Raw genomic sequence first — 144,179 nt, forward strand, 5'->3', positions numbered from 1 at the left:
TATGGGGATCGGGTGGGAAAGTGGAGTTGATGTCAAAGATCAGCCATGATCTGATTGAATGGCGGAGAAGGCTCAAGGAGCCGTATGACCTACTCCTGCTCCTATTTCTTATGTTCTTATGACTGGACAAAATTAATTGTCACTTGGAAAAACATGGGTTAATAAATGATGGTTCTTAATTTTGTCAATAATCATTGATGAAAGGCTTGGGAATGATTTATCCTATTCAAGAGCATGCATGGAGAAAGGGTGCAAAATAGAAGCCTGGATTTCCTGCTAAGTACAGTTGAGGAAAATGGAATTAGGATCCATTGTGCTGGATTCCCACCAATTTTAAAGCCCACCCAATGTTCCACCATCATTGCCGGCAGTATTCAGATGAGGAGGTATTGACATGGTGATATCAACCAACCAGTTTCCATCATTTCGGCTTCATTTAAGCTCAGTGGCAAGCCCCTGGTCAGGATTGATAGACATCAAAGAAAAGGCGGAAGTAAATTTAAGGAACGAAGCACACGTATTTTAAAACTTGGGCTGGATTTTCCTCCGCTATCCTGAAAACATTAGGAAAGCAGTGAAATGGCAGCTGGCCAACCTGTGTATGCCCTCCACATGTAAATGCCATTCGGAGCAGGGCCTAGGATCCCGCCCTATTTCCATTCTTACCACTGGTGTCTTCACTGACCCCAACGACCACTAGGGGAAAGGTGGCGGTAAGGGCTGGGGCAGCAGTGTTAATTCCCCTCAGTCAATCGATGGAGGGAGGGGGCCTAGTAGTGACCCCCTTTCCCTCTATAATGTCCCCACACATGTACCTTTTGTCATGGTAGCATACACACACGCGCACCCACACACACACATGCATGCACATGCACGCACACGCACACACAGGCACGCACATGTGCACAAATGCACACACACATGCACATGCACACACACACACGCACACACATACAAACGCACACATGAACACACACATGAGTTGAGGACTCCTCCACTCAGCCTGCCATTGGCAGCACACTGCCTGACACATTCACCAGTATATGCGTAGCCTTCTCTTAAAAGCAGGACATGTGAGATCTGGGTCCCCAAGCTATTTGGCCAAGGGGAAACATCCCTTGACTCCTGGTCAATGTCTTCCTTCTCAAACTCCACCCCTAGCTGCTCCTTGTTCACTTGTCTGTGTTTTGTCCACTGTACTCCCTTTTGGCTCACCCTAATCCTACCCTTCGCCCTTGAGCTGGTGCTTGAAAGAGAGAGAATGAATGCTGACATGTGCTATCAAGTGCTGGCAGGGTGAGATCAAATGGTGCCTGTTTCTATATTCTTCTCTGCCATATCTAGAGGAGGAAAAGAGAAAGAGAGGTTAGAATTAGTTGCCGAAGAGCAGTGATTACATATCACTTCCAATAGAAGGAGTCTTATGAAGGTTTCATGATGCAGTTTGCAAACAAGTAATGAAAGTACTTGCACTTATTTAGCACCTTTCACGACCTGATGACGTCCCAAAGCATTCTACAGCCAATTAAGTATTTTTGAAGTGTAGTCACTGTTATAATGTAGGAAACACAGCAGCCAATTTGTGTACAGCAAGGTCTCATAAACAGCAATGTGATAATGACCAGATGATCTGTTTTTTTACTGATGTTGGTTGAGGGATAAATATTGTCCAGGACACTGGGGAGAAAGCCCCCGCTCTTCTTCGAAATAGCACAATGAGATCTTTTGTGTCTACCTGCGAGTGCAGGCAGAGTCTTAGTTTAATGTCTCAGCCGATAGGCAGCAATCCCTCAGTACTGCACTGATGTGTCAGCCTAGATTTTTCTGCTCAATTCTCTGGAGTGGGATTTAGAATCCACAATCTTCTGACTCAGAGGCGATCAGAGGCGAGGGTGCTACCCACTGAGCCACAGCTGACATTATGCAGGCAGCGAGATGGGTCAGAGTGAAGATGGAGGCTTCCCTGAAGCTCAAGGCTAATACCATACTTTTTCAGTTATCCTTCCTCTACTCTCACTCACTCACTCACCAACTCACCAACAATTTGTAGTAAAACATCCCAAGGGGCTTCACAAGAGTGTAATCAGACAAAAATTGATACCAAGCCAAACAACTAGGCATTAGGACAGTGTTCAAAACCTTGCTCAAATAGGTGGGTTTTAAGGAGTGTCTTAAAGGAAAAGACAGAGGTAGAGAGGTGGATAGGTTTAGGGAGGGAATTCCAGAACTTAGAGCCTGGGCAGCTGCCAATGGTGGAGCGAAGGAAGTGGGGGACACACAAGAGGCAAGAGTTGGAGAAACGCAGAGATCGCGGAGGGTTGTAGGGCTGGAGGAGGTTACAGAGATAGGGAGGGGCGAGGTCATGGAGGGATTTGAACACGAGCTTAAGAATTTTAAAATTGTGGCGTTCCAGGACTGGGGGCCAATGTAGGTCAGTGAGCACAGGGGTGATGAGTGAATGGGAGTTAGGATACAGGCAGCAGAGTTTTGGATGAGCTCAAGTTTATAGAGGGTGGAAGATGGGGGGCCGGCCAGGAGAGCATTGGAACAGTCGAGTTTGGAGTAACAAAAGCATGGATGAGGGTTTCAGCAGCAGATGGGCTGAGGCAGGGGCGGAGTCGGGCGATATTATGGAGGTAGTAGTAGGTGGCCTTGATGATGGCGAGGATATGGGGTCGGAAGCTCAGCTCAGTGTCAAATAGGACGCCGAGGTTGCGATCAGTCTAATTCAGCCTGAGACAGTGGCCAGGGAGAAGGATGGAATCAGTGGCTAGGGAACGGAGTTTACAGCAGGCACCGAAGACAATGGCTTCAGTCTTCCCAATATTTAATTACAGGAAATTTCAGCTCATCTATAGCCCTTGGACGTATCATCATCACCTGACTTCCATCTAATTTTGGCCCCACTTAACTTTCTGCCAGCCTGGAAAGTCCCATCCAAAGCAAGCTGGAGCTTAATTAACTCATGGAAAAGAGGACATGTAAGATCTCAGCTCAATTCTGCACCCAGCAGGCCTGCTGGACACCAAGTTAGGATATCTGGTGTTCAGGGTTTCTGAAGCAAGAAAATTAGGCAACAGTTCATCTAAAGGGCAAGACTTTGAAGGGGAATTATTTTTAGTCATTTTTGGACATTTTTTGGTCTCAGGCTTTCATGAGTCTATGCACCAATAGTCATGAATTATTATTCCTTTGCCCTCAGTTCCTTTTACTGGCACCTATGGGAAACCTTCAAGCTGACATGTTTGGAAGGAGAGTAGGATCTATGGAGCGATACCAGGCAAGTCACGTTGCTCGAGAGGCGCCCCATGCCCTCTTAACATGACCTCATATCCACATCTGCAGGAAGAGGTAAAATTATCTCATCTGAGCTGCTAACTGCACCCATCCCCATTCCCTGACCCTGGGATATGGGCCAGGGTCAGGAGTTCAGCCATGGGATGGGCAGAAGTTCTGCTCCATCCAAAATATGCCTCCCAAAGGCCTCCCCAGGAATTTCTGAGCTCATTTCTCTCATCAGTAGTTTGATATCTAGGTTATACATTATCAACAACTGGTGAATGTACATCACACATTGTAACAGCCATGCTACTCCTTTACAGCAAACAAATAACCTACAAGGGAAATCATTGTAACATTTAAAACTGTTATGCTTAAAAGTAGGAAGTAGGGTCTTAGATTCGGGACTCAAATGAGCTCCCCGCAACAACAATATACCACTTGAAATTGTAGACTTAGTTGTCTGCTGGCAATCCTTGCCCTTGCACAGACCTTTGAAAACTATGCAAATAAAAGTCAAATTGGCTAAGATGCAAAATTTTCAAGTTTATAATGGGCAGCACGCCCTTGGCAACCAATCTGACGTTAAAGTCCAGTTATATTCTGTCCTGGGATCCAAGTGATTTCTTAAAGCTTGGAAATGTAGTAAACAGTGTGGAGGATAGTAGGAGACTTCAGGAGGACATAGACAGACTGGTGAAATGAGCAGACACATGGCAGATGGAATTTAATGCAGAGAAGTGTAAAGTGATGTATTTTGGAAGGAAGAATGAGGAGAGGCAATATAAACTAAATGGTACAATTTTAAAGGGGGTGCAAGAACAGAGAGACCTGGGGGATTCACATATATAAATATTTGAAGGTGGCAGGACAAGTTGATAAAGCTGTTAAAAAAGCATACAGGATCCTTGGCTTTATAAATAGAGGCATAGAGTACAAAAGTAAGAGTATTGTGTCCAATTCTGGGCACCACATTTTAGGGAGGATGTCAAGGCCTTGGAGGGGGTGTGGAGAAGATTTACCAGAATGGTACCAGGGATGAGGGACTTCAGTTATGCGGAGAGACTAGAGAGACTGGGATTGTTCTCCTTAGAGCAGTGAAGATTAAGTGGAGATTTGATAGAGGTTTTCAAAATCATGGCACTCCTGCCAGTGGAAACAGTTTCTCTCGATGTATTCTATCAAAAACCTTCAGAATTTTGAACACTAAATGTGACAAATTAGAAGCAATGGCACCCAAGTGTCCATCCTGCATTCCATTGTGTGTGTGAGTTAGTGATCGTGTATCAGTGAGATATGTGTATAAGTTGCAGTTTGAAGGAGCCCTTCTGTTGTATGGCCATGGATGGTAAGCATTAAAAGCTTTTAGGTGTCAGAGTGCTCTTCCTGGGGCAGCAGTACAGGTGCAACAGGCTGAGAGGAAACAGTGGCATGTCTACTTTTCCCAGTTACTGGGGACAGTGCACATTTAGATCAACTTATCTTCACAGTTCTCTTCAAGTCTGACAATTTCCTCCTTATTGGATCCAGGTTCTGCAGGTACTGGCCACCGAATTGACCCTTTTGGTGACCTCCTCCTCGGCATTGCATGCAGCTCCCCTCTGGGGAGTATGTGCTGGAGCCCCAAACAGGTTCTGCCTCCTAGCACAGACCTCAGACAGGACGACCTCTACTGCTGTGTCGTAGGATCTTGCTGCACTTCTGATGTGGCAATCCATTTCACTTGGGCTGCACTGCATCAGTCACTTCACGTAGTTCAACTTGACTTTAAGAGACTGCTGCAGACCTTTAAATACCTGCAGCAACCATCCTAAATTCCTTCCAGATGTATGCGGGCTCCCAGGCACTGCCCATATTGTGGGTGGGAGCTCTGTATGAAGATTCAAATTTGAGCTAAACTGGAAGTTCAGGCGGAAATGGACATTCATTGATAGCTGTGCAGAGGTCCCACCACATTTTGTTTCCGGCCCATTAACGCCACCTTCAGAATTTTTATTCCTAGACGTTGAAACCCCCCCCCCCCCCCACCCCTCTTCCCGTACACAAAGAAACAACCGTCTGAAATTACTAGTAGCTAAAGAATGGAACACAATGAAACCCACTCTTAATTTAGTGACAGTGGTATCAATGATAATCCATTCCTAATGTAGGTAATTGAACAGTTAAAGCAGTGTGAAAATTGACTTTGTGGAAACCTAAACGCCTCATGAAAATAGTATTTCAAAGCTCTTTGCTGGTGGCGGGTTAGTAATAGCAGTGTAATGAGGGATCCTTTTGTTTCTGCCAGTGTTAGTTCTCACACAAGGAACCAGTGCAGCCGAGCAATTAGCCACAAGGCCTCCTTCTACCTGACAAGTATCAGTTTCATGTCACGATTGCACTGCCTGAGTCAGCTGTAACAGAATATCCTCCAGCTGCTTCAAATCGTGCTGTGAAACCGGAGAGTGTGGAATGGGAATCGCAGCTAGCAACCTTCCCCTCATCACTTGGACAAAACCTTTGAAATGGGTTAACTTGGCACAAGAGGCATTTCTGTACTGTGAGGGGGACTTCTTGTTATTCAGCAGGTTAATATGGACTTCATCAATGGTGCTTGCGACTGAATACAGAGACAACCCATTGAAAGAACGAAACCATTGTTGTATCTAAATGGGATATGATCCAGACACTGAAGCAGGAGGCTGAATCTGCAGTTATTGAATGGTGCCTGGTTTCAAGGCTGAGGGTTTATCACAGGACAAGGGTTGAGTAAAAGCAAGGTCACGATACAGCATGCAGAAACTTTAGGGCTACAATTTAAATATAATGCCAAATAAAATACCAGAACCCAAAATTTGGTATTCTTCCCTAAATTTCTCAAATTCCTGCAATATTTTTATATTCACTATTAGCAACCAGACTAAGAAAGAAAGAGAAAGAACTTGCATATATGTAGTACCTTTCACATTCTAAGGACATCCTAAAACAGTTCTGCAGTGCAGTCATTTTGTTACATTACGCAAAAGTAGCAGCCAATTTGCACACATCCAGATCCCTCAAACAGCAATGAAATGAATGACCAGTTTACAGAGGTATTGGCCAAAAGATAAATGTTGACCAGGACCCAGGGAGTCCTCAGTTCTTCAAACAGTGCAGATTTTCTACATCTATCTGAACAGGTGAACAATGCTTTGGGTTACTATCTCATTTGAGAGACAGCACCTCTAACAATGCAGCACTCCCTCAGTATGGAGTGTTAGCCTAGATTATGTGCTCAAGTGGGGCTTGCACCCATAACCTTCTGACTCAGGGGTGAGAATGCCATCCCTGAGCCAAGCTCACAGTTAACACTAGGAACCGGAGTTTTTTTTTATTCATGGGAGGTGGGCATCGCTGGCGAGACCGGCATTTATTACCCATCCCTAATTGCCCTTGAGAAGGTAGTGGTGAGCCGCCTTCTTGAATCACTGCAGTCCGTTTGGTGACGGTTCTCCTACAATGCTGTTAGGAAGGGAGTTCTAGGATTTTGGCCCAGCGACGATGAAGGAACGGCGATATATTTCCAAGTCGGGATGGTGTGTGACATGGAGGGGAACGTGCAGGTGGTGTTGTTTCCATGTAACTGCTGCTCTTGTCCTTCTAGGTGGTAGTGGTTGTGGGTTTGGGAGGTGCTGTTGAAGAAGCCTTGGCGAGTTGCTGCAGTGCATCCTGTGGATGGTACACACTGCAGCCACTGTGCGCCGGTGGTGAAGGGAGTGAATGTTTAGGGTGGTGGATGGGGTGCCAATCAAGCGGGCCGCTTTGTCCTGGATGGTGTCGAGCTTCCAGAGTAGATAGTTCTGCCATTCTGTTAGGTCATGGCTGATTTGTAACTCACCATTTACCCAACTTTGCTCCATATCCCTTGATATTCTTACCTAACAAAAAATCTATTGATCTCAGTCTTGAAAATTTCAATTGTCCCAGCATCCACAGCCTTTTGGGAGTTCCAGATTTCCACTACCCTTTGTGTGAAAAATTGTTTCAAGAATTCACTCCTGAATGGCCTAGCTCTAATTTTAAGATTATACTGCTTTGTTCTAAATTCTCCCACCTAAGAAAATAGTTTCTCTGTATCTGCCTTATTCAATCCCTTTATCATTTTAATCATCTTGATCCCTCAACTGTCTAAACTCAAGGGAATATAAATCAAGTTTATATAACCTCGTCTCATAATTTAACCCTTTAAGCTGGGTTTTGGTAGAGTAGAGAGGGAGAAACTGTTGCCACTGACAAGATGTCAGTAACCAGAGGACACAGATTTAAGATAGTTGGCAAAAAATCCAGGGGGCAAATTAGAATTTTTTTTTACGCAGCTAGTTGTTAAGATCTGGAATTCACTGCCTGAAAAGCTGGTAGAAACAGATTCAATAGTACCTTTCAAAAGGGAATTGGATATATACTTGAAAAGGAGAAATTTGCAGGACGATGGGGAAAGAGCAGGGGAGTGACACTAATTGGACAGCTCTTTCGAAGAGCCGGCCAGACACGATGGGCCAAATGGTCTGCTTCTGTGCTGTATGATTCTATGATTCTAAGCCTTGGTATCCCTTAAAAGGCCAATGTATTTTTCCTAAGGTTCGGTGCCCAAAACTGAACCCAGTACTCCAGATGGGGTTTGACCAAGTCTGATCTGGAGCATCACTTCCTCCCCATTGTATTCCAACCCCCTTGAGATAAAGGCCAACGTTCCATTTGCCTTTCTGATTACTTTTTGTACCTGTGCACAAGCTTTTAGTGATGTGTGTACCTGGACACCCAAATCCCTTTGCTCCTCCACAGTTGGTAATCTCTCCCCATGAAGAAAATATTCTGATATGTCTTTCTTGGATCCAAAGTGGATGACCTCACACTTCCCCACATTGAACTCCATCTGCCATAGTTCTTTCCCCTCATTTAGTCTGTCTTTGTCCCAGTGGCAAAGCCAGTGGGGAATAAGGTGGAAGGTCATGACCCCCCCCCAATCATTTTGAGAACAGCTAATGTGACGTTGGAGGATCACCTCCATTTCACTCCCAGGAATCTGTCACCCACCTTCGGCATCCAGGCTCGGCCTGCAGGTCTGTGCCGTTCCTGGCTTGGCCTCTGGGCTAGGTATGTCGGCATTCCTCAGTTCCCAGCCCGGACCCTTTCCTGCCAACTTGGCCAAATCTCAAATTCGACCCCTAGTTCCCAGTTGATCAACCTAGATCTGCCACTGCTATCTCCCTTTGCAACTTCCTGCTCCCATCTACACAACTTATCCACCTAGAAATTCAAACATGGGCGGGCAGGGTCACGCCACACACTGCACGCACCTGTTCATAAGGTCCCAGGCATCACGTTAAATTTGTATTGGGACCTCATTAAAATGATTCACCTGTGCAGCCAGCGTTACATGTGCTATTTATTGGCTGCATGCCTGTTTTGGGGGGGGTGGGAAATCTGGTATCTCTGACACCACTTAAAGGCGGCCAGCACCTCCTAAAGGGGTGGTGGACTCTGGCTGCATTATCCAATGCAGCATTGGAGGCCCTGGTCCAGGTGGTGGACAGGGGGAGGGAGATCATGTCCCCACCAAGGGGGCAGAAAGCCCTCCAGGCAACACTTCCACCGTCAGCGGGAAGGGTAGCTGAGGAGATTAATGCCAAAAGTTTAGCTTCCAGGACATGGCTGCAATGCCGCAAAAAGTTCAATGACCTCACCAGAATTGTCAAGGTAACAATGCTTCTCTTTTATTTTCTGCTCACACCTCCAATACCTCCAGCCTCACTACTGACAACACTCCCCTCCCCTCTTCCCTTCACACTCCTACAATCATTCCACCACACTTCACTCCACCTCCTTCTCCTCATGCTCACACATTCACCAATATAACAACTCTCACTTCCCCACACCTCACATCTTACTCAATGCATACTAACTATTCGACCATGACAGGCACATTCTCTAAACATCTCACAAGACTGTCATTAACACACTCCCTTCTTTCCTACAGGAGAAGGTTGCACACAACCATGAGACAGGAGGCTGCCACTGGAGGAGGCCGAGCCCATTTGCACACCCTCTCCCCCGTGGAAGAAAATGTGCCGTCCATTACGAGCAGGGGGAGTGTGGTGTCCGTGATGAGTGGCCACTCTGGAGGAGACGTCATGCAGGGTTTCTTTACGCATTATCCTCTTTTCCCCTTCTTACTTCTATCTCACCCTACACACTTTGCTTGACAAATTGCAGAAGCTTTCACCAGCCACTTCTCTCTCTGCTCTCCCTTCACACTTAAAGCTAACCCTTGTCTCTCTCTTTCCTTTGAGGTGCTGAAGATGCGGAGATACCTCTGCCACTTCAGGAAGAGGAGGCCAGCCTTCCTGAAGATGCAGCGTCACTCAATCTGACCTTCGCAAGCACCAGCTCAGAGACCGGCACGACATGTACTTTAGAGGCGAAGCTAGAGGACGGGCCTTCACATGGTGAATCATCAGACACAAGTGTGCAGGAGCTAGGACACGGTGATAGAATACCACAGATCCCAGCTCGACGGAGGGCGAGATAACATACTAGCTCTGCTGCAGAGGTCTCAGATGCAAATGTCGAGGGCCCAGGCTACTGAAGAAGGTTGATGGACATACATTGGGAAAGGCAAGGTGCACTGGACAGCCTGCCAGTGAGCTTGCACACAATGTCTCAGAGCATGGAGGGGTCCAGCTCCAAATTGTGTGAAGGTTTCGCACAGATCATGAAGATCATTCTGTCCAACATTGAACGAGTGGTCAGCTCCATGTACACAACAGTGGCACCCACCATGACAGAGCCTCTGCTGACTGTTCTGACAGCTTCCATGGCAGCTCACACTGATGCCATGGAAGTTCAGACGGCTGCCATCTTGGCTCTGGGGGCCAGTGTTGACAGGGGCTTCCAAAACGTCACATCACTCCTGCACTCTGTTCTCACGCAGATCCGTACGTGTGCTGAGACACAGTGGCCTTGGGTCCAAGGGAGAGGCACCAGCTGTCCTCTCTCAAGGTGACAGTATACCTGCTCCCTCGCCACCCACTCCGCCAGTGCCCTTGCCGGTGACATTCAGCCAGCAGGGCCAGACTACCCCAACCCACACTGACGGCCTTCAACTCACGGCCATCTGAAATGCCCTCAATGGAAGCTCTGCAGCCTTCCACCTCCCAAGCTGTAGCCACGGGGAAAATACTTTGTAGGAGCGTTAGGAAAGGTAAACGAGCACAGAAGACAGATACTAATGGTTTTCACAGGGTGATTCTTAATTATTAGACACAGATGGAATTGAGTTGTTGGATAAATTATTTTTTTATTCTGGATTTGGCCTTGGTGTTTATATTTCTAGTGAAGTGAGGGCAAGGCCTGATGGAAAGCAATCGGATGGTGGGAGTCAGGACAGTGGTGATAAAGATTGTTGGCGTATTGGGGATGGGAGGGATGGTTCCCATGAAGTGCTCTTGGATGAGCTGCTCTCTGAGAGCTCTGGCAGTGAGGGGCACTGGTAGTCGATGCCTCTCCTGCTCTTGATCTTGAACGGTCCAGGCAGCGGAAGCGTTGCTTGGTCACACCAACTGTCTGCTCGATGACATTTCCGTTGGCAGCGTGGCTCATTGTAGGACAGCTCTGAAGCTCTGCCTGGGTTCCTGACAGGAGCCATGAGCCAAGTCTGATGGGGATAGCCCTTGTCGTCCAGTAGCCAGCCCATAACCTGGCAGCCTAGTTGGAATAAAGGCGGAACAGAGGACTGGAGCAGGATGAATGCAGCATGACTGCTGCCAGGAAACCAGGCACAGACCTGCATGATGCCTGTGGTCACAAACAAACTGGACAATGAGGGGGTAGAATCCTTTTCTATTCAGGAAGATGCCAGGCTGGTGATGGGGAGCAACCAAAGCAATGTGGTTGCAATCTATGGTACCTTGAACGCTGGGGAAGCCTGCAATGTGGGCAATGCCGAGTGTTCTCTTGTTCTGCTTCGCTCTGCCCATGGGGAAAGAGATGTAGCTGTTCCTTCTGGTGTAGAGCGCCTCAGTGATCTCCCTGATACAGCGGTGGATGGTACAAACTGTGAGATGTTGCTGATATCGCCTCTTGCAGCCTGAAAAGTGCCTGTTGCATAAAAGTTAAGGGCCGCAGTGACCTTGACAGCCACAGGCAGTGCTGACTATGCCCTGGTTCGAGGCTGGAGTTTTGGTTGCAGCCAGTGACATAGCTCGGTGACAGCCTCCTTTGTGAAGCGAAGGCGCCTGAGACATTGCTCCTCAGAGAGCTTCAGGTAGGAGAAGTGCCCCTGAAGACTTGCTGTGGGTATGGCCTCCTGTGCAGGGCCCTCCTTCTCCCTGCTTCTCCTGCTTTCTCCTGTCTTCTTTGCTACTCCCCCTCACAGTCCAGCCCCAAAGGAAGCCCTACCAGACTACCCATGATTGCAGCAATACTGCTTTCAAAACAATCCAGCACCAGCAAAAACTTTGTCTCAGCAGTCAGAAACCAGTTCTCTAAGTCATAAAACAGACTACAAAACACCCAGAAGTTAACCAGTAGTCTAAAAGGACAAACCAGCAACTAACTTCTATGTAGTGGATGAGCCCTTTAAATAGCGTTGCTGAAGGGTCCTTCCTGCCTGTTAGCACCATTGGTTGCTGAGACCGAGTTTATCATGTGGCGAGTCAAGGACTTGGGTAGACCAATATCACAAAAGGGTCCTACAACAAGCATAGGACCCTAATATAAATATTTTATTCATCGTTTTACAGGACACCTACAGAGCAGCCGATCCAAGTGCCTGCCATATTTGGCGCCAATGAATTTCTAGGCCACTGTGCCTCCTAATGTAGTGTCATCTGCAAACTTGGATATACAACTCTCTATTGCTTCATTCAAGCAGGTTGTAGTGGCAGGGAAGGAGGAGGAACCTACTGTCCAGAGGGCTAATTTGCCTTCTGTTTCAGCTTATGAGCCCAGGGATCTGGACCTCATTGGCATTTGTATTTAAAAGGAGAATGCTTTCTGAGTATCAAGAGTTGGTAAATTCATTAGGGACAGTGCCAAGCACTGTGCTACGGATGGTAGCTCAGGCGGAGGAGTCCATTAACTGCAAGTGCACGGGTTTGCATGATGGTTTTGCAACTTTGCAGCCCATCATTGAGTGTATGGCAACTCCAGGAATATCTTCAGCAGAAGCTCCCAATGTCAGAGACCATAAGGGCAGCAGGGGATTCTCCTAAGAATGCTCTAACTGAGCACAAATAGAGACCTAGGATTCCAGGGTGGAACAAATGATCCCTTCTAGCTTTGATAGACTTGGGGATTGACTAGACAGAATCATTGCCATTAGGTCTCGGGTCACACCGATCAGTGGTCAAATTGAGAGAGTGCCAAACAGCAGGGGAATAGTTGCAAGAGTCATGGATGTAGGTTCTGACCCTCAGAACGGTACCACGTCCAGGCTCCTCTGATTTCTGGAGGACATATGTCACACACTGTCATCAAGGGGATGCACTGGAGAACCCGGAACAGACCCTGGTGGAAACCCACTATTCACTGCTTCAGACAGAGCTTCTTCCATCTTTCATCACCCAGTTGTTACTATTGCTCAGACAATTTGTAGTCCAGATAATCACTCTTCCATCAATTCTATCAGCTTGACCTTCTCTAAAACATTTTATCAACAGCCTGTGATGCGAGTGTTGGCTTGGATCAGCTGGTAGTATCTCTGCCTCTGAGGCAGAAGGTTATGGGTTATAAAGCCCTACTCCAGAACTGGAGCAGATAATCAACAGTGATGCTTCCGTGTAGAGGAAGTGCTGCATTATTAGAGGTGCTGTCCTTTAGCTGAGGGGTCAAACTATGGCCTTGCCTGTTTAAGTGGATGTAAAAGATCTCAGAAGAGCAGGGAGTTGCACTAGTCAACATTCTGCCTTTAATCAGAACCACTAAAATCTCTGGAATGTAAATTGACTGCCATGTTTGCCCACATTACAACAGTAACTGCACTTCAGATGTAATTCATTGGCTGTGGTGGGCTTTGGGATGTGATAGAGTGATATACAAATGCAAATTCTTTCTTTCTGTTAAGACAAGTAAATTATGTCAGCTGGGCATTGGGCAACACATATCCATTATTCTCCTCCACATATCCCAGTAGATTTTTAAACATGATCCATGCTTTTTAAAAGCATGTTGATGAAATTTAACCGTGTTACATTAAGTGCTTCATAATTCCCCGAGTCAGGTATGGCTCCTTTTTTGGACACTGGGAGTTACTCTCCAGTCGGCAAATACAAAACCATTTATTTCCAGCGCTCCTGACAACATTGATTTTCTCCAAGGAAAATGTATCATTTCTCAACAATGTGAGGCAGAATGGAAAACAGCACTCGCTGATTTGTGAAATCAAAACCAGGCTGTTAAGCAGAGCGGCTAGCGTGAAGTATGTGTGTATGCACATTAATGTATTGAATGTACTGAACCCCCTGTGATGTGTCCCTGCTGGGTTTTCTGTCGTTACCAGCCAAATGAAGTGCCCAGTAAATGAGAATTCCTGTGGGCTTGATCTGGGTGAGTAGATATATACTGATCAAAGGGCGATCTGTAAAGGCTTCACATTAATGATTAAAATAGAACCTGGTGGGAAAACTAGTCTAATCTTTCTGTCTATAATTTTGTTTGGGGTGAGGTGGATCTCAATAGGGGATCTGCAGAAGGTTCAATTCTGAACCATATTAATTACAGGTAATACTAGCTAAGTGAGTAAGCTGTTGGCATAAAACTGTATTGACTTACATAAGGAACACAGTGTTCACTGAATTAAGTTTACACTGACTGAGCGCTTGATGAGTGGCCTCTACTGATTCACTAACACTTTGAAGTCACGCCATCAATTTTTGTGTCATTTCCTGCTGCCTACATCCCAGCCTAGAAAATATTGTCGGTGATGTTACTGGTCAAACACTTAACATGTCCATGTGACAGCCCTCTATCTGCTAGTTAATACGGTTAATAATCCATTTATTTTAACCGGAGTAACATTTCCATTAAAATAATGGACAAAGGAATGTCACATGATTTTATTTTAAATAGGTTACATGGAATTTCACATGAATGCCTTAAACATCTATATACTATTATTTGCACAGTGTAATGTCAAGGCCATTGAATTAACTAGATTCAGGGGATCATAAATATAAGACAGTCACTAATAAATCCAATAAGGAATTCAGGAGAAACATCTTTACCCAGAGAGTGTATCTATAAGAATGCTAGATGCGTTACAAATAAGATGCCAGATCTGGAGGCTATAGTGGTATTTGGGAACTACAAAGTAATAGGAATAACATAAAATGGTTAAATCCAGGTGATGGAAATGAATTTAACATTCAGGACTATGGAGAGTTCAGAAAAGACACAGTGGATAGAAAAGGAGGTGGTGTAGCCCCATGTATCAGAGATACTTGGGAGATAAATGTGGGAAGGGTCAAGCTACAAAATGAACTGCTCTAGTTAGACATCTCAACTATCCAAGCTTAACTAGGGGTATGCTACAGACTTTCAGGTCTTCATAAGACTGAGGCCAATTTGCTCTATGAGATCAGAAGGTTATATTAGAACTGGAAATTTATTCTAAAGGGAGACTTTATGAAACCAAATATAAACTGGGAAAATCCAAGTGGTTTACAGTCAGAGTTGGTAAACATAATGCACAACTGCTTCATGACCCAGTGTGTCAAAAAAGCCATGAGTGGAAGTGTTCATCTTGACCTGGTATTCATTAACGGCCCAGACAATGCAGAGGAAATGGAAGTCATAGTTACCCTGAGGGATAGCGACCATAGGGTGATCAAGTTCAGTATGATCTGGGAGACAGATATAACTAAGACCAGGAGTCAGGGATATAACTTTATACAGGCTAAATTCAAAGAAATGAAGGAACACCTAAAGCAAATGGACTAGGGTAGGTTGCTCCACAATACTACAGTAATGAGCAAGGTATAATGCTGAACGTGCAGGATAAATACGTTCCTAAAACCAATAATCTAAAATGCTAAACAAATGTGACTCTAAAAGAATTAAGAAACAGATTTAAAAGTGAAATAAAGAGGAAATCCAACTCTGACTCTAAATTACTTGGATTTTCCCAGTTTATATTTGGTCGATTTAAGTCACTGTTAGCCAATACATTAGCCTATAGCCACATGTGGCTAATTGAGAATCCAGATTAGGCTAATTGCATTTTTGATTAGTAAATAAGAAGTGAATAATAGACACTGTCATCGGGATGTGATCTCAATACTCATATTTGCACGGCAAATGTATGTGAACCCTAACCTTTTTGTGCGTTTGTCGGTAAAATAATAACATGAAAAGTAGAGCATGCGAGTGTTTTTTGATCGTTGTGAGTGCTTTACTTCCTTGGTTACTGCATATTGGTTATCTGCTAATGTGGTGTGTATCACGGGTGAAAATGCCAGACTTCAGCGCCACGGAAACACCAACAACATTGTATGGAGAGGGGAGCTGGCAACGTGGTCAGTTGACCAATCAGAATAACCGCTCCAGGCTAGCAGAAGAAAGAAAGTCCAACCAATAGTGAGCAGCTCCAGCAGGGCACAGCAAAGGGCAATCAGCATCGAACCGTGTTCTGGATGGAGAGCAGGAGCAGGTCTGGTGCACCTCGTTGAGCAAGTCAATAGTCTCGTGAAATCAAAGTACCACTCACAACTGCTGAAGAAAAACCTAGAAGACGCAATAAGATGTGCCTGTCTGAGAAACTCATGCCAGAATTCCAAAATTTGGGGAAAGAGAAAGGTTGCAAAGTTTCACATTGAATGGTGGTAGATGTTTGTTCAGTAAATGTACACGTGAAGTACATTTCCCTGTATTGTGTGTAAGGCGTTTTCTGCTAAAATTAGTGCATGTGGCTAAAATGGTGTTGCTGTAGCCATGCCTGTGACTGGTCAGCGATTTCTATTGGACATCACTGTTTTAAGTCTCCCTTTTGAATAACTTTCCCATTCTACAAATCTTGTATGGAGAAAGGGATGGGGTTCACTGGGATAAATATAAGAAAATGCAGAAACAGGCTAAAAGGGTGATCAGAGAAGGAAAGAGGAATGTGGAAAAAAGCATAGCAGTGGAGGTTACAGTAGCAAAACAGTAGAAAATTCTTTCAGAACTACAACAGTAAAAAAGCAGTCAGAGAAGAGATGACAACCATAAAAGATGCAAATAAACTTGAAACTGAAGATGGTCACAAAATAGTAAATATTCTAAATTCTACTTCTTCCAAGTGTTTACAAGGGAAGATATGAGCAACAATCCCTTTCCAAACAAAGCTATCCCAAATAAGATCAACAGGGATCATTTTAACTTTGGACGATCGTGTAACAGTGGTGATATCGAATTGGTCGCCCATTGTACACCACTCCCGACTTCCTTTTCCATTGAAGTTAATGGAAGGAAAAATTGGGGCGAATAATGGGCGGCCAATTCAATATCACCCATGTTACATGATCATCCAAACTTAAAATTGTCCTCAATGACTTTGTTATAAATGAAATGGAACTCCTAGGCAGGGTAAAAGAGCTCAAAACAAACTAAGTCCCAAGGAGTAGGTGGCATCTATCCCAGAGTGCTGAGACTTGAAGATTGTGAAGCACTAGCAATCAATATAAGGAGTCACTGGGCACTGAGATGGTACCAGGGCCTTGAATTTCCTACTTGGGCGCATCCCGGAAGTTAGACCCGATTCATGTGATCTCATGATACTCTGCCAGTCTAATTAGAATACCGCCCAATGTAAAATGGGCATAAATCCACGTAAATGTCCAGCGTGGTTTGAATGTAATTGGAGCAGAACTCAAAGGGGCCTCAGGGTCTTAGGGTGGGGGGCTATAAAAGTGCGAGAAAAAAAAATCCCCTCAGAGTGAGGCTCGGAAGAGCAAGACAAGCAGCACACAGCTCTCTGTCTTTAAGATTTTTAAGCAATTCATTTAAATAGCTCTGTGGAGCCTCAATTGTCTCAAATCTTTCCCTTCTCGTAGATATCCGACGCACAAGATAAATGCAGCAAGAGGAGAACATTTAATTGCCTAGATGAGGATCTGCAGGCCCTTCTAGGAGAAATTGAAGGAAGGAGGAATCGGCTCCTAACCTCCCCCATATTCCAGCCCTCACATGCAGGGAGGAAGAGGGCGTGGACGAAGGTGGCAGAGGCACTGCGTGCTACGTCCATTGTGCCCAGGATGGTTGGGCAGTGCAGAAAGAAGTTTAATGATCTGACCAGAACAGGGAAGAGAGGACACTCCCCGTGCTCTCCCTTTCTTCCTCAACCACTGCGGCACCATGCTTAAGTCTCCGGAGGAACTATCCGATCAGTGACCTCGCATTGAAAACCCCCGAAGATGCAGACAAGTAGTTCCCTTGTAGCACAAAAGATAAATTTTTCTCTACATTTGTCTTTGCAGGGCAAGAAAGCGCACAACGCATGGGAGAGGGCAAAGAGTGAGGGTGGTATCCCAAACATCCGCACTCTGACCCCCACGAGGAGCTGCTGCCTTTTCGCACCACTGTGGCCGCAGTGGAGCCCAAGGTTAGATGGGGGGGGGGGGAGCAGGGGGAGGGGGGAGAGTCCAGAACCAGGTGAGTACCTGTCCACCTGCTAACTGTCAATGCTTCAGGACATGGGTCCAGCCTTCCCTCACCCATTGCCCCCATGGGGTATCCCATTGCTGGCAAAGGCAGCCTTTCTAACCCTCTGTTTTTTTCTTCCCACAGGTCATCCTTGATGCTGGATTGCAGCCATTGTGGAGGAGGAGGAGGGGGACCAGGAAGAGGAGGAGGAAGTGGAGGGTGTGAGAATGGGGGATGGGGAGAGGGAGAGGAGCGGGAGCGGGAGCAGCTTCTGGAGGAGATGGAAGATGCGGACTCTGGCTTTCTTCTGAATCTTGTCCCCATTGAGCTGACAGATGAGGGGTCAGTGGAGATCCAGATCCATACAACTCCAAACTTTCCTGGGAGTGAACTTTCCTCCCCACCTTCACACCACCCCCAAACAGTGTCAGAGTCACCTGACTCTCCTCAAACAGGCACCAGCACGGACACAGTTAACCGGATCAAATGAGCGCCATGTCAGGAGAGCACTCCAGCATCAGAGTCCAGTCTTGGGGAATGGGTAGACTTTGAGGAGGTGAAGGATGATGCCACTTCTCCGGATAGAAGGAGGCAAATGTCTGGTCATTCAGTGGAGGTTAATTTAATGGCTGAAGGCCTGAAGAGGTGCCTGTTGGTGGAGCATCAGAGAGGCATGAGGACTCTAGGATCCAACAGCGGGAACATTGAGCTTCTAGTGGTTTTGGCCTCCGAGCCTACTGCAATGTTCGGCATCAACATTGAACGGGCGATGCAACAGCTGCTAGAATCACTGGAGCGGGTGGCTGCTTCATTGGAACATGCAACAGACCTCTTGCTTTTGAGGATATTGGTGACAAACTGGAGGGTGCGGTGAATCGTGGTTTCCGGACTATCGCTGAGGCCTTGCAGGATCTGACGGCTGCCATCGCTCCATGCACAAGGGTCCTGAGTCCGCCCGCAGATCAAGTCCGCAATGGAAGGGCGGCTGGTAAGGTACGCCTCTCCGGGTTCCAGCATCAACCAGGTCTCTGTCCTTCCCACAGCAGGCACAGTGCCACCTGTTCACGGCGGGCTGCACGAGGCAGCTCTGCATCTCACTCGTGGGACACAGGCAGCTGCAGCCCTAGTCTGGGAGCACACGGTTGGCAGCATGGACCAACCACATGCCAATATCTCTTAGACCAGTATCTTCACACCATGTCCCAGGTCTCCAGCCCCGAGTGTACGGGGGATGGCATTGGGGAGAAGTTGGCCAGAGGGCTTGTCCCGGTGCCTTGAGAGAATAGGGGGAATTTACTTCCTGTCTCTTTAGCTCTTCTAGGTCTTTACTCAGGTTGGCGTAAAAGATCCCATAGCACTATTTTGAAGGAGAACAAGGGAGTTATCCCCGGGGTCCTGGCCGACATTTATCCCTCAACCAACATCACTAAAACAGATTAACTGGTCATTTATCTCATTGCTGTTTGTGGGTCTTTGCTATGTGCAAATTGTCTGCTGCGTTTCCTATGTTACAACAGTGAATACGCTTCAAACGTACTTCATTGGCTGTAAAGCACTTTGGAACGTCCTGAGGTCATAAAAGGCGCTACATAAATGCAAGTTCTTTCTTCTTTCTTTCTTTCTACTACCTCCTCTTTCTCCTCCTTTGTTGGGCCGGGGGCCGGGGCGGGGCGGGGGGGGGGGGGTGGCGGGTGGATTGTGCGGGGGAAGCTGCCTGACTGGAACATTGTGACCCTCACTGTTGTTATGTGTTACTGCTGCTAATCAAAAACTCATTCTTTTAAAAGGTGAAATATTTTCAAAGGTTTCAAAAGTTGTAACAATTTCCAATGTTTACATTAGTTTAACTCAGGTGGGCAACAGTTCCAAACTATTGATTTTGTTCCTATTTTTGTAAATAGTTATTCAAATTTCTAAGAGAATTGAACATTGCAATAAAACTGTTGGAAGTTGAAATATGTTTCTCAGGGTTTACTTAACAATTTGTTGAAAGTTCAAAGTACAGTTTAACATTTTTTGAAAAATCTTGCATTTATTTTTAGCAATTTGCTCCAGCTCCTGTAGTCCAGGATCTCCTCCTTCAATTGGCTCCTCTCCCGGTATGTTAGGTTTCAGACCTTGCCCCATTGCATAGTTGTGCAGGGCACAGCACACAATGACTGTTCTCTGGAGAGTATTAGAGGACACCCCCCGACCTGTCCAAACAACTGAAGCAGCTCTTCAACACCCCAATGGTCCTCACAACCACCTTCCTGGTGGAAGAATGTACCTGATTGAAGCTCTCCTCCGCTTCAGTCTGGGGGAACAGGAAAAGGTATCATCAGCCACGACAGCAGGGAGTAAGCCTTGTCACTGATTATCCATCCTTCCACTGGAGCCCTGTCCCCGAGCAACTGAGTTGCAAACAATAAAAGCATCGTGACAGGCAACTGCACGTTGATGTGCAAGATATGCAGCTGGATGTCGCAAACCACCTGGGCGTTGAGGGAGTGGAAGCCCCTTCTGTTCATGTAACTATGTGGATTCTGAAGGGGAACTTTTAGTGCCACCTGTGTTCCGGCAATAACGTTCAGCACTCTGGGGAAACCAGCTATCCAGTAAAAACTTAATGCACTCTGTCCATCTCCATATGATGATGGAGGGAATAAATTGTTTTCGAGTAGATAGTTTGTTCCAATTAAATAGGTTAGGGGGGACCAGGGGTCACAATTTTAAATTGTATGAGGCCAGGTCTAGGTTAGATGTCAGGAGATGGTTCTTTTCCCAAAGAATAGTGAACCTCTGGAACAGGTTGCTGGCTCAAGCGATGGACGCCCATTCGTTGAATTCCTTCAAGCGAGAGCTGGACCTGTTTCTGGCTGGGGCGGAGATCACCTCGTACAAAGGGTGGGTACCGCATGGAATTATCAGGGCCACAGCGATCTCCTGGACTAGTTTCGATCGCCTAAGGTTGGGGGGGGTCGGAGAGGAATTTCCCAGATTTTTTTTCCCAAATTGGCCTTGGTTTTTATCTTTTTTCGCCTCTCCCAGGAGATCACATGGTTTTGGGTGTGATGGGGAGTGTATATAATGTGATGCATAAGGTATCACAATTGTGTGGAACAGGCTGGATGGACCAAAGGATCTTTTTGAGCATGTTAACAGACAGAAAACAGAGAGTAGGAATAAACAGGTCATTTTCGGGTTGGCAGGTTGTAGCAAGTGGGGTGATGCAGGAATTGGTGCTTGGACCTCAGCTATTTACAATCTATATTAATGACTTAGATGAAGGGACCGAGTGTAATGTATCCAGGTTTGCTGACGATACAAAGCTCGGTGGGAAAGCAAGCTGTGAGGAGGACACAAAGAGTCTGCAAAGGGATATAGACAAGTTAAGTGAGTGGGCAAGAAGGTGGCAGATGGAGTATAATGTGGGGAAATGTGAGGTTATTCACTTTGGTAGGAACAATAGAAAAACAGAATTTTTTTAAATAGTGAGAAACGATTGAATGCTGGTGTTCAGAGAGATTTGGGTGTCCTTGTTCACAAAACACAGAAAGTTAACATGCAGGTACAGCAAGCAATTAGGAAGGCAAACGGTATGTTGGCCTTTATTGCAAGGGGGTTGGAGTACAAGAGTAAGGAAGTCTTGCTGCAATTGTACAGGGCTTTAGTGAGACCACACCTGGAGTGCTGTGTACAGTTTTGGTCTCCTTATCTAAGGAAGGATATACTTGCCTTAGAGGCGGTGCATCGAAGGTTCACCAGATTGATTCCTGGGATGAGAGGGTTGTCCTCTGAGGAGAGATTAAGTAGAATATACTCTCTGGAATTTAGAAGAATGAGAGGTGATCTCATTGAAACATATAAGATTCTGAGGGGGCTTGACAGGGTAGATGCCAAGAGGATGTTTCCCCTGGCTGGAGAGTCTAGAACTAGAGGGCATAGTCTCAGGATAAGGGGTCGGCCATTTAGGACTGAGATGAGGAGGAATTTCTTCACTCAGAGGGTTGTGAATCTTTGGAATTCTCTACCCCAGAGGGCTGTGGATGCTGAGTCATTGAGTATATTCAAGACTGAGATAGATAGATTTTTGGACTCTAGGGGAATCAAGGGATATGGGGATTGGGCAGGAAAGTGGAGTTGAGGTTGAAGATCAGCCATGATCTGATTGAATGGCGGAGCAGGCTCGAGGGGCCGTATGGCCTACTCCTGCTCCTATTTCTCATGTTCTTATGTTCTCTTCCTGTCCGTCATTTTTCATATGTCATCTGCAGACATTCCAAAATGAATGAACTCCCCCGTCATACGGAACAGGGTGTCAGTTACCCTCACTGCCCCTTGAGTAATCCTGCACAGGTCTCCCATGGAAGCCTGGAAAGATCCAGACCCATAGAAGTAGAGGGCCGTGGTCACCTTCATCTCTACTGTTAAGGCTCTGCAGCATGTGGACCCAGGCTTTAAGTCCTCACGGAGCAAGTCGCATAGTCGGCTCTTCAGACATCTCCTCGAACACCAGTTGAGGCGTACAAACTTTCTGGGCCAGGTACCTATGAAGGGGGCGGTGTCTCCACTAGTGGTACCTCATTCTCCAGGCTTCCTGTCTCTGGTTCTCTTCCTCCTGTTCCTCCTTCTCCATTAGTGCATAAAGCAAAAGCAGGGGCAGAGCCAGCATAAGAGCCAATTTAATCTCTAAAATTGAGTTTAAAATGGCTGTCTGCAGTAACTAGGGTGATACTGTCTTCAATTCCTGTGGCAGCACCTGATTTGCACCTGCTTCAGGCGACTATGGGTGCCTATGTGCCTAAAAGTCTGGTTGCATTTGGGGGAGGTTCTCCGAACCAGTGCAATTGCAGAACACTCGCATTGTAACCTGGGGGCAGGGCCGATTTTGTGAGTGGAGATGGATGAGGGATAAATAAGGGCCAGGACACAAGGGAGAATTCTCCTGCTCTTTATGTCCACCTGAGAGGGCAGACGGGACCTCGGCTTAATGCCACATCCGAAGCTCGGGCTTCTCCTAAACATCCATGGCAGTTACGGCGTTGGAGCAGGAGAAGCCGTGAGGAAATTCAGCTCATAGTTTTACTTTAGCTGTAACCTTTTATTTCAACGTCAAACTGAACAAACAGCACACACATCATTCAGGCTGCTCTTTCTTCATTGAGAATAGCACCACAGCACCATCTACTGGACGAGACCGCTAACAACTTGGGGCAGATCTGTCAATGTGCTGTAAATAACAGCCCAGGCTTTGAGGCTCCTTTGGTCAATATTAATGTCAGTTTTTGTATTCATATATGCTACATGTTTTAATGTTAAAAGCAAAATACTGCAGATGCTGGAAATGTGAACTAAAAACAGAAAATACAGGTCAGGCAGCACGTGTAGAGAGAGGAAGGTATGGTTAGTTGATGACCTTTAGTCTAAAAATTGAAAGAAATCTAGGAGTCTCAGTTGACTCAATGCTAAACATGTCCAACCAATGCAGAGTGACAATCAACAAAGCCAATAGGACGTTGAACTACATGTAGCCAAAATGGTAGAATATAAGTCACGGGAGGTAATGATCAAATATTATAGTGCTCAATATTATAGTCAGACCACACCTTGAATACTGTACCCAATTCTTTTTGCCGAGAACCAAGACAGACATTCATGCATGGGAGACAGTACAGAGAGCAGCCACGGGGCTGATCCCAGTGTGTTATGAGGAAACTCTGGAGAAACTTTTCAGCCTGGAAAAGGCAACTGGGAGGCAATCTTATAGAGGTAAATAAGATTGTTAAATGTAAGTTAAACCAGAATATTACTTTAAATTAAACCATGGAGACCCAGGTGGGAGATAGGTACTTTTAAGACAGGTATTAGGAAATTCTTCTTCACACAAAGAGTGATCAACGTGTTGAATAAACTTCCAGATAGAGCAGTGGAGGCAAAAAATGCTGGAATTATTTCAGAAACAATTGGATGCTACAATTGGGGGGAAGGTGATCTCTCTGGATGGATGAATCAAGATGTTCTGAAAGGCCTTCCTCATCCATAATTATCTTGCAACCTTGTGATGTGGGGTTAGAGTACATCACTCCAGTTGAAGAAGTAGTGTTGGCACAGGTGCAGTGAGCCAAATGTCCTCCTTGTGTGCTGTAATTTCTATGATTCTGTGAGATTTGAATGAACTTTCCTCTCTGCAGTCTTGCTTTGTGTGCTTTTAGTGCTCATTAATAAAAATGGTTTTCACCCTGCTTCACTCTTTTGTTTCTGCATCTTTTGTTTTCTCTCCAATATTTATGTATAAACACATTTCCTCAGGGGTTACAATCCCCATGCAATGGATTAAAAAGTCAGCTAGGTAATGTTCCACTTTAGCAGCCAGTCTGTCTGGTTCCCTTGTGGTTGAAGTGAGGCCCATCGCCCCTGTACCATTCTGTTTACCCCTTTCCAGTAACTTTTTAATTTGCTCGTCATTTATTAGGGATGGTAAGGAGAATGATGAGGTGATGGGAGTTTTACTTGATGCTGTGATTCCAATCTTAATCTAATTTAATAAATATTCAGACTGTTAATTTAACAATGAGCTTGCAATCTCTCTGCAGCTACACAATGCTGTCCCGTTGAAAGTTTTATTGGGTATGTTTGGTAAAATGTAAAAACTACTCAGCTCATCTTGTGAATGAAGGCATGCTGCGATTTATACTGTCATATTCTTAAGCATTGGTTACCAGCAAATTTTTCTGACAGATTTAAACCTGCATGGACTGGACTTTCCACAGGGTGGGTACTGCCACTACTGAAAGATGAATTCGCAGATCTCCTCTTCTGTTTGTGCAGTGACAGTTCTGGCAGTAGGTTAAGCTATTCGATCAAGCACGAGATTAATTCATGCAAACAAATCAGCTTAACAACTGGCAATGAGCCATCTGACCTTTCTCAACAATTTTGCCTTTGTTTCCACTTGCAATTAAGAGCCAGAAACAGTGAGTAAAATACCCGGCACCAGGGAAAGCAAATTTTGGGGAGTTGAGATGAGGTCTACTTGTCCTCGACCTTCCAGGAAAACCAGATACGTGGAGTAATTTTATGCAATCATGCTCCCAGCATGCAGCCTTTCCTGCCGGGAGTGTGTATTGGGAATTCGGGTACACACTGCACGTGCTTTTTCAACCGTTGCATGCCCGACTTTCCAAAATGCAACCTCAGTGCCTCCTGGGAGTGTGAAGTCAGAACATTACCCCTGCTGTCTTTGACTGCAGTCTGCATGACCCAACAGATTCCACTGAGTGGATTGATTGCTTGGAGGAAAGCCCACTTTTTACCTACATAATAAATCACTGCACTTCAAAATAATTAATTGTATGTGATGTGCTTTGACACATTTTTGACAGACTTAATACTGCTTCATATGAATTAAAGCCTTTATTTTTCCTTCTTCACTGGTTGTAGCTTCTTTCTTAGAATCATAGAATCATACAGCACAGAAGGAGGCCATTCAGCCTCTCGTGCCCGTGCTGGCTCTTTGAAAGAACTATCCAATTAGTCCCACTTCCCTGCTTTTTCCCCCGTCGCCCTGCACATTTTCCCCCTTCAAGTATTTATCCAATTTCCTTTTGAAAGTTACTATTGATTCTGCCTCCACCACCTTTTCAGGCAGTGCATTCCAGATCATGACAACTCGCTGCATAAAAAAATTTCTCCTCATCTCCCCTCTGGTTCTGTTGCCAATTATTTTAAATCTGTGTCCTCTGGTTACCGACCCTCTTGCCAGTGGAAACAATTTCTCCCTATCTGCTCTATCAAAACCCCTCAAAATTCTGAGCACCTCTATCAAATTTCCCCTTTTCTTTAAAATATATTTTTCTAATTACGGTACTGGCCTCTCTTCCCTCTCTGTTTACACATTGAAGCTTTTGTTTTCTGATTGAGAGGCATCTCTGCTATGGCGTGCCTTCTGCCAGCATGGAGATAGCTCAGACCCCGGCCAACCTTCCAGTCCCATGCTGGAGGCAGGATCCTCTGCCTCTGCCAGGGAGTTGTATCAGACTGGGTCTTGCTGCAGCAAGCCTCAGCCTTGGGGACCTGCCACAGCAGGAGGAAGAAGACAGCCCACAGAATATAAGCATTCTTCCTCAAAATGTTTTCCTGCGGCTCCTGAGTCCTGTGATGAGCGCGATTACACAAGTACCTCAACGATTAAAACTCTGAGCCCCTCTCCACTGATCTATGAATGCTGGATAGCAGGTCAGAGCTAACACAGTGCCACCACTGTCAGGAGGATGCAATTACACTGCAGCACGTTAAACAGGCAATTTCTGATATAAAGGTGACATAGCAATTTATAATAGAAATATAAGAACAGATTACATGACTTTTCAATGGGGACTGAATTATTTCTGTGCACCCTAGTACAATTATCCAACACCCTTTAAACCTGCTTCACCTGATGGCCTGGGGGTGAATTTCCTCAGGAGATTTCTCTGCTCCACCACTGTAACTTCGGCAGAAGTTCAGCAGAAACCCTGTACACGTGTGGACACCCTGTTTATGTGCAGAACCCTGCTTATGTGTAGCACCCTCTTTATGTATAGAACCCTGTATAGGTGCAGAAACTCTGTTTACGATCAGAAAACCTATTTATGTGCAGAACCCTGTTTGTGTGTTGAACTCTGTCTCCCTGCAGAAACTCTACGTGCAGAAAACCTGTTTATGTGTAGGACCCGCTTATATGTGCTGAACCCTGTTTATGTGCAGAACCCTGTTTATGTGCAGAACCCTGTTTATGTGCAGAAACCCTGTGTATGTGTAGAACACTGTTTATGTGCCGAATCCTGTTTATGTGTAGAACCCTGTTTATGTGCAGAACCTGTTTATGTGCAGAACCCTGTTTATGTGCAGAACTCTGTTAATGTGCGGAACCATGTTTATGTGCAGAAACCCTGTTTATGTGCCGAATCCTGTTTATGTGTAGAAACCCTGTTTATGTGCCGAATCCTGTTTATGTGTAGAACTCTGTTTATGTGCAGAAACCTGTTTATGTGTAGAACTCTGTTTATGTGCAGAAACCTGTTTATGTGTAGAACTCTGTTTATGTGCAGAAACCCTGTTTATGTGCCGAATCCTGTTTATGTGCAGAAACCCTGTTTATGTGCGGAACCATGTTTATGTGTAGAACTCTGTTTATGTGCAGAACCCTGTTTATGTGTAGAACTCTGTTTATGTGCAGAACCTGTTTATGTGTAGAACGCTGTTTATGTGCAGAACCCTGTTTATGTGCAGAACCTGTTTATGTGTAGAACGCTGTTTATGTAAAGGACCCTGTTAATGTGTAGAACCCTGTTAATGTGTAGAACCCTGTTTATGTGTAGAACCTGTTTATGTGCAGAACCCTGTTTATGTAAAGGACCCTGTTAATGTGTAGAACCCTGTTAATGTGTAGAACCCTGTTTATGTGTAGAACCTGTTTATGTGCAGAACCCTCTTTATGTATAGAACCCTGTATATGTGCAGAAACTCTGTTTACGATCAGAAAACCTATTTATGTGTAGAACCCTGTTTAGGTGTAGAATCCTGTATATGTGCAGAACCCTGTTTGTGTGTAGAACTCTGTATACCTGCAGAAACTCTATTTACATGCAGAAAACCTGTTTATGTGTAGGACCCGCTTATGTGCTGAACCCTGTTAATGTGTAGAACACTGTTTATGTGCAGAACACTGTTTATGTGCGGAACCCTGTTAATGTGCAGAACACTGTTTATGTGCAGAACACTGTTTATGTGCAGAAACCTGTTTGTGTGCAGAACCCTGTTTATGTGCAGAACTCTGTTTATGTGCGGAAATGTGTTTATGTGCAGAACCCTGTTTGTGTGCAGAACCCTGTTTGTGTGCAGAACCCTGTTTATGTGTAGAACGCTGTTTATGTGTCGAATGCTGTTTATGTGCAGAAATGTGTTTATGTGCAGAACCTTGTTTGTGTGTAGAATGCTGTTTATGTGTAGAACGCTGTTTATGTGTGAACGCTGTTTATGTGTCGAATGCTGTTTATGTGCGGAAATGTGTTTATGTGCAGAACCTTGTTTATGTGTAGAACGCTGTTTATGTGTGAACGCTGTTTATGTGCAGAACGCTGTTTATGTGTGAACGCTGTTTATGTGCAGAACGCTGTTTATGTGTAGAACGCTGGTTATGTGCAGAACCCTGTTTATGTGTAGAACCCTGTTTATGTGCAGAACGCTGTTTATGTGTAGAACGCTGTTTATGTGCAGAACGCTGTTTATGTGTAGAACGCTGGTTATGTGCAGAACGCTGTTTATGTGCAGGCGATTAACCCAGCATCAAAGCTGTGGCAGGGGGTTGGGAACCTGAGCAGGGAGACAGAGGAAAGTGTATCAGGAAGGGACAGAAGGTATGGAGTAAAAGGTAAAGTGTTAAAAAAGGAAAAAGCAGGAACTAAGTGTCACAAAACATATTTGAAAGTTCTTTATCTGAATGCACGTAGCATTCGTAACAAAATGGACGAGTTAACGGCACAAATAACGACGTATGGGTATGATCTTGTGGCCATTACAGAAACATGGCTGCAGGGTGACAACGACTGGGAATTAAATATGCCAGGGTATTTAACAATCAGGAAGGACAGGCAGGAAGGAAGGGGAGGTGGGGTGGCTATGTTAATAAGGGAAGGAGTCACTGTAATACAGAGAAAAGATATTGGGACAAAGGATCAGGATAATGAAACAGTTTGGGTAGAGATAAGGAATAATAAGGGGCAAAAAACACTCGTGGGCGTAGTATATAGGCCTTCTAATATTTGCAACTCTGCTGGAAGAAGTATTAATCAGGAAATAGTCGGGGCATGTAATAAGGGAACAGCTATAATTATGGGGGATTTTAACTATCATATTAACTGGACAAATCAAATTGGGCAGGGTAGCCTTGAGGAAGAGTTTATTGAGTGTATTAGGGATGGATTTCTTGAGCAGTATGTAACTGAACCTACAAGGGGGCAAGCAACCTTGGACCTGGTCCTGTGTAATGAGCCAGGATTAATTAATAATGTACAAGTTAAGGATCCCCTTGGAATGAGTGACCATAACATTCGACAAGGTGCCACATAAAAGATTATTGCTCAAGATAAAGAATCACTGGATTGGGGGTAATATTCTGGCATGGGTGGAGGATTGGTTATCTAACAGGAAGCAGAGAGTTGGGATAAATGGTACATTCTCGGACTGGCAACCTGTAGCCAGTGGTGTTCCGCAGGGGTCGGTGCTGGGTCCCCAACTCTTTACAATCTATATTAACGATTTGGAGGAGGGGACCGAGTGTAACATATCAAAGTTTGCAGATGATACAAAGATGGGAGGGAAAGTAGACAGTGAGGAGGACATAAAAAACCTACAAGGGGATATAGACAGGCTGGGTGAGTGGGCGGAGATTTGGCAGATGCAATACAATATTGGAAAATGTGAGGTTATGCACTATGGCAGGAAAAATCGGAGAGCAAGTTATTATCTTAATGGCGAGCAACTGGAAAGTACTGCAGTACAAAGGGATCTGAGGGTCCTAGTGCAAGAAAATCAAAAAGTTAGTTTGCAGGTGCAGCAGGTGATCAAGAAGGCCAACGGAATGTTGGCGTTTATTGCTAGGGAGATAGAATATAAAAACAGGGAGGTATTGCTGCAGTTATATAAGGTATTGGTGAGACCGCACCTGGAATACTGCATACAGTTTTGGTCTCCATACTTAAGAAAAGACATACTTGCTCTCGAGGCAGTACAAAGAAGGTTCACTCGGTTAATCCCGGGGATGAGGGGGTGGACATATGAGGAGAGGTTGAGTAGATTGGGACTCTACTCATTGGAGTTCAGAAGAATGAGAGGCGATCTTATTGAAATATATAAGATTGTGAAGGGGCTTGATTGGGTGGATGCGGTAAGGATGTTCCCAAGGATGGGTGAAACTAGAACTAGGGGGCATAATCTTAGAATAAGGGGCTGCTCTTTCAAAACTGAGATGAGGAGAAACTTCTTCACTCAGAGGGTAGTAGGTCTGTGGAATTTGCTGCCCCAGGAAGCTGTGGAAGCTACATCATTAAATAAATTTAAAACAGAAATAGACAGTTTCCTAGAAGTAAAGGGAATTAGGGGTTACGGGGAGCAGGCAGGAAATTGGACATGAATTTAGATTTGAGGTTAGGATCAGATCAGCCATGATCTTATTGAATGGCGGAGCAGGCTCGAGGGGCCGATTGGCCTACTCCTGCTCCTATTTCTTATGTTCTTATGTATATGTGCAGAACTCTGTTTATGTGTAGAATGCTGTTTATGTGCAAATCGCTGTTTATGTGTAGAACCCTGTTTATGTGCAGAACCCTATTTATGTGCAGAACGCTGTTTATGTGCAGAACGCTGTTTATGTGCAGAACCCTATTTATGTGCAAATCGCTGTTTATGTGTAGAACACTGGTTATGTGCAGAACACTGTTTATGTGCAGAACGCTGTTTATGTGCAGAACGCTGTTTATGTGCAGAACGCTGTTTATGTGCAGAACCCTGTTTATGTGCAGAACCCTATTTATCTGCAAATCGCTGTTTATGTGTAGAACACTGGTTATGTGCAGAACCCTGTTTATGTGCAGAATCCTGTTTATGTGTAGAACGCTGGTTATGTGTAGAACGCTGTTTTTGTGCAGAAACCCTGTTTATGTGTAGAACCCTGTTTATGTGTAGAACGCTGGTTATCTGCAGAACCCTGTTTTTGTGTAGAACCCTGTTTATGTGCAGAACCCTGTTTATGTGCAGAACCCTGTTTATGTGTAGAACGCTGGTTATGTGTAGAACGCTGTTTTTGTGCAGAAACCCTGTTTATGTGTAGAATGCTGTTTTTGTGTAGAACCCTGTTTATGTGTAGAACCCTGTTTATGTGTAGAACCCTGTTTATGTGTAGAATGCTGTTTTTGTGTAGAACCCTGTTTATGTGCAGAACCCTGTTCATGTGCAGAACCCTGTTTATGTGTAGAACCCTGTTTATGTGTAGAACCCCGTTTATGTGCAGAACCCTGTTTATGTGTAGAACCCTGTTTATGTGCAGAACCCTGTTCATGTGCAGAACCCTGTTTATGTGTAGAACCCTGTTTATGTGTAGAATGCTGTTTATGTGTAGAACCCTGTTTATGTGCAGAATGCTGTTTATGTGTAGAACCCTGTTTATGTGCAGAATGCTGTTTATGTGCAGAACCCTGTTTATGTGCAGAACCCTGTTTATGTGTAGAATGCTGTTTATGTGTAGAACCCTGTTTATGTGCAGAATGCTGTTTATGTGTAGAACGCTGGTTATGTGTAGAACGCTGTTTTTGTGCAGAAACCCTGTTTATGTGTAGAACGCTGTTTATGTGTAGAACGCTGTTTTTGTGCAGAAACCCTGTTTATGTGTAGAACCCTGTTTATGTGTAGAACCCTGTTTATGTGTAGAATGCTGTTTTTGTGTAGAACCCTGTTTATGTGCAGAACCCTGTTCATGTGCAGAACCCTGTTTATGTGCAGAACCCTGTTTATGTGTAGAACCCTGTTTATGTGCAGAACACTGTTTATGTGCAGAACCCTGTTTATGTGTAGAACCCTGTTCATGTGCAGAACCATGTTTATGTGTAGAACCCTGTTTATGTGCAGAACCCTGTTTATGTGTAGAACCCTGTTTATGTGCAGAATGCTGTTTATGTGTAGAACCCTGTTTATGTGCAGAATGCTGTTTATGTGCAGAACCCTGTTTATGTGCAGAACCCTGTTTATGTGTAGAATGCTGTTTATGTGTAGAACCCTGTTTATGTGCAGAATGCTGTTTATGTGTAGAACCCTGTTTATGTGCAGAATGCTGTTTATGTGTAGAACCCTGTTTATGTGCAGAATGCTGTTTATGTGCAGAACCCTGTTTATGTGCAGAACCCTGTTTATGTGTAGAATGCTGTTTATGTGTAGAACCCTGTTTATGTGCAGAATGCTGTTTATGTGTAGAACCCTGTTTATGTGCAGAACCCTGTTTATGTGTCGAACCCTGTTTATGTGCAGAACCATGTTTATGTGTAGAACCCTGTTTATGTGCAGAACCCTGTTTATGTGCAGAACCATGTTTATGTGCAGAACCATGTTTATGTGCAGAACCCTGTTTATGTGTAGAAACCCTGTTTATGTGCAGAACCCTGTTTATGTGTCGAACCCTGTTTATGTGCAGAACCCTGTTTATGTGTCGAACCCTGTTTAAGTGTAGAATGCTGTTTATGTGAAGAACGCTGTTTATGTGTAGAACCCTGTTTATGTGCAGAATGCTGTTTATGTGAAGAACGCTGTTTATGTGTAGAACCCTGTTTATGTGCAGAATGCTGTTTATGTGCAGAACCCTGTTTATGTGTAGAATGCTGTTTTTGTGCAGAAACCCTATTTATGTGTAGAACCCTGTTTATGTGCAGAACCCTGTTTATGTGTAGAATGCTGTTTTTGTGCAGAAACCCTGTTTATGTGCAGAACGCTGTTTATGTGCAGAACCTTGTTTATGTGCAGAACCCTATTTATGTGCAAATCGCTGTTTATGTGTAGAACACTGGTTATGTGCAGAACCCTGTTTATGTGTAGAAGCTGTTTTTGTGTAGAACCCTGTTTATGTGCAGAACCCTGTTTATGTGTAGAACCCTGTTTTTGTGCAGAATGCTGTTTTTGTGCAGAAACCCTGTTTATGTGCAGAACCCTGTTTATGTGCAGAACCCTGTTTATGTGTAGAATGCTGTTTATGTGTAGAACCCTGTTTATGTGTAGAACACTGTTTTTGTGCAGAAACCCTGTTTATGTGCAGAACCCTGTTTATGTGCAGAACGCTGTTTTTGTGCAGAAACCCTGTTTATGTGCAGAATGCAGTTTATGTGCAGAACCCTGTTTATGTGCAGAACCCTGTTTATGTGCAGAACACTGTTTTTGTGCAGAAACCCTGTTTATGTGCAGAACCCTGTTAATGTGCAGAACCCTGTTTTTGTGCAGACACCCTGTTTATGTGTAGAACCCTGTTTATGTGCAGAACCCTGTTTATGTGCAGAACGCTGTTTATGTGTAGAACCCTGTTTATGTGCAGAACGCTGTTTATGTGTAGAATCCTGTTTATGTGCAGAACCCTGTTTATGTGCAGAACGCTGTTTTTGTGCAGAAACCCTGTTTATGTGCAGAACCCTGTTTATGTGCAGAATGCTGTTTTTGTGCAGAAACCCTGTTTATGTGCAGAACCCTGTTTATGTGCAGAACGCTGTTTTTGTGCAGAAACCCTGTTTATGTGCAGAACGCTGTTTATGTGTAGAACGCTGTTTTTGTGCAGAAACCCTGTTTATGTGCAGAACCCTGTTTATGTGCAGAACCCTGTTTTTGTGCAGAATGCTGTTTATGTGTAGAACACTGTTTTTGTGCAGAAACCCTGTTTATGTGTAGAATGCTGTTTATGTGTAGAACCCTGTTTTTGTGCAGAAACCCTGTTTTTGTGCAGAATGCTGTTTATGTGTAGAACCCTGTTTTTGTGCAGAAACCCTGTTTATATGTAGAATGCTGTTTATGTGCAGAACCCTGTTTTTGTGCAGAAACCCTGTTTATATGTAGAATGCTGTTTATGTGCAGAACCCTGTTTTTGTGCAGAAACCCTGTTTATATGTAGAATGCTGTTTATGTGTAGAACACTGTTTTTGTGCATAAACGCTGTTTATATGTAGAATGCTGTTTATGTGCAGAACCCTGTTTTTGTGCAGAAACCCTATTTATGTGTAGAACGCTGTTTATGTGCGGAAATGTGTTTATGTGCAGAACGCTGTTTATGTGTCGAACCCTGTTTATGTGCAGAAACTCTGTTTATGTGCAGAACCCTGTTTATGTGGAGAACGTTGTTTATGTGCAGAACCCTGTTTATGTGCAGAACCCTGTTTTTGTGCAGACACCCTGTTTATGTGCAGAACCCTGTTTATGTGCAGAAACTCTGTTTATGTGCAGAACCCTGTTTATGTGCAGAACATTGTTTATGTGCAGAACCCTGTTTATGTGTGGAACCCTGTTTATGTGCAGAAACTCTGTTTATGTGCAGAACCCTGTTTATGTGCAGAACGTTGTTTATGTGCAGAAACCCTGTTTATGTGCAGAACCCTGTTTATGTGCAGAACGCTGTTTATGTGCAGATCCCTGTTTATGTGTAGAACCCTGTTTATGTGTAGAACCCTGTTTATGTGCAGAACGTTGTTTATGTGCAGAAACCCTGTTTATGTGCAGAACCCTGTTTATGTGTAGAACCCTGTTTATGTGCAGAAACTCTGTTTATGTGCAGAACCCTGTTTATGTGCAGAACATTGTTTATGTGCAGAACCCTGTTTATGTGTAGAACCCTGTTTATGTGCAGAAACTCTGTTTATGTGCAGAACCCTGTTTATGTGCAGAACGTTGTTTATGTGCAGAAACCCTGTTTATGTGCAGAACCCTGTTTATGTGCAGAACCCTGTTTATGTGCAGAACGCTGTTTATGTGCAGATCCCTGTTTATGTGTAGAACCCTGTTTATGTGCAGAAACTCTGTTTATGTGCAGAACCCTGTTTATGTGCAGAACGTTGTTTATGTGCAGAAACCCTGTTTTTGTGCAGAAACCCTGTTTATGCGCAGAAACCGTGTTTATGTGTAGAATGCTGTTTATGTGTAGAACACTGTTTTTGTGCAGAAACCGTGTTTATGTGTAGAACGCTGTTTATGCGCAGAAACCGTGTTTATGTGTAGAATGCTGTTTATGTGCAGAAACCGTGTTTATGTGTAGAATGCTGTTTATGTGCAGAAACCGTGTTTATGTGTAGAATGCTGTTTATGTGTAGAACACTGTTTTTGTGCAGAAACCGTGTTTATGCGCAGAACCCTGTTTATGTGCAGAAACCGTGTTTATGCGCAGAACCCTGTTTATGTGCAGAACCCTGTTTAGGTGTGGTACCCAGTTTATGTGCAGTACCATGTTTATGTGCAGATTTACGTCAAAGAGCAGAATTCCTACTGGACCTCCTCTGAAGTTATGGTTGCGGGAGAACCCCCTGATCCCCGAGGAAATTCACCCCTTATCTTCACTCCTGTGTGCAACTCGTGACTCGTGATATATTGCACACCTTGCCTCTGTCACACGTCCTGTCAGACCTTTGCATTATAAATTCCCATGTAAACATATGTAATGAAAACTGCCGTCTCTAGACTTATCACGCTGCAGTGGTGACATTGTCGCACCTCAGTTTTGTATCGCCAAGCTTGCTATCCTCCATTGCAGAGAAACTCCCATGCTCCAACCCACTCCACTTCCAAAATTACTGTAAGTGTTACTATTTTAACTATAAATAATAATATAAAATAGAATTGTCATGTAAAAATCAGGAAAGAATGAATGATTTTGAAATGGGCACTGAATATATCTGCATTGCCTGGTTCAATCATCCCTCGTTCTCTAACCCGTGCTTCACAATTAGTGTTCACTTCTCATATGCCAAGCCTCAAGAGATCAGCTCGTAAAATGTTAAAAGTCTTAAAGTTGCACAGACCTCACTTCCTGTATTACAGTTTTGAGTCACACTTTTTATGTCAACATTTAAGATTGAAATTTCCTGTGTACAAACATCATTTGTAAAACCTTATATCAACACATCAACACTGTGCTATCACAATTTGTTGATGAGCCAATTAAATCTCTCAAAATGCTTTTTGAAAAAATGTTCAGCTTCTATTTTTCTCGACTGAAATTCCTGATGAGGTTTTAAACAAGTTTTTAAAATTCAAAACAATACATATTACACCATAACACAATCAAATTTATCCAGTGAATTGCCATGTGTGGCTTTTAATGTTTTTACTTGAAGGCTTCAATCTCTCCCAAACACCTGAGTATGGATTTGAGATTTTCGCCAGGAGCAGGGACTGTTAGCTGAAGGCAGACTTCAGTCTCAGCATGTGTAGTTTGCACAGTTTCCAAGATGCACCCGTAGCATTTAAACTGGCCAAGCGATAGAATGCTGTTTTTTGTCCGTCTCTAACAAAATCTACTTGGTTGTTTTTTAAAAATTATTTAAAGAAAAGCTTTATTAAAAAAAATGATACTGAGCTTTTTTTAAAAAAGAGAGGTTATCTATCTGTGTGTGTGAGACAGAAAAACATGAGAGACTCTATTGATGTATTTCAGCTTTTACTGGTTTCCAATTATAAATACTTTATAAACTCCAGAAAGTGAACTAAGCTGAGTGCCTTTCCATATCCTAATTTGATTTTTCCCCCAACTCTCTCCCCCCCCCCCCACCACCACACACACAAATTAGTTACATTTTGAAACCAAACAAACATGGGAACAGGAATAGGCCATTCAGCTCCTTAAATCTATTTTGCCATTCAATTAGTATGTGGCTGATCTATACCTCAACTCCATTTACCTGCCTTTTCTCCATAGCCTTCCTAACAAAGATCTATCAATCTCAGTATTGAACATTTCAATTGACCCAGCATCCACAGCCTTTTGGGGAGAGAGCTCCAGATTTCCACTGCCCTTTTTGTGAAGATGTGCTTCCTGATTTCACTCCTAACTGGTTTAGCTCTAATTTTAAGATTATGGCCCCTTGTTCTGGATTCCCCCACCAGAGGAAATGATTTCTCTGCATTTATCCTATTACATCCTTTATCATTTGGCCTGTCTATGTCCCTTAGTAACTTTCTGCTCCCATTAACACAACTTATTGTGCCTCCTAATTTAATTATCATGTGTGTGTTGGTGAGACCTAGGAAGAGGGAGAGGGACAGAGACATTTCTGGAACCCATTACAAAATACAAAATGTAATGTTTACAGAGAGCTCTTAGAACATCTCAAACCGGTACTGTCAGACTTGGGATGCTGCAACCCTACCCTGTGCTTTCAAGCCCATGTACCCACCCCAACCCTTGCTGACAAACATCAGGATCTCACTAGGCCATATTAAAGGGTTCTCCACCATGCTACCAATCCCTATCATCCCCACTGCAGTGCAGTCAAACTCCAGGATTCCCACCCCAGTTCAGACAAAGCCTAGGAACATCCCCCAGTGCCACCAAAGCTCAGGATCATCCCCTAGGGCTACCAAAGCTGTCCACAGTGTTAAACCACACACCAAGTATATGGTTTAAAACAAGCATAGACAATATCGGTTGCATAGCGTCACACATCTTAGCAAGAGGGCGGATGTAAAAGGAGGGTGGAGTTCAGCATCACTGTGAGAAAGATAAATTACAGAAACCCAAGAGGTCATTGAAAGAATGCTGAGGCATTAGAATAGTGAAAAACAACCAAAAGTCATGAAACAATTCGTAGAGATAGTTGCTGAAGAAATTACATGCTAAGACCTGATAACAGTAAAAGGCGATGTAAACAATAAGACATTGCAGTTGTCAAGAGAGGTCGATCCGTTGTGAGTAAATCTATTAAAGTTTTCTATTTTATAACCACTTGGGCTAGTATGACGCGGTAGTTATTGTTGAAGGATCAACAACCCTTTTAGAGTGACAGTAATGGGAAAAATCCTCTAACACCCTCTATCCATTACTGCTAAATATCACATCCCTAAATTTCCTCAGGATCTGAGATGGAATTCTGGTGTAAAAAGAGCAGAAGAGGGAGGTCGGGAAATAGAACAGTTGCTAGAAACATTGAGTCTCCACCCTGAAGATAAATGGAGGGGAATTCTTGCTTGGAACTGGGGCAGATGGAAGTTCCCTATCGATGGCCTGATGTGGAAAAGAAGGCAGGGCCGGTGAGATGGTGTCACCTGCTAGATTCCCTGTTGTTCCCACCTCCCAAGTGTCCAGTGACTTGGTTGTTAGCAAGACACTGGCATCCAGCAGGGATACAAGTGGGACCTAGAGGGGTGTCCAGGCATGGGTCTTTTCCTGGAACACCCCAGCAGATGGAATGCTACCACAATGAACCTGACCCTCTTATAATATGGGGAGGGGGGGAGTGATTTCCTCTCTTTTTTTCACCAGCAGGCTTCTTCCCCTTCAGTTATCTTATATTCCCCGTCCCAGAGGGAGCCCAAGATTCAGCCATTCTGGCCTGGGCACCCACCCAATTTATTTTAATTGGCAACCCCATCCTCACCCCTGATCCTCTGGTGAGGTCAGAAGCACAGGTCACCAGTACAGAAAGAGTCCTGCTCTGGCACACTTATAGTCGCTGTAGGGTTTTCTCTCTTATAGGGCTCGAAAGATCCAGAAAACACCGAGACTTTAATATGGTTTTTTAATTCTATTGACATTAAGACATGACAGTTCTTCCAGATAATGATGTCATATGACCTTCTACGGGGAGCACAACTTTGAAGCAAGGGTGATCAAGTACTTGTTCTGAGAGAGTTGAGGGGGTTAATCTTTTGTTGAATGCTGCCTGTGGTCTCTCCTGAAAATCACTGCAAGCCTGCATGCTTTATATCTTTTTTAAGTCTGTTGCTGGGCAGAATAGGCTTGTTGTTTGTCTTTCATTTCTTACGGTCCAGCAGAGCAGCTGTTTCATCTGTTCCCTTGTTATTTTCTTCTTATCTGTCGCTGTCCTTGAACGGCACGGAAGTTACAGTCAGTAACTGGGGGGATGTCAGTCTTTCTCAAGGCAGCTTTGAGCTGTAAACAGGCCTGTGATTCTCTTCGATCTTGGTCAAGCCAACAATTATGGCCCAGAGGATTTTGCTCAACTGGCGTTTCGATATAACGATCCGTTCCTTGGTAGGCTGATCAATTCCAAATTAGTCTACCGGTAATTTTGTTTTGATTTTATCCTTCATTTACTGTACACACTTTTAACCTATTATGCTCTTTTGCCAATTTTCACCCTGTTAATCCAGGTTTTCAAGTCCATTGCTTTATCCATCTCACCGCCTTTCTTAGTCCTTCCTGGGAGCCGGGTACCAAAAGGTCCATATCAAAAAGCTCAAAATTCTTCATCATGGAGCAGGATTGTGCAATTTCAATTCTCAGATATCCAATCCAAGTTGCATGCCATCTTGCTGTATATTGTCAGCTTCAAAACTGGTAAGAGATTATAAAGGACACTCATCCACTAATTTATAGTTTTCACAAAATAATGGACAGAGTTGTGGAATTCACCACCAAAAATCCCAGAATACCATTTAATGCAAATGGAAGTTAACTATCTCAGTCACTGTATATCAGTGATTTAGATGGTATCCTCTACATGGCATAAACATCTTTATTATTTTAAATGATTAATATCAAGCTCTAATCCCACTCGTTCTACCATCACCCTTCCAGCTCAGTGCCTGTTTCCCCTTCTGCTCCGGACCTGGCCCCAATATCAATGACATCAACTGCTAATTAGACCAATTGCAGGTCTGGCCTTTTTGCTCAAAGAGGCACCTTTGCTATTTTCTCTTTCCACTCAAAGAAGGAAAATTGCATTCAGCAGAGTTGCTTAGTTTCGGCCTAGTCGCCTAAAATACTTGGGAAAAAATTGCAGAAGAGGTCGATTTATATGGAGGAATAACAAGATTTTTAATGTTTCTTGGATATATGGAAATAATGTAATTTATGTAATTGGTCCTCCAAACAAAATATTTCTCCCTGCAGGTTCACCATACAAAACACAAAAAGGAGCATCACTGCCTCCAACAACAAACATCTTTCAGAGCTCATAATTACCATTCTTCTCACAATACAAGAGTAAACATGTTCAATTAACTCTCTCTCTCTCCCAAAAACACACTGATCCTATATCTATCCTGCGGCCTTCAAACCAATTGCTGATTCTGCTGCCAAATAGATTATTTCTCCCTGCAATTTCACCATCTCAAATCAAAGCAGGTAGAAACCAATGTCTCAATTACTAGCTCTTAGACAATTGCAAGCTGTAATTATTTATATTTTAAATAAGTGTTTTCACGCTGCAGGTCCACACCTCAGTGCAATGAATTCAAACACCTTTACTGAATGACTGACTACTGTAGATGATTACAGGCAGTCAGCATTTATCATTTTACAAATGATTCTCTGTTCACTTCCTGTGGCATTTTAATTATTGTTTCACATTAAATTTCTTTTCACTTATTTATTTATTCTATCATCTCAATGTCAGGTTAACATCCAACATACAAAACTTCCATCAGCCTTTGGGAATATCAGGGATTCAGCCACCAAACTGATAATGGGCCAGAATTTGCTTTTAAAATAACGGTGAGGCTAATGGCACTCACTGAGGGCCAGATGCGCAGTTAAACGCGAATATCCAAAAGTTGCTGTACGAGATGCGCCACTCAGCCGTTAGCTTCGTGAAAACAGTGTCTCTCTGCCTGCCTCACCACTGACAAGCATTGAATGTCGTGAAGTTCCTGTATTTGCGCAGTAGAAACGATCCAAACCTGCCACAGAATGTTATGATTTGTCATTTCAAGTGTAAGTACCCTTTTAACGACATGATAGGTGTTAATTACTGCCAATCAACCTCTCTGGCACTGAAAATTAACTATTACAAGTGTGCAATCTCATTCCTTCAGGTATTAATTATTGTTGGAGGCCTTAAAAATTTCAAATTAAAAATTTGAATTTTTTTTACTTTTCCTTTCTGTCTCTTTTTTCTCTCTCTCATAATCCAATTTTCTTTCCCTCTCTTTATTTCTCTTTCTGCATCTGATTTGACATTGAAATTACCCACTCTAATTTACCCTCCTTCTCAGCCTTTCCTCTGTTTATTTCTCAATCCTTCAATCTGATTAGTTAAGGAGATACACAGTTGCTTGCCCTGTTCATTCAGGTCCCAGATGCCCTGTTTCCCTCGCTGCCCCGTTATCAGCTCGCACTTTCAGCAACGTGCTAGGCAAAAATTTGAAAACCTAAACGTGCAAGGGCGAGTCTAAATAATGGCAAACAGCTTTAGTTGCCCTGCTACAACAAGATCTGGGCCAATATGTTTTTAAATGCTCTAGCACCTTCAAATCAATACATAACGCCACAAAGATAATAGTAATGCCTCTTATTCTTACATTCTCCAGATCTATCACTGTAACCTCCCTCAGCTTATTTGTCAGCCTGTCAAAGACAACAAACACAGTCAAAAGATATATCGGGGTAGATTTTACAGCCTGGGTGTTAAGCATTACCTGGACGGAGTGCAGAAAAGAAAATTTGACTGGGAGGTTCGCACACCTTTTACAGAACCCGCCTGAGTTTCCTTCCGTTAATTTCAATGGAAGGAAAATCAGGCAGGTTCTGTTACAGCACGCAATCCTTCCCCCCCAGATTTTCCTTTCTACGCTCTACCTAGACAATGCTTAACACCCAGGCAGTAAAAACATGAATCTACCCTACCATTTTCTCTGTGAGTGACATTTCCCGAGCCTCGCCAAATAAATGGTTTCTCCTTGCCATTTATGTTACATGAAATCATGGAAAATCTCAAGGCTGGAAAAGACTAAAAGATCATATAGATCTTTCTGGTCCACCTTTCTGCTGTCCTAACAGTTTTAACCAGTGGTGCATTTCTCTTCATGATGCTCATCCAATTTGGCCTTGAAGAGAACTAAGCTACTTGCCTTTACAACCTCCCGATTAAGCTACTTTAAAAACCAACTATCTTCTCGGTGAGGCAATATATTTTATGTCCTGTCTGAATCTATCCTTTTCAGCTTATACTGTGCCCCATTTTCTGCTATCCTGTTACAACAGCTTGCATTTATATAGCATCTTTAACATAATAAAATGTCCCAAGGAACTACATAGGAGCATTATCAGACAAAATCTGACACCGAGCCACATAAGGAGATATTAGGACAGATGACCAAAAACTTGGTCAAAGAGGTAGGTTTTAAAGAGTGCTTTAAAGGAGAGAGGTAGAGAGGCAGAGAGGTTTAGGGAGGGAATTCCAGAGCTTAGGGCTTAATCTTTCACGGTAATTTTCTGGTGCTAGCCCACAATTTACCAGATTTACTGAATTCAATTACACAAATTTACTATAGGTTTCTAGTCGAGTACCATAATCGCTAGGCTACCGTACCTATCCGGATCCAATGCAAGTGTTTTCCTCACTAAGTCACTTGATCTTATTCAAGTATTCACCCCTAGTAATGCTAATTTTATTACACCCCTAATTCTCTCTTCGAACACCAACTTTACCTCAGCAACGTGTCCTGTTCCCTTGTTCCTACCGAACTAAAGAACTCATTCAATTTTATCAGGTATGTTGGCGTCTTCACTAACCTTAACACCCTTTTCAGAAAACAACGGTTCTATACTTTCATTTTCTTACTTTTCCCACAATGTGTTGTCATTTGCCTTCATTTCCCAAACAATTTTAAATTTATGCACCTGCTTTGTTATTTTAACAGTCGTCAAGTTTTTAGACACTGCTCCTAATATCTCCTTCTTTGGCTCGGCGTCAACCTGTATCTGATTACACCTCTGTGAAGTGCCTTGGGACGTTTTTCTATGTCGAAGACGCTATATAAAGGCAAGTTGTTGTTGTTCTTGTTGTTTTACATTCTCTGGCCCCAAAAATGCATTGGGGTCATCTAGACCTGTGTTGCAACCTAGGAGCAGGATGTCTGCCAGCTAACTGCCTGCATTGCTGACCCCGCCATAAAACATGGGATCAGCTCATTTAAATACGCTTCAGGGTCTCTGTAGTGCAACTCCCATGTTACAGGGAAGTAATGAGCTGAAGGGTGTGGAAACTGCTGGTGCAGCCTTTAGATAAGAAGGCTGGAGGAGCAGTAGGTGAAAAGTGAACCTTATGCGAGACTGAGCTGAGTGTCAGGTAATTGTATCAGATGGCTCGGATGAGATTTTATGGCACTTTTGAAGAATGTCTTCCACTGAAGGAACAGGCCGAAGTATCCACAGAAGGGAGCAGGTCATTGGAAGGAGGCAAGATAAAAGAGCACGGCTTTCAGACACTCCTGGGTGAAATGGAGAGCAGAAACACTGCTGGGTGGCCCATGAAAGGAAACTCTGATAAATGTCTCATATGCCATGTGGAGAGAGGTGGTAACGACACAGCGGGCCACCTCTCTCACCTCCAGGACTGCAAACCAGTGCCATAAAAGTTCAATGATGTGACAAGTGCAGGCAAGGTAACATGCCAGCCACTCCCCCTTACATTGTTTACCCTGTAAAATGATTAGCCGAACAAGTCATCCATCACACTACAGTGTAGTTCAAGGGTTCACTTACTGTATATTATAAAACATGTTACGAATGCCCTTAACAGGAAGTGCTTCTATGCGCAAGTTTGAAACCCATCTCTCCACTTTAGCAGTAGAGCTTTAATCTCAGCTGTCTGATACTACCTGGGAGACATCCCTCACTAGCTAGTCTTCACCTAATGCACTTAAACAAGGGGAGAAACCCGCACACAAAGACAGGAAATTGGAGGAAGCATATCAAAGATTAGAGAGGTGACCCCTATCCTCCATGAGGAACAGACCATAGAGCTGGTGCGAAGGCATTCTGCTTAAACCGGGCTGCATGTTAGTCAATGCAGACCTAGACATTCACCATGGCATCCTTGTAAAGTAATACTCAGCCAGAGGCCTCCTCACTGTCTCCTTCATCTCAAGTGGTTACGCTCCCCCACTCTTAGCTTATCCCTTCATTTCTTACAGGTCCACCCACAGCAATAGGGAGCAGCAGATAATGATGTAGAGGAAGATGATGAGGAGGAGGAAGAAAAGGGTAGGAATTTCTTTCTGTTAGGACTATGATGATGATGTTGAAGTGCATGAGGATGATAAAGGATAGGCCACCCATGAATCCCGGAATCAAGATCCTACCTCATATTTCTCTGCTCCACCTCCTCCAATATCATCCCCTGAACCACTTGCTTTCTCACTCCCATGCACCAGCTTAGATACTTTCACCCGGGGGAATTTGAAAGTGTTTGTGACAATGTGGTTCCAAGTAATTCACAGAACACGAGTGAGCCGGAGGAGTGGGGAATGGTTGAGGATGTGCCAGTCTCCCAGTGGATGCAGAGGCGAAGGCTGCCCATGGCTATAAGTCATAGACCCAGATCTCGTGGGTCATCATCAGTGATCTGCATAAGGCAGGGTCTGGCTCAATTCTCCTTTCTCCAAACGACTTTATCTTGTGCTTCTCTTCAATTCTCCACACGATCTCCCATTCTTTTGGTGGTCCAGAAGCATCTTTCTATTCCTCCCTCCTGCTCTTTTTCCTTCCATCCATCGATCCTTCTAACACCTCTTTCAAGATCACATCCCCTTTCAACACACGCCCAATCCAATTCATTTGCGGTTTTCTGATAACATCAATCAAACTATGTTCTTGTATTATTGCCAACGCTTCCTCATTACTTTTCTTAGCTATCCGCTTTACTTTCTCCATATATCTCCAAACCCACATCTCACAACTCTCTAGAAGCCTGACCTCCTCTTTCCTCAGTGTCCATGTTTCAGCACCATACAGGGTTTTGCACAGGGTGCGGAACAAGAGAGGCAACAGGGATAATGAGAGTTCTGTGCGAGAGGAGTATAGAACATACATTTGCTTTGTAGATTCTGAAAAAGCCTTTGATAGAGTGAACTAGGTCAATGGAGGTACTAAAGAATATTGGTGTGGATTGGAGAGATAGATGCCTAATAAAGGCTTTGATAGGGGATAAATTGCAAGTGTTAGGGTAGCAGATGGAGAGTCAGAACCAGGAGTAATTGGAGAAGGAGTGGGACAGGGATGTGTGACAACTGACAGGTATCTTCTGCCCTCATTTGCGGGAAGACCATGGGAGCTTTTCCTTTGTTGAAAGCATCAATAGAGTGCATGGCAGTTTCATTGGATTCTGTATCGATCCTCCAGCTTACGAATGACCCGGGACCAGTCGGTGCCACCTCCTCCTCCATGGAAGCACACTGTAAACTGTAATGGCAGTTGGGAATAGATGAGACAGCACTCCGTGTTGTTTCGGGCCTGAGGGGGGGGGTCGAGATTTAGGCAGCTGTCTATCAGGGCTTTCAGGATCTGAAAGGTGCCATTAAACCAGCCATCCTGCTGCCATCATCGGACCTCAATCTGCATATTTAAGGAGGGATGCCAACTCTGATTGGATGCATTCCTGGATGTTTGATCACATGACATCAGATCACATGACATCAGAACATATGACATTGGATCATGTGACACAGCCAAAATACGAACAGCTATTATTTGGGAACTTTACTGCTCACACAGGCTCCACCGTAGCCTAACCTGCTAAAGGAAATCCGCCCCCACCCTGTACCATGCCTATTGGCCTGGATGTCCGCCCATCAAAGCTCCGCCTCCTCTCATTGAAGCATTGGAGCTGCCCATCAACTCTACTTCCCTATTTTCTCCCAGGTTGCTCACAGCACTTCCCGGGCAATTAAGCTGTCATTGTGGGAGACTCCCGGACAATCATGGAGGGTTAGCAACCCTAATTTAGAGAAGGACCCTGCCGGGTTCAGGTGGGTGTCCTAGCTACCTTCTCAGAAGAGCAGGTTGAAATAGAGAACAGCGGGAACAATGTGGGACTTTGGCGGGTAAGTCTCTTGGCCAATTTTAATTGTCCCCCCCCACCTCCCATCTATATTTTGAGCAGTTGTGTAAGAAACAAGCTGGTCTTTACCTGAAAGTGAACCTGATTTTTTTCAATTCCCCATGTACCAGTAAGCAAGAAACCAAATAAATAATTGAACAGACAAAATTACCCAATTTTTGTCATAAATATCACAGAGAAAGACCTTTATTTGAGACACTGGTGGATAACCCCAAAATAGCCACCACCAACCCATTCAATGCTCAAGTAAATAAAGTGCCCTCCCCTTGATCCCACAAACTCCATTGAGGTCAGCACTGGAGGTCAACGGTTGGTTGATCCCAGTACAGCTGCCAGGATTGCAGCCCATGAATTTTCTTGTTCCAACTGAGTATTATGTCTGAAGGCATCAGAGAGACTTGGGGGGAATTTTAACCTAACGGGTTGGGCCGGAAACCCGCGGGATTGGGTGGAACGCTGGTTTTACGCCCAGCCCAATATTATTCTCCACAATGGAGAGTAAAATCGGGCAGGGTGTAAAACCAGTGTTGCACCCGATTCTGTCAGTTTCCCAATGGGCAGGTGAGGTTACAATTTCCCCAAAAGAGTCTAGAGAAACTGTGTGGAAAGTCAGCGGTGAACTGCCATATCAAGTTCATATTCAAGGACTTTGTGCCAGTTCAGTTCACGTTGAAGTTTAGCACAGCAGATGTAAGTGATTGTTATTTTCTATCGTTCAAGGATGAATAGTTAAGGCTGTATACTATAGTTTGTCATTGATTTTTTAAATTCATTCACGGGATGTGAGCATCGCTGGCAAGGCCGGCATTTATTGCCCATCTCTAATTGCCCTTGAGAAGGTGGTGGTGAGCCGCCTTCTTGAATCACTGCAGTCCGTGTGGTGAAGATTCTCAAGGGCTGCTAGGAAGGGAGTTCCAGGATTTTGACCCAACGACAATGAAGGAACGGCGATATATTTCCAAGTCGGGATGGTGTGTGACTTGGAGGGGAACGTGCAGATGGTGTTGTTTCCATGTGTCTGCTGCCCTTGTCCTTCTAGGTGGTAGAGGTCGCGGGTTTAGAAGGTGTTGTCGAAGAAGCCTTGGTAAGTTGCTGCAGTGCATCTTGTGGATGGTACACACTGCAGCCATGGTGCGCTGATGGTGAAGGGAGTGAATGTTTAGGGTGCCAATCAAGCAGGCTACTTTGTCCTGGATGGTGTCGAGCTTCTTGAGTGTTGTTGGAGCTGCACTCATCCAGGCAAGTGGAGAGTATTCCACCATACTCCTGACTTGTGCCTTGTAGATGGTGGAAAGGCTTTGGGGAGTCAGGAGGTGAGTCACTTGCCGCAGAATACCCAGTGTCTGACCTGCTCTTGTAGCCACAGTATCTATGTGGCTGGTCCAGTTAAGTTTCTGGTCAATGGTGACCCCCAGGATGTTGATGGTGGGGGATTCGGTGATGGTAATGTCGTTGAATGTCAAAGGGAGGTGGTTAGACTCTCTTTTGTTGGAGATGGTCATTGCCTGGCACTTGTCTGGCGCGAATGTTACTTGCCACAAGTAACATACCTTGACTTCTCACATCAACATTGTATGGCACCTGTGGTTGATAGTACAAAAGCTCCATAAATAGCAGCAACTTCTCAGTCTCTGAAGGATTTGTGAGTAAGAAAAGAATTCCAAAATCTATGTGGGGTAATTTTCACTTTGGGTGCGAGTGTAAAACTGACGGTTGGGGATCAAAGGTCCGTTATACTCCCTTTCCATTTTTCTTTCCATTGACTTCAGATTAAACATTTACCTTTTCTTCGCCTTCCAACTATCATTCTCAACACTTTCTCCACTAGGACATCATTCTCCAAATGTTCTCTTTCAACAAACTTTGTAAGCCTTCTGGCCTCTCACATATAAATTCTGAGGATATTCTAGGTAGGTCAAACATGCCCTTTTTATATATTTACTTCCACAATGCAAATCTAACATTATTATTAGTGATCAACCATATAGATCTTTTCCGAGGTGTCTTTCAAATTTACTTCCGGGTTTTGTGCCTAGCAGCCAGCCGGATTGACAGGCTGACTGGCGGTCGGGTGGGAAAGCAGCCGAGGAGAGATCAATGTCCTTGGGGGTCGGATTGGGGGGGATCGATTGCGGGGCAGAGGGGGGGAGGTGAGAAGTCAGCAATCGGGGGCCTCGGACATCAGGGAGAGTCTCGGACATCGGGGGAGGCTCGGACATCGGTGGGGTTTGGACATCGGTGGGAGTCTCGGACATTGGGGGGAGTCTCGGACATTGGAGGGGGGGCTCGGACATCAGGGAGTGATCAGTCGATCATAGGTGTCCAATCGCGGCAGGTAAGCCTGTTGGGCCTGGAGGAAACACTCCTGCTCCTCCTGGCCCACAAGCAGTGCAATAAATGCACTCACCTGATGAACGGTCCTGTCTCGCCTCCTTTACCTGGTGAGACTCATGAGCCCCGAGAAAGCAGCCCATGAGGGGTTAAATTTAAAGCTCAGTTAAAATCAATTTTTAAAATGCTAATTGATGACTCTTATCTACCTTAATTGCCCTACTAAATATCCGCCCGCCAGTACTAATTGTGGATGGGACCTCAGCGATTCGGCTCCATGCGCGCATCCAAAAGTGCCACTTTAAACCCCCGGAAGTGGGCGCATTGAAGGCGGGTTGCAGTCGCGACCTAAAAAACTACTATTTTCACCTCCCACCAGACTCCAACCCACCCGTTCTTGGGGGTTAAATTTCCCCCGCTATGGCTTTCAGTTATATGTTACATCCTCCAGCTTTCCGAACACTCAGAAAGCCATCTTATGACATCAATATCTTCTTAATAACTTCTCTGTTTATTTCACAGTCATTTATTTATTAACCTATTAATTTTGCAATTTTGACATGTTAGCACACTGTGGTTACAGGCATCATTAGGATAATGGGTCTCTTTCTGTGTGTGTCCTTTGCCTCGCTTTTTCTATGTAACCTTGCTAGCTCTCCAAGAATTCCAATATTAAGCCTTCATATTTTTCTAGAATTCAGTAGTGTGGTTCAGAGAAACATTTTCCTGCAGCGATCAGATTGAATGTGGGTATGCATGCGTGCATGTAATGCTGGCCAAGAAGTTGGAGAAGGATACCATGATGCAGAATTGTTTATTATCTCTGCAGCAATGGATAAGTCTGCAACTCCTCTGGACCTGTATGTTAATCATTTCTTAAATGAAGAAGATCATTGTATCTTGGCTAATGACTGCTGAATTAGTACCAGATGCTTGGAATGAATTCAGGGCATCTCTGACTTTCATGGCTCCAAGAAGAGCATTCATCACAGAGGAAACCCCCAAGAACTCAATTAACCACTTCACAAAGTTCTGTAACTGCCTTCATAGAAAACATTAACCTCCTCTCATATTCCTTCTCCATTAGTCCAGGTAAGGCAATAATGGTCTGACAATTCACTTCTTGTGGTATAGCCTTTATCTGAAATTCCTGCACCTGTGTGCCCTTATCTTACATTCATCCTACTCCTTGCTTGGTAGATCCTGGCAAGCGCTATTGGTGGCTGTGCGCATGCCAACCTAGAAACTCACTCCTTGTACATCTGCAATCTTATCAACAAGGAGAGAGAGGGAAAGGGACTCCAGGGAGGACAGAGAGAGAGAGAGAAATATTATGGAAACCTTTACAGTTTATAGAGAAATATTTCTGGACCAGATATAGTATGGCCCAAAACATCCTAGACTATCAGGGTAACAGGAAGATATTAATCTTTACATTTTAACTGACTCTAGAGATGATTGCACCACTGATTCACATTGTAATAAAATTGGATGATATCAGCAGCAGTGGTCTTATAATGCAGATTCCTGATTGCAGAATTCTATCCACAAGAAAATATTGTGAGGTCATGAGTGTAGTTTCTACAATCATTGTTAGTGTTCTAGAGCGGAGACACATTACAATTTCAATTCAACAAGATAGACATCATAGCAACGACTGTTGTATTTCAGGTTGAGTCCTTCATATGTCTACAAAGTTGGATGAAGCACAGAGATCAATTGTGACAAGGGTTAATTTTAACATTTTCATAATCCCTTGTGTGGCTTCTAAGGATCCCAATAATGTTGTGCCTAGGGAATGCTCATTGAAGAGGAGATTAGGGTGAAGACCTGTTACATCAGGTCTTCGCCATCACAAGACTGTCCTGGTTGTTTGGGGTGGCTCCTCACAGTATTGTCACTAGGCCTATGCCTGGAGCAGGCATAACTCCAGGGTAAGTATCATAATGAGGTGGGACACAGCAATCCAAGATTGGAGGATCTGTGGGGGTATCAGATTAAATCCAAATATCCGAAACTAATTTTTGGGTACTTTCCTTCCCCTATTGGATAATCTTAAGACCACAAGGCCTTCCTACAAGGCCCTAATGTCAACAGCCAGGAGCACAGTTGCAGGCTTATCAGGCCTTTAACTGCACTCCTGTTTCCACCCTCAGATCCCAGTGCAAGGCCCCGCCACTGGGTGAGTTTGTGCCAGGAATGCACTTGGACTGTGCAGATGGCCAGGGAGAGGAAACTTGTGTGCACCTCTCCTCTTATAGGCACAGCGCATCTCAGGTACATTGTGCCTGTCAGATGACAGGCTGATGCCCAAAAAAAAAAATTCTACCTTGGTAAGCATTGATCTTTCCTCCATAACCATGACTGGTGAGCCTTTGCAATTCTTTTCTTTATGTTACATTGTAGATACTGTAAAAGATTGGGAGGCCTCAGAGCAAGACTAATTCCTGTTTCAACATTTAAGCTGCTAATAGTTAATATTGTTGTTAAATTATTGCTATCAGGTCAATGATTTAACTCATTGTCTAAATTAGTTTTGGAACTTTTCTCTGTGATAATTGAATTCAAAGTACATTTTTATTTTATATTTCAGAACATCACTAGGACATTCAGCCTTTTCTCAGTTCAAAATAAAAAAAAATAAACTAACTCAAATACTCAAGTTATTTAGATTATTGTTTCTTTCCAGCTTTGTTGTCCCTCTTTTTTTAGAAACAAAATACAATACTGGTCTATTAGGAGATATACCTGGAAACATTATCTATGTGTGACTACCAGAACCAGATGCCTCACTTGGAATTTGGCCTTTAACATCGAGATCTGGAAGCCTTATGCTGTGGAATATGACAGAAATAATATGAAGAAAAATGGAAAATCTTCCTCTACACCAAACGAGACTTCAATGGGATATTTGGCATCAGTGTTGAATTTCAGGGGCTGGTCAGTCAGATGGTATTAAGAACAATCTCTTTTAGAGAGGGTGGTGGATTCAATGTACCTAAGCATCATACCAAAGTTGGGGGAAAAAGTGTTTAAAATGTTTCAATGTCCAAAAGAGATTCTCCAAGAATTTTCATCTGACTCTTCACTCACACTGAAATGGTACAAGCCACCTCAATGGGACTGGAGCCCTTCTCTGGTACATCACCTCTTCTATTGAGGCTTTCTGAATCTCAGGCCTGAAGTATCCACTGGCTTCATAATGTTCCCCAGCACTGGCCTGGTCACTGTTGAGGTCAATGGTTTGGCACTGATCAAGTTCCCAAACCCACAACCTCCACCACCTAGAAGGACAAGTGCAGCAGAGATATGGGAACACCACCACTTCCAAGTTCCCCTCCAAGTCACACACCATCCTGACTTGGAAATTTACCACCGTTCCTTCATTGTTGCTGGGTCAAAATCCTGGGAATCCCTAACAACACCATGGGAGCACCTTCACCAAATGGACAGCAGCGGTTCATGTAGGCAGCTCACCACCACCTTCTCAAGGGCAAGTAGGGATGGGTATTAAATGTTGGCCTTGCCAGTGATGCCCACATCCCATGAATGAATTTAAAACAAAGTTAACAATAAATTCATCCTTGCTACCAAAATCTGTGACAGTGAGGATCTTTGGAATCAAAAAGCTCTGTGATGAACCTTTGACATTGATGATTCAAATTGTGCAATGTCTGTACACTGAGGATTTCAATATTGCTGAAGACAAATGCCATGTCAAGATCTCAGTCCTTGATGCTGCAGCATAGTCATACAACGCAGCTTACACTATCTTGATTCAGATGCCAAAACCTGGAGCAAATAATTAATATGAACACAAAGGAAAGCAATAATGCTGAGACATTAATCCAAAAAAAAACTAAAGCAGCTAAAAACAAAACTAAATTTGAAAATCAAAAATGATTTAAATGTGTACAACAATGGCGTGTTCATCCCAGTTATCTACAGATCTGAATGTAATTCTTTTGATGTGCAGAATCTGTTTTCTGGACTGAACTGAATGACATGTGATACAGCCAGGAAAACCTGAATTGTGTGAATTCACTTGGATGTGGGACTGTGGAATTATTCTTAGCAATCCATTATTAGAAAGTAGGAATATTACTGATGAATACCTCTATTGTTGATATTTATTGGGAAAGCATTTAATCAAAGAGCTTGATTCTGTCATAGGCAGAGTTTGTTCCAAGTTTCATACTGAAAAAACAAACATATTAGACAAAAGAGCTTGAACTTACTGATTGAGGTCACACAACTTCTACAATAGAGGTAACAAAAAACAAGGTCTGATAAATAGACTTTCAGACTGGTAATTTGACTCTATTCTACTCACAATGACTTAAAGAAGCAGGTGACTTACTAAGGAGTAACATGCTGGAGAGTATGAGCAATACTTACCGTACGAACAAAGTAAATTTTAGTCTGTAAGGCTTTATCTCAGCATTTAGAAGCTTTACAGTAGTGCTAGACTCCTCAAATGAAAGATGAGGAATTGAACGTATTATCTTATGCATTATGGGAAGCACAGAAAGAATGATGGCTATTTGGTAACAAACATAACCCTGCTTATTGTAAAATATGATGTGGAGATGCCGGTGATGGACTGGGGTTGACAATTGTAAACAATTTTACAACACCAAGTTATAGTCCAACAATAGCTTGTGGATTTTAAAATAAAATTGTTGGACTATAACTTGGTGTTGTAAAATTGTTTACTATTGTAAAATAAACCTAGAAGATTGGAAGGGATAGAGAAATTAGGAATGGAGTTAAAAGGTCAGTCATCTGAGATGATCTACTGCTGAAAAAGCAAATTGTGGAAACTGAATGGAAAATTACAGCTCCAGTATCAATCATATCATATTTCTATATGTTCAAGACTCCTGGACATCTTGGACTTTGAGTGATAGTCTTTAATGGAGATGAAAATCGGAAGAGATGTATAATGGGTGGCTGAATCAGTATCGCCTGTTTTACACTATCACCCAAAGTCAGAATTATCTTCCCACCCCCTGCCTATGTATTGGAACACCCTATAACAAGTTCAGATGAAAATAAATATTCTTATATAAGTATCCAATAACATGCAGCAGCCTATTTCTTTTGGTGATACTGTGAGTTCACTGACCCTCTTTGGGCATCACCTCACATCCTTTAACAAGTTTGGATGGACAACATTGATCAAAAGAAAAACAGTCTGATGTGACAGTGCAGCTTCTCAGTCAATACAGCAGGGCAGGTTAGTATCATTCTGCACAAAACATGCACTAGCACTCCTCACTATGGATACTGATAAGCAAAGCATCAATCATTTGCAGTAACATTTTAAGTCCTTATCTGGTAACCTTGTAGATGGTGGAGAGACTTTGAGCAGTCAGGAAGTGAGCCACTTGCTGTAGTGTATTGTCCTTTGCCCTGCTCTTGTAGCCACAGTGTTGATATGGCTGGTCCAGTTAAACTTCTGGTCAATGATGATTCTCAAGATGTTGACAGTGGGGGTCCAGGTAATGGTGGTACTGTTGAAGGTCGGGACGGGGGGTGAGTTTTCTGTTGTTGGAGATGGTCTTTGTCTGGTATTTCTGTGGCATGAATGTCTCCTACCCATGCCTGGGTATTATCCAGATGCTGCTATAGGCTGGAATGGGTTGCTTCATTATTACAGGTCACACAACTTCTATTCTTCTTGCAGTATAAAGGCTTAATCACTGCATCTTGATGGTTTCCGATGGCACAATAAAAATCTTGTTTCTTTTTCAATTCTTCAAAGACACTTTCTTCATCTCTTTTGCACGTCTAACCAACAGCTACCTTGGATGGCTCCACCCTTAAGAACATAAGAACATAAGAAATTGGAGCAGGAGTAGGCCAATCGGCCCCTCGAGCCTGCTCCGCCATTCAATAAGATCATGGCTGATCTGATCCCAACCACAAATCTAAAGAACACAAGAAGTCGGAGCAGGACCCGGCCACATAGCCCCTGGGCCCTCTCCGCCACCCACAGGGCATTGACCGATCCGAACTCAGCTTCATGTCCAATTTCCTGCCCGCTCCCCATAACCCCTAATTCCCTTTACTTCTAGGAAACTGTCTATTTCTGTTTTAAATTTATCTAATGATGTAGCTTCCACAGCTTCCTGGGGCAGCAAATTCCACAGACCTACCACCCTCTGAGTGAAGAAGTTTCTCCTCATCTCAGTTTTGAAAGAGCAGCCCCTTATTCTAAGATTATGCCCCCTAGTTCTAGTTTCACCCATCTTTGGGAACATCCTTACTGCATCCACCCGATCAAGACCCTTCACAATCTTATATGTTTCAATAAGATCGCCTCTCATTCTTCTGAACTCCAATGAGTAGAGTCCCAATCTACTCAACCTCTCCTCATATGTCCGCCCCCTCATCCCCGGGATTAACCGAGTGAACCTTCTTTGTACTGCCTCGAGAGCAAGTATGTCTTTTCTTAAGTATGGAGACCAAAACTGTATGCAGTATTCCAGGTGCGGTCTCACCAATACCTTATATAACTGCAGCAATACCTCCTTGTTTTTATATTCTATCCCCCTAGCAATAAAAGCCAACATTCCGTTGGCTTTCTTGATCACCTGCTGCACCTGCATACCAACTTTTTGATTTTCTTGCAATTCCCTATTCCCTATTCATCTTTTGATATTTGACCTCACTATCTCCTCTGACCTCAAATGGAATTTCCTCATCTCGTCAATTGTTAAAGATGCCTCAAGAAGCCCAGTTTCCTCTTTTGAGTCAATATCATTCAATATTTGTCTCTACAAGCCCCAAACTGCTTATGACTTGAATCTTGGGATGGGGTGAACTTTTCAAGGATCTCCCTTGAGACCTGGGACAAGATACAAGGAGGAGCTTATATCATGAGGGGTAATCATTATCTCACCTGAAGTCTCCAACCTCTCTCCATTACAACCTTTCTTGTCTCTCTATTTTATCAGTGCTGTACTACAATGGTCTGTGCTGCTCTGAACTTTACTCTCTTATTCCTCCGAGGGCCTCTTCTTCCTCTCTGCATCCCCCTGTGTTAAAATAAAGACATTGCACCCTCTAACTCATTCTTCCTCAGAACCTCAAAAGTGGAACTTCTTACCTCCCTCGGTTTTCTCTTTGTCCTGCAGATATCAGATTGATGTAAACTAATTACTATTTCCTAATTTATCTTGTCTTTTCTCCTGTTCTTTTCCACCCTGATTTCACAAAAAAAATTGCAATGTATTTCATGAGGTTTGAAATTTGTAGACTTGCTTAATAGGGTTTAGGGAGAAATTTTGAACAGTTTCCCCCTTGAAGATGAATGATAAATCAACTAATGCATGATTTGGAGCTGTGGACAGAAACAAAACATTGTGGCCCCAGTTTTAATAGGGGATTGGCTGGGCCTCCACATTCCCCTGGGTGAACCATCCGCTTCTGGGCTCATGCCCACCATAACCCCTCCCCCTATTAAAACCGGGGCCTGTAAGTTTGTAGATAGCACCAAGTTGGGGGTGGGAGTTCAAATAATAGGGAATGGCCAAACCAAATACAAAGGGATTTGGATAGTTTGGGAAGGTAGATTGATCAGTAGCAAACAGCATTTAATGTGGACAAATGTGACTAGGGAAGGGAAACAAACGGAGGGAATAAAAACTAAATAGATATAGACTACATGACACAGTGACACAGCACAGGACAGGGATTTGTTGGTATTGGCTCACTGAAACTAGCAGCAGTAATGAAAGTTAGCAGGATCTTGGGATGTACAGCCAAAGGGGTGATATCTGTACAAACAATGATATGGCCACACTTGGACTGCTGTGTGACAGCAAGGATGTACAGGCAGTGCAGAAAAGGGCAACCACACTGATTTTCATCTTAAGGCATCCGAACTATGAGGAGAGGTTGAAGAGTCTGAGATTATTTACACTGGAGAACAGAAGACTCAGGGGAGACACGATTCAAGTATTCAAGATCCTGAAGGAATAGACAAATTGAACCCTGATAATTTGCTCGAGATTGCTGCAAACTGTAGGACTTGGGGGGGGGGGGGGGGGGGAGACAGGTTCAAGCTTAGAAAGGGAAGGTGTATAGAGAGTTTGGATTTAACTACTTTATACAGAGGGTGGTGAATATGTGGACTGGTCTTCCCAGGCAAGCAGTGGAGGAAAAATGTAAGGGAGAATTGGATAAGTATTTGAGGTGATTGACGGGTATTCGTTTTTAAGAATGGACAGATGGGCTGCAGAGATTTTTTTTCTGGTTCTGTAATTTCCGACGTTCCCAAAGGGAATGACTGGAGCTTGATGGAATGATTGACGTTTACTCATTCCACATATCCTCACAGCCTTCGTCTGTATTTCGTTCAAAGCCCTCTTTAAACGTCGCTTTCTCTTTAAGAGAGTGCATTGAGCGATTGTGGAAGTGGCCGTCAGATATTTTATCTTCAAGATTGCTAAACCCCTTTAAGAGTGTTTGCTTTTACTTAAAGGCGTCATGCTTTGCTGTTGGAGGAATATGGAGGGAGCCCTGACAGGCCGGCTGATGTGACACTGCAATGCCTTCAGCGCCCATTTGCGACGCTGGCTGACAGATTAACTATATGAGTATGTGGGTGTGAGGCTGCGCTCGTTCATCTCTGCTGTCCGCGGCCTCGCCTCAGTCTGGCTGTGCGCCGCGGCAGTAGTAGTAATCGTCCACCCATACCCTGCATCCCAATGCCGGCCGCCTCGAGTAAAAGCGGCGTCCAGCAGCAGCAGCAGCAGCAGCGAGCGGGACGTTCAACCATGGCCGCCGGCGACTACTCCATCAACTTGACGGTGCAGCAAGTCCTGAGCCTGTGGGCGCACGGCACCCTGCGGCACTTCACAGGTAAAGAGAGACACCGGAGGGGGGAGAGGGGCCGCTACCCGGGATAGGAAATGATTGCAGCTGCTGTAAGACTTGAGAGGAGGGGGTCGATGCTGGCTGCTCCAGGCCTCGGATTGAATAAAATAAAATAAAATTGAAGGGAAGGGAGAAATACCCATTAAATTCCAGTGAGTTGTGGCCGGTCCCATAAATACCTGGCTCATATTCACAGCAGGGAGAGTTCCCGCACAGCCCGAGTTGCGAGCTGTCTGCGTGTTACAATATGTAGCAGTTCAATGTAACATTGTTTCTAATTGTGACTTGGAAAGCCGAGGGCCGCGGTGGTGTGAAACCCGCGGGGGAAACGAACCTTCTGATGCATTAAACCCAACATTATCGATTTCGGAGGCAAGGTGACTTTAAGTTAATCGTGCGACCAGGTTAAAATCGAAATTTTTGAAATGGAGAGAATGCATATTTGTTTTAATATTTTCCTCATCAGTTGGGTAAAAATAAAACAATTTTTGGTCAACACACTCGAGTTGTATTGTATGGAGGGGAGGGAAAGGTTTTCTCAATACATTTTTAAAGAAAAAACTCCCCCTCCCACCCCCCCATGAGCATTTTAGGTAACGGGAGTCTGTTGAGCAATACTGAATAAAGAGTTAATTACATTGCCCACAGAGTAAGACATAATGAAATAAGATACTGCAACATGAATTATAAATCAAGCTACCAATCTGCTAGTGGGATTGTTCTTTGTCCCTGGCAAGTGACAGTATCACATAGTAGTCAGATTGACTATTATAATCAAATGCCATTTACTAACCACTTGCACTATGCAGAGTGCTTTGAGATGAGCTAGGCAAAGAGGTGGGGTTGTTCAAGAACTGCAGTGCAATTTTTATATTGTATTTTAGTTTAAAATAACTTTCATTGCAAGTTTACTTTGAATTTTCAGGCTTTATTGTAAGGTAGAATGGGATTTGTTCCATTGGGTGGAAATTGCAGAGGAAATTGCAGAGGTACTGGCCATAATCTTCCAAACATCCGTAGATACGGGGGTGGAGAATTGGAGAATTGCAATGTTACACCCTTGTTTTAAAAAACGGGTGTAAGGATAAACCCAGCAACTTTAGGCCAGTCAGTTTAACCTCAATGGTGGGGAAATTTTTAGAAATGATAATCTGGGACAGAATTAACAGTAACTTGGAAGAGGGTGGATTGATTAGGGAAAGCCAGCATGGATTTGTTAAAGGCAAATCGTGTTTAACTAACTTGATAAAGTTTTTTGATGAGGTAGTAGAGAGGGTAGATGAGGGCAATGCAGTTGATGTGTATATGGACTTTCAAAAGGCGTTTGATAAAGTGCGGCACGGTAGGCTTATCATCAAGATTGCGGCCCATGGAATAAAGGGGGCAGAAGCAACATGGATACAGAATTGCTAAGGAACAGGAAGCAGAGGGTAGTGGTGAATGGTTGTTTTTCGGACTGGAGGTAGTGGTGTTCTCTAGGGGTCAGTGCTGGGACCACTGCTTTTCTTGATATATGTTAATGACTTGGACTTGGGTGTAAAGGGCACAATTTCAAAATTTGCAGATGATACAAAACTTGGCAGGGTAGTAAACAGTGAGGTGGATAGTGATAGAATTCAAGAGGATATAGACGGACTGGTAGCATAGGCAGACACATGGCAGATGAAATTTAACGCAGAAAAATGCAAAGTGATACATTTCAGTAGGAAGAACAAGGAGAGGCAATATAAACTAGAGGGCACAACTCTAAAAAGGGTACAGGAACAGAGATCTGGGGGTATATGTACACAAATCGTTGAAGGTGGCAGGGCAGGTTGAGAAAGCGGTTAAAAAAGCATACGGGATCCTGGGCTTTATAAATAGAGGCAGAGAGTACAAAAGTATGGAAGCCACGACGAACCTTTATAAAACACTGATTCGGCCACAACTGGAGTATTGTGTCCAGTTCTGGACACCGTACTTCAGGAAAGATGTGAGGGCCTTACAGAGGGTGCGGAAGAGATTTACTAGAATGATCCCAGGGATAAGGGACTTTAGTTACGTGGATAGACTGGAGAAGCTGGGGTTGTTCTCCTTGGAACAGAGACAGTTGCGAGGAGATTTGATAGTCATGAAGGGTCTAGATAGAGAGAAACTGTTCCTACTAGTGGAAGGGTCAAGAACGAGGACATAGATTTAAGGTGATTGGCAAAAGAACCAAAAGTGACATGAGGAAAAACTTTTTTACTCAGCGAGTGGTTAGGATCTGGAATGCCCTGTCCGAGGGGGTGGTGGAGGCAGATTCAGTCATGGCCTTCAAAAGGGAACTGTATAAGTACTTGAAAGGAAAAAATTTGCATGGCCACGGGGAAAGGGCCGGGGGAGTGGGACTAGCTGGATTGCTCTTGCATAGGGTCGGCGCGGACTTGATAGGCCGAATGGCCTCCTTCCATGTTGTAACCTTTCTATGATTGTGGTAATACAGCAGTGTTGTCCAATACATTAGGCATTATTTGCATGTGGCTAATTGGGAGTCCAGATGTGGCTAATTGCATTTATGATTAGTAAATTAAAAAATGTGTAATAGATAACATCTTTGGGCATGTGAGCTCAATACTCATTTGCATGTTATATGCATGTGTACTTTAAACTTATGTGTTTATTGGTAAGATGAAAAGCAGAGTGTGCAAGTGTTTTTGATTGTTGTGAGTGCTTTAATTCCTTGGTTACTGAATGGTGGTAGATGTTTGTTAAGTAAATAACACAGGGAAATGTACTTCATGTGTATGTGAGTGAGCTAAAACATCTGTGACTGGTCATCAATTTCTATTAGACAGCAAGTTGCTCTTCGTGTTGTCCAATTTGATATCTGAATAGGGGTTTGGATGACTTTTTGCCAGTTTGTACAAGTAATTAAAACATATATTTTGTATGATAAGACAATATACAATCTTGAGTGTGTTACATGAAAGTGATGTGTTGAGGGTAGAGAAGCTGTTGCAAAACACAGGAGCTGGTGTGCCTTATGTATATCATCTCCGACCCCTAAATGCATCACTACTTTGTAAATGGTTGCAGAATTTATTCTACCTTCTATTATTGTTTTGTATTTTTTCTTTGCTGCTGGAAATATCTTGATGAGCAGCCTGTATTTGGTCCCTGGTTACGTCCCACATGATTAGGCCAGACATGATCAGAGGGATTTATGTTACTGACATGGGGAATACTGTACTTTCTACATTATAAATAGAATACAAATTGGCAAAAACACAACTGCATCACTTGTGGGAGAGGGATGGTGAAAAGAGTTTATGAAGATACAATGGAATCTGTTGTTTTAAAGCAGCTTAATCCCTGTTACACTGTCCTGTAATAGCTTTATGTCGCAGGATTTCATTTGATGAATTGCAGCTTGGGTTCTTCTCCACACAATGCCCGGAAAGGACCATCACAGCATTGTACTGCCCTCTGTACAATGAAGCTGTTCTCAATCCTGATGACGATATCTCGTTACATTTGGGCATCAAAAGCATGAGTGTTTTGTTAACTTTGATACTCTTTCTCCCCCCCCCCCCCCCCCCCACTCCCTCCCCTCCTTTCAGATGGCAATAATTCTCTTAAGATAATCTTTACATTACTGCACAGTAGAGTTTGTGACCACAAGCTATTGTACATGAACTAAAGATCTATATTTCAGTGTCGTCATATTCCTGCCACTAGATTAAACATCCTGATGTTAAAAAATTCTTTGAATAACCCCTTGCTCTTAGGCTTATCAATTTCTCTTAAAAGTACACCACGAAAGTAAATTTGCAGACAGCGATATAGACAGATTTTTTTACTTCAATAACTTGCATTTATATAGTATTTCTAACATAGAAAAACATCCCAAAGCGCTTCAAGAAAATGGACAGTGAGCCAAAGAAGGAGATATTGGGGGCAATCAAAAGCTCGGTCTACATTTTTGTTGTGATTGAAATTTGTGCCCAGAAGGTAAGTGTGACCAGATTTGAGAGATTCCAACCTGATCAGAGTGTAACTCACTTTTTTTTGCTCTTGTTTGTATATAGTAAAAATGACCTATGACTCATAAAATGTTTTTTATTTTAAACTTGCGAGGGATATCGAGGACAACACTAAAAATGATTACAAATAGAGAAAGAGGGTGGTTAAGAGTAATGTGGGCCCCTTAATGACTGATACAGGTGATGCTGTAATTGGAAATCAGGAAATGGAAGACTTACTAAATAACTACTTTCACAATTAAGGATAAAGATCACAGATACAAGGAATACTAAAAATAAATCAAGGGGAGGAACTAACTAGATTCAATATAAGTTTTTTAAAAAAGATGATAGAGAAACAAATAAGATATACAAATCTCCAGGACCTGATGGTTTTTAGCCCAGAATATTAAACAAAGTAGGTGAAGAAATTGTTGATGCGTTAATCATGACCTTTCAAAACACTCTCGTTTCAGTGATTGTCCCCTTGGATTGGAAAACTGCCTTTGTCACGCCATTATTTAAGAAGGGTGGGAGAGATAGATTAGGAAATTATAGGCCTATTAGTCTAATGTCAGTTGTGGGGAAGTTAGTAGAATCTATTATTAGGGACAGAGTGACTGAGCATTTGGACAAATATGAGCTGATTATAGAGAGCCAGCATGGATTTGTAAAGGGTAAGTCATGTCTAACGAACCTAGTTGAATTTTTTGAGCCAGTAACTAATGTGGTAGATTGGGGAGTGTTCATGGATGTTATTTATATGGAGTTCCAGAAGGTATTTAACAATTTAATAAGAGACTGTTAACAAAAATGAGAGCACGTGGAATTGGAGGCAACCTATTTGCTTTGATAGAAAATTGATTTAGGAGGTAGGAGACAGAGAGTAGGGATAATGGATATATATATTCAAATTGGCAGGATGTAACTAGTGGGAGTCCCCCAGGGATCTGTACTGAGGCCGCAGCTTTTCACTCTAATTATAAATAATTTAGATGAAGGAATAGGGAGTTGTGTATCTAAGTTTGCTGATGACACTAAATTAGGTGGCACAGTAAATAGTGGAGATGGGAGAGCAGAAAGTTGCAAAGGGACCTTGATAGATTAAGTGAGTGGGCAAAACTGTGGCAGATGGAGTTCAATGTAGGAAAATGTGAGGTCATCCACTTTGGACCTAAGAAAGATAGATCAGAGTATTTTCTAAATAGTGAGAAGCTAGGAACTATGGTGGAGTAGAGAGATCTAGGGGTCCAAGTACAGAAATCACAAAAAGCTAGTGGACAGGGACAAAAAATAATTAAAAAGGCTAATGGAATTTTGGCCTTTATCTCAGGGGGGCTGGAATACAAAGGGGTGGAAGTGATGTTACAGCTGTACAGAGCTCTGGTGAGACCCTGCCTGGAGTACTGCATTCAGTTCTGGGCACTGCAGCTCAGGAAGGATATATTGGCCTTGTAGGGGGTGCAACACAGATTCACCAGAATGATACCGGGGCTAAAAGGGTTAAATTACAAGGACATGTTACATAGAGTAGGCTAATATTCCCTTGAGTATAAAAGATTGAGGGGTGATCTAATTGAGGTGTTTAAAATGATTAAATTATCTGATAGAGTAGATAGAGAGAAACTATTTCCTCAGGTGGGGGAGCCCAGAACAAGAGGCGTAACCTTAAAATTAGAGCTAGGCCGTTCAGGGGTGCTGTCAGGAAGCACTTCTTCACACAAAGGTTAGTGGAGATATGGAACTCTTCCAAAAAGCTTTTGAGGTGAGGTCAGTTGAAAATTTCAAAACTGAGATTGATAGATTTTTGTTAGGTAAGGGTATTAAGGGTTACAGAACCAACATGGAGTTAAGACTCAGATTAGCCACGATTTAATTGAATGGCAGAACAGGCTCGAGGGGCTGAATGGCCAACTCCTGTTCCTATGTATCTGTATTGCCCTGCATCAATTGGCATGGTTAATCAACTAAGGTTGCTTTTGCACCTATCCAAATGGCTATATATAGAGACCTGGAGCGGGTGTTAACCCTAGTTTGGAAAAAATGTTGCTTTATGATGTGGGGGGAAAGGGAAATTAAAAGAATCCAATCTTATTAGTAATGAATATCTAAACATCTACTTTCCCTAAGAACTATTATGGTTGAAATTGAAAAAGATCTGAGTGAAATACATTTTGTGTCACTATTCAATGAAATAATTATATACAGTTCACTGTTTAAATAAACAGAAAGATACTTTGGATTTAATTATATCTCCGCAATTACATTCCTGATAAGTAAACACTTATTCCTCTTCACCCAAAAAACAAAATGCAGTATATCAGCATGTTACATCCAAAATTGAAAGATGAAGGGCCAGAAATTGCTGCAATGGCGGGTTTGGCGGCGAACAACATTAGTTGGACTTTTATAGTCACCATTGACATTGCACTATTTTTGAGCTGCAAATTGCTGGAACGCCAATCCAATAATGTCGCGGCAATGTCAATGGTGCATCTGGGACTTCGTGAATGTCATGCCCAATGGTCTATCTCCTTAATCAATGATAGAGAAAGAAACAGATCGAAAGAGGGAGTAGAGTCAAATTAGATACAGAGAAAGGAATAAAGAGAATGGATTAAGAGGGGAAAAAAGACTGAAAGCGCTGGTAAGAAAAATAAAATAAAAGAACCAGCAGCAGAAGAGGTTGTGTTTGGGAATTGCTGTATTGGTCCTTGAGAAGTTAATGAGTGAATGGCAGGTTAGGTGTACAAAGTGTACAAACATTCTTGACCCATGATGTAAAGAACTAGCAGGCCTGTTGAATCCTGATCAGCAACAGTGGAACAACTAGTGGGTATGCCATTGCACTGCTTTCATAATGTGGAGATGCCGGTGATGGACTGGGGTGGACAAATGTAAGGAATCTTACAACACCAGGTTATAGTCTAACAATTTTATTTTAAAATCACAAGCTTTCGGAGATTATCTCCTTCGTCAGGTGAGTGAGTGAATGAGAGGTTCTCAAATCGCATATCTTATATTAGGCTGGGACACCATCACACCAATCAAAGGTGTCATTGGTGTTCAGACAGGTTAGCCACGGAAAACAGTAGGTCCCAGTATTCAGTATACTGGGACCTACTGTTTTCCGTGGCTAACCTGTCTGAACACCAATGACACCTTTGATTGGTGTGATGGTGTCCCAGCCTAATATAAGATATGCGATTTGAGAACCTCTCATTCACTCACTCACCTGACGAAGGAGATAATCTCCGAAAGCTTGTGATTTTAAAATAAAATTGTTGGACTATAACCTGGTGTTGTAAGATTCACTGCTTTCATAGTAATTGCTAGATGACAAAAGGTTCTTCTAGTTTGCCTTCAGCCATCCTGATAGTCTCATGATAAAATAATAATGGAGTTGTTGACTAATCATAGCAATCAATCTCTATCAATTAGTTTACAACGGACCCAGATGCAAGGAAAACCCCAGTGGTGGGGAGCTTTGGGAATCATAGGTCCAAAGTTACCTTTCTCCTCTCAAGCATGCTACAGTTACCATATGTTATATCTCAAATTACTCGTATACTGTATCTCAAAATGTTACTTTCTGAAAGGAACCTATCTAATTTGAATGAGTGACCCTCTTCTGAGTGTCAAAACAGCTTTGTGTCCTGAAAATTGTTGCCTTCCAACACTAACAGGAGTGTGGATGGCAAGAGTGGCACAAAAATACTGCCAAGATACATAAAAAGATACAAAACCTCAAGGAACAATTCACTATCTGCTGGAGTGAGACTCTACAGCTTCACTGGTCTCATTATGGGCCTCCAAGGTTGAATGTCATGTCAAGATCATAAATCATGTCATGAACAGGGTCCTCTACAACATTAATTACCAGCCCTAAAGGGCTGTGGTGGGAATATTTTGTAATAACATCGTAAATCCAGCAGGGTTCAATGGAGAGCCTCAAAGTGAGAACAAACCTTTATTGGCTTTGGCGAGGCTAGCAGCAGATTGGCGAGAATCGGAATGCATGGTGTATCTCATTTGCTCCGCAAATTCCTGGACTTTTAACAAATTAATAATGGCGAGTGCCGTTAATGTGTTCTAATGACGTGACTTCCCAGCAATTTCTAGCCCGTAGTATGTTGTCAACAATCATGGTTTAACTGGTAGATGCATCCTTGTTGCCTTCCTACCCTGTGTGCTCAGTGTGTGGCATGGAGTTGGGGGTGGGTGGAGAGGGAGAAGGAAAAAGACCATGGGAGGGAATGCTAAGGGAATTTTTATTATTTCTGGTCTGCGCTCAGTGATATTACAGTCAAGTACATAGAAACAAGAAAAGGCACAATATAGTGTCAGAGCTGCAGGATATTGGAGTAAAGGGCAGCTCTGGTATATTGTAGGGGTGAGTGTTTGTAAGGCCTGGCAATTGAGTTACAATTACAAATAAAGCTTGCTTTTACATAGTGCTTGTTTTATTGATGGTAGAAATTTACTGGCGTAAGGTTAGTAGCAGAGTTGGGTAAAAGTGCAGAAAATGTAATTTTAAAACCATGGAGATTTTAGTTGGAAAGTGCAGAAATCTCTGGTAATTCCTGTCTGGAATTGGGCATTTCCCTCGTACAGAAGTGAACTTCAATGTAGCATTCTGACCAAAAAAAAACCCTGCATGCAGCTCAACTTCAATTTGACATACATGAGAAAGTAAGCAACCTATACAGCTAAACCATTGGTTCATCGCAGCAGGAGAAATGCTGTTGGTCGTTTTAAATTTTTCTGATTTAAGGGCTTGTGTTAACATGTTCTATTTTGCTAGGGTTGTTTGGTTTTGCCTTTTAAAAAAATTCATTAGAGCTAGCTGTTGGAGATGCATAAAAGGAAATTCAGTGTAGGCGGTCATTTTAAATCCAGCGTCCTGGCTGACATTCGACCAACACCATCAAAAGGAGATTGCTCATTTAGCTTGTTGCTGTTTGTGGGATCTTGCTGTGTGCAGAATGGCTGCACTGTTTGCTTACATTATACCGACTGTGTTTCACAGTTAACTTGCATGTGAGGTTTTTTGAGACATTTGTGGGATATGTGATAAGGTGGTGTAAAGACAACTCTCTCACCCTTTGTGTATCGCTCTTACTATGAATGTGTATGTTGCTCTGGTGCTTGCTCTCATTCTCATTAGCTTTAAAAGCAGTAGGAACAGGAGTAGGCCATTCAGCCCCTCAAGCCTGCTGTGCCATTCATTTAGATCACTGCTGATCTGTACCTCAATTCCATTTTCCTGCCTTTGCTCCATATACCTTGATACCCTTACCTAACAAAAATCGATCTATCTCAGTCTTGAAAGCTACAATTGACACAGCATCCACAGCCTTTTGGAGGAGAGAGTTCCAAATTTTGAAGAAGTACTTCCCAATTTTGCTCTGGAATGGCCTAGCTCTGATTTTAAGATTATATCCCTTTGTTCTTGATTTCTCCCTCTAGAGGAAATAGTTTCTCTGTATCTACCTTATCAAATCCTTTTAACATTTTAAATGCCTCGATCAGATCACTCCTCCAGTCCCATTACTTGATGGAATACAAGCCAGATTTATGCAACCTAGCCTCATGATTTAACCCTCTAAACCCAGGTATCTTTCTGGTGAATCTGTGCTGCACCCCTCCAAGGCCAATATATCCTTCCTGAGGTGCGGGGCCAAAACTGAACGCTTTCTTTGCTTTTTTTTCTCTCTCCATCAACATAACAAACAATATGAAAGATTTACAACCAGGAGTAGCAATAGGGACATCTGAAACCAAACTGGTTTTATCTGTTGCTTCCTCTTCTTTTATCCTACACTCATGCAAAATTTGTGGCGGCATCTCAAATTTTATTTCTAACCACTTCTATTTCCAGTCATCCTTCCCTCAATTATTGGTTGTCGCTCATATCCGACTCCTTTTGATTCTTCTCCCTTCCAATTGTTCTCGTGCAATTTCTACTCCAGCTTCTAAACTAAAGAAGCTGCAAGCCTTGGCTCAGTGGTAGCATTCTCGCTTGAGTCAGAAGGCTGTGGGTTCAAATCCCACTCCAGGGACATGACCACATAATCTAGGCTGACACTCCGGTGCAGTACTGAGGGAGTGCTGCACTGTCAGGTGCCGTCTTTCGGATGCGACGTTAAACTGTCTGTCCTCTTGGGTGAACGTAAAAGATCCCACGGGACTATTCGAAGAAGAGCAGGTGTCCTGGACAGTGTTTATTCCTCAACCAACATCACTAAAACAGATTATCTGGTTTTTGCTGTTTGTAGGACCTTGCTGTGCACAAATTGGATCCCACAATTCCCTACATCACAACAGTGACTACATTTCAAAAGTACTTCATTGGCTGTAAAGTGCTTTGAGACATCATGAGGTCATGAAAGGCACCATATAAATGCAAGTTTTTTTTTCTCTCTCTCGTTCTCTTTTCTCTCGCTTCCCCCTCGCTCACTCTCCTTTCTTGCTCACTCGCTCTCTCCTTTCGTGCGCTCGCCTTTCGCCTGCTCACTCCGCTCTCGTTAACTCTCTCGCTCGAGACGTGCAAATGCTTTGAGTGGAGTTTCCACTTTCATCTCCGCTATCGCCATCGTCCCTCTCCTGGGCCAGTGGCACATCGCTTCTGCCTCTCTGCCGGAGAACAGTTTGGAGCAGGACAGTGATGCCTTGTAAGCCCACGTCTAATATGTCTGTCATCCTGTGTAAAGCGGTAGACATGTTGCCGTTCATAGTTTGCATGGCTGTCGTCAGGGACTGTTTGGTGCGCTGCAATTCAAGTTCAAAAGAGGGGGCCATTCTCTCCATGGAAGACATCCTCACAATGGCCTGCGACATCAAGCCACAAGTGTTTGACCTGGATTCCTCCAACCTCTGTGACGTTGTGGAGTGTGTGCCTGGCTGTCCCTGCCACCACTCCCTGCTCATGCTCACTTGTGAACTGTGACTCACTAAGTGACATCCCTCTCAACTGTCTAACAGGACCCTCTGAAATGCTCATATCTGTGCTGGTGCCTGGTTGGCACATGTCCTGTGACGTGCACCCTCAGAAGGAATCTGCTCCTCCTGAAGAATCATCATCGGCAAAAGGCATGGGCTGCTGTTCTTCGTGTGATGGCCTTGGAGGAGAGAAGAGACGGATATGATTTAGTCATGGGGATGTACAAATGTTGAAATGCACATGATTAAGGTGATCAAATTTCATTCAGTGCTGAATTCAAGTCAAGATGACTTAGTCTTGCAGGAGATGTGGGTCGGAGGGATTAAATCTGTCACCCTGCAGCAACTCGCCCTCTGTCTCAGCCTTCCTGAGCATCAGAGATGGCAACATGCCACTTGTCTCCAAAGCTGTCTGCTCGGTATTTGTGAACTCCATGATCTGTGGGGGTCTGCCTCCGGTCCTCTCCCTCACCCTTGTATTTGGTGTTCTCCTGCAAGGGGGCACGACAGATCTATGAGTGTCTGTAAGGCATCTGTGCATCCGATGGGTGCAGTGCATTCAGTGAGGGTGACTATGAGGCAGATGCATCACTAACATGCATTTGAGGAATGTGTTGACAGTGCCATTTGAGTACATGTGCTGAGAATCTGGAGAGCTGACTGAGGTGGTGTCACATTACATAAGGATTGGGGTGAGTGACAGTGGTGACTGGAGGAAGGGGAAGGTGAGGGAGTGCATTGAAAAGGAACTATGGGTGCTGCTGAAAAGTGGGTGTGAGGATTGATGTGAATGGAGTACACCTGACAAGACAGAGTGAGGGGGGTGCAGTACATGATGTAGGTAAATCTGCAACTTTGCTCACCTTTCCTGACCTGGTTAGGTCATTAAAATGCTTCCTGCGTTGGATCCAAATCCCCATAATAATGCTCCTGTTGCTCACCTCTTGGCCCACCACCAGCCACGCTGCCTTTGTTGTGGCTGCAGGTTTTTTTTCCCCATTGGGAACGGGACCTCCTCCTTCCCCCTTACTGCATCCAACAGTACTTTAAGGGACGCCTCATTGAATCTGGGCACAGCCTTTGCCCTCCTTGCTTTCATTTTTCTCCTTGTACTTAACTGAACACTAAGCACAAAACTCCAAACCTCCTCCTCCATTGCATCTGAAGTGGGCCTTTAAATAGTCGAGGTGAAATCGCGTCATGCGGGTCTGTGTCACGCTTGCTCATGCACAATGGAGACGAGAAACCAGTAAGTAAAATGATAATGATGCATCCCTGTTGAAATCGGACATTCCCATGTGTTCCACAATCTTCCCAGTTTCGTGCCCGCTATCGCCCCCACCTGCTCCGAATCCGTCTCACCATTAATATCAGGCATAGTATGTTAATTGGGAGTTGAATTATTTCCTCTTTTCGTAATCTTGATTGATGAGCAACAGGAAGCTTACCAGTGCTCTGGGCTGCTAAGCCATGCAGTATTTAGCTAGTTAAATGCCAGCAATACTCTACACGAGGGGGAAGGTGTCCCTGAGTCTAACCTGTACCAGCCCGTACCTGAGCTCTCTTGACTTTGGAAAGTGTGGTGTGTGTCCCTATGGGGAGAGATTCTACAGCCCATATCGGACAAACGGAAACTCTACGCATTTAGGTTTCTCAGCTTGTTTTGGAGACTCTCAAGTATGGTAGATTTCCACTGTATCAAACATCTGCCTAAGCAAAAATATTCTACTTTGCCAATGTCAAAGTTTCAGCATACATGGTGTGTATTTGATATTATTACTACCTCCTCTAGTTTTAAAAACCTCCAAGGAGTAATCATTTAGTATGTTTACTACCTCCTGTTCAAACTTGTTTCAATTCCATACAAATCCCTTGGGCTTTTAACTTCCTCCTCTGTTATAATATTGGAAGATTCTTTTGGCATTCTGCTTTGCATCTGCTGCTACGAGTCATTGCAGATCCCTCATGCACCACTGGTAATTATCCGAAGGTCACTATTCTTAGTGGTTCAGTCCCTGTGTAGTGTATTGACCACTCACAAGAACCACATTGAGGAGAGCACAGTCCCTTGTGGGCTTCTTGACTCACTTGAGTTAGGAAGCAGTCATGTAAGTTATTTCCACTTGGGCATTTCCAATTTGTGTTGCCCTGGTTGAAGTCTCCTAGCTGTGCTACTTTTTCTCGCTCGATCTTTTAATAGTCATAAATTGCTGAGCTATTTTCTGTATTTTGGTCTGGTCAATTCCAGCAAACCTCAAATGTTTTTGTCTTTTGACCATTGAACTCATCTAACCAGAGAACCTTGCCACAACGTTCCTTGCAATTCCTGTTTTGACTACCTTAACTTTCCAGGTATCCTTGCATATAAAGCAACCCTTCCTTCTGAATGCCCCGTTTACTTGTAAATTACACTCATTTCCATTGTCATAGATTTTGTCTCTGATTCCTACAGCATTGCAATTACTGGATGCCATTATTGCTTCTAGTGCACCTTTTATATATGAATGGCTGAAGCAATCAAAATATAGATCTAGTTTTGCTCTTTGCCTCTTTAACCTCCCTATTTGGTTGTTCACTTTTGCTGTCTGAGTGATGTGATGCATTTTATGATGCTGCATTTTCACCACTTTTCTAATCCCATCTTATTATTCTGTCGCTTATGTGGGATATGGAACCCCACCCCCTTCCCATCTAGTTCAAATAGTGCCCAATAGGTACTTCTATGTTACTTACAAGATTTCTGGTACATGCCCCATTTAGGTGCAGCCCACCATTCCTGGCCTAGGTCTCTTTATCCCTAAAAGAATCAGAGTTATTGATTTATGTATCTGTTTCTTTTGCACCATTCAGTTAGCCAGTTTTTAACTTTTTCCTCAATTTTCCCATTGCTTTCACCCTCCTTCCCCTTACCTAACACTGGAAATATGCTCAATCATTTCTCTCTGTTTCTCATCCCCTCTTTCAGTTTGCTACTTATTTTCACATTTCAATCCTTCTCCCTAATATCATTTACCTTTACGTGGACAACCATCACTGAACCTCTACTTGCTCTGTCAAGCAGCTCTCCTGCCTGGTCAAATATAGGCAACTTATCATTTTGTTTACATTTTCCTTGTGACACGGGTGGTTACCCACTTTCCTAAGCACCAAGTCTCCCATTGTCACTGTCTCTCTGACTCTCTTGTTCTGACCTAGATGTCTCAATTGCGATGATAGGTTTACTGTGATCACAACAAACAGTCTTCATAACTGTTCATGTTTCAATATACTGCTAATCCTAACGTTTTATGCTGCTTTATACTTACCTTTAAATTTACTAGTTCTCACACCTTTTGTCTTACAAAAGCTTTTTTTTTGGTGGATATGGAAAAACAATCCAGAAGTGGGGTTTAAGCCAAGAACAGTTGGGTCACTAACCTGCCATCACATTCCACTTGCATTGATTTCTGAATCTAGTACAGCTTGAGGAGTAAAAGTGTTGAGAAGAAGTCCTAGTGTACATCCACTCTTCACTTCACAATATCTACTCACTGCCTCTGGTGTAAACATTCCTACTTCTCCTAGCTTTGCATGGCACGGTGCCAATATCAGTTTTTAGTTGCCCTCAGTACTGTAGGTTGGGCTGCACCAATGCTCTGCACAAGTTCATTATCACTTACTAAAACTTGTACTTGATCCATCTGGCTATATATCTGAAGGTCCTGGTTGTTTTCTTCAATGTTGCTGTACACGGCCCTGACGGTTTCAGTAAGGTTACCCCCAGGTCCCTTTCCTGTGTTTGTTCCAGTAGATTAATACCACTTAACTTATATTCCAATTGCTTATTTCCCCTCTCAGTCTGATACTATGCAGCTATACAGATTGAAAGGCACCTGGAATTTGTTGGACCAACTTCTTGATTGATCCATATCTCTCTCTCTATTCAATCCACTTGTTCTTTGTTATTTGCAACATTTTCACACCCCACCTACTCCCCCAATTACTGCCTTGAGATCTACCCCTCATGACCAGTGTTGCCAGTGTCTGTCCCCCGGCTATAACAGTATTTATTTGTTTTTGCAAATTATTGCAAAAGCAGCTGTGGTATGAATTTTAGAAGTTTCTGAGGCAAGGTTTCACAGGGAAACCAGCTACAAGGGCCCCTTTTTAATCTCCCACGCAGCATGATTTCAATACCTGCGCTTTCTTTTGTCTGCACAGAGAATTTGAGAACATTATTTATATGTTTATCTATCTGCAATGGGCAAGACTTTGGTTATTTAACATAGACTTTACGGGCCTTACAAGGACACAGATCAGATTTACCCATTGAATAATACACTGTGCATTAAATAGTGTGACAATCCTATCCTTGTAAAACAACATGTCCTCTTGCTTACCTTAAGCACTGTCATAGGAAATCTGCTCGTACGCATATACACGTTTCCAGCTTTCATCTGTCTCGCACTCTGGGCGTTGCACGTCACGGTGCTGCACATCGTTACAGGTACAAAACAATCTTTTTAAGATTCCACTGGCAGGAGGGTCGATAACCAGAGGGCACAGATATAAGATAATTGGCGAACAATCCAGGGGGGAAATGAGAATTTATTTGTGCAGAGTTATGATGATCTGGAATGCACTGCCTGAAAGGGTGATGCAAGCAGATTCAACAGTAACTTTCCAGAGGCAATTGGATATATACTTGAAAAGGAAAAATTTGCAGGGCAATGGGGAAAGAGCAGGGTAGTGGGATTAATTGGAAAGTTCTTTCAAAGAGCTGGCACGGACACGATGAGCCAAATGGTCTCCTTCTGTGCTGTATGGTTCTATGAATGACCTGAGCAGTTTACAACCAGCTTAAAATTAACTGTATTTCCATATTTAGAGCAGTGACCTTTAAAGGACAGGCCAAGTTAGCAGTGCCGTGTTTGATCATCAGTAAGTTTTATAGAAAAAAATGTGTTCGTTATTTATAGATTGCAAAGGAGAAGTCTAGCCAATCCTGGGAGTTTGCTTCATTTCTTTAAAGGAGCTTTGCTGTACTCTCCAAGCTAGGTTTAAATTTAAACAGCCTTATGTACCTTGTCTTTTTAGTAAATGTCAGCATCGTTAAGGTTTGTCTGAGTTCTTTTAGTAGTATCTCGTACATCCTAATTATTTTGTTTTTTTTTCCCGCAGAGATGTGGTACTGGGTTTTCCTCTGGGCTCTCTTCTCCTCACTCTTTCTCCATGGTGCTGTAGGTCTGCTGATGTTTGTAATGCTTCAAAGACACAAGCAGGGCAGAGTCATATCGGTGATAGCCATAGTTGTGGGCTTCCTGGCATCCATCACCGGAGGAATGATCACCAGTAAGTACTAGAACTTGGGCAGCAAACATACATGTGACATTTTGGTAGTTCTACATGTGCTGGATAGAGTTAAACTCTTGGTTTTCACCTTTTATTTTTGGAGACAAAATAGCCTTTAAAACTGCATGTTAATGAGCTTTATTTCCTAATTGAGGTTTTGCAAAAGCCCCGATGTTTCTGAATCAGGTTATCCTGACAGCTTCTGGAATGGTTGCACCTGCTGTGATTGTTGTTGGTGTTTGATGCATGCTGTAATATACAGCAAGTACACTGTCCATTGAATAGATAAAAGCTTTCTCAAAGTACAGGGAGGGCTTCTTGCAACCTGGACCCTCTCTAAGAGGGAATATTGCCAGTTATAAGAATTATTGATCAGCTGTTTGTTTGAACAGCGAGTGATGATGGTGGGACAGATGAAGGGAGGAAGGAATAGTTGGGATAGGTTACTTTCCTCATGCTGCACAGTAACTCAACGTGAAACTACAGGATGATTGAAACATTTGATATATTGGCTATGCTGTTTGGAACGCACACTTTGCGGACACCTGAGGTACATACCAGCGCACCTGGGCAGTCGCCTATAACGTGGAAATCCATATTCCCAAGAATGTGTATGTAGCTTACCTTGCCCAGACTAGCAAACCTATGTGTCATGTGATTTGAGGATTGATGCACCACCATAGCAACAGTATTGTAATTATCCCTTTCTAAACCTTCTGGCCCACAAAGGTCAGACAGGACAAACCAGCAGATATAAAATACAAGCACAAATTGGGTTTCCCAGGCATCAACGGCCAGACTGCCATGGCTCCAGGATGGGGGGAGACACAGGTGGTCCGAGGGCTACAAGTTGGCCACTCTCACTTTAAGCATTCGTGGCACACTATATAGTCTTTTCACTTATCTACTGCTTTCTACGTGCAGTTGCCATATGTTTCCAGTTTGGGTTGCACAGAGGTACTTCCGAACTCAAAATTGAGTGCATTAAAATGTTGACACCATACTGTTCTGGTCAGGAGTTCAAACAGTGTCGAGCAATGGGGAGTAATTGTCATGCCTGTTTATTTTTAACTTTTTAATGCATTTTACTGAATAAAGTGATTGTTTTAACAGTAAATTGGGTTTGCATCTTCCAATTTAACAGAAAAAAAACGCCACTCTTCTGATAGCTCGGTTGCTTACGACAATGCTTAGCTGAACCATGCAGATTATGATGACCACTAGTTTGATTCCTGGTCTGTGTTAAGTTAGTTGATTTGAGCCGGAGTGGTGGTTGGGGTGCTACTATTGTCTTAGAGCCTCTGGATTGGAGAACATAAAAAATTATCAGTGCTAAATAGTATTGTGTTGCACATAATCTTTAATGCTACATTAGTTTGAGGTTGTAGAGGCCATTAGCAGTCATGTCAACCATGTCTCTCTGTTAACTGAGATAAATTAATGTGAGCTTGCATTATTTGCAGTGGAAGTGAGAATTGACTTCCATTAGATTTTTTTTAAATGAAAGTGTTCACTCTCACTTTTTTCAAAAGGTTTTTCATTATCCATTAAGTGAATAATTATCTTTATATGACATTTAAAGTGTGCTCAAATTTCACAGCAACCAATCAAAAAGCACTCGTCTTACTAACTTGAGTTCCATTCATAAAAAAGAAAATCAACCCATTAAACTGCTTTAAAAAAAAATCAAGCTCCTTTCAGCAGCCATTCCTAAAAATAACATTTATAACACATGCCTTTTTTAAAAAAAAAATCACAAACTTGGCTCCAGTAACTTTCTCCCACAAAACATCAGGGGGGTAAAATTCAACTTGGGCACAAAATGGGTGGAGGGTATAATGGGCGGTCGATCTGTTACCGCCTGTTTTGTACCCCACAAGTTGAATTTCACCCCCAGATCTCTGAACATTCTAGATCGTGGGTATCTACCTCCTCCCTCTACCCTACACTCCCTGCGAGCAATATATCTGGCCAATTTGTTTGACGGGTTGCTGTAACAGTTATGATATAAAGTACTGAAAAAAAATGTGTTTAGATTGTGCTCCAGCTTCACATCTGCCATAGTGTCACATAAAGACCATGGTGTCAGCCTTGACTCAGTGGTAGCATTCTTGACTCTAAGTCAGAAGGTCGTGCGTTCAAGACCCATTGCAAAGACCTAAGCAGCTAATCCAGGCCGACACTTCACTGCAGTACTGCGGGAGTGCTGCACTGCCTGAGGTGCCGTCTTTCAGATGAGACTTTAAACAAAGCCGCCTCTGCCCCACAGGTGGATATAAAAGATCCCATGGCGCTACTCAAAGAGCAGGGGAGTTCTCTTGGTATCCTGTCCAATATTTATCCCTCAACTAACATCACTAAAACAGTCTGATCATTTATCTCATTGTTGTTTGTTGGACCCTGTTGGGGCCCAAATTGACTACCATGTTAGCCTGTTACTACAGTGACTACACTTTAAAAGTACTTAATTGGCTGTGAAACACTTTGGGCTGTCCTAAAGGACATGAAAGGTGCTATGTTTCTTTTTCTTTCTTTCTTTCATCTATACATATTTATTTCAACCAAAAGTTACGTGTTTAAAAAAAAATGTTTTAAGCAGTAATGAATTGAGTAAAAGTGGAAGTAATAAGCTAAAAAGAATTGATTGCAATGTCAGAATTCTTCTCCTCAGGCACCCCTCTACAAATCATGTAGACCAGTGATTTTGAAGTTAGGATGCTTTGACACCAATACTGGTGATCTTTGGTCATTTTCAAGTCACTTTTGGCCTTTGGTTTTTACACATTGATCAGGTCAGCCATCACATCAGCCATTGAAGTTAACTTCACAAGGAAAGCAACTGCAGTTATGCAGAGCAATTTTGAAAATCTGGCTCTGGTTTTGATTTGGTATTAATATTTTCATAGTGTTTTATCGCCAGTGACGACTTAAAATTCATTGAGGATAGCCCTATTAGCACAGTAACTTTGATCAGATATCTTACCTACTGCCTTATCATTATAGCTAGGGATTAAAGAGGTGAATTTACAAAACTGGCCTGTATTGAGATTTTCAATGGTAGGTCACATCTTGATGTAATTAAAATGGTTATTGTTCAGGGAAAGCTTTTAGCTTTCTTAACAAGTCTTGAGGGAATGGCCATTGTCGTCTCACTTAGAATTAACTCTCATTCTAAAATCCTTTTTTGTTGGCAGAATTACAAAATAAGTGAGGATTGTTTTTAATGAGCATTTTTAAAATTTCCTCAAATTGCTACACTTATGTACAGTTAAGGTTATTTCACGGATTTTTATTGTATGAAGTCAAATTTTCTCACTAAATTCTATAGAATCCTATATAATGAGGGTAGGTCCTTACTGCACAAACCTGTAGTACATGACACACAATATACATTTGGTCTCCTATTCTCCTTTATTAATCTTATCAAATGAATCAGTTATTCATCAGAGCTGGCCCACGTTTTGCCTTCCAATTATTCCTTAATTTCCAAGATCCAATCACTATGTACAGATGTGTTTTAAGGTTGTAAAGCAGTCCCGCTGTTAAATGTAGAAGGAAAGAACTTGCATCTATATATAGAGCTTTTCATGATCACAGGACGTCCCAATGTACTACACAGCCATTGAAGTATTTTGAAGGGTAGTCACTGGTGTAATGCAAGGAAACATGGCAGCCAATCTGCACACAGCAAGGTCTCATGAACAGCAATGAGATAAACAACCAGATAATCTGTTCTTGGTATTGTTGGTTGAGAGATAAATGTTGGCCAGATATCGAAAGAACTTCTCTACTCTTTGATTAGTGGCTGTGGGATCATTTACATCCACCTGAGAGGGCAGACGGGACTTCGTTTTAACATCTCATCCAAAAGACTGCACCTCTGCCAGTGTGGCACTCCTGGACTGCACTCCAGTGTCTGCCTAAATTATGTGCTAAAGTCTTTGGATTGGGGCTTAAACCCACAACCTTCTGACTCGAAGGTGAGAGTGCTACTACCGCTGAGCCACAGCTGACGTGTAGAGCAATATTTGAAAAATAACTTTAAATTAAAATATAGTGCAAGATACTTTTTGTTCTCAACGGTACATCCTGGTTAAACCTATACCATTATTGGTTGTATAGAAGTGTATAGTGACTTTTTGTAGTTTGGTATTAAAGAAACTGTTGTTTTCATTTAATTTTGGATTGCCACGACCAACTGTTACAAATACAAATGTTTGGCCACTTTCTTAGATGCCGCCATGGTGTTTTTATTGCAATGTATTTGACTGCTCCAAATGGATTTATGAGGATGCATCAACCTGCCCTAAAACTGGATCTATACCTTCAATATGCAATAATGTATTTCAGAGGTTTGTTTCAAGTTGCCTTGGAGAGGGTAGCTCGAGATTCCAGTCTCAGAATATGTTTTAAATACCGTACATATTTTCCCTGTGATTTAGATTTTAAATGCTAATGTCCTATAGGAAGCCAAGTAAATGATTTTCTCCATTTTGATCGGATACAGTAGATGGCAGCAATATTTGATTAATTGTGCCCCAGTGAAGGTGTGTTGATGTGGAAAATGTGTTACTATATTATGGTCTGCAACTCCACTTAATGTATAACGCTAATTGCGAATCAAATCTTGTAAAGTTGTACAGCACTTAACCAGATGCAGTGTTGGCACAGTTTGCATGCTGATACAAGGAGACACTGCTCTCATTCTGTCTGCCTGCACTACTGTTAGAAGGGAGCACTTTGCACACTATAAGCATTGTGACCTAATGCAGCATGGTTTTCCAAACTGCTTCAGAGGTGGTGTGATTTGTTAAATCCTGGAAACCAGGCAACAGGGTCATGCAATTTTTTATTTAAAGGTGACAGTCAGTAAGTTTTAACCCGAAGGTGCTAGTAGTTTGGACTTTTTTTTAATATATAAATATTGCTGAACAACTTTGGAAGATTAACTGCAATACGGCCAATTCAAAGAGGTGCAGCTGTTCAGCAATTCTATGCAACTGATGGGTTTCCCTATATTAAAAGGGTGACACTCACAGGAAGTACTGAACACAAGACCACACAGCTCACTTGCAAGTTCTGCACATGAATATAGATTTTTAGATACAAACAGCACAAGTGTGGCTTTCTTTCTGCTTCCTATGATCTTCTAACAACAGGGCATTATTTTCAGAAGAAAATGCTGCAGAAGATTTTCCACCTTTTTGAATGTAGAATATGATGTGGATAATGATTTGTTGAGGCTGGGAGTGCATTTACTTAATGTTCATAGTTCATGATTTGTAAATTAGTTTATTGAAATTTTATTTGAGGAAAGTGGGGAAGGGGGAACTGCATGCAAAAGACGGTAGCCATGTATCACTCTGCAGAACAAATATTAATACCACATGAATTGGTAGCACTGGAATTCCATAGTTTCTGTCTGAGATCTATGTTCATTCACCAGTCAAAGTTGGTGGTATCTATTGCCACCACTATGGTGGAAATAACATAACCTGCTATTGCCACCGACAGGACGTGGGAGGGCAATACTCACGCAACCCTTTGTCTGGAATGTGTAATTTGATCGAGTCATTGTCAGGCAGGCTACAGAGTTCAGACAAGACACAATGCTAACGCTACCGAGTTCGGAGAACACACAGCGCTAACACTGCTGATTTCAGAGAACAGACAGCACTGACACTACCGGGTTCACAGAAAATACAGCGCTGCCACTACAGAGTTTAGATAGGAAGGTGTAAGGCCATGGAGGCATTTGCCCCCACTACTTCTGTTCTCCCCCCTCCCCCATTTTTTTCCCCCTTCCTTTTTCTGCTTCTCCCCTTCCGCCCAGCTTCTCCCCTTCCTCCGGGCTTTGCTCTCCTCTCCCCTTATGGCTATCTGCATCGGTTGCATTTTTGGTGCTCTGCTCCGGTCTGCGCTTTTAGTGAGTGGCAGTGAGAGCAGTTGGTGATCTACAATGCGCATGGGCGATAAGATCATTGTCCCACACGCAAGTCATCGAAACAGGAAGCACTCAGCCGCTGGTGCTGGTCATAGCAGCCAAAGTTTGTGACATGCATAACTAACAGACTCCAGGCTGTTACTCTGATGTTTTGCAAGGTGCTGCATAGTCATTGTGTTCACGGCTTCTAAAACCATTTCCTGATGTGAACTTCAATTCACCCTTGCAGCTTTGGTTATCCACTACACACACAGCCTCAAAATGCTTTTGCCAGCACCCTTCTGGACAGCCAATCAGTCATGATGTGGAATGGCACTGGAATTATATTCTGCTGCATGCAATTCAGTGTGTTGTATCATGCATAAAATCTAGGAGACGAGAACTGTTCATGCAGCTGCAGTTAGATCACTAATCAAGAGAAATGTTGCAATCACCAGTTACGTCCGAGATACCATTGCACTTGCATTTACCAAGAACTTACATTTATATAATGTCTTTAACATAGAAAAATACCCCAAGGCACTTCACAAAGATGTCGTCATCATCATTAGTCATTCTTCCTGTACCGTTGAACGTACACAGTAACCAATTGTCACCATCTAATTCTGTCTTGGACTTTTGTCTCCAACTTCCCACAGTTGTAAGTGCACTTCAGCTACATTTGTTGTTGTTGTTACATGGAGTTCCCAGTGTTTAACTGGAGGAAATTGTGGCTTTACCAAGAGTACCCATAGATTATAGGAAATTAATGTTTGGTTTTTAATAAAAGAAGCACCGATTTTATAATTTGTCCATCTTGGCTAGAAATAGGACAATGTTAATAAAGTTTAATTATCCTAATGTTTTGTCCTTTACTTCTCAGCCACGTTAATATTGTGTTGTCAGCATATTTCTGTATGCACGTTAACAATCTTAGGGCCTTGCCTTAGATATTCTCTTGGGTATAGTGTTGCTAGTCATTCCTTCTAGCAGTCTGTGTGCTACATTTATCAGTGTGCCTGTAATGCCCAATATCAAACTATATGTTAGCATTACCCAGGGGTGTAACAATAGTATTTCCTTGTGATCTGAACTGGATCTCTGTATCTTTTGCACATGTGCTTCAATCTTTCAATGGTAGACTAAGCAAATACTTGGTGAGACGAGGTTAAGTACAAATTATTAAGCAGCTTTATTTCACAGCAAGCAAACAAAATAATTTCTAACTACTCCCCTGCATTCTAATCTTGTAACCCTTGCTAGCCCTGACTGCCTTTGCAGCATTAATTTTCTTTTTTTTAAAAGTATGACTGCCTGTGCTTCTGTTTCAATTTTCCATTCTTTACAGCCAAAAGGGACCAGTGACTTCCCAGTAGAATGGGTGTGAGATATTTATCAATTGCCAAAACAGGGTAAAGTCTCTGGGGAAGTAACATCAAAGCCAGCTCATTGATCATCTATTGTCTCCAGAGTCTATTTTGAGTGAATATACATTGCTTTAAAAACCCACAATTTTAAAAGTAATTCTTTTTCCCAAAATCCTTTTTATGGGGGGGAAAAAGGTCAAAAAATCCTGAAATGTGACTGCATTATCTATACTTCTGACTGTGAAAATGATGGTCCCTGATATTTCCAATTAACACCACACACACACACACACACACACACACACACACGCCATAGTTCTATTTGGAACTCTTCATTTGCATGTCCGGCCGCCTGTCCATTACCAAGCTTTTGAACCCCATATTCTTGGATTCAAAACTTTGAAGAATACTTTGCTATGTTGGTTGTAATGTGGTGTGAGAATTTGATGCGTAGTTTCTGTTGGTGTATTTAACCCAAGCATACAAATAGAAAGCTGACCACAACTGAAATTCTGTTTTACAGCTTCACACGTACGCTAATATGTTCACAGGTTCATAAGATGGATACATAAATAGGCCATTTGGCCTATTTTAGCTCATCTATTCAGAAAGAACCAACAGTGCCCCATCATAGCATCCAACTCTTTCTCTTAAACGATTCCAGAGATTTTGCCTTCGCTATGCTACTGTATGTCCATGCCTTGTGTTAATTATTCTGTGACGAGGAACTCCCCTACTTTGATCTTGCAATTGCCTTTTACTCTGACCCTAAGTTCTCTTGTCCTATTATCATTGTTTAGTCTGAAGTAGTATTCCAGATGTACCTCATAGGAATACAGGCACAGGAGTAGGCCATTCAGCCCCTCGAGCCTTTTCTGCCATTCAGTTGAATCATGGCTGATCTGTACCTCAACCCCATTTACCAGCCTTTGCATTTTTATCCTTTGACACCCTTACCTAACAAGGAAACTATCAATCTCTGTCTTGAAAGCTTCAATTGATCCAGCATCAGCAGCCTTTTGCGGGGGAGAGTTGCAGATTTCTGCTACCCTTTGTCGGTGAAGATGAGCTTCCTGATTTCACTCCTGAATGCCTTGGCTCTAATTTTAAGATTATGCCCCGTTGTTCTGAATTCCCCACCAGAGGAAACAGTTTCTCTTTTTATCTACCCCATCTAATCCTTTAATCATTTTAATCACCTTGATTAGATCAGCCTGCCATCTTCTATACACAAGGGAATACTACAACAACAACAGCAACTATTGCATTTATATAGTGCCTTTTAATATAGTAAAATGTCCCAATGTGCTTCATAGGAGCATAATCAGACAAAAATTGACACCGAGCCAAAGAAGGGGACATTAGGACAGGTGACCACAAACTTGGTTGAAGAGGTAGGTTTAAAGGAGCAGAAAGAGGTGCAGAGGCGGAGAGGTTTAGGGAGAGAATTCCAGATCTTGGGGCCGAGACAGCTGAAGGCACGGTCGCCAGTAGTTGGACGAAGGAAGTGGGGGATGCAGAAGAGGCCAGAATTGGAGGAGCGCGGAGATCTCTTTGGGTTGTAGGGCTGGAGGAGGTTACAGAAACAGGGAGGGACGAGGTCATGGATGGATTTGAAAACAGGATGAGAATTTTAAAATTGAGTTCCCGGACCGGGAGTCAATGGGTCAGCGAGCGCAGGGGTGATGGGTGAACGGGACCACGTGTGAGTTTGGACATGGGCAGCAAAGTTTTAGATGAGCTCAAATTTATGGAGGGTGAAAGATGGGAGGCTGACCAGGAGAGCCTGGGGGTAATAGAAGCATGGATGAGGGTTTCAGCAGCAGATGAGCTGAGGCAGGGGTGGAGACGGGCTATGTTATGGAGGTGGAAGTAGGCTGTCTTAGTGATGGTGCAGATATGAGATTGGATGCTCAGCTCAGGATCAGATAGGACACCAAGATTGTGAACGGCTTGGTTCAGCCTCGTAGTGGCCAGGGAGAGGAATAGAGTCGGTGGCCAGAGAACGGAGTTTGTGGCAGGGGCCGAAGACAATGGCTTCGGTCTTCCCAGTATTTAATTGGTGGAAAATTCTGCTCATCCAGTACTGGATGTTGGACAAGCAGTTTGACAATACAGAGGCAGTGGGGGGGCCGAGAGAGGTGGTGGTGAGGTAGAGCTGGGTGTCGTCAGCGAACGTGTGAAACTGATGTCGTTTGTTTGGATGATGTCGCCGAGGGGTAGCATGTAGGTGAGAAGTAAGAGGGGGCTAAGGATCGATCCTTGGGGGATTTCAGAGGTAATGGTGTGGGAGTGGGAAGAGAAGCCATTTCAGGAGATTCTCTGGCTTCAACTGGATAGATAAGAATGGAACCAGCTGAGGGCAGTCCCAACCAACTGGAGGAGAGGCGTTCGAGGAGGATGTTGTGGTCAACAGTGTCAAAGGCTGCAGACAAGTAGAGAAGTATGAGGTGGGATAGTTTACCATCGTCACAGTCACACACAATGCCATTTGTGACTTTCAGTACCATGGCAGGGGCGGAAACCTGATTTGGAGGAGTTCAAACATGGAGTTGTGGCAAAGATGGGCATGGATTTGGCAAACGACAACACGTTCAAGGACTTGAGCCTTATGCAGCCTGTCTCATAATTTAAACCCTTTAAGTGCTGGTGGTATTCTGGTGAATCTGCGCCGCACCCCCTCCAAGGCCTTTTTATCCTTCCTGAGGTGCGCTGCCCAAAACTGAACGCAGTACTCCGGATGGGGTCGACCATGGCTCTATACAACTGAAACATAACTTCCTCCCTTTGTATTCCAGCCCACCACCCCCCCCCCCCCCCCCCACAACTGCCAGATAAAGGCCAACATTCCATTAGCCTTTTTGATTGCTTTTTATACATATCCAGTGATTTATGTACATGGAAACCCAAATCTCTTTGTTCCTCCACAGTTCCTAGTTTCTCACCATTTAGACGAATATTCCAATTTGCTTTTCTTGGATCCAAAGTGGATGACCACATACTTCCCCATTTTGAGCTCCACAGTTGCTACAGTTTTACCCACTCACTTAATCTGATAATGTCCCTTTGTAACTTCCTCCTCCCATCTGCACTACTTACTGCCCCTCCGAACTTAGTGTCCTCTGCAAACTTCGATATCCAACTCTATTCGTTCATCCCAAGTCATTGATAAATATGGTTAAAAGCTGAGGCCCCAGGACATACTGGATGGTAGCGGAGTGGTTTGGATGTCACCGGAGGCATTGGCGTGTCCGATGCTCTGGCGCTGCAGCCAATGCCATCCAGGCATTGATGGTCATGCTCGGCCCTTGACTCCATTAGGTGTATCGAGGAGGCTTAAGGATGTGGAGAGTTCCCGCCTGATCTTGCACCTGTTCGGGTGAAATTTCTCATCAGCGCGAAGCCCGGTAACCTCCCTCGGGACCCTGCGCCTCAAAACTTGAACCGTCCCACGGAAATTCCTTCCGTGCTATTCCACACTGCGCAGAGGGGTTTTCTGTATGGGCTGCTCCTGCACACTCTCCACCAACTCGCTCTTGTCTCCCATCTGGATGTGTCATCTTGCCGTCTGGTGGAGGCAGGTGGTGGGGGGGGCAATGGAAGGCTCTCCTGGCAGGAGTCCTTCCCTGCACCATTGGAGAGTGTTGCACGGTGCAGTGGTGAGCAACAGAATTTATAAGCACCTTCACGGACTCCAAGCCGCATGTGATTTTTGGGGCCTGGAGGGGTCCATGGCTCATGGTATATATTCAGTGTGAGAGGTTGCAGGCCCTGTATAGTTACCTGAAGGGGTTGCTCCTCAACATTTTGTTACACTTCAGCCCAACGCTCCTAATCTTTGGCCGCCCGGTGCGGAGAGGGGTGCGTAAGTCGGAGGATCTTCTCGTGGACCTGCTCTTGGGTCTGGCTAAAACAGCAATTTGTAGGTTTGGGATGGGCGGGGCCTGGAGAAGGGGGGGGTGGTTCGCTCTGGCTGCCTTCCTCTCTCCCGCGGTGTTGTCCGTGCCCGGCTGGCCCTGGAGAGGGTGCATGCAGTGTCCACCAGTACGCATGAGGCCTTCCGTGACCGGTGGGCACTGCAGGGTACAGAGTGTCTTATAGACACTGATAACATTTTGATTTAGTTGGGACTTTGTTGCTTATTTTGGCTGCTTTTAGTTTGATTGGATCATATGTTTCTTATATTAGTGGTGCCCTAAAAGGGGCATTTGTGTTGATTCTTGTTTGGTGACCCTGGAGCAACCATTATTGGTCCATCAAAAATGGCCCAGTACAGATCCCTGGGGAATACCACTTGTTGCATCCCACCAATCGGAGTACCTACCCTTTATCCCTACTCTCTCTCTCCTACCCCCCCCCCCCCCAACCAATTCCCTACCCATGTCGCAAGGTTGCCTCCAATTCCGTGCATTCATTTTTGCCAATTTATAACATTTACTCTCCCATATACGTGTATAAGGTCTCCTCTCAGCCACCTCTTTTCAATGCTGAAAGCCACAAGTTTTTTCAGTCTTCCTCATAATTCAATCCTCTGACTCTAGGGATCAATCTTGTGGCTCTTCTCTGAACTTGCTCTGGAGCTTGACCGTCTACGTTGGATCTTGGTGATCAGAACTGGATGCAGTTGTGGTCTGATTAGAGCACAGTACAGTTTGAGCACAATTTGTACTCTACAATTTTGGCCATATAGCATTCTGTTTGCTTTGTTGATCGCAGCTTTGCAGCGATTGGATGTATTGAGCATTGAGTGCACTAAAACCCCCGAGATCCCTGAGCTGTTTCTGTAGCTTTTCAACACACTAGGTAGCGTATGATTTTTTTTTTTTCCCTTCTTCTTCCTCCTACGTGCAGTACTTTTATACTTGTCCCTATTAAATTTTAGCTACCGTTGCCCACTTTGTCTATCTTTTTAGTTCCCTAGCATGCCTCTTAAGATTCATTACCCCATCTAATTTGGTATCATCTGAAAATATTATCCGTTAACATTCAGTTTCTGATTCCAAGTGATTGATCTAAATTATAAACTGTAGTGCCTTAGAGGGGGTGCAACGAAAGTTCATTAAATTGATTCCTGGAATGAGCGGGTTGTCCTATGAGGAGAGATTGAGTAGAATGGGCCTATATTCTCTGGAGTTTAGAAGAATGAGAGGTGATCTCATTGAAAAGTATAAAATTCTGAGAGGGCTTCACAGGGTAGATGCTGAGAGACTGTTTCCCCTGGCTGGAAACTCTAGAATTAGGGGTCATAGTATCAAGATAAGGGGTCAGCCATTTAGCCGAGTTGAGGAAAAATTTCTTCACTCAGAGGGCTGTGAATCTTTGGAATTTTCTACCCCAGAGGGCTGTGGAGGCTCAGTCATTGAGTATATTCAAGACTGAGATCGATAGATTTTTGGACTCTAGGGGAATCAAGGGATATGGAGATAGGGCGGGAAAGTGGAGTTGAGGTAGTAAGTCAGCCATGATCTTATTGCATTGCAGAGCAGTCTCGCAGGTCTGTTTGGCCTACTCCTGCTCCTATTTCTTATGTTCTTATGTAGTGGTCTCAATCATTGATCTCTGGACACCCCACACAGCATAGCGCGCTCTCTCCATCCTGATATAACTCCTCTGATTTCTTGTCCATTCCCAGATTTTACTCTGAATTCCTGCCACTTAAAACTTAACTAGTAGCTGTTCATGCAGAACTTTCCCAAATGTGTTTTGGAAATGGAGCTATGCCACATTATAGGGCTTTCTGCAATTCTCTTGGGATGTGACTTCCTCAAAAAAAAAGCCTGAGGTTGTTTGGGTGAGGTTTTCCCCTACAGAATACATTTGGCTCACGTTTACTAAATGGTTATCCTCGGCTTGATTCCATTATTTTACCCAGTATTGAGTAAGACGTAGTCTGTGTCGCGTCACCGTTTTAGGAGTGGGTGCCATGTCGGCCTACTTCCAATTTTCTGGACCTTTTTATAGTATTCATTGGCTCCCTTCTAATGATGAGCAAAACCTCGCATTTCACCCTGTCCCTCTTACTACTCAGGGATAAATACTGGTGAATTATTTGTTTGTGACCTTCTGGCCTGTCTAGGACTTCATCTTATTTTATGCAACAGTTGTTATTTTCTACTTGGTTTATCACTATTTTCGGGAGTTAATGCTCATGACTTCCCTTGTTACTTTTGGTGAAAGTAATCATATATAATATATGAATTATCTTGTGCTCAGTCTCCGTTTCAGCCCAGTTAACATCTGTTGAGGTTTTTACATAAACTTTGACTGCCCTTTGACAGTATCCATACTAGAACAGTTAGATCACCTCTGGCATTGCTCATGCTGAGTTTGATGAGTTGTTTTATAATGGAGGGGGTGGCAAAATGTCACAGGAAATAAGTGTGACAAAAGTGCACTAATATGCAAGACCTTTAATGTATTACGAGTAGACCACCTGTGGCATTGCTCAGGGCAAGTATAAAGAATACTAGGGGCGATTTTAACTCCCTCCTCCTGACGGAAAACTGGGCTGGAGCAAAGTTAAAATTGATTTGATTGACTCAATGGCCTGTTCCTGCTCCACTGCCATTTTAACTCTGGCCTTCTGCTGGGCAGCCCAGGCGCCTACCTGAATCAGGTAGGAGCCTCGTTAATCAATGCAAATTGGGGTCCAATGATGCACATGAGCAACCTGATGTAATTTAGAGTGCTCACTTGGTAGCTTGTGCTCCTCCCTGGCTCCACAAGGATAATATGGGCCTACCTTTCCCCGCAGTTGTGTTGGCCTCCGGGCTGTCCGATATTGGGCCAGCCTAGCGCCATAGAGCTGCAGCAGGATGGAAATCGTGTGTTTTCTGTAATAGGCAGGGCATACACACTGTCAAGTTACAGTACGACCCATGCAATGAAGACGAAAATATCCCCCTTACCTCCCCTCTTGTCTGTCTAGAATTACCGAATATAGCACAAACTAGAAGCAAAGTGCTCTGCACTTTCTCAACTGCAGCAGAGCTCATGTGTGAAATTTTCTGTGCAGACATGAGGCTATTAGTGGTTTAGAAAATGGTCTTTTTACGTCCGAGATCTTGTAGGACCATTAGCCTCCGATGTATAGTCAAGACGACTAAACAAAATGAGTTTGGGGCAGTCTCAATCCAGTTTCAAATGGACCTCTGCACTTTCTCAACTGCAGCAGAGCTCGTGTGAAATTTTCTTCGCAGACAACTCGGAAGAGTTTCTGTGAGAGCACCAGTCAGTGCTGAATTATAGGCAATGCTCCAAGTTTTCAGGGGATTTTTGGGTGTTTATTTTTACCATTTTTATTTGTACCCAATTTAGTTTACCTTGGTTAGATTTTCACTGAGCCTCTGAGGCTTAGCGATACTTATGAATAAGCCTTTTATATTGAAATAATGGTTCCCAAGTTTCCGCACACCTGGTGCTGCTGCCTCTTGCTTGGCTGACAGAACCTGGCTCTGCTACTTCAACATTACCCTCAGATGAACAGCACCAAATTTTTCTGTTGGTTAAACCTTAAAACCAGAAAGCCATGATAATGGTTGTTATGTTGGAGGTCCATTTGAAACTGGATAGAGACTGCCCCAAACTCATTTTGGTTAGTCGTCTTGACTATACATCTGAGGCTAATCGTCCTACAAGATCTCTGATGTAAAAAGACCATTTTCTAAACCACTAATAGCCTCGTGTCAAATTTAGGGTTTCCCAATTGCTTATGATCATTATGACCATTTAATACAACAAAAAGAGTACCAGTAAGTAACCTTTGCTTTTTTTTTTGATTAACTTTTTTTTTGCCTGCTGCTTTTGATCAAGGCCACTTATTTGCAGTTTTCACAGAAAAATGGATGGAATTGCAGAATAAATGTTTTTAAACATTGGTAAAACTCCCAAATCTCTCAATAGCAGAATTTGACTTGCCATAGACTCTACTTACAATTTTTGAATAATGAAGATAGGAACAGGAGTAGGCTATTTGGACCCTTGAGACTGTTCCACCAATTAGATCATGGCTGATCTGTATCTTAATTCCATCTCTCCGCCTTGGTTCCGTAACCTTTAATACCCTTGCCTAACAAAAATCTATCTCAGTTTTGAAATTTTCAATTGACTTAGCTGCAACAGTTCTTATGGGGAGAGATTTCCAGATTTCTACTACCCTTTATGAGAAGAAGTGCTTCCTGACATCACCTCTGAATGGCTTAGCTCTAATTTTAAGGTTATGTCCCCTTGTTCTGGATTCTCCAATCAGACCAGAGGAAATTCTCTCTATCCACCCTATCAAATCCTTTAATCTTCTTAAACACCTCAATTAGATCACCCCTTAATCGTAGCTATTCAAGGGAATACAAGCCTAGCCTATGCAACCTGTCCTTATAATTTAATCCTTTTAGCCCCAGTATCATCTTGGTGAATCTGTGCTGCATCCCCTCCAATGCTAATATATCCTTCCTGAGGTGTGGTGCCCAGAACTGAATGCAGTACTCTAGATGGGGTCTAACCAGAGCTCATGTATAGCTGTAACATGACTTCCACCCTTTTTGAATTCCAGCCCTCTTGAGTTAAAGGCCAACATTCCATTAGCCTTTTTAATTTTTTGTACCTGTCCACTAGCTTTTAGTGACTTCTGTACTTGGACCCCTAAATCTCTCTGCTCCTCCACAGTTCCAAGCTTCTCGCCATTTAGAAAATACTCTGATCTATCTTTCTTGGGTCCAAAGTGGATGACCTCACATTTCCCCACAATGAACTCCATCTGCCACAATTTTGCCCACTCACTTAATCTATCAATGTACCTTTACAACTTTCTGCTCCCATCTACACTATTTACTGTGCCACCTAACTTGGTGTCATCAGCAAACTTAAGATATATGGCTCTCTATTCCTTCATCCAAGTCATTTATAAATATAGTGAAAAGCTGTGGCCCAGAACACATCCCTGGGGGACACCACTAGTCACATCCTGCCAATTTTAGTACATACCCATTATTCATACCCTCTGTCTCCTATCTCCTAACCAATTCCCTAGCCAGGCCAATAGGTTGCCTCCAATTCCACGCGCTCTCATGAGGACAGGTGGGCAATTTTCAAAATTTTTGTTTTATCTGACACTGTTATTGCACCTTTTTACTATTTCAGGTTCCATGCATGAAATTCAATCTATTCCCTCTTCTTCCTTCAATGCTCAAAAAAGCCTTACAAAAAATTGTGTGTAAGGTAGGGGGGTCACTGTATGTGAAAATCAATGTTCGCGGACTTTGTCTACTGGAGCTTGGTGAATCGGTGGCATGGCTGGTAGTGAAATTGGACACTTCACTTGGTCAGCATGTTGCAACTCCTAACAAGTTCCAAACCTTGCAACTTTGCTTCCAGATCGTTTACATTGGATTTGGACATCGGAAAAAGTCCAAAAAATTTGGACCTGTTGGTTGCAAGTCTTGCCTGCTTTGCAGATGGATATATAATTTCCTTTGATGGAATATCTGTGCTAGTTGGCTTAACATAATGATTTAATACTTTACTGTGAAATAATGTTTCTTTCTCTTCCCCTTGTGTAGGTGCAGCAGTAGCTGGTGTATACAGGGTGGCAGGGAAGACTATGGCTCCACTTGAGGCATTGGTATTTGGTGCTGGACAGACAGTGCTCACAGTTGTCATCTCATTCTCGAGGATTCTAGCCACCCTATGAGGGCTGATTTCAACAAACTAAGCAAGTACTGTTGGAGCTCTTAATGTGGGGGGAAAAAATGAAAGTTTGATGAAAGCCAGCAGAATTGAATGCCAACTTGCAAGGCCAGGAAGATGTGTGAAAGATGCAAGGTTACAGGTGATCGCCAGGTCAGTAGGGGGGAAGAAAGCTATCTGCTGTTTGAATCTCTGCACTACAGCACCAGATGTGCGTTTGCCAAGAAGCAGAGCATGAAGATGAGTAATGAGTTGGTGAAGCCTCACAAGCAAAGCACTTTGTACAGTCACCAAACATGTTGACCATTAGTGGTGACTGACGCACTCAACTCAATGCCCTCTATTACAAACTGCAGGGAGAGTGTCAATATTACATGTGCCAAACTTGGAAGTTTTTAAACATTATTTTGCAAATGTGAACTGTGGTCTGTGGTATCCAGGTAAAAAGTGGAGTCTGGGGAGATGTTTACTGCTGTACATTTAAGATCATTGGACATGGCGTTTCCTGTTCCTCCTCTCCCACACACCTGAGGATATTGTGTGGATATTTGTGCATTATTGTGGGGATAGAAAAGCCCCACCAGGTGACTAGGTTTAAATGCTACCATTAGTGACTAGCTGCTTTACGGTTCTAATCTTTATAATGACCAGCCTTGCTTTTGTTCATTACTGCTGCTTCTAAGTACACCTGAAGCTCCCTGCTCACTCATCTGCACTATATTAATGTTCTTTTTGGAAAGGAGCTACTATACAGGTAAATGGATCACTTGACTGGGATTCTCACCATTACGTCACTTTCGCCAGTACAATTGTGAACAAACTAGCATTTAGCAGGGCGCATGCAAGCAGCAAAAAAAAAACACAAGAACCATTATTCACTCAGTTTATAATTCATAATGAAACTGGGAAAATATGGTTGAATATTTCTGAATGATTCTGTGAAACTGGAACATTTCTACTCCTTCCCCCACCCTTCGTCTTGGGGTTTTCCTTTCTATTCAAATGACTACAGTAGTTACAGGGCTGGCCTCCTAGGCAAGTCCAAGTGACTGTACAGTAGTTAAAGGGCTGACCTAAGCAGACCGCATTCAAATCGTTAGGCCTGCATGCTCCTCAAACTTATCCCAACTGTTGCAAAAATTTCTACTGGCTCTTGACCATTAGGTAGAAGTGGGAAACATTGACATTGTGCATCTTGGTGTACTGAAGCATGTCTGTTGCACACTGATCTAGAGTTTTATCAGGTACATGGCTATAGTAAAATGCACAGCTTGAACTGCCCTGATATTTCAGCTATGGTGGTGGTTTTAGAGCAGGGAATGCTTTTGTGTTTGAGGGTGCAAGAGAGAAGCAAATGGATGCATGAAACGATTGCATTTTTTGATTCATTTGTAACTCATTGAAACTGGGACTGTAACCAAAGGTTTGTAAACTTGTACATCCATGTGCAATTTTTGGTCAATGGGATGTTGCCCATTGATGTGCGGCTAATTCTCGTTTCTTCATTTTATGATTTGTTTAGTTGAAGGTAAATTCCTTCTTGTAAATAATTTTTTTAACTTTGGTTACAGTTCTAATTCTAGGTTGCTGGAGGTTGTAGTTCTAGAACTACAATCAGATCCAATTGGTTGGTCCCAGACTGCTTTTAATTTCATTGTGCTAACGTTTTTGCTGACATCATGACATCAGGCTTGGTTCATTTTAGTATTAAAAACAATGTTCATAGAATATGTCATGAATACACCATACAAATTTCAAACTGCCTCCAAAGAGGATCAATGCCGACTGCAATTTGGAGAAATGTGCTTGGTGGAAGCTTGTGTTTCAGGTTTAAAATTTATCTCTGACTTTTGATGACAACCTTCCTTTTTTAATAGTATTATAGTAGGATACAGCACAGAAGGAGGTCGTTTGGCCCATCGTGCCTGTACAAAATTTTTCTTAATTTTGTTTTGCATTCAGTGAGACATCAAGCATACCTGATGCACAAACTATTCTAGTGTGATACTGGTTTATTAGAAAGAGATCTTACTTTTTGTAGTCATCTTTATTCTAAGGAACATCCTCCACACACCATTCTGAGGGATAGTCTTATAATTAACAGTAACGTTATTAATACCAAAAATATTCTTTTAGTGTATAAACGGGCTGACTACAGTATTTAAAGTTATTTAGCCTAGTACATTTTGTAAGCATGCTCTCCTTTGGATCTAACCGGTAAGTAAACCTTTCCTTCCGCTGAATATAGAATTGCCAAACTGTTTACAAAATGTTAGTAGAGGCCCAGGGAGGCAAAATAACATCTAGAAGCTGGGCTGTACCTTTTGAATCTTCTTTTAAAGTGTGTTTCCTTTAATAATTGGTTTAGTAATCTGCACAAGTTTGGAAATGTAATTTTCAGGAGAGGGTAGGGGAAATACAAAAACTGTCATTGTGCCTGATTGCAAATGGGGCATAAATCCATCCATGATGGTAATTGGCCATAATTTTGTTCTGCACATCATACTTCAGAGAATTCCACCTAACTGTACATGTTCTATTGTCACTATTACTATGAGAAATAAATATTCTCAGCCTGCTAACAGGTGCAGATAGACTGTCAAGAATCTGCGGCCCTGAAATTCCATGGGGTTCTCCTGGTCTCCTGTTGTAACTCCTGTGTCTAGTTAAGACTAGAAAGCCCTCTTCAAACTGTATCTTGTCCCAATCCACTGCTATCAATGCAGTTTCATTCTGGATATTGATTGGTGCTGTAAATCTATCTACGTGGCAAATCTGGACTTTTATAGCTGTATAGGTATGAGTGACAATATTACTGCTGCAAACATAAACTAGAACTATATATTGGTAAGAATTTCCCATTTGTTAACATTGGTTTTGTTCTGGGGGTTTCATTCCTTCAGACATTTTGAATGAATAGTGAACACAACAAAAGAAAGTTAAAGGGGTTGCAAATACTGTACACTGAAAATACTGGACTATTTAGGATCTTGTTTAACATTCCTTTTCACCCTCACATGACACTAACTTCCTGCTATGCTGTGAATAACCCATTTGTGTCTGCTAATATCCCAGAGCTGAGTTTTACAGGTATTTCTCAATGCCTCAGTCTCTCCTTTAACACCTACTGTAAACTTCCTTGTGACTATTTTACCTCTATTATTGATCTCTCAGAACAAAGTCTAACCTATATTTTTATACTTCATTATAAATCAGTGTTGCTCACATTACTTCTTATCAAATGCCTGGATGCTTGATACAGATTTCCTGGCTCTCTGTTCTTTACTTGCTAGATGGCAGGATACAACTCTACTCCAGCAAGTTTATTTTGATTTTTGATATATTTGTAATGCAGAGCCTTTTTGGTTTTTGAATTTTAGTTTTGAACCTGCAATAAACCAGCTGCTTTGAGAATGGCCATGCTGTGGTTTTGAACCTTTTTTTAAAAGCTGAACTTGGTTTTAAAATATCAAGTCTTTGTGCGCAACATAAGTAAGAGCCTATTGAATACTCTTAAGGTGTGTTTCAAATTTTTTCAGTTATTCCATACAGACTTGGTGGGAAAAGGTTGCGTTCAAACTAGTTCAAAGCTGATGTGAGTATCCAAACTTAGAAAATTTCATTGAATGAATAGGGTGTCTACTTTTGTAAAGCATCACTAAAATGTGAACTAACATACACGCTGGGAGTTATAGAACAGCACCAACGGAATTTAGTGTTCTGAAACATTAGCCACCATTCGTGGTATGTGTTCAGTCAGATATGGGAAATATTTAAAGGAATGCTTGTGGACCCACATCACAATGCTTGGATATTATCCACTCGCAACCAAACCATCAGAGTGACCTTTGCCAAAGGATTGGTTCGGATTGGTTCAGTTTGTACAGATAGACATGGACTACAGTGCTCTATTGTGGGTGATCTTAATTAGTATCACTGGCATTAATTTCAAAGTAATGTGGATGGTGGGTTTTGATGGTGTTTATAAAATCACCCCCCCGTAGACTTTAACTCTTTTACAAAAGCTTGATTCCCTCCATTGTTCCATGGATGGGGTGATGCAAAGGAAGTGCCATTTTGTTCTTTTTTTTAATACTTTTAAATAATGTGGACCCCCAGTTTCAATGAGTGTTGTGATGATGAGCCTGTTGTGTCTGCTGCTGTAGACTGGGCAGTTTGGATAACCAGGTCACACTGTTGGTGACCAGGAATCCATAGCTATAGTTTCCTCAGGCCATCCTGAAAATGGCAGCCCTAGAGCTACCCTGTTGGCTCAGTTAGTAAAGGCACTGCACAGTGTAAATCTGAGCCAAATGGATCAGGAAGGGCCTAGGTTCAACTTTGTGTCTGAATTTCTGGTAGTGGAGAATTAATTGGGAAGGAAGAAAATTTTGTTTCATGTAAAATACTCAACTATATTTGTTGTAAAAGATGGGAGTTGCACAGAACAATTGGGTGGTTTGTAAAACTGCCCTTTCACTTACTGAAACATGATGGCCCAGAGCTCCATCTCGGTTTAAATGTCTTAAGTAATATAGGTTTGAGCAACTTTTGTTCTTACTGATTGATCCAAACGCTGCCTTCATATCATTGATCTGAACTTTGAGACCCTACAATTAGAAATGGAGTTTCACCCTCGATCTTTGGAAGTGTATTGGTGGTAATGTGGATACAGGTCTACATTTGACCTGTGCCATACCTGATCTTGGGAAGAGTATGCTACTATTGCTGGCTGTAAAAGGCCTAGATTTTCTGATTGTTTTACTGGCAGTAAGACATTCATTTTAAATGGGTTTACTGTCTGCGTTATATTTAGAAAATCTAGGCCAAAATGTTCATCCTTTGCTTTGGAGTCTTTAGGAAGAATTGTTGGTCAGAAACCTCTTATTTCAGTGTTCTAAACCCAGTATCTGACACCTTTGCCCCTTCAGCTGCAATGCTCTAATTTTTAATCAAGAAATTTGACATCAGTCTTGAGTTTTGTTTCCTAGCTTGGTTTAATGCAAGATATGCTGCATTATTTTTAAAATTTAAAATAACTGCAAGGACAGGAAATCAAAACCAGAAAATAGTGGAAATACACGGTAGGTCTGTCAGATTCTGTAAATAGTAAAGGCAGCTTAACATTACAGGAGCAAGACCCTTTATCAGAGATCAAAACTGGAAGATAAGACAGCCCCTAAGTAGGGCTGAAAGGACTATTTGGTTCTGATAAAGTGGTCTACAGCTGTCCTTTCTAAAAGCTGACAGACCTGCTGTGCACTTCCAGAATTTTCTGTTGATGTTGAATTATTCACCTCTTTCTATCCTTCTTTATAAAAGATTTTACTGGTTATAAATATAATTTTTCCTTAATTTTGGCTACTGCATTGACGCTCTTTTTAACTGTCTGTGAAAAGATAGTGAGACAAAATAATAAATAACAAGCACGTGGATTGGACGAGCACTGAACAGAACCCTTAAATCTTCAAAATAAAAATGTTGGAACTCTTTAAATTTGTCACTTTTTCCTGTTTATTAATGCTCTGTATATTGGCTCCCCCCCCTTCCTGGAAATTCCTTATTTTGTCATTTGTTCATATTTTAACCTTTTTTAATATATTGTAAAGATTAGGCAAAAAAAAATCACTTTTTTACATTTGTGAACTACCTGTATGTCTATCTGGTTTCACTTCAGCCAACACCATGAGTTTAAAAACGTTTTGGGCCAGAAATCTCTGAGTGGCGAACCAGCACTGCTCGCCGCTCATTAGATATAAAGTCGTCCACTAAGTTACCGCGTTCTTTTTGGCGGCAACTTCCTTGAAACCCGAGTTCAAAAAACATCAGCGATCTTTCCCAGGCTGTGGGAGTGGTGATAGGATCTCTAAGGCCCCTCGAGCAATCAGCTTGAAGCAAGCCACGCTGTGAGAAGTGCAGTTCACTCTCAAACCAGGCAAAATAACAACCAGGAAGTGCCAGACAAGGTTAGTAAATGTACAATAAAATGAGATAGAGGAAGCGAAATAAAGAGAGGGTAAGATTAAAAGGCTCAGATAAAAGAGACAGAAAAAGTTCAAAAAAATTCTTTAAAAATTTGTATTTTTTTTTATATATGTCCAAAAACTAGTAAAATCAGGAGTAAGGAGACTCCACATTTTAAAAAGTTAATCTTTAGTGCCGGAGAGGTTGTTTGGCAGTCATTAATACTTACATGCTGTTAAAACTTAGTTTGAACCTAAAAAAAACTCAGCATACCTGTTTTGTGGCAAGATTAGTTTGTTTCCAGTGGGGAAGTGCAGCAAGTTGGTGCTATTCCATTGATTGCAGCCACGAGGTCCCTTTAACACGGAGCTGACAGGTGAACCAGGAAGAGCAAGTTCTGGATTTCCGCATGTGCGGTCGCCAGAACTTGCTCTTTGAGTTCGCCATTAATAACGGTGAGCGCTGTTAGGCTCACCGTTATTTTAAATTTCCGGCACATTATATATTTAGGAAAACAGTTTACCCTGCATAAACTATAAAGCTCTGAGGGAATCCCAATGAGTTCATTCTGTGGAGGATTATAGAAATTTGTGAAATTCATGCAACTGCACATTATTTTTGTCCACTTGCATAGAATTTTTTCTCATCGTCTGCCAAACTTTATTACAAACTTTTGAAAAATCAAATTGCTGAAGTTTCCCAGGAAACTTTGTTCAAGAAACAAAAGTTTTAAACGCTGAGCTCCAGTGCTACCTGTAGATTGATGGGCTCATTAAATGCATAGAAAAAATCTCCGTCAACAGAAGGTAACCTGTTGTAATGCTTTTAAGAACTGTACAAAAATAAAAGGAGCTTATGGTTTCTACTGAAACTGAGGGCAACATTTTTTTTAAATCTAGAAAAAATGTATATTGTAATGAGCCACTTTTTTAAAATTGCAGTTTTATGTACCCCATCCAAGGCCAGTATATCTTTACTGAGTTTCGGTGCCCAAAACTGTATGCGGTACTCGAGATGGGGTCTGACCAAGGCTCTATACAACTGAAGCTTAACTTCCTCACTTTTGAATTCCAGCTCCCTTAAGATAAAGGCCCAACATTCCATTAGTCTTTTTGATTACTTTTTGTACTTGTCAACTAGCTTTTAATGATCTGTATATATGGACACCTCGATTCCTTTGCTCCTCTACAACTCCATGTTTCTCACCATTAAGAGAATATTCCAATTTGTCTTTCTGGGATCAAAAGTGGATAATCTCACACTTGCCCACATTGAACTCCATTTGCCACAGTTTTGCCCATTCACTTAGTCTGCCTATGTCCCTTTGTAGCTTCCTGCTCCCATCCATACAACAAACTCTGCCTCCTAACTTAGTGTCAACAGCAAACTTGGATATTCAACTCTCTATTCCTTCATCCGAGTCATTAATATATATGGTGAAAAGCTCTTGCCTCAGATGCTTCATTATTCTTCCATTATTATGCAGAAATGAGGTATGCCCATTTGGGAAGGCCATTCCAGCTGCTTATTCCTTCTGAATGCATTGTGGGGGGGGTCTGAAAAATGTTGGGTGCACTGAGATTGACAACACTTTGGTTAAATATGTAGCGCAGGTCTTGGTAAGAATTTTTTTTTAAAAGCGCAAGGTAAATCGCTATCAAACTGCAGAAATCTCAATTACATTGATATCAAGTGACTTTCATGCATTGCAGTCTTTCAGCATAAATCAGTTATGCACAAATTGCCTCGGAAGAAACAACGCAACTCTGCCCTGATGCCGTAGTTATGACGAAACCTTCCAGGAAATTCTGGACCGTTTTTCTTTAAAAGGGGCTCTCCAATTTCTCAGTGCCAAGAAGGTCCCAGGCTTGATACTGTTTTGCACTGTTGCTATTTTTTGGGAAATGGGGACAGCACAGGAGACTGCTTTGTGCTTGCAATTCTCTTGCGATGTCTTCCCTTAGATACTACTAGCCTGTTCAGCAATGGAAGTGGGTTATAACCAAACAGACAAAATGCTTGTCTGAAGGAGTCTGACTTGCAGGAATTCTTTCCTTGCTTTCCCCTGAGTTGACTGACCACAACCAGGCAGTGGGAAGCTGCAGTCGGCTTCATCCTGGCAAAGGTCAGCCAGTGTTCCAGCTTCTGGTAACTCCAGCTACTCACAAAGGAAGAATGGCCAATTGAGTGAATTTCCAGAGGGATGAAGGTGCATCCATTACCCCAGCACGAGGCACTCTGCAGGTTTGCACCAGTGTTCTAGTTCTGTTTTCCTGCAGTCTGAATATATTTCCCTAGCCGCACAGCACTTTGCTCAACAAAATGCAGCTGCTTTATCTAATCCTGTTTAAACATACTTTAAAACAATATGGGTTACTCATCTTGTAGAACTTAGTAACCTTCCACAACTGTAGCATTCCTGAGGCTCACGGTTTAACTTTTTCAAAGCGGTGCCTCCCATCTGAAAGTTTTCAGCTGCCACTTAAAATGGCAGAATCTCTCCCTGATATTTGCCCAGCTATTGGGAGCCAAACTATATTGTTAGTAACCAACAAGTGTTTTTATTACATAGTACTGATTTTTAAAAAGGCATTAAAAAAAGGTATAAAAATGTTGCAGGGAGCACATGACATCTACTATCTTATAGAATCAAATAAAATAGCAAGGATGTTTGCAACTGCATGGGGCTTCACAGTGCCAACTCCAAAAGCTCACATGTATTATTAATTGAACAATTTGAGGCCAGATTCCATGACGAAAACAAAAAGCTGGAGTTTAATAGACTTTGTAACCAGTTTCAAATATTCAGACATAGCTTTTATTCTGTACTGTTTACCGATAAATGTCAGTGAAAGGGAAGATCTCCCAAAGAAATCGTGTTTTCTAGTATTTGAACGTATTAAAAAGGTTTGGTTGCTCGTTACGGATGGAAGATGCATTGGTCTTATTGAAAGTAAATGAATTGAATGTTAGTGTTTCAGTCCATGTGTAAGTAATATTGTATGTGACTTGCTGTTTGTTTGCAACACTGAGGTCTGCTGTTACAGATTGCTGCAGTGGGGAAAATTCCATCACCCAACATGATTACTCAGAATGAATAGAAACATCCTCATTTTTGTATTTAAACAAAAATCATCCATCTTTGGTAGTTGACCTCTTCAAAATTAACTCTTGTAGCAACCTCTGAACGTCTCCGACCTAACGACAAGCTTGCTGTTTCTTCATGTTTGTTGAAGTAAATAAAATTGCAAAATGGGATAGTTCACTTATATTTTGCCAATGGAAGAATCTTGGCTTCAAGCACATGACTGTGTGTGTAGCACATTTTGTTCTGCCCTCCGATGATTTCAGGTGCATTGGACTCTAGAACTGGGTTTGGTTACACTTATTGTATGATAATTACCTAAAGCTGTAAATAATGTATATTACAGTTTTAATTTTTTTTTATAAGCAACCATTTTTATTTCCCTATTTACCTACAGCCCTGTATTGTATATAACTACTTGGAGAATAAAGTTTTGCAGTGAACTATTTTGGCTTGGCCTGCTTCCATTTTCAGTTGTAATATGAAGTTAATCAGAGTGAATGAAGTTAGTCATGATGGGTGCTATTTATTACTATGTACATTGCTGAAGTTTATCACTTAAGGATTAATAAACTCTGATCAGCCTACCAATGTGCTATGCAACAGAGAACAGTAGGGCACTTGTTTGCATTTATGATTTCCCTGAGTAACAAGTGTTGCATTTTGGACTTTCTATTCGAGCTTCTTTCCTCTTGCAAGTGTTTTGATCGTTTCTGTTGGCAGCCTTCATCTCCTACAAACTGCCTTCTGTTCTCTTGCGTTGCCATGGTTTAACAATTGACCTTGATTGTGGTTGTTTGCTTATGTAGAATAACCACCACTTCTCCTGTCAATCTGGATGTGGAAAATATCTCGCTGTTAACCTCTATCTTATCTATTTATCTTTCTGTGAGTCATGCTTGCTTCAGATACTTTTTCCTCATGTCCAACACAAAAGTCCGCTTCCATAAGCATGCGCTCATTCCCAAGGCTTGTGTGAAGTATTCTGGGAGAGTAGATCACGGTGAGCAATGGAACCTTGATACCATCTAAGATCTGCACTAGAAATAGTGCACTATCCCACCGTACCCTCCTGATCTCTTCAACTCATGGAAAACGCCACATCAACAGTCTATAAGCCGTTGGTTGAAGGCTACAATCAAGTTTACTAAGGTTAACAAAAGAAGATTGAATCAATGCAGATTGAGTAAAATGAATGAATACTTAGTTTTGAACTTGGTAAAAAAACAAATAAAAGTCCTGCAACCACAGTAATTATCTTAAGTTGGACCTCGTATAACTGAGTAATAGCTTCAAGTCAGTTTGAATATCTCCTGCATGTACCGTGACGCAGCCAAGCAGGAAAACACTAACAAATCTTTCCTAAAGTCTAATCCATGATGAAGGAAAGATTTTAAAGTACCTTCACAATTAATCAAAACTGGTTCAAATGTACATTGCCTGATAGGTTTCCTAATTCAACTCCTCATGAAGTGGCATCTGCATACTAATCAGGAATATGAATTGGGTCCTTTTCACCCTCTTCTCTCCTGCTCCCACCATGGCAGACTGCTCTTGTCCACCTGTTACAGGAAACCATTTTTAATAACAAGAGTAGGCCATTCGGACCCTTGAGCCTGTTCCATCACTTAATTAGATCATGGCTGATCTGTACCTCAACTCCATTTACCCACCTAAGCTCTATATCACTTGATACCCTTGCCTAATAAAAATCTGTCAATCTCAGTGTTGAAAATTTGAATTCACCAGTATCCACAGCCTTTTGGGGGAGATAATTCCACATTTCCACTACCCTATGTGTGAAGAAAGTGCTTTTTGATTTCGCTCCTGAATGGCCTAGCTCTAATTCTAAGATTGTGTCCACGAGTTATAGACTCCCCACCAGAAGAAATAGCTTCTCTGTATCTACTGTTATCGAATTCTTTTAACATTTTGAACATCTCAATTATATCATCCCTCAACCTTCTAAACGCAAGGGAATATAACCCAAGTTTATACAACGTCTCCTCATAATTTAACCCTTTAAGCCATGGTATCATTCTGATGAATCTGCACTACACCCCCACCAAGGCCAATATATCCTTCCTGAGGTTTGGTGCCCAAAACTGAACGCAGTTCTCCAGATGGGGTCTGACCAAGGCTTTGTACAAGTGAAGCATCACTTCCTCCCCTTTGTATGGATCTTGAGATAAAGGACAACAAACCATCAGCCTTTTTCATTACTTTTTTACTTGTGCACTAACTTTTAGTGATTTATGTATCTGAACACCCACATCCCTTCGTTCCTCCACAGATTCTAATCTCTCACCATTAAGAAATTGTCATTCTTGAATCCGAAGTGGATGAATCTCACAGTACCCCACATTGAACTCCATTTACAACAGCTTTACCTACTCACTTAATCTATCTATGTCCTTTTGTAACTTCCTGCTCCTATCTACTCAACTTACTGTGCCTCCTTTTAGTGTTATTGGATATACAACTCTCTCTTCCTTCATCGCAGTCGTTGATAAATATGCTGAAAAGCTGAGGCTCCAGTATGGATCCTGGGGACTACCACTTGTTACATTCTGCCAATTATAATACATCCCATTTATCCCTACTCTGTCTCCTACCTCTCAACCAATGACCAACCCATAACACAAGGTACCTCCAATACCATGCACTCTCATTTTTGCGAATATAATATAAAATTAACAAATAACAACTGTGAGGCACAAATGAAGGGAAAAAAATTAAAACAAGAACTATTCCTCAGCATTTTATGAAGTTAAAGAAAGAACTTTTATTTATATAATGCCTTTCAAAGGATGTCCTAAAGTGCTTCACATCTAATTATGTACTTCAGAAGTGTAGTCACTGTTATGTAGAAAACTAATTTGAGCACAGCAAGGTCCCACAAACAGCAACGAGATGACTGAACAGGTAATTTATTTTTGGAGGTGTTGATTGAGAGATAAATGTTAAGTCATTGAATAAGTATTCTGAGCTGATTGTCTTGTTTGGGATGATTTTTTTTGTGTCACTCTGGGGGCTGATGTTGGCACTGAGACCGGAGGTAAGATGTTTATGGGGCATTTTGATGTTGAGCTAAGGCACAGTCAATCAGTAAGTCAGAACGAAAGCTTGGCAAATGTCAACCTATTCAAGGTGCTGGGCGAAGGTAGGGTAAATCCTCCCTGGTGCAGGTTATGCCAATGTCAGCTTCTGCAAGAACTGCAAATCCACTGTGGAGAGTAAGGGAGAGAAAAAAACTTTGGGAATGATGTAAATAACTGAGAACAAGAAAGACGGTTTTGCGAGGGAGAAGGGTAGAATAAAGTACTTGCATCTTAAGTAAATATTACAACTTAACTGGGAGGTAGAGCAAAAAATGATAATGTAAATAACTTCAAATTTTGGGGAAGGAAGAACAAATAAAGTTATTGGATCTTGTAAATAAGTGGGTAAATAGTATTACATATATATATCTGTGGGGCCTGTATTTTTCATTGTGAGTAAAGTGGGTGATATTTTTACCTGGTGTCAGTCATGTGATGTATTATAGCAATGGATGAATCACTGAATTCAAACTGCAGGAGGACCATGGTAAACATCAGAAGCCATGCTCCTGCGCCTGGACTATCCATGAATAATACCACGGGAGACCTGTAAGTATATCGTTTAAAATATGATGGAAGGACTTGTGTCAAGGCATGTAAAATATTCTCAGCTAAGATATTGGTTAACTTCTTGAACATCTCTTTACCGCTTTTGGAGTGTCAACTTGGTCAGTTGGTCATATTTTTACCGCTGAGTCAGAAGATTATAGGTTCAAACCTCATTCCAAGATAGCACGTAATCTAGGCTGGCACTTCAATGAAGTATCGAGGGTCTTCTACATTTTTTTGTCACAAGTGCTCTCCTTTGGTTGAGATATTAAATCAATGCCCCTTCTGCCTGCTGAGATAGACATAAAAGATCCCACAAAGAGCAGGGTGCCCTGGCCAACATTAATCCTCAACCAACATCACCAAGACCAGATTAATTGGTCATTCATTTCATTACTGTTTGTGGGATCTTGCTGTGTGCAAATCGGCTACCCTGTTTATCTACATAAGAACTGTAGCTGCAAGTTAGAAAATAATTCATGTGAGGTGCTTTGCAATATTTCTCAGAATGTGATAAGACGCCACATAAATGCAATTTTTTTTCCTTTTTTGGTGCTATCTGACTCGCCGTATTGTGTTGCAGCTTTGAGTACTCTGATTCTTCTATTCTCCAGCGGCTATTGGTGTCATTTGGTTTCTGATCAGCAGATGGTGCCATTTGCCTACTGATGAATGGCTGGTTTGATTCTAGAATCTACTGTTCAAAACTAGTAATAATTAAAGCTCGCACACCCCTATCAAGTATTCTGTCATGAAAATCATTTGCTTGCTTTCTTTTAAAATTGCATTTTCTTTATCCTTGAATGCTTGCTGCATGCTCATAGTCTAAACATCAGATTAAATAAATTTACATAGAAATGTGTAGAAGTTACAACACCGAACCAGTCCATGTCACTATTTAACCACCATGCGAGGAACTAGTTCTAGTCACATTTACCCCACCCTGTTCCCATATTCCTTCAAACCCTTTTCTTTTATCCATCTATCTAATCTAATCTTGAATGTTCACAGTGTTTTTGCTTCATCCACAGCCTCACAGCTCTTGGCCACCTTCAAAGATTTGTGCACATATACCCCCAGGTCTCTCTGTTCCTGCATCCTCTTTAGAATTGTACCATTTAGTTTATATTGACTCTCCTCATTCTTCCTGTCAAAATGTATCACTTCACAATTCTCTGCGTTAAATTTCATCTGCCATGTAGCTGCCCATTCCACCAGTCTGTCTATGTCCTCTTGAAGTGTATTACTATCCTCCAATGTTCACTACACTTCCAAGTTTTGTGTCATCTACAAATTTTGAAATTGTGCCCTGTATACCCAAGTCCAAATCATTAACATATATCAAAAAAGGCAGTGCTTCTATAGTCTGCTTCTATCTACCCTCTCCCTTCCTTTCACAATTTTAAATACTTCCATCATATCGCCCCGTAATCTGTGGTGTTCTAATGAAAAAAGACCTAATTTTTCAAGTTTCACTTCAGATACCAGGCAGCATCCTAGTGAATCTGTGATTAATTGCTCGCTTCATTTATTGGCCAGCTAAGGCATTATGACACATACAGGAGTTTCATTACCCAATTAAATAACATCACAAAGATAAGTACAGATGAGGGAGGCCATTTGGCCCATCTAGTTCATCCTTACACCAAAACCTGCAGCCCGTCCATCACAACAACAACAATACCACCTTGCATTTATATAGCACCATTTATTGTAGAAAAACGTCCCAAGGCACTTCACGGAAGTGTAATCAGACAAACGTGGACGCCAAGCCAAAGAAGGAGATATTAGGAGGAGTGACTAAAAGCTTGGTCAAAGAGAGAGGTTTTAAGGGGTGTCTTAAAGGAGGAGAGAGAGGTGTAGAAGTGGAGAGGTCTAAGGAAGGAATTCCAGTGTGGGGCCTAGCTAGCTGAAGGCATGGCTGCCAGTGGTGGAGGGTAGGGAGTGGGAGATGCACAAGAGGCCAAAGCACATAACTACCTCTTGAATAGCGCCACTCTCCTACCCAGCAACCATTCCAGGTATTGATCACTGTGGGAAAAGTGCTTCCTAACAGTTTATTACTGAACTTGCCTTTTACTAGTTTGTACCTATGTCCAGCTTGTCCTGCAGCTGTGTTTTAACTTAAAATAGTGCTCTATTCTGTTTAGTATCTTATATCTATACCCCTCTCATTCACCTCCTTCCAAGGCTGAAGAGTACAAGTTTTTCAAATCTTTCCTGACAGCTCAGTCCCTGGACTCCAGGGGGTAGATCTCTACTTTGTGCGATAGTGTAAAACGGGTGATAGCCAGTCGCAGCCCATTTTACATCTCTCCCGATTTTTATGAAGTTTTGCACTATTGTACAAAGTCAAGATCTATCCCCAGGAATTAGCCTCAGGTCCTTCTCTGCACCGATTCCAAAATAGTGTGTTTTTTTCAGTAAAGTGCTGTCTGTCGCCTGAGAAGATCTCACATTTAATTACAAGTATAAGCTTCAGTGCCTGAAATTCTAGATGGGGCCAAGGCAGAAACTCAGTGGGTCTCCGGATCATGGGGTGGAAAATGGAATGGGACCTAATCCTATCAAGATTCCACCCTACTCCTTACGACCTGCCATTTTCCAGGGCGGTGGGGCGGGGAAGGGGGGAAAGGATATCTTCTGCACATACACCGGCAGAGTGGGACCCCCAGAATTGCAGACCCTCAGTATTCAATGTCACTTGTACATTAAACAAATACTGTTACTAATGCAAGGCTACACAGCAAAGTGTAGAAGCTATAATTCCAACAATTAGCAGCAGCAAGGGACAATTGGCAGTGGAAGATGTGAGAAAGCATGAACATCTGAGAAATTAAGAGCTATATATTTTTTAATTCGTTCATGGGATGTGGGCGTCTCTGGCAAGGCCAGCATTTATTGCCCATCCCTAATTGCCCTTGAGAAGGTGGTGGTGAGCCGCCTTCTTGAACCGCTGCAGTCCGTGTGGTGAAGGATCTCCCACAGTGCTGTTGGGTAGGGAGTTCCAGGATTTTGACCCAGCGACGATGAAGGAACGGCGATATATTTCCAAGTCGGGATGGTGTGTGACTTGGAGGGGAACGTGCAGATGGTGTTGTTCCCATGTGCCTGCTGCCCTTGTCCTTTTAGATGGTAGAGGTCGCGGGTTTGGGAGCTGCTGTCGAAGAAGCCTTGGTGAGTTGCTGCAGTGCATCCTGTGGATGGTACACACTGCAGCTACAGTGCGCTGGTGGTGAAGGGAATGAATGTTTAGGGTGGTGGATGGGGTGCCAATCAAGCAGGCTGCTTTATCCTGGATGGTGTCAAGCTTCTTGAGTGTTGTTGGAGCTGCACTCATCCAGGCAAGTGGAGAGTATTTCATCACACTCCTGACTTGTGCCTTGTAGATGGTGGAAAGGCTTTGGGGAGTGAGGAGGTGAGTCACTCGCTGCAGAATACCCAGCCTCTGACCTGCTCTTGTAGCCACAGTTTTTATGTGGCTGGTCCAATTAAATTTCTGGTCAATGGTGACCCCCAGGATGTTGATGGTGGGGGATTCGGCGATGGTAATGCCGCTGAATGTCAAGGGGAGGTGGTTAGACTCTCTCTTGTTGGAGATGGTCATTGCCTGGCACTTATCTGGCACGAATGTTACTTGCCACTTATGAGCCCAAGCCTGGATGTTGTCCAGGTCTTGCTGCATGCGGACACGGATTGCTTCGTTATCTGAGGGGTTGCGAATGGAACTGAACACTCTTCAATCATCAGCGAACATCCACATTTCTGACCTTATGATGGAGGGAAGGTCATTGATGAAGCAGCTGATAATGGTTGGGCCTAGGACGCTGCTCTGAGGAACTCCTGAAGCAATGTCCTGTGGCTGAGATGATTGGTCTCCAACAACCACTACCATCATCTTTTGTGCTAGGTATGACTCCAGCCATTGGAGAGTTTTCCCCCTGATTCCCATTGACTTCAATTTTACTAGGGCTCCTTGGTGCCACACTCGGTCAAATGCTGCCTTAATGTCAAGGGCAGTCACTCTCACCTCACCATAAAATGCCTGTGTCTTCAAAGCAGCTCACAGCTCATCCTTAAAGGCTGACCATAAGGGAAGTGCTCATCTCTCACTGGAAGAAGGCCAGAAGTGTAGACTTTCTGCAGGCAGGAGTCCGTCCATTCCTAAAGAGCTCCAGTTGACTTCTCTGAAATGCTGGGGCTCATTTTAGCAGTTGGGCCGACTCAAGCTCAAGGTGATTTACTTGAGTAAGAATTTTTTGGCAGGTTTTGAACTAGAGACCCCTGATTTCTTAAAAAGTCTAACGACTCACACAAGCACCCAACATTTTGAAAGACCAAATGACTCCAACTGCAGCCCAAGCATTAAATGTTATTCATTTTGTTCCTGTTAAACTGCAGTTCTTGTGATGACTTGGGTATGGTTTTTTTTTGTCCCATTGATGCAAATGCTGCAGTATAGTAGGGGAACAAAGTCACTGATCTGGAGGAGGTAGTCTCCAACTGCTTTACCTTCCCATCAGCTGTAATATAACTGTAACCAGCACAAAATTAAGTTCTTAAGCATTTTAATGTTAGCATAGAGCCAACTGTCCCACCATCAGCTGTGTGTTAATGTTTATGATGTGACTGTCATTTAGGTCCAGAGCTGGTGGATCACTCGAAGCTATCAGCTCACACCTCAATCAAATCTGTAAAAAGTTGCCTTTAGAATCTAACAACCGATGATGGTGGTCTTTTTTTTAAAAAACCTAAAACCTAAAAGCTACAAGAAACGTTAGAAAAACAAATTGCACCTTTTCACATCCTCAGGTCGGACATCCTGCGAAGCACTTCACAACCAATGTGCTACTTTATTTTAAAGTGCAGTCACTGTTGTTATAATGGCAAACACAGCAGCCAATTTGTATGCAGACAGTAAATGAGATGAATGATCAGTTAATCTGGTTTTGTCTGAAAGAGGAATGTTGAGCAGAACAGCTCCCTATTCTTCATCAAATAGTGCCATAGGGTCTTTCATATCCAGCCAATCCACCAGCAGACAGACAGAGCCTCAGTTGACAACTCATCAGAAAGCTAGCACTTCCAACAGAGCAGCACTCTCAGTACTGCACCGGAGTGACAGCTGAGATTATGCACTTAAGTCCTGAACCCACAACCTTATGACTCAAAGGTGAGGGTGCTAGCAACTGAGGCAAACTACATCTGAAGTTCTACCCTTAAAAAAATATAATAAATAAAAAAAAAAATTACAATACCAACTTTTCCAACCAAAAGTGGGAAAAAAAGCAGATTCCACTTCAGCTCGAGAGTTGCTGCTACTCCTGTATGTGCAAGTGTTCTTCAGTAGGCTGCTAGCCTTCCAATCTCAATAGCACTGACCACGGCTATCTGTGGGCAGACCTACTTCCCTTTCCTGCAGCGCTTGAGCTGCCTTTCTCAACTTGGTTTGGGATATTACAATCCTGGAAATGCCTGTGATTACATAGTAGTTCAGCCACTTTGAGTAAACTAAGTTCTGCATTGCTGTTAATGGCTGCTGTAACTATTAATGTCTGGTATTTTTAGATACATCAGGTTCAATTTTAACCCTGCCCAATGGGGCAGGTGACAGGTTAAAATGGTGGTCGCTCGCTTCACATTGTGTTCTCAACACACTCCCGCTCGCTGCCATTTAACCTCGCAGGAAAGGCACCTGCCACAGGCCTCACAAATATATTAAAATTGGGGTCCTATGATGCAATTCGAACCCTATGCCATTTTAACTCAAAATCGCAGAAGTCCTGCCCAGTGCCTAACCTGCTGGATTGGTGCCTCAGAGCCATTGAAGCTGTATGTAAGGTGGTGCTTAGCTGCAGCTCAGTAGATCATGGGACCTTTTTGCTGTCTGGTTTTCCAGCAAAATTTCCTGGATCCAGATTGCTGCTTTCTCACTTTTCCTCCCTTATTATCCTCAGAAATCGTTTTGTGCTTATCATGGATGTTATTATTGCTAGTTTCTTCTAGATGGAGACACGCTTGGAAAAAGAGGAACAGCAGTCTCAGAAACCAACACCAGCAGCATGCAATGGCAAATTAACTTCACTACAGGTAAGTGTGAGGTGGTGCATTTTGGTCAGAGAAATAAGAAGGCCACATACACCTTGGAAAATAAGAGTTTAAATATGGTGGAGGAGCAAAGGAATCTAGGGGTACAGATTCACAAATCTTTAAAAGTAGCAGCACAGGTTAATAAGGTTATAAAAAAATGCAAACATAGGAACAGGAGTAGGCCATTTAGCCCCTCAAGCCTGTTCCGCCATTTAATGATCTGTGACCTAACTCTCTATACCCACCTTAGCCCCATATCCCTTAATACCTTTAACAAAAATCTATCGATTGCAGATTTAAAATTAACAATTGAGCTAGCATCAACTGCCATTTGCAGAAGAGAGTTCCAAACTTCCACCACCCTTTGCATATAGAAGTGTTTCCTAACTTCACTCCTGAAAGTCCTGGCTCTAATTTTTAGGCTATGTCCCCTAGTCCTAAACTCCCCAACCAGTGAAAATAGTTTCTCTCTATCTACCCTATCAGTTCCCCTTACTATCTTGAAAACTTTGATCAAATCACCCCTTAATCTTCTAAATTCCAGGGAATACAACCCTAGTTTGTGTAATCTCACCTCATAATTTAACCCTTGGAGTCTAGGTACCATCCTAGTAAATCTATGCTGCACTCCCTCCAAGGCCATATTCTTCCTAAGGTGCGGAACCCCAGAACTGAACGCAGTACTCCAGGTGTGGTCTAACCAGGGTTTTGTATAGCTGTAGCATAACTTCTACCCCCTTGTATTCTAGTCATCTAGATTTAAAGGCCAGCATTCCATTAGCATGGGTTTCATTTCTGGAGGAATAGAGTTGAAAAGCAAAAAGGATATGTTCAACTTGTATAGAACCTTGGTTAGATCACACTTAGAGTATTGTGCACAGTTCTGGTCTCCATGTTACAAAAGGGATATAAGGGCACTGGAGAAGGTGCAAAAAAGATTTACAAGGATGATACCAGAACTGAGAGGTTATAACTATCAGGAGAGACTAAACAGGTTGGGGCTCTTTTCTCCAGAAAAGAGAAGGCTGAGGAGTGATCTAATAGAGGTCTTTAAGATTACGAAAGGGTTAGATAGGGTAGACATAGAGACGATGTTTCCACTTGTGGGGGAGTCCAAAAATAGGTGTCATCAATATAAGATAGTCACTAATAAATCCAATAAGGAATTCAAGAGAAAATTCTTACCCAGAGAGTGGTTAGAATGTGGAACTTGCTACCACAAGGAGCAGGTGAGGCGTTATGTGCTCTCTTGTCCTGCAGAGAGTGTGAGGGTTAGTGAGTGTCTGTTGAAGAGAGGAAGGAGTGCTGGGAGGAGTTGGTTTTATAGATGGTAGTATGCGAGAAGAGAATGGTGTCAATGTGTGGACTGAAGAGAGGAAAGGAAGAGGTGAGTGTGTCTTGAATGAGAAAGAGAGGTGTTGGTGTGTGCCCTTGTGATTGTATGCTGAAGGATGTGATGGTGGGATGGAATTGTTGAGATTGGGTGGGGAGGGGGTGAAAGGAGTGTTGTCAGGGGCTGTTGAGAGAGGTGAAGAGTTGTACTCGCCCTTGCTTCTTTTATGAGGTCATGAAACCTCTTTCTACATTGAATCCATGTCCTGGTGTGATGCTGATGACACTGACCCTGTCAACCATCTCTGTCCATGCCTGCTTATCAGTGGCCTTGGGGATATTCCTCTGGCTGTTAGGGAACAATACCTGCCTCCTTGCCTTGACGTTGTCCTCTAGGACTTCCAGGGAGGCATCAGAAAATTGGGAGGCAGAACTTCAGTATCCAATATATCTTGCAGAGTTGTTCAATTATGAATCAAAGCAGGGGATGCAACTTCACTTTTAGAGGTGCACTCCTGCTTTAAATAGGCCTCAGGGATCGCATCGCAATTTCTGTGTGATAGGTGGGTGGGCTGCTCGATCCCCAATGCGGTCGGGAGGATGGCCTGTCAGTCAAATGGATATGAGGCTTGGGAATTAAAATCGCCCACCATCTTCTCCCCCACCTGCCCAATTCGTACCTTGAGTTAAAATCGGGGCTATCGTTTCAAATCATGATTATTCCACTCAACATTTTCTATATATTCCGACAATATTACAATATAACTGTTCAAATATAAATGGCCTAATATCAGTTTATCCTCTTGAGCACTTTACGTGATGCTAGCAATGCTCATGTAAAAAGCATCAAGACCTTAAGGAGTAGTCAGCAATGAGTTCATAGCATCATAGTAGGTACAACACAGGAGAAGGCCATTCGGCCCATTGTGCCTGTGCCAGCTCTTGGTATTGGCTTCTTTAATTCTGTCGTGAAAAGTAAGGAGCAAAAAATCATCTTCACTCACAGAAAATGTTTCAGATGATTTTGTTGCAATAATTATTCAGTTTGTTTAAATCTTGCCTGGGATGAGGCCAAGCTATCCAATTCAAATACATGGTGTGTGATTTGTTCAAACATGTGTTTGATTGGCACCTCCTTTTAAAATTTAACAATGATTTAAATTCTTGAGGGCTTGGTAACTATTTCAAAGGTATTTATCAGTCTGCTTTTTCAAATCAGTGTGTCACCATCCAATAACCTCTCGATGGGCATTAGGACCAAACATATATCATGATAATTAAGTCTTGCCTATTACCATAGAATTATAAATGTTTATGGCATAGAAGGAGGCTATTCAGTCCATTGTGCCTATGCTGGCTCTTTGCAAGAGCATTCTCCCTACAGTCTTATTCCTTCCTCTGCTTCAAATATTTATCCTATTTTCCTTTAAAAGATGCAATGGTCTCTGCCTCAACCTTTCCCGGTAGCAAAGCATTATAAATACTGTGGCTACAAGAGCAGGTCAGAGGCTGGGTATTCTGCGGCGAGTGACTCCCCTCCTGACTCTCTAAAGCCTTTCCACCATCTACAAGGCACAAGTCAGGAGTGTGATGGAATACTCTCCACTTGTCTGGATGAGTGCAGCTCCAACAACACTCAAGAAGCTCGACACCATCCAGGACAAAGCAGCCTGCTTGATTGGCACCCCATCCACCACCCTAAACATTCACTCCCTTCACCACCGGCGCACTGTGGCTGCAGAGTGTACCATCCACAGGATGCACTACAGCAACTCGCCAAGGCTTCTTCGACAGCACCTCCCAAACCCGCGACCCACCTAGAAGGACAAGAGCAGCAGGTACATGGGAACAACACCACCTGCACATTCCCCTCCAAGTCACACACCATCCCGACTTGGAAATATATCGCCGTTCCTTCATCGTTGCTGGGTCAAAATTCTGGAACTCCCTTCCTAACAGCACTGTGGGAGAACCGTCACCACACGGACTGCAGCGGTTCAAGAAGGCAGTTCACCGCCACCTTCTCGAGGGCAATTAGGGATGGGCAATAAATGCCGGCCTCGCCAGCAACGCCCACATCCCATGAACAAATAAAAAAAAAATTCCATGCTCCAACAATCCTGTGTAAATAAATGTCTCCTAACCTCTGACTTCACTGTGATAATTTTAAATTGATGACCTCTCGTCACTGATCCCCCAAACAGAGGAAATAATTCCCTATTCATCATATCAAAACCCTTCATAATTGTAAAAGCCTCTATTAAATCTTCTCTTAGCCTTCTCTGCTCCAATGGAAATGATATATTTGATAAGCATTGGGCACCACTATGTAACCCACTTGATGGGCATTAGACCTCACTTTTCAATCTACTTGATGGCTGTTTGGCCACTTCATATAATCGACTTGATGGGCATTACCCTCCCATACAGATAAACACATCTACAGTACACTTAAGAGGATCTATCCACTATCATTCTAAATTAATATACTTTCACTAGCAAGGAGTAAGGATTTTATTATAAATAAAAACAGAAAATGCTGGAAATACTTAGCAAGTCAGGCAGCATCAGGATTTTATTATTATTTTCTGGAGCTGTATCATATTTACATTCTTCCCTCAAACTATACCACCAAAAACACATGATCTGGTCATTCATTTATTTGTTGTTTGTGGGACCTTGCTGTGTGCAAATTGGCTGCTGTGTTTGCCTGTATAACAACAGTGACTGCAATCAAAGGTAATCTATTGGTTTGACACCCTGATGAAGTGATGAGGTGCAATCTGGAGGCAGAAACTGAAGCTGAGCTACAGTAAGCAAGAGCCTCATTTAAACATAATTATGTTTAAATAAGATCCCTCCCCAAATTCCCTGCCTTTGGCTGAGGCTCAGCCTACAGTGCATACCTTGCCAACATAAAACAGGCATACCAAGAATCCTGGGCTTTTTAATGTTGCACAGTTGTTACGAAGAGTGTTTGCTTTTGTTTGTTTTTGTGCATTCTCTATTAAGTTTTTCGCTCTACGTTCATTGGTTTTGCTGGGTACTGCACCATTTTTGCATTTTTATTCAAGCGCATACTTTACTTCATGATTCTTGGCTTGCCGTTGCCATTTAAATAGCATCATACAAAGTGCTGATGCTGTGGGTCCCCATAGTACTGTGTGATGCAGATAAAGAAGGTGAGTTCATGAGGGGCCAACAAATGCAAGTGTAATAACACCAGAGGCACTTTGTCCACACCTGTGATCTGTGTTGATAGAACCCACCACACCTACCTGCAAGTGTCAAAAAGACTTGTCTTTGCTGCCATTGCTTCACAAGAACAAACCGCCGCAGATTATCACCATATGCAGCTGGATAACCTGCAGACAACATCTGAAACAGAGATTGCTCCTTCCTATGATCCAGAATGGACCTTTACTATCCAATACCTAGTTCAACAATAGTGAGACTCGGGGAATGTAACATGCACTGGATATTGTAATCTCACATATCCTACCACGAATGTTCTCCTATCACAAGTTGGATTGAAAACCAGACTAGAAACACAAAGTGTCATTGCAAACAAACAAACTGGTTTATTTTACCAAAAGTACATGTATGAATAAAATACAGTTTTCACAGTAAGGTGTGTTAATTTCCCACTGCTCCTTCCATGGAAAAAAAAACAGTCTGCTGACAATTTGAGGCAAAAGTCCACTTTCAAGCTAGCTAAACCCAAACTAACTAGCTCTGTTTCCATGGCGAGTCTGCTGTCTCTGCTAGAGAGAGAGACAATCCTTAGACCCATCCCTTAGCTGTGTGTGTGGAGAATTGGCCTGCCAAACTGCCAGTCACAGTTATCCCTCTGATTGAAATGCCTCCCCTTCCTTGCAGGATGCTCAGACTGATGCAAATGCCTGTATATGTACAATATGCCCTTTCTGATTTAATTAACCCAGAATGGTTATTCTACTCACGTTGACTGAAAACAAAGGAGACTATCATTATTGATGGTCCTGCTTACAAATGACTTCTCCCCTGTATTTTCCCATTGGCTCACAACTTGCATAGATAATTGATTTTACACTGGAACATTTCCCTTTGGGTTGCTAATTAACACTTAAAATCACTAACACCCTAGTTCCATATCTGCTGATTAATGTTAAGTAAAACAAAAAATGTTGTATTTGATATCATAAGGAATATTACAACTTGACTAAATTCTGTTCAAACACAAAATGCTACACAAAAGTTACCACAGATAAGGTTCTTATGCTACTGGATCCTTCCAATCCACCGCAGCCAGCGTGCCATATCAGGCAATCTGTAGTGCACCTCTCTATCAAACAAGTAACATATACTGTGTAAGGTACAGCACCCTCATCGCTTTCCCTGTGGAAGGGAGACAAGAGCTAGATAGGTGCAGAGCCTTTGGCTGGTGGTATGGTTCCTCTAATGTAAGGCATTGCAGATATCAACCATGTGGACATCTGGACTCTTCATCTCAACCCTATACCTCAAAGAACAGAAAGGTTTGCACTCTGTTAATAGTCAGGTGGTACCTAGCAATTACTCAGGAAGCAGCCACGATGCCTTCAAATTTCTACCTGCATTATTTGAAGGAGAAAGAAGCACTGACTGAGTGAATGGCTCTTAGGAGAACAGGGCCACCCTCTGTGTCCATGGCTGCTGACCACACGGAGGAACCTGCTAACAGCAGAGGGGCACCCAGGCTTGGACACCTCAGGTGTTGGTTTCCTCTTCCTTGGCTGTCACTTCTACCTTCATGAAAATGTGTCATGCAGTTTAGGCACAATGAAAAAGTATGTGCAAAACAGGGTAATGGTTGTGTACAATGTTTGAAATGGTTCCTCCCAGAGGGTAAGGCAATTCCCCACTTAAGTGTGTGCTCTGCTTGATGGGTCCCATAAATAAGTGGGCAATATTGAAGAACATGTTAACCTTCATCTTCCTCCTATCACCAGCAAATTTCTTTCTCATTTGGAGCCAGATACAAGAGGCTCTGTCAGCGACTCCCCTCGTGCAATTGGCGCCCATGCTTTTATTAAAGAGCCAATTAGGGACACCCTCAGGGGCTCTTCCTGAAGCAGGGCCTCTAACTCTTTAGCATCAAAATGACCAGCATTGCTCCTATGTCTCCATTGTATCATTTTGGACCATTTTTCAACTTTTCCGTCACCACCAGGACTGTTTTGCCAGATTTTTACACTCCTCAGAGAAGTGTGCTACAGGCCAAACTATCTGGGTCAGTTTTACATGTGCCAAGAACCTATTAGGGGGATGGCAGAGAGGAAACCCTCCTTCAGCAAATTTGGTGCAGTCCGCCCTCAGAACCACTGGGCAGGGAAGCTAGTGCCACGCACCAGCTCAGTCATTTTTGCGATTTTGGTAAAATCAGGGCTATAAAGTTTAAATCAATGTTTACATTAATTTGCATATATTTCAAGTTGATGATGCTAACAGATTTTGATGTTCTGAAAGAGGATTGATTCGCCAATGAGGCAACAGGGTAAAAACAGCCCTTTTCAAATGCCCAGGCCCATGACATTCAAACGAGATTTACTACAATGGTACCAGGGATGAGGGACTTCAGTTACATGGAGAGACTGGAGAAGCTGGGTTTGTTCTCCTTAGAGCAGAGCAGGTTAAGGGGAGATTAAGCGGAGAAACTGTTTCCAGTGGCAGAAGGGAAAGTAACCAAAGGACACAGATTTAAGGTGATTGGCAAAAGAACCAGAAGCGACATGAGGAAACATTTCTTACGCAGTGTTGTTATGATCTGGAATGCACTGCCTGAAAGGGTGGTGGAAGCAGTTTCAATAGTAACTTTCAAAGGAGATTTGGATGAATACTTGAAGGGAAAAATATTACTATGGAGAAAGCAGGGGAATGGGACTAATTGAATAGCTCTTTCAAAGAGCCAGCACAGGCACGATTGGCCGAATGGCCTCCTTCTGTGCTGTAACATACTATGATACTATGAAGACAAACTAGTGAATGAGAAATATAAGTACAAATAGGACTGAGCTGCCTGGGCTTAAAATGGAGAGTAGCCTTCAGCCCTGAATAGGAGTACCTTCCTCTGGTGCACCTTCTGCAGCAGAGTCTCCAGCTGTTCAGAATCAAAAATAGTAGTGCTGCCCACATGAAGCCTGAATTGCTAGGGCTCCAGGACCACACAAGGCCCACGGGATGTAGTTTGGATACGTCTGCCTTAACACACCATTTTGTCTCAGTGCACTACACTTGTGCAGGTCTACATGCACTGGTGTACATGCACTAGTCTACACGCACTGGTGTACATGTGTTGGACCTAGCTAGAACTTGGCACTTTATTTTTAGCGTACAGGATTTGGGATATGGATTCCAAAGTATATCTGAGTATTTTACAATTATGGCTCATAGATAAGAACCAAACTACTATTTAATTAAATGGTTGACATAATAACAGAACCATGGGAATGAAACTTTAAATCACATTTAGATGTCCTTTGAAGAGCAAGATTAAATAACAATTATCTGTTTCTTATTTCCTTACCATTGATTATTTATAGTATAGCCTCAATAAAAATTCTACTAGTTGAAGTCTGTTCCACAGGCACTGTAGATGGCTTTTACAGACACTATAGTGTGCATGCCTAAGAAAGTTACATTTAAAAAAAAGGCCAGGCTCTTTTATTATAGAATGTCTCATACAGCTGCTAACCAGTCAGTATTAATTCACACACGAATGAAGATTCATTTCTATTTATTTTCAAAGCACTTTCGTATTCCTGTAAAGGATCATGGGGAGCAGCATTCAAAGGAGTCCTGCAATCTCCATGTGCTATTCAACCCTGTTCAACCCCACTGCCACTGCTTATTGATCAAGAATAGAGACTTGTAATTCCCAAAGCTAAAAGGGAGGGAATCCTGCTCCAGACAATTTTAATTGTACCCTGGACATTGGGGAGATCCACAAAAATGTGGCTCTCCAATGCTGATGGATCTCTGGACATCCAAGTGTTACCTTGGCTCAGTTGGTAACACTCCCACCACTGAATCAGAAAGTTGTGAGTTTAACCCTTACTCAGTGTCCTGGTCAACATTCCTCCCTCAACCAAAAGCAGATTAACTGGTCATCCATTCGTTGGTTGTTTATGGGATCTTGCAGTGTGCAATTGGCTGCTGCATTTGTCTACAGAACAATGACTGCACTTCAAAAGTAATTCAATGGACGTGAAGCATTTTGGGATGTCCTGAGGATGTGATAAGGTACTTATATAAATGCAAGTTCATTAATTTTGTTGGAGTGCCAATGGTGCCACTCTTTCAATGTAAAAGTATCTTTAGGATGCAAGCCAAGCAACCTGGTGACTGTAGGCCATCTGGTGACTGTCGGCGACCTGGTGACTGTAGGCCATCTGGTGACTGTCGGCGACCTGGTGACTGTAAGCCACCTGGTGGCTGTAGGAGACCTGGTGACTGTAAGCCACCTGGCGACTGTAGGCTCAGCAAACACAGAAAAGTTCTCCTCCGTATTCAACTGTTTCAGTTTATTTAACACTGTGCTTATTAGGAAAGAATTGGCAGTAAGCTCATCAGGATGTGATTTGTTTGCTAACTAAACACGATGCTCTTGTGCTGTCTCTGCACTGTTGATTGATGGATTGTTGGAACAAGAGGAGCTGATTTGCATACGCTGTGAGCTGAATGAGATGCCACAGCCTGTGGAGATGTTTACGCCTGCTGATTATTCTAAAGCAGTAATAGCAGTCACAGTGTGATGGCAGGTTTGGGAACAAGAGGCAATGGCAGTTTCACAGTGCCTGGTATCCTGCTGTATGTGCAGTGCTGGTCTGTAATCCCATTTACACTGAGGACCATTGCTTGGGCTGAATTTAAATAAAATTACTGTATTAGATAATTGCAGTGCTTGCTCAGCCTCTACTCATGGCTTGCCTGGCTCTGGGAGGTTACCAAAGCTAGAATTCAGCACTGTTCCCTTCCTCCTTTTTATCTTCACCTTCCTGGGGGAACTTGACCTCCCCTTCGCATGGCACATCTAAAATCTGGAGTTCACCACGTGGAAAATCAGAATCATAGACATGTGTTTTATCACTCTGTGGTACATTGTATCAGAGGCTTGATCTAGACTGCTTGGGTTTGCAGCCCTTCAAAAACATTACTGAATCACCCCGTTCTACATGCTGCTTGCCCCTCACTGAGATCGGAAGTCACTGACTTAGAGAGTGCGAGACACAGTCCAGCTCTTACTGATCACTGGAATAGTCCATTCAAACGCGAATGATTTACCCCATGAGCTAATATTGTCCTGCCGCAAATTAATGATGTTTTGTATGTTCACAAGACCACAAGACAGCTTCAGAAGAGGAACACGATCTGGCCCATCATAGCTCATCTATCCCGATAGACTCTTGGGCTTTTCATACATAGCCACCCAGAAAACTAGCAGCAGGTGACTAACAGTGTCAAAAATAAGCTAACACAGCCCCCAAAAAACTCAACAGCACTCCTGAATATAGGCTTTCTGACATGGCGGGAGAGAAATCGGAGGCACCCATTTTAGGGCTCACCACCACCCCCCCCCCCCCCCCACCCCGGCTCCCCCTGCCCCAGCTTTAGCATCCCACAAATTGTATGCTCTGAGGGGCCCGAGACCTCAATATAATGAAGACGGCACTGCAGGAAGAGGCTGGAGAGGGAACTGTCACAAGTTTGCAGGTAAGGGGTCGGGGAGGGAGAGATCAGGGGGCCGGGGAGGGGGGAGAGATCGGGAGGCCGGGTGGGGAGAGATCGGGGGCTGGGGAGGGAGGGAGAGATTGAGGGCCGGGGAGGGAGACAGCGTGGACCTGAGCGGCGGCTGCAAGAGCCATAAATAGAGCGGGAGAGGAGGTCCCAGTTACAACGGGACCTGAGTGGCAGTGGTGGATTATTCGGTGAAATCAAAAACAACAAAAAAATCAAGGAGTTACGTCACGGGGCAGCAAGTAGGTGATCGTTTGGTGAATATTACTGTTCTTTTTTTGCTCTCTAAACTAGGGCAGTGGTTTAAACTAAGAGCTGGGAAACTATAACTATTACTTTATTTTTAAATTAATAACCTAAACTAGATAAACTAATTAGTTAATAAAACTAAAAATAAACGATTGAATAAAACCTTTAATTAAGTAAATAAAACAAGGTTAGATAGTGATAGCAGGGCAGGTGGTGTGTCGTAACAGCAGCATGTGGGAGTTGGTGGAGACCAGCGTGATCCCCAACAACCACATCTGCCGTAAGTGTCTGCAACTCGAGGAGCTTCAGCTCAGAGTTGTTGAGCTGGAGCCCGAGCTGCAGACATTACGATGCAACCGGGAGGAGGAGAGTTACCTGGACACTTTGATCCAGGAGGCAGTCACACCCCTTAGATTAGGCAGTGGTTTAGAGTTGGTCAGTGATCAGGGACAGAAGGGTGTGACAGCGAGTCAGGCAGGTAAGGGGACCCAGGATCTAGTGATGGAGGAGCCTGAGCCCTTGACCTTGTCCAAGAGGTACGAGGTACTTGCTACCTATATGGGTGAGAACAAAGACTGCAGGGAGGATGGGCAAACTGACCACAGCAGGTACAGGGGACCATTCAAGTGGGGGGAGTAAAAAGGAATGTGATAGTGGTAGGGGATAGTATAGTCAGGGGGAGAGACACTGTTCTCTGCAGCCGTGATCGGGAGTCCCGAAGGCTGTGTTTCCTGCCCGGTGCCAGGGTTATGTTTTTTTTTATTCGTTCATGGGATGTGGGCGTCGCTGGCTAGGCCAGCCTTTATTGCCCATCCCTAATTGCTCTTGAGAAGGTGGTGGTGAGCCGCCTTCTTGAACCGCTGCAGTCCGTGTGGTGACGGTTCTCCAACAGTGCTGTTAGGAAGGGAGTTCCAGGATTTTGACCCAGCGATGATGAAGGAACGGCGATATATTTCCAAGTCGGGATGGTTTGTGACTTGGAGGGGAACGTGCAGGTGGTGTTATTCCCATGTGCCTGCTGCCCTTGTCCTTCTAGGTGGTAGAGGTCGCGGGTTTGGGAGGTGCTGTCGAAGAAGCCTTGGCGAGTTGTAAGGATATCTCCTCACAGCTGGAAAAGAACTTGGAGCATGACGGGGGAGGATCCAGTTGTCGTGGTCCATGTAGGAACCAACAACATAGGTAGAATTAACAATGTGGTTCTGATGAGGGAGTTTGAGGAGTTAGGGATCAAATTAAAAAGCAGAACCTTAAAGGTAATAATCTCTGGATTACTACCTGAGCCACACACAAATTGGCATAGGATCAAACAGATCAGAGAGTTAAATGCATGGCACAAAGAGTGGTGTGGGAGACAGGGGTTTCAAATCATGGGGCACTGGCACCAGTACTGGGGAAAGAGGGAGCTGTTCCATTGGGACGGGCTCCACTTAAACCGGGCTGGGACCAGTGTCCTGGCGAATTGAATAACTAGGGCTGTAGATAGGGCTTTAAACTAAAATGGGGAGGGGGAAGGGGTCAGGTGAGGGGAAATTTAGGTCCCTTAGAGGCTGAGACAGGAGAAATTATATAATGGGGAATAAGGAAATGGCAGAGACATTAAACAAATATTTTGTATCAGTCTTCACAGTAGAAGATACAAAATGCATACCAAAAATAATGGGGAACCAAGAAGCTAATGAGAGTGAGGAACTTAAAATAATTAATATCAGTAAAGAAAAAGTACTGGAGAAACTAATGGGACTAAAAGCCGACAAATCCCCGGACCTGATGGGCTACATCCTGGGATTCTAAAAGAGGTGGCTGCAGAGATAGTGGATACATTGGTTGTGATCTTCCAAAATTCCCTAGATTCTAGAACGGTCCCAGTGGATTGGAAGGTAGCAAATGTAACACCGCTATTCAAGAAAGGAGGAAGAGAGAAAACAGGGAACTACGGGCCAGTTAGCCTGACATAAGTCGTCGGGAAAATTCTGGAATCCATTATTAAGGAAGCAGTATCAGGGTACTCAGAACATCATAATATGATTAGGCAGAGTCAACATGGTTTTATGAAAGGGAAATCGTGTTTTGACAAATTTATTAAGAGTTTTTTGGAGAATGTAACTAGCAGGGTCGATAAAGGGGAACCAGTGGATGTAGTATACTTAGATTTGGATTTGCATTTGATAAGGTGCCACACAAAAGGTTGTAACAGAAAAAAAAACTCAAGGGGTTGGGGGTAATATATTAGCATGGATAGAGGATTGGTTATCGGACAGAAAACAGAGAGTAGGGATAAATGGGTTATTTTCATGTTGGTAGGCTGTAACTAATGGGGTGCTGCAAAGATCAGTGCTTGGGTCTCAGCTATTTACAATCTATAGAAGGGACCGAATGTCATGTATCCAAGTACGTTGACGATACAAAGCTAGGCGGGAAAGTAAGCTGTGAGGAGGATAGAAAGGGCTCAATTTTGAAATGGTGGCGGGTTGGCTGCGGGAGGGTGAAGGTGCACGTGGCAAACCCAAATTAAACATTTTTTCCAACGCGATCGTGATGTAATTGATGGTGATTAAAGTTCTTTCCGGGTTTCGCAGCCGACAGCAAGCCTGATTGACAGGCTGGCTGCCGACAGGATCTGCAACGCCGAGGGCTGGATGGGGGGGGGGTTGGAAGAGAAAGAGAGAGAGCGAGACGTCATCCGGCGGCTGGAACGGAAGACCGGAGGGGGTGGGGGGGAGAGGCAGATCGGGGGGACATCGGGGTGGGGGGGGGGGGGGAGGGGGAGATCAGAGCGGGACATCAGAGAGGGAGACATTGGACATCGGAGCAGGGTGGAAAGGTAGGTTGATTTTGTTTTTTAACTTTGTGCAATGGTTTTTTATTTAATTTGTTTTGTTTATTTTTGCCTGATCCGGCCCTTCACGCTTGGTTTCACCTAATATGTCAGAAGTAAAGTAACTTAGGTAACTCAGTGAGGTACATTTGGTTCTTTAACTATCATCGCCGGCAGGACTTCCAGATTCGGGACGCCCGCGCGCACAGGTACGTCTGTGGGGAACTCAGAAGTCGGCAGGTTGGAGCCGGCTTCCGAACCCGCTTGGGATTTTTGCCATTTTCGCAGCCCCCAACGCACCCGCAATTTAATTTTAAAATTGACCCCAAAGAGTCTGCAAAGGGATATGGACAGATTAAGTGAGTGGGCAAGGAGGTGGCAGATGGAGTATAATGTGGGGAAATGTGAGGTTATTCACTTTGGCAGGAAGACTAGAAAAACAGAATATTTTTTAAATGGTGAGAAACTATTAAATGTTGGTGTTCAGAGAGATTTGGGTGTCCTTGTACAAGAAACATAGAAAGTTAGCATACAGGTACAGCAAGCAATTAGGAAGGCAAATGGTATGTTGGCCTTTATTGCAAGGGGGTTAGAGTACAAGAGTAAGGAAGTCTTGCTGCAATTGTACAGGGCTTTGGTGAGACCACACCTGGAGTACTGTGTACAGTTTTGCTCTCCTTATCTAAGGAAGGATATACTTGCCTTAGAGGCGGTACAACGAAGGTTCACTAGATTAATTCCTGGGATGAGAGGGTTGTCCTAAGAGGAGAGATTAAGTAGAATGGGCCTATACTGTAACTAAGACTATCATTTTTAAATTTTTCTGCCTCAAGTTTGTGCAAAACCAACAGTGAGTCACATCTGACCGGTTATATTGGGCTCCAGTCGTACCCTCCACCTGACCAGTTATATTAGGTTCCAGTCGTACCCTCCATCTGACCAGTTATATTAGGCTCCAGTCGTACCCTCCACCTGACCAGTTATATTGGGCTCCAGTCGTACCCTCCATCTGACCGGTTATATTGGGCTCCAGTCGTACCCTCCATCTGACCAGTTATATTCGGCACCAGTCGTACCCTCCACCTGGCCAGTTATATTGGGCTCCAGTCGTACCCTCCATCTGACCAGTTATATTGGGCTCCAGTCATACCCTCTGTCTGACTTAATGGATATTGACCGTCTCCAGTCCTGTCTTCTAACTGATCTGATTGGTTGATAAGTATCAGCTTGGCTCAATGGTAGCATTTTCACCTCTGAGTCAGAAGGTCACAGGTTCAAGCCCCACTCCTGGGCTTGAACACTTAATCTAGGCTGACATTTCAGTGTTATGGAGTGCTGCACTATCAGAGGTGCTGTCTTTCTGATGAGATGTTAAACTAAGTTCCTTTTCAGGTGGGTGAAAACAATCTCATAGCAGTATTTGAAGTAAAGTAGGGGAGTTCTCCTGATATTCTGGACAACAATTATCCCTCAATCAATAGTAAGCAAAAACAGATTAACAGGTCATTTATCTCATTGCTGTTTGTGGGACCTTGCTGTGTGCAAATTGGCTGCCGTGTTTGTCTACATAACTGTGACAATACATTCAAAATGAATTCACTGCACTTGGGGACATCCTGAGGATATGAAGCACTACAGAAATACAAATCCTTTCTTCTTCACTGACAATCACCAATCCCATTGGAAAAAAAATATCTAATAAAAAATGAACAAGCTGACTCATGGATCAGAACACTGTCAGCTCAAAATGCCGACAAGTGGAACATCAAGTTTTTTGCCTCCGCTACTTTATCTGGAAGTCCATTCCACACATTGATCATTCTTTGTGTGAAGAAGAACCTCCTGACAACAGTCCAAAATTGGCCTTTTGCCAGTTTGAATGTGTGCCTACTGTCAAAGTTTAATTTGTAATAATGTTCTGGATTTGAACCCACTTAGTGCCTGCAGCTCACTGGTGCCATTCAAATAAGGCCCCGATCCCAAATTGGTGTGTGTCTCCCGACACCGCCTTCAGGCTTTGCTGGCTTTGTGCACTTTTTGGGCAGATGTTTAAAATCACCCCCAATGGGTCTTTGTCTCTTTGGCCTCTTCACTCTGCCTGCAAACTAAGCATTTCTTAGGTGCAACAGAGAGGAAAATCCACCCTCCTAGCTCCAGTTGATGAGCTAGCATTGGCGCAGGTGTGATGGGATGATTGGCCTGTTTCTGTGTTGTAAATGCTATGATTCTATGGTCTGCTTTAAAATAAAGATGCTGGGCACATTGTACACACAGTGTCTGTGTGTCCTTTAATATCTAGATTACATCACCTTGAGCCTATCCTGAAGTCAGGGTTCATTGTATCCTATATAAACCATTTACAACGGAAGAAAATGTATGGCCCCAATGTTTGGATGTATTTTCTACAATGTTTGAAAAACATAGAAAAGCCATAATATAATTACAATGTACTTCTTCATTGAATATTAATGAATAGCTGGAGTCTGCTACAATAAGTTTGTGGTTAGACAAGCAAACATAAAATCTGTTGTACCAAAAGTAATTGATGACATTATAATTGCATATTTGTTGTCTGTGACAATGTGTCAACAGTTTTTAAAAATATGGTAGCAAATTACATTATATCCCTCATTAGAAAGTCAAACAGGCACACCTATGTCTACCATTCTTGCTTAATAAACATATAATAGACACCACATGTCTCTGATTTCCATATGTGGTGTACAATATTACGTTATTTATGTCCGCTTGAAGTTTGGAAGCAGGCCTACCTGCTGAAAAGGGACTTTCAGCAGCCGGACTGCTGCTAGGGCATTCCAGCTGCAGCTTCGTGGGAAAGTCCCCGAATTTGCATAATTTTTGGGACCTTAATGCGCAGAGTTTGTTCAGAGGCCCACAGCTCGTGATGAGCCAGGCGAGAGCATTGGCAAACACTCATGCAGGTGTGCTTTAGCTGCTGAGGATGTTATTATCAGCCCCATATAATGCTTATATTCTTAAAGCCAAATATAGGAACATAGGAACAGGAGTAGGCCATTCAGCCCCTCGAGCTTGTTCTACCATTCAGTTAGATCATGGCAGATTTGTACCTCAACTCTATCTACCCGCCTTTGCTCCGTAACCCTTACTATCCTTGCCTAACAAAAATCTATCAATCTCAGTTTTGAAATGTTCAATTGACCCCCAGCCTCAACAGCTTTTTGGGGGAGAGAGTTCCAGATTTCCACTACCCTTTGTATGAAGAAGTGCTTCCTGACATCACCCCTGAACAGCCTAGCTCTAATTTTAAGGTGATACCCCCTTGTTCTGGACTCTCCCACCAGAGGAAATAGTTTCTCTCTATCTACCCTAATCATCTTAAATTACTAGGTTTCCTTCCTACTGTAAGTACAAATCTTGTCAAAAAGAAAGGATTGTTACTACGAAAACTAGAAAATAAATCTGCTGTGAGTTTTAGCAACAGGTCAGGGCACCGAATGATCATTTTTAACTTTGGGTAAGAAGTGTTAGACTATTCAATTCCTCAGACAGAAGTGTACCTTTGTTTAGTGAACTTCTTGAAATAGTGCCACCATTCTGGAGAAAAAGAGATGAAAGATAAAGGTATGTAGGTTTCAGTAAAGCTTTAATAGTTTCTTGCAAAGTTTAATTTGTAATTAACAATTCGAGGTGTCTTCTCTGGCGAGCTGCCTGGTGACACCCATCAGGTGACTGCAGCTCAGTGGCTCAATGATAATGAGGACTGAGGCCCATTGTTAGGTGCACCTATCCATTCAGGCACGAGGATTGTTACTCACACACCTATTTTTGGGCGCAAACAAATTTTTTCTCCAATGAATTAGAATTAGAATTTGACAATGTTCTTAAAAGCAAAGTTTATGTATCCTCTGACTCACCAGTGTAAAAACACTTCTTTGTACTAACCTCAATCTAATATGCAGCACTGGCCTCTGTGCTGTGCGTAATCCAGTTTAAAAAGAGGATCCATAGTTTAAATACACCTACTGTCATCCCTTTAATCCTTTGTTTCTTTTACTAGTCTTTTATTCAGTAATCGTATACATCTCTTTTGTCACAGATCTAATTCGTCGACTAATACTTTGAAAACACATCATTTGTTTGTGATTTGAAGGACTGATTATACTTGCAAAAGGTCAAATACTAATGCATTCTGACCTCTTCAGTCATCACCATTGTCCCATGAATGTCAAACCATGTTACGGCACAACCTATTTGTATCGTTTGCACAAAGTGGATAATCCATAACAAAACTTCCGAAGGACAAAGCCAGATTTTTAATGGCTATAGGTCAATATTTGTAAAGTAAATCCAATGATAATGTCCCACTTGAAGATTCTACTGATTTCTGTGCGTTTTAGTAAATTAAATTAAATCAGGCCACCGAGCGCAGATGTGAATGCAGATGAGTGCTGTTGAAAAAATAACGAGGAGATGGTTTTGAATGGTGCCATTGCAACTTGATTTGAGTGAAGGCTTTTGAATTCAAATTTGGATTGACATTTCCATTATTCAAATTAAAATGAAAGAAAGTTCTGGATCAGGTTTGGTTCGAAGCACAGCTGAAAGGCTAATTTTACAACTTTGTGCTTCTGGCTCTCTTCTAAACTTGAGGCCATGACCTCTGGTTCTAGAATTTATGGAAAACCTGAACCTGCTATCGGGGTTCAATCTGTCTGTCCACGAAAGTTTTTTGAGTTTCCCAGGGGTAAGAATTCTGACCATCTGCTTTTATTGCTGATCAGTGGTTTTTTTGACTATTCATTGAAATGAAAGGTAAAAGAGCTGGAGGATACAATCCGTACTATCTATTTGTAGTATTGCTCCCTGGTCACTATCAGACCCTGGCACTACTCTACAAACATGGGGGCAGAAATCGCTCGCGAAATAACCGAGGATCTCAACAACGCTCTCCGTTGTTAGTGGCGAAATGGAGGAGCAAGTTCCGGCGTTCGCACATATAAACAGAAGAACATAAGAAATAGGATCAGGAGTGGGCCAGACGGCCCCTCAAGACTGCTCTGCCCTTCAGTAAGACCATGGCTGATCTTTGACCTCAACTCCACTTTCCCGCCCAATCCCCATATCCCTCGATTCCCTTAAAGTTCAAAAATCTATCGGCCTCAGCCTTGAATATACTCAATGACTGAGCATCCACAGCACCTCTGGGGTAGAAAATTCCAAAGGTTTACAACCCTCTGCATGAAGAAATTCCTTCTCACCTCAGTCCTAAATCGCCCACCCCTCATCCTGAAACTATGCCCCCTAGTTCTAGACTCTCCAGCCAGGGGAAACAGCCTCTCTGCATCTACCCTGTCAAGCCCCCTCAGAATCTTATATGTTTCAATTAGATCACCTCTCATTCTTCTAAACTCCAGAGAATATAGGCCCATTCTACTCAATCTCTCCTCACAGGAGAACCCTCTCATCCAAGGAATTAATCTAGTCAATCTTCGTTGCACTGCCTCTAAGGCAAGTATATGCTTCCTTAGATAAGGAGACTAAAACTGTAGACTGTACTCCAAGTGAGCCCTGTACAATTGTAGCAAGTCTTCCTTACTCTTGTACTCCAACCCCCTTGCAATAAAGGTCAATGCACCATTCGCCTTCCTAATTGCTTGCTGTACCTGCATGTTAACTGTGGACAAGGACACCCTTGTGCAGTGAAACACGGAAATCCGGCACTTGCTCCTACTGGTTTGCCGGCGATATGACAGCTTCGAATTAGAGGTATATCGTCGGCTGCAATCAGAGAAATCATTGAAAAAGTGCAAACTTGCTTATCTGCCCAGCTGGAAAGTAATTAATATCGCCACAAAACTGGTACACTTAAAACTTAGTTTAGGCTTGGTATTTTTAACAGCGGGGTAAGTCTTAATGATTGCCAAACTAAAATTTAACTTTTAAAAATGTGGCGTCCTCCCTATTTTAGTAGTTTTTGGTCATTTAAAAAAAATTATAGAATCATAGAATGGTTACAGCATGGGAGGAGGCCAGTCGTCCCATCGAGTCCGTGCCAGGTCTCTTCAAGAGCAATCCAGCTAGTCCCACTCCCCTGCCCTTTCCCCGTAGCCCTGTAAACCTTTTCCCTTCAAGTACTTAACCAATTTTGAAGGCCATGATTGAATTTGCCTCCACCACCCCCTCAGGCAGTGCATTCCAGATCCTAACCACTCGCTGTGTCAAAAAGTTTTCCCCCATGTCACCTTTGGTTCTTTTGCCAATCACCTTAAATCTATGTCCTCTGGTTCTTGACCCTTCCGCTAATGGGAACAGTTTCTCTCTATTAAATTAAAAACTTTTTTTTTACTTTTCCCTTCTGTCTCTTTTATTTATTTCAATTATTTCTTACCCTCTCTTTTTTCGCTGACTATAACTGTTTTACAAATCCAACCCAGTTAATTACCGCCCCATCAGTCTACTCTCAATCATCAACAAAGTTGCTTCATCAATGACCTTCCCTCCATCATAAGGTCAGAAATGGGGATGTTCGCTGATGATTGCACAGTGTTTAGTTCCATTCGCAATCCCTCAGATAATGAAGCAGTCCATGCCCACATGCAGCAAGACCTGGACAACATCCAGGCTTGGGCTGATAAGTGGCAAGTAACATTCGTGCCAGACAAGTGCCAGACAACAATCATCTCCAACAAAAGAGAGTCTAACCACCTCCCCTTGACATTCGACGGCATTACCATCGCTGAATGCCCCACCATCAACATCTTGGGGGTCACCATTGACCAGAAACTTAACTGGACCAGCCATATAAATACTGTGGCTACAAGAGCAGGTCAGAGGCTGAGTATTCTGTGGCGAGTGACTCACCTCCTGACTCCCCAAAGCATTTCCACCATCTACAAGGCACAAATCAGGAGTGTGATGGAATACTCTCCACTTACCTGGATGAGTGCAGCTCCAACAACACTTAAGAAGCTCGACACTATCTAGGACAAAGCAGCTCACTTGATTGGCACCCCATCCACCACCCTAAACATTCACTCCCTTCAATTCACACACCATCCTGACTTGGAAATATATCGCCATTCCTTCATCGTCACTGGGTCAAAATCCTGGAACTCCCTTCCTAACAGCACTGTGGGAGAACCTTCACCACGCGGACTGCAGCGGTTCAAGAAGGCGGCTCACCACCACCTTCTCAAGGGCAATTAGTGATGGGCAATAAATGCTGGCCTTGCCACCGACGCCCACATCCCATGAACGGATAAAAAAAAAATGTGGGTACTTTAGCTCCTTGGAGTTCCTCCCACTGTCACAGTATGGAAACTAACAGGAAACTGAACATGTGATCAGCTGTCCAGAAATACTGTTGGATAGCCTTGAAGTTACGGCAAGTTTCTTTGAAAAACATATTTGGTCAATGCAGCTTTCAGGCATGAATATCAGTCCAATATACAGAGAGCAAATAGCATATTTCCAGCCATTCTGGGAGGTTTCTATTTTGACACCTGATGTGCCTTTTAAATAGCTCAGCTCCAAGAACAACCCATGAGTATCCAATATACATCTGCACGTTTTTTTTTATTCGTTCACGGGATGTGGGCATCGCTGGCAAGGCCAGCATTTATTGCCCATCCCTAATTGCCCTTGAGAAGGTGGTAGTGAGCCGCCTTCTTGAACCGCTGCAGTCTGTGTGGTGAAGGTTCTCCCACAGTGCTGTTAGGAAGGGAGTTCCATGATTTTGACCCAGCGACGATGAAGGAACGGCGATATATTTCCAAGTCGGGATGGTTTGTGACTTGGAGGGGAATGTGCAGGTGGTGTTTGTTCCCATGTACCTGCTGCCCTTGTCCTTCTAGGTGGTAGAGGTCACGGGTTTGGGAGGTGCTGTCGAAGAAGCCTTGGCGAGTTGCTGCAGTGCATCCTGTGGATGGTACACACTGCAGCCACAGTGCGCCGGTGGTGAAGGGAGTGAATGTTTAGGGTGGTGGATGGGGTGCCAATCAAGTGGGCTGCTTTGTCCTGGATGGTGTCGAGCTTGCTGAGTGTTGTTGAAGCTGCACTCATCCAGGCATGCATTTAGCATTTAAAAAATATGAGGTAATTTCTGATCCGATTAACTTGTGAGTATATGCAATGAATTCCCTTTGGGAAGCCAGGTAGCCCAGACAGCCTTCCATAGAAATATAAATATCCTTAGGTAGTATTTGTGTATTATCTTTCTCCACAAAGACAAGAGGACTTTTCTGTATATTATAATTTTTGTTCTACTGTGCCTGAATATTTCCGTGCATTTGCTCATACTGATCATTGCAGGGGCTAAAGGGTTAAATTATGAGGACAGGTTGCATAAACTGGGCTTGTATTCCCTCGCGTATAGAAGATTAAGGGGTGATCTAATTGAGGTGGTTAAGAAGATTAAAGGATTTGGTCGCATAGATAGAAACTATTATCTGGTGGTGGAGTCCAGAACAAGGGAGCATAACCTTAAAATTAGAGCTAGGCTGTTCAAGGGTGATGTCAGGAAGCACTTCTTCACACAAAGGATAGTGGAAATCTGGAACTCTTGCCCCCAAAAATTAAATAAAAAATTTCAAAACTGAGATTGTTAGATTTTTGCTAGGTAAGGGTATTAAGGGAAATGGAATCAAGGCAGGTAGATGGATTAAGATGCAGATCAGTCATCATCTAATTGAATGGTGGAACAGGCTCGAGGGGCTGAATGACCTACTCCTGTTCCTATGATCGCAACTAGTGAAGAAAACAGTGCAAGAGAGAATATTAATGTCACTTTAACCTTGGGTCAGTGTTTTTCCTGTACCTGGGACTGAGAATACACCAAAAAAAATGGAAGTAGTGTGGCTGCTCGGAGGCAGATAAAAGGAAATATTCAGGAAAGATTATAAGGTACAGAACAATCTAACACTGTGGGGACTGTAAAACCAGGAACGTTGACATTCATGGCAAGTTGGAGCTGGGCTGATGTAAGAGTGAGTGACATCTGAAGTTCTGGTTCGCAAGAGCCTCAAATTTCTCTTTTAACGAAGCAACAGAAGAATCCCAATGTTTTTTGCACAAATGGTGACTCGCTAACAGAACTGCATTCTCAGAAATTGCACATTTCCAAGCCTCCATTACCGTGATTTTCCAAACAGGCCATTAATTATAAAGAAAAAACAAGCATTTTCCCCTCTTATTCAGTACAAGAGGAATTCCTGGCCTACTTTGGTACTCTCAAGTGACAGAGGCTTAAAAAGAAGGGATTTACTCATTAAAAATGGGCTAATGTTTTTCAAAAAACAGATTCCATTTATACTCTAGCAGTTTCCTTTGACCCTGGCTGCGATCGACTGATAGAATTGTTCCTTGTAAAATTATTTACATTTCTGTGCAAGTACAATTATCATTTTCAATTTTGAAAAGAAAACATTAAGCCACAATGATTGTCCTTTGACGTGAACATTGAATCACACACAACGTATTCTAACGGCAAAATATTTGTATTTATTCAGTTATATTATTTTCAAATGTCAAAATATTTATATTGTATGAATCCTTGAATTCTCTTCTGCATGCTGTTATCAGATAAAACCATCTATGATTAAGGGCAGATATTTAACGGTTAGCTAATCACAAATGTTTTGAAATGTGTGTCCTGGGTTAGAACCATGTATCACTCACTGATTTGCTCTATTTAATTTCCTGAAAAAACTTAATTCCAATGAACTTTGCTGTGGTAAGCGAGTAGAATTTTATCTTGTTATCGCTACACCACTGACCCTCCATGTCTAACTCAGTCTGAGTGCAAACAGCTCACTGTGTGGTGATGTGGGATGTGTTTCTACAATGTTTAATTCCTATACCTGGAATTTCTGCAATGGGTCTTCCGATCTCCTGCCATGACTTCGATGCAAACTCTGGAGAACATAAGAACATAAGAAATAGGAGCAGGAGTAGGCCATTTGGCCCCTCGAGGCTGCTCCGCCATTCAATAAGATCATGGCTGATAGTCTACCTCAACTCCACTATCCTGCCCGTTCCCATATCCCTTGATTCCCTTAGTGTCCAAATATCCATCAATCTCAGTCTTGAATATACTCAACGACTGAGCATCAACAGTCCTCTGGGGTAAAGAATTCCAAAGATTCACCATCCTCTGAGTGAAGAAATTTTTCCTCATCTCGGTTCTAAATGGCCAACTCCTTATCTTGAGATGATGACCCCTACTTCTAGAATCTCCAGCCAGGGGAAACAGCCTCTCAGCATCTACCCTGTCAAGTCCTCTAAGAATTATATACATTTCAATGAGATCACATGTCATTCTTCTAAACTCCAGAGAATATAGGCCCATTCTACTCAATCTGAGAAATGGCGTACATGTCTAAAATGGTCATTTCTCTGGGGTTTCCAATTTTCCACTGAAGTTACAACAGGAGAGTGAGAGAATCCCGTGAAATTCAGGACACTGGTATATTTTTTCCTGCACAATAGACACTCTTCGTGCTATTTTTCTACATTGGCTGTAGAATGTCATTTTCAAAGTAACACCAAAGGTGATGAGGAAGTTAAACCACAATCAACATGCCAATAATGTTCTGATACTAACCGGTGGCAGGGAATCCCTGCTGCCAATGTGCATTTGGAAAATTCCCCCTGGTATTGGCTTCTTGTGCTTGTAGCTAGAATGCAGTGACTGGCAATCTCTAAAATGTGTTTGATGGTCTTTCTTGGTGCCAGTAATTGCTCAGCATCTATTGTATCTGCTTTGTGGCTGTTTAGCATGACTGTTCATGTTATGGAGTGGTGTGTCCATTTCTTTACAAACCTAAGAGGCTTACCATCCAAGGAATCTGTTTTCCCCACCAGTCTGAGGAACCATTTGTCTGATATGTCAATTTCTCTACAAGTCTGGAAGAGCAGCTAGTCATCTAAGTCAACTGCAGTCGCAGTGTTGCCCTTATAATCAAGTCACACCCCGGTCTCTCCCCCTACTCTTTTGGATAAGACGTTAAACCAAGTCTGCCCCCTCAGGTAGGCGTAAAAGATTCCATTCGAAGTAGAGCAAGGAAGCTTTCCCAATGTTCTTCAACCAACATCACGAAAATAGATTACCTGGTCATGTATCTCATTGCTGTTCATGGGACCTTGCTGTGCAAAAATTGACTGCCCTGTTTCTCTACATTACAACAGTGACTACACTTGAAAAGTATCTCATTGGCCATAAAGCACTTTGGGACATCTTGAGGACATGAAAGGCACTAAATAAATGCGAGTACTTTCCTTTCCCCTTCTTACTCTTCTGGCACCTTCTCCTCCCTCGAAAACCCCACCGTGTTCCCGCCCTTTCACCTCTCCTTTAAAATCTTCATTCTCTATTGCTCCCCCAAGCTCCAGCCTAAATTTCTCCCTGTGATATCCTCCCTACTTTCCTCCCTCAGCCTCTGCTCTGAGCAATTCCTCATCCTTTGATTTCAATCTCCATCTCAGCTCCCCTTGTCTTCTCTTCTCTGAGTTCACTCTGCCCTCTGGACTTCCCTAAACCTCTCCCTCCATATAAATATTCCTATCCATATTCACATCCATCTCCTCAACCTCACCATCTCCCTTGGCCTTGCTACTCCTGTGGAAAGTTGATCTCAATCACTGACAAAACCATCTCTGACCACTTTATTGTATCCCTCATCACCCACATCCCCCTATCCTCTTCCAACCCCACTTCCTTCTGCATCTGTCCATGGAAAAATCTCTCCCCCAAGTCAATTACAACAGGACTTTCAAATTCCCAACTGCTGAGCCTTTGGCCCTCCGTTTACCATGAAACTTCTGCAGCTCTGCTCAACCACTCACTCATTGTCCACCATTATGCCCTTGTCCCCAGCATAACCTCTTCTATCTCCCATCCCAGTTACTCCCCTGGTTATCTCCCTCACCTTTGTTCCCTCAACTTCAAGGGATGATGACTTGACTGTAATCTGGTGTACAACTAACTTAGCCAACCGTTACCAGATCTGGTTGAACCACATCCTGCCCGGCCTCGCTCTCCTCTGCCAAAAGTGTCCACTCCTCTAGGAACATCCCAGGGAGCAAAGACAACCCATGGCTTCTTTGCTGCATTACCAACCACTTCCACAAACCCATCTCCTCAGACCCCTCCACCTCTAACAACAAGTGCAACTTTTTGTCACATCGATAGAGACCATCTACCCACAAGGTGGGTAATTGTGATTAGGGCTATTTGCCGACACAGACTGGTTGTGTCGAATGGCTTGTTACCGTGTTGTAACTCTTATGTATTTCTTTATGTATCCATTCAGCTGCTTTCCGCATTTCCTCTTGCCCACCAAGCCAAATCTTCCCCGAGGACCTCCCTTCTCTAGCCCTGAACCCATCTAGTTTCTCTCCCATCTCTGAGCTTGAGTTCATTTCATCTATGAGATCCATCTCCTGTTCCTTTAACCAAATTCCAACTAAACTGCTGACCACCCAACTTCCCTTCCTGGCCCCCATTCTTGCTGAAATTGTAAATGGTTCCTTCTCCTCAGGTTCCTGCTTCTCCAAAGACCTGGGGGAATTAAATATTCTTCTTTAGAGGCCAAAAAACATTATATCTGACTGGGAAAAGAAAGGAGGTCCCGGGGAGGGCTCCGAAAATCGTGGAAGTGAGGAGCGGGAAAGGAACCCAGGTCCAAAACGCCAACTTCCACGTCTCACAAAGACGCATCTGTGTGCGTGCACCGTTCCCAAACCCGGAAGTCCCATGATAGTTAAAGAACCAAATGTACCTCATTGAGATACTTAAGGTAGTTTATTTATGACATAGTAGGTAATTAAACCGATTTTGCACTTACCTGGGTGACTTTCCCATGGCTTCCAATTCATGCTGGTGAAACCAGGCGTGAAGGACCGGATCAGGCAAAAATAAACTAAATAAATTAAATAAAAATACATTTCACAAGTTAAAAAACAAAATGAACCTACCTGTCAAACGATGTCACCTGCATTCCCCTGCTCCGATGTCCGATGTTTCCTCTCTGATGTCTCAGCCCCCGATGTGTCCATCCTCATCTGACGATGTCCAATGACCCCCCCACTCCGATCTTTGTCCCCCCCCATCTTTGTCCCCCCCCAATCTTTGTCCCCCGCTTCCGATCTTTGTCCCCCCCTCCGATCTTTGTCCCTCCCTCCGATCTTTCCCCCCCTCCGATCTTTGTCCCTCCCTCCGATCTTTCCCCCCCTCCGATCTTTGTCCCTCCCTCCGATCTTCCCCCCCCTCTGATCTTTGTCCCTCCCTCCGATCTTTGTCCCCCCAATCTTTGTGCCCCCCTGATCTTTGTCCACCCCGATCTTTGTCCCCCCCTCCAATCTTTATCCCCCCCCGATCTTTGTCCCCCCCCTCTGAACTTTGTCCCCCCACTATGATTTTTGTGCCCCCCCCCACACTCTGTGTTCCACCACCCGATGAGGTGTTTTGCTCTCTCTTTCTCCGCACCCCCCCGACCCCTTGGCGTTGCAGCTCCTGTCAGCAGCCAGCCTATCAATCATGCTGGCTGCCGGGCACAAAACCCGGAAACAACACATCCATTTCTCTAGTTATTTCAGGCTCTCTGTCCCAAGCACCTGTCTTTCTAGTGGTCTCTTGGTGCTATTTATCCATGCACTGCCTTTTTCTGGAGTTCAGTGCTATGCATCCCATTATAATGCACAAAAAGCTGTTGCAATATCAAAATCACAACAACCACTAATCTGGTCACAAATTTGGCTCCAGGGTGGATTGTTTGTCTTGTAGTGCCCTCAATCCCATTGTTCATGAATGCTCTTAATAGTCAGAACAAACTTAGAGCAGAACCCTTGACATTTGTATAGCTTTGGGTGCACCTCAGCCTTATTGAAAAGCTGTAGCATACCTGATGAGCTGTTGAAATGGATAAATATTTTCCCCATAAGATGTAAACATTGAGTGAATCTTCTTATCACAACACCTATATAGGGCTTTAGTGGGATATTTCTCGAATATATCTTTTCTCTGGAGTTCTAGATGCCAGCTGAGGTGTCTGTTTTTCTCAAGATCTAGGGCACTATTCAATCAAGGGTGTCTGTTCCTCTAGAGATATGGGGGTGGGTGATTTTGAACTTTTAACCAAAACGGGCGAAAGTGAGTGGGGACAGGGGTGGTGGGAGGGAGGAGTCCGCTGTGCCCACACAATTGCTGCAGTGAGACAACCAATCAAATGGTTGGGCCTCATTTCCATACCATCGCCGAGCTGCTTGCACATTTCAGGCCGCCTGCCGATCGGAGAGACAAAAATCTGGCGGCTCCAGTGCTAATAGGTGAAGAAGGGGGAACGGCGATCCCGGGGTAGGGCCATAGGGCATTGCCGAGGTCAATTTTTGAGGGGCCAGGAAGAGCTTTAATGCTCCTGCTGACCACTCAAAAATAACTTCATAACCTGAAACTTACCCGCCTGCAGCGGTCCCTTTAAGAACTGCTGGTTAGGCCACTCAATGCTTAATGCCACTGGGCGGAGCATGCACAGCACACACTCATCCCGTTAGTACATGAAAATGGTGTCAGAGCCCCACAAATGCCATAGGACCCTGTGTTATATATTTTAATAAGGCTCCTGCCTGCTTTGGGTGGAAGCTCTAGCCATCAATTTCAAGGCCCAACAGAAAATTACAATGGGCAGGCCTTAGGTGGTCAATGTGCGGGTGGCAGCTGAACATCTCCCCCATGGAGCTATCCATCTAACGCATTCATTTCTTTAGCAGTCTAGAGTATGCTTCATCCAAGGCATCAAATTCTGTGGTGGTCTGTCAGGGGGCTGTTCATCTAAGGCATCTGCTTCTCTTTAGGCGTAGGTGTGGCTGTTCATCATTATATTGTGTCAGGACACAATTCATCCATGGTATCCAATTCCCTAAAGGTTTACAGTACAAGTTATCAGAGATATTTATTTCTCTAGAGGTCTGCGAGGGATATTCATCTAATGCATTCTTTTTGCTGGAGCTCTTAGGGGCTGTTCATCCAATGTATCTATTTCTCTAGAGGCCTTAAGGACTATTCATCCAGTGCGTTAATTTACTAGACGCTTAGGGTCGTGATGTCCCAAATCACTGTCAGGCAGGCCAATTTTGTACATCAGGACTTGGCCAAAATTGACTGCAAATAGCTTATTTCACTTAACTTTTAAATTCTCGATTGCGTTACCATTTTGAGTCTGACACTAACGGTAATGGGGTTTTGGAGGGCATCATTGTGTCTCTGCGTGCCAGGATGGCCAAATCTGGACTTCTAATGCCCCACCAATGCTATTTTCTTCTGAGCTACAAGTCAGATATGGCTGATTCTAGTTACTGTTGATTACCCACCAAGAAATATTACCCATCCGCGAACTTTCAAATACAATATCCTGAACACAAAACAATCTCACAAGCAATCTCAAAAAAAATAATAATTCCAGCTTTGGTATTTAGACACGTGCTTCTCTCCTGAGCCCCACCTTGTGTGCCAGGTACCGTACACTAGAAATAAAATTCCTCTGAAGAGAAAGGGCCTATAAGGAATAGAAGTGCCCATTGACATAGCTCAATGACCTCCTTTCTTTTCCCAGTCAGATATAATGTTTTTTGGCCTCTAAAGAAGAATATTTAATTCCCCCAGGCCTTTGGAGAAGCTTGCAACCTCTGCAAGACATGCCAGATCATCGACACAGATACCACCATCATGCGAGAGGACACCACCCGCCAGGTACATGGTTCATACTCCTGTGACTCGGCCAACGTTGTCTACCTCATACGTTGCAGGAAAGGATGCCCCGGAGCATGGTACATCAGCGAGACCATGCAGGCACTGCGACAACGGATGAATGGACACCGCACAACAATCGCCAGGCAGGAGGGTTCCCTCCCAGTCGGGGAACACTTCAGCAGTCAAGGACATTCAGCCTCCGATCTTCGTGTAAGCGTTCTCCAAGGCAGCCTTCGAGACACACGACAACGCAAAATCGTCGAGCAGAAATTGATAGCCAAGTTCCGCACCCATGAGGACGGCTTCAACTGGGATCTTGGGTTCATGTCACGCTACATGTAACCCCACCTGACGTAGAGTAATCCAGACTCAAGTCGTAGTTGGCTTGTTCTCCATACACAGATGCGGCCGGACCTGCTGCGATTTCCAGCAAAAAAAAGTTATCTGTTTTTAATACAAACCCCAGTATCTGCTACATTTGACCCCTTGTGACCCCACTTCAGTATTCTTGGATATAATGTTTCCCTGACTAACCTGTTTGAACACCATTCACTCCTTTGATTGCTGTGATTATCTCTCTGCCGAGGTGTGATAAAGGGCAGTTAGAAAGATTATCTGTAATCACCAGGCATTGTTCTCTGACTATATATGCTTTGCCTATATGCATCTCTTCACTTCACCTGACGAAGGAGCAAAGCTCCGAGAGCTTGTGATTTCAAATAAAGCTGTTGGACTATAACTGGTGTTGTGCGACTCCTTACATTGGAGAAGCTGTTGGAGACCATCACAAAAGCCTAGAGGAGAGCTGTCAATCACAATGAAAATTCATCTCCAGGGTTTGTTTAGCAGCAATTGCTGTTGAGTTTGTTGAGCTACCTCATGGGTGTGTTGAGCTATGTAATGTGTTCCCAGAAGCATCCCTGATGTTAGGGAATGTAACTCCTTCCAGACTTTTTCAACAGAGCAGTCTGCTGATTTCAACCAACAGCAGTTACCTGCTAAATACTGGTATCTGTAACAGAGCAGAGAGGCAAGACTTTCTGGATGGAGTGAGCCACTAGCTTAGGAATCTATGAAGACAAATAACCAGATGGTACCAGAAGCTGAAACAAGGGAGTCAGGAGCTGATGGGGTAGAAATTGGTACATGCTGTACCTGTTTTTTTGGGTGTAAAATGGGTGTTATGCATCCCAATTTAACAGTGGGACAGCCTGCACCCAATCTGCACACTGTTAAATTTGTGGGGTCTTTATTTTTAGGTGTCCCAGGCCTGTTTTCTGCTGCAGTGGTTGAGTTTCTAACTCACCCTGCCAACCAACCCTCCAAAACCCACCGAAGTTAAAATCGGGGCCTCATCTCAGGCCTCTGGCAATGCATGGCCACCAGGAGGTTTACATAGGAACATAGGAACCGTCATCTAAGTCGTTAATAAATACAGTGAATAGTTGACTGAGGAGCTTGGAGCGGCTGGTACTCTGATTTTTTCCAGACTGCACGTAGTTATCTCAGCATAGTTCACAAGAATACAAATAAATGTTTTTTTAAATCATCATTTTCTACTTACTCATGGATTGACGTCATCCATGTTGTAAGCAGGGTGGCTAAGTAAGAGTGATGTACCCAGAATGGTTTAAGTATCTGTAACTAAACATAGGGGAGGGGTGATTTTCTGACTTCATGTTCCCAGTGGAGGGCTTTACCTACTGGAAGTACACATAGGAAATTTGAGGGCAAGCTGCTCATGTTTTTTCTGGCCATTTAAATGAATGGTCGGAAAATCATATGTGATATGTACCTGAAATTCCAATATGTGCTTCTGGCAGGAACGAAGTAGGAAAATTAAAAGATTCTTTTGGGCCAGAACTTCATTTATAAGTAGGCTGCTTATCAAAAATGCCAAGGAAAGTGGAAGGGATCAGCAAATCTTTGTGGCATTTTGGGATGCCTGAATAACTTTGTAAAGAAACTCTACTAGCAACTGAAGAAAGGACGATGTACTACAGCAAGGATATCCAGGGATTGGAGGCAGTGCAGGAAAGGACAACCAAATTGATACCTTGCTTAAGGCAGCACAGCAATAAGGAGAGGTTGGAAGAGCCTGGGATTGTTTACTCTGGGGAATGGAAGGCTCAAGGGAGATATTATTCACGATATTTAAGATCCTTAAGGGAATAGATATATTGAACCCCCATGATATGTTTGAGATTGCCACAAAGTCTAGAACCAGGGGACATGGGCTCAAACTTAGAAGACGGAAGTTGCACAGAGAGTTTAGATTGAACTACTTTAAGCAGAGGGTGGTGAATGTGTAGACTAGACTGCGAGGGAGATAGTGTGAAAAAAATTGGAGTACTGGATTGGTACTTAAGGGAATGAGTGATTGAGGGATATTTGTTTTTGGAACCGGCCAGATATACTGCAACGTTTTTCTGGTCCTGTACTTTCCTATGTTCCTAATTTACAGAGGTGATAGGTGAGGAAGGTCAAAGCACAGATGCAGCTTTCTATTGGGAAATTCCACCTCTGACAATTGAGCACCTATGGGCCATAAATTTCCACACAGATTGTCCTGATCACTTCTCATAACTCCAGGGGTTCTGTCGATCTCCCCCCAAAGTTACGACGGGAAATTGGGACAACCTCTGTGGAAATGCAGGGACATGAACTCCGAAGGGAGACTGGTGACTGCTAAATGTAGTGATCGATAATTGGACCTTAACTAACTTATAAGCCTGAGCGCAGGTACCTCTGCCTTTTCAGTGGAGACCCTGCCGAGCTGAGTGCACCAACTCCTGACATGCAATTAAGAAAGCATTGCATGTGACAGAAAATTTCAGAAGCTGCTAACGCAGGAGGGTGGAATGGCAGCACGCTGCAGCTTTCCTGTTATTTCTAAGAATTGGCCATCGCTAACTGACAATAAGATGAAATAAGAGGCACCAGATAAGAAAAATGACACGATAAAACCTACTGTCAAGTGACTTCCCTGGATTTTACAGACAAGTGAATAGTTCTTGTATTTTGCATTGTTGAATAGTAAATGGCTGTTAACTATAAATAATACATTGATTTTGTAAAATAAAGTAACATACTATATTAAAATGTAGAAAAATGAAAGCTTAAAAAATTGTTTTTGAAGGACTGTATAAATTTTAAGACTCTGAAATTCCTGGGTAGGGAGAAGGGTGTAGGTCTGATTTCAGCCTGGGGGGGCTTGCTGATTTACTACAGTTCAGCAGGTCCAGGGAGTAGACTGATTCAGAAAGCTTGTTGAGAGAGTCTTCACATTAAAACAAACGCTTCACTGTATTAAGATTGGGCAGCCCGTAGGGACACATATTTATGGTCCCTGGTGGATCTATGAAGCCAGGAAGTTGCCACAGTGATCCACCCTCTCAAACAGCAGGAGAGAGGCAATAGTGGCCTAAAACAAGATCCTGTGACTTTCCCTTCTACTGTGCTGCATTAACCCAGTTCGAGGGACTTGTTATATATTGTGAATGTTGCTGGGTGTTCATGGGAAACCGACTGCACTCATTCTATCATTTGAACCTTGGTCTAATCCAGCCCCACTGTGCAAATTATACGGGGTGCAAATTATACACGGTGCATGTTATACGGGGTGCAAATTATACACGGTGCATGTTATACGGGGTACATGTTATATGCGGAGCATGTTATACGGGGTGCATGTAATACACGGTGCATGTTATATGCTGTGTAAGGATTGGTGTGTTGCAAATAGGTGATTTCTGGTAGTCAAAGTGGTAAGTCTGAGTTATTTGTGCTGATTGGCTGTCCTTTCCAACGTAACAATAGCGACTACACTTCCAAAATATTTCATTGGCTGCACAGCACTTTGGGATGTCCTGAGGATGTGAAAGGCACTATGTAAATGCAAATCCTTTCTTCTTTCTTTATTTTCATCATCCTCCTATCAGTTAAGAAATGGACCTGAATATTGTACATTAGTGTCTTGGTAGCAGAACCTTTACACACATGACAGTTCTGAATCCAGACCTGCTGAGTTAATTTTTAATTTTTATCTTCTATTTTTCAATGGAATCTTTCCCATCTCTTTGACTTTATAAGACCCACAAGCAATCCCACACACTTTACCGGTGGTAGTGACAGGGTCAACCATCTTGATGTTAATATAATCTCAATATCATCATCTAAGTTTTTAAATTATTCATTCTTGGGATGTGGGCAATGCTGGCAAGGCCGGCATTTTTGCTGATCCTCAGTTGCCCTGAGAAGGTGGCAGTGGGCCTTGTTCTTGAACTGCTGCAGTCCATCTGGTGAACGTGGACTTCATTGTAGCAGTTTGATACAACTTGTTGGGCCACTTCAGAGGACAGTTAAGAGTCAACCGCGTTGGTGTGGGACTGAAGTCACATATAGGCCAGGTCTCCTCCCTTAAAGGACATTAGTGAACCAATTGGGATTTACGACAATCTGCCAGCTTCATGGTTTTACTGATACCAGCTTTCTATTTCCAGATTTTTAAAACTGAATTCAAATTCTCAAACCACCATGATGGGATTTGAACTAACGTTTTTGGGATTATTAGTCCAGGCCTCAGGATTACTAGTCCAGAGTGCTTAACATTGTCTGGGCCTTTTAATAACAGCTCAGTAAGTCTTCACAAAATGGTTACATTGGACAATGGACTGCGTGCCGAGCCAGCACAGGCAAGAGCAGGATCTGAAATGTAACAACAGCACTGAGAATTTTAATATGATAATTACATTCTGCAGGATGAGGTGTTCCAAGAGATGTGTTATGGACAGATGATAAATAGAAAGATCACGTGATGCCTCACCCTGGCGGGAATAAAAGGCCCTATTTCCCTTCTCAGCTCAGTCAGAGCCACCTAGAGCTAAGAACATCAAATCGAATCCATGAAGCCTGGTGAAGACCGCTGTTTCGGTCTGCCTTGGTGGTTCGGTTGGAAATGTTGTTGGTGGAAATGTTTAGAACTTCTGTTTGCAGCTTTTGCATTGGGGAAAATCAATGAGCTAAAAATGGAAAGCGGACGACGCAGATTTTACTGGACAGCCCAGCCCACATTCTTGGAATAGACACTGACTTATAGCAATGCTGAGACTGAGAAATGTGGAAACACCATCAGTTCCAGCACCAAATCACTCCTAACACAGGCAGTGCTCGGTTATGAGATGTCTTCTGTTTATATATCATTATAAATATTGATTTAAACATTAGTCTATCTTACAATTTCATAATTGTTGGGCTCGATTTTCGGGTGAAGGAGCGGGTGTGTTGGGGGCAGGGGGGCTCCAAAAATCGCTGAAATCCTGAGCGGGCTCGGAGCCCGGCTCCAACCCGCCGACTTCCGGGTTCCCCAGTGACACATCCGGGTGCACGCGCGCCTCCCGAATGCGGAAGTCCCACGGCAATTAAAGCCAGCGGGATGATAGTTTGTCAGCTAGTTGAAGTACTTGAACTACATGATTGACTCGACATTTTGGCAGGAGTGCGATTTTGAAGCATCCTCAGCATGTTTCCCGTGCTGTGGGAAACACTCCCTGTTGCAATAGACGTGTTTCAGCCAGCAGCCAGTTGGAGATGCAAATGCTTATTTGACAGGTGGGGAGAAAACGTCATTTATTGCAGCAGGGCACTCTGTCATTTCAGACAAAGTTTTGGTTGCAAGACCTTTGTGTTTTCACTCAAAATTCTCACTTTCCACCCAAAACTCTGCTGTTCAAACATATTTAACTACTTTGCGGACCCCCTCAAACTCACACCGTCAGGAAGGAGGGCGCCATGGCTGCATTGACCACTACATCTGATGATGAGCAACATCACCAGCCTCGCCAGGCATGGCGTCCACCTCTGCCATGTGGAGCTCCACAACACAGTGCTGCACCACAGGCACCTGCACAAGAACACAGAGGGCAACAACAGAGAGAGATGTCGCAGGAGGCACTACCCTCGCCACAGGGTCTACAGACCGAGGCTCAGCTTCCTAGACCTCTCTGAGGAGCAGTGCATACGGAGGCTCAGAGTCAAAAGCCAGGTAGTCGCAAACATCTGCAGCCTCCTTCATGCCAAGCTGCTCCCGGCTGGGCCGAGAAGCATCTCCTTACCTGTCACTGTCAAAGTCACCACTGCCCTCAACTTCTTCGTCTCCGGATCATTCCAGGGAGCCACCGGAGACATCACCAGGGTCTCTCAGTCGTCTGCACACAAGTGCATAAGGCAGGTCACCGACGGCTTGTTTCGCAGGGCCTCGCACTACGTCAACTTCCCCATGGACGGCCTCAGCCAGACGGAGAGGGCAGTGGGATTCCACACTGTGGTTGGCTTCCCACGGGCGCAGGGTGTAATCGATTGCACCCATATAGCAATACGAGCACCTCCACACGAGCCAGGACTGTTCATTAACAGGAAGGGCTATCACTCCATCAACACTCAGCTCATCTGTGAACACTGCAAGAGATTCCTTCATCCTCCAGGAATCCAACATCCTGCTCCTCTTCCATGTACCGAACACCTGCAAGGGCTGGCTCCTCGGGGACATGGGATACCCCCTGCACCTGTGAGGAACCCCACCACTGAGCAACAGCGTCGATATGACG

General features: G+C 43.1%; 1 protein-coding gene and 1 long non-coding RNA gene across 2 annotated transcripts; one reads left to right on the plus strand and one right to left on the minus strand.

Moving 5' to 3' along the window:
- Positions 1-45,622: 45,622 nt before the first annotated feature.
- LOC137333316 (uncharacterized) lies at positions 45,623-48,080 on the minus strand. The gene is made up of 2 exons (XR_010965854.1): positions 48,008-48,080; positions 45,623-47,048 (listed from the first exon to the last, which is right to left on the minus strand). It is a non-coding gene; the product is annotated as an uncharacterized lncRNA (long non-coding RNA).
- Positions 48,081-56,316: 8,236 nt separating this feature from the next.
- Positions 56,317-99,403, plus strand: tmem170b (transmembrane protein 170B). The gene is made up of 3 exons (XM_068001729.1): positions 56,317-56,669; positions 72,770-72,940; positions 89,785-99,403. The coding sequence occupies exons 1-3, from the start codon at positions 56,516-56,518 to the stop codon at positions 89,913-89,915; spliced, it is 456 nt and encodes a 151-aa protein (XP_067857830.1). The 5' UTR covers positions 56,317-56,515; the 3' UTR covers positions 89,916-99,403.
- Positions 99,404-144,179: the final 44,776 nt, after the last annotated feature.

This window comes from Heptranchias perlo, chromosome 2, assembly GCF_035084215.1.
Source record: "Heptranchias perlo isolate sHepPer1 chromosome 2, sHepPer1.hap1, whole genome shotgun sequence".
In the NCBI taxonomy this organism is placed as follows: domain Eukaryota; kingdom Metazoa; phylum Chordata; class Chondrichthyes; order Hexanchiformes; family Hexanchidae; genus Heptranchias; species Heptranchias perlo.

Excerpts from the sequence above, each read along its gene's own strand:
- tmem170b (XM_068001729.1), top strand. The coding sequence starts at position 56,516 with ATGCCGGCCGCCTCGAGTAAAAGCGGCGTCCAGCAGCAGCAGCAGCAG. Across the intron at positions 56,670-72,769 it reads CACCCTGCGGCACTTCACAG|AGATGTGGTACTGGGTTTTC; the intron begins GTAAAGAGAGAC and ends TTTTTCCCGCAG. Across the intron at positions 72,941-89,784 it reads CACCGGAGGAATGATCACCA|GTGCAGCAGTAGCTGGTGTA; the intron begins GTAAGTACTAGA and ends CCCCTTGTGTAG.